Source organism: Capricornis sumatraensis, chromosome 5 (genome assembly GCF_032405125.1).
Source record: "Capricornis sumatraensis isolate serow.1 chromosome 5, serow.2, whole genome shotgun sequence".
NCBI classification, from domain to species: Eukaryota; Metazoa; Chordata; class Mammalia; order Artiodactyla; family Bovidae; genus Capricornis; species Capricornis sumatraensis.
The window spans coordinates 110,777,856-110,919,163 of record NC_091073.1 but is presented as its reverse complement, the minus strand read 5'-3'; the positions used below and the strand labels follow the sequence as shown (position 1 = coordinate 110,919,163).

The window sequence follows — 141,308 nt, the reverse complement described above, 5'->3', positions numbered from 1 at the left end:
TGAGTCACACATTGCTAGTGGTCCCAGTTCTAGACAGATCTTGCATCACTCCTTCACAATCTTAACTTTAAGTAACCTTCTCCCCAACCAACTCCTTCTGTCTTTCCAGTTCACTCCCTTCCTTTACCTTAACCCTAATAACCTTTGGATCCAGTGAGACCTACACTTCACATCACCTTCTCTCTCTCTCCCTGCCCCATCATGTTCTCCTTACCCAGTTTAAATTCCTTAGGCAGTCAGGAGACTCACCCCCCTACCCCCGCCTCCCCTGAATCTGTTCTAAGCTCCTTTGTGCCTCTCTCTCACTCTTTGGTACTTACTGGACCAAAGCCAAACCTGGGTTCAACTCCAGTCTACCAACCCCGCACCTGCCCCCAGGCAGCTCAGTGGGGCTGGAGGAAAACACACAGACCTGACCAGTCTCATGTGAAATTCATGATGAGTTTCAGGTGCCACCCAGAAAATCTACTTCCGGTAAACATACCGATTTCTCCTGTCCACTCATTTCCCACTCTTTCGAAAGACTTCTCTTTTTTCAGCTTCTCCTTCCTCATCCTCACACACAGCCGACGATCTTGCCTCCTGTCACACTGGAAAAATTGAAGGAATTGAGAAGACTGCCTGGGCTCCCCTGACATCCCCCCTCCCACCTGCCCTCTGTCTTTCTTCCTGTTATTGCAGAACAAGGAACTACCTATATTCCTATTTAAAGCCTTCCCTGCCACCCTTGTATTAGATTCTGTTCCTTCTCACCTGTTTCAGGAGGTTGCTGCAGCAATTAATGCACTGCTTTGAATTTCAGTCTTCCCTCTTTACTGGATCCTTCTCATCAGTATACTGATAAGCTGTCTTTTTGTTGTTGCTCAGTTGTGTCCAACTAAGTTGTGTCCAACTTTTTTCGACCCGATGAACTGAAGCACACCAGGCCTCCCTCTCCTTCCCTGTCTCCTGGAATTGTCTCAAACCCATGTCCATTGAGTCGGTGATACCATCCAACAATCTCATCTTCTGTCATCTCCATCTCCTGCCTTCAGTCTTTCCCAGCATCAGGGTCTTTTCCAAAGAGTTGGCTCTTCGTATCAGGTGGCCAAAGTGTCGGAGCTTCAGCTTCAGTGTCAGTCTTTCCAATGAATATTCAGGGTTGATTTCCTTTAGGATGGACTGGTTGGATTTGCTTACTGTCCACAGGACTCTCAAGAGTCTTCTCCAGCACCACACTTTGAAAACATCAATTCTTCAGTGCTCAGCCTTCTTTATGGTCCAGCTCTCACATACGCAGATGACTAGTAGAAAAACCATAGCTTTGACTGTACAGACGTTTGTTGGCAAAGTGATGCCTCTGCTTTTTAACACAGTGCCTAGGTTTGTCATAGCTTTCCTTCCAAGGAGCAAGCATCTTTTAATTTTGTCTTTTAATATTCTTTTATTTTAAAAGTGTTTTAGTTTAATACTATTGCTTGCCCCACCATAAAAAAATTTTCCTCTCCAGCTATCACTTCATTTCTCTGCTCATTTTTGCAGCAAAACTTTTTGAATATTCTATACTTGCTATCTTTGATTTATCTTCTATTTTCTCTTAACTTGCTGTGGTCATTTTTTACCCCTACTGCTTCACCAGAATTACTCTTCTCAAGGTCAGCAACAACCTCCAAATTGCTAAACCCAATGGAAAACTCTCAGTTCTCACTTTTCTTGACATATCAGCTATATTTGACTCAGCTGCCTGCTCTCTCCTTTGTGAAACATTTGTTGCCTGACTTTCTGCATGTCTTATACTCATGCTTTTTGCTCAGTCTCCTTGGTCCATATTTCTCAGTCTCTTTGCTTGACTCCAGCTTATCTGCTCAGCCCGATGCCCCTGGGCCCATCAGGACAGAACCCTGACCTGGCTTTTCTCATCAGGATGTTTGGATAGTACCCCGAATCTGAAGTGATTCTGTTTCAGACTTTCCCACAGTCCTGTTTCTCCAAGAAAGGACAGGGCAAATGCATTCCCTTGATAATCTAAAGAAGAGACCAGGAGAGTCACCAGGGAAACATTTGTTCAAGCATTCTTTTCCGCTGAATGGGAACCACAGGATCCTTCCTGTGTAACGTGGATGCAGTCATGCTGACCTGCCCGTGGAAGCTTTGGCTCATGCACAGAGATATGTGTCTGGGGACAGCACCAAGGTGGGCAGGAGTGAGTGGGGGGGTTTGCCATCATTGCCCATGCTACTAAGCTTCTTTATCATCCTCCACGCTGGAATGAGCTCACCTTAAATCCCTAATACTTTGCAAAGGTTTCAAACCTCACCTAGAAGTCAAACTCACAATGACCTGTGCTGGTGTTAAAGGTTTTATCTTCCTCAGTGTCCAACAAAGCGGAGATTTGAAAGGCCCATTTGAAAGTAGAGCATTTCTGCTATGGACTATGTTATTATATATAACTAGCTGCCCTGAGAAGTCCTTCCTTCCTCAGCAAACTTACTCTGTCCGGGAAAACCCTGCCCCAGAACAACAGCCAGGAACCTCATCTACTGATGATACTGGCGATCCAGGGATGGGGGCGTGGGAAAGAGAGTACCACTGACCACCAGCACAAATTCTGTGGCCACTTCCTACTCTGTGGAAACACAGCTGACACACTACCAACACTCCTTCCTGTTCACTGGGTCTTGAGGAAATTAATCTCTTTTAAATGAATCCAGACTTCCATGGATGTGAGAGCCGGACTGTAAAGAAAGGTGAGCGCTGAAGAACTGATGCTTCTGAACTGTGGTATTTCAGAAGACTCTTGAGAGTCCCTTGGACAGCAAGGAGATCCAACCAGTCAATCCTAAAGGAAATCAGTCATGAATATTCATTGGAAGGACTGATGTTGAAGAAGAAACTCCAATACTTTGGCCACCTGATGTGAAGAACTGACTCATTGGAAAAGACCCTGATGCTGGGAAAGACTGAAGGCAGGAGGACAGGGGATGACAGAGGATGAGACGGTTGGATAGCATCACCAACTCAATGGACATGAGTTTGGGCAAGCTCCGGGAGTTGGTGATGGACAGGGAGGCCTGGCGTGCTGCAGTCCATGGGGTGGCAAAGAGTTGGACACGACTGAGCGACTGGACTGACTGAGACTTCCATCACATGCCTCAGAGAATTTAGATTTCCACCCAGACCCCTTGCTATTCCAGGGAAGCTCTGCCAAACAATCCACCCCAGCCCTTTAACCAAGTTTTCCCAGAACCACCATGCCTACATCTGGTGCCTTAAGCAAATAGGGCCTCCTGTGAGCCACTAAGGGCTGCCCTCAAGTTGAGTAAATTTGATGGCAGTTTGAATCCCCTCCTTGTTGCCTCTGGATACAGACCAAGATGTGATACACAGGGGTAATAGGAACCGAGTTGCTCCTGTCACCACTGCTTTGTGACAGTACCAAGACCTGTAGCAGGGGCTGCAAGGCACCCTGAGGAATACTCATTGCATTTTGCACCTTGGGAATGCAGATAAATGTATCCCTCTCTTTAGCTAATGGCCCCCCTTAAAAAAGAAAGATGAGTGAAAAAAATGTATATCAAATAAAATTTCCAGAATCAAGTCACACTACCTATTTTTAAAAAAATGAGTAAACACATAAATAAACCTTTTTTCCTATGGCCTCCAGGATGGATTTTCCATCCAAGGGGCTGAGGTTAAGCTCTAGATCCTTCTCTTTCCAGCTGGGTAATCCTGGGGGAAAGAAGGTGAATTAGCCTCTAACCCCAGTTTTCTGAACTGCAAGGCAAAGATAGTGGCTTCCTTATTGGGCTGTTGTCAAAAGAGACTGAAAACTCTGTCAACTGTAAAGTAATATTCGTATATTATCGATTATTATTTTATTCTGTATCTCCTCCATCCCTAGATCCTACTTTCTATTTCTCAGAGTAAACAGACACCATCAGAGAGAGACCCCTCATTTCCCAACATCAAACACACAACCTACCGTCATCTGCTCCAACCTTCTTTCCAGAAAAGAAGAGCCAGACACTTCCAATGAAGCCTAATCTTTCTCCCTGAACTTTGCTCATATCCCTGTGGCTGCCTTAGGAATTCTTGCTTAGTATCAGTTAATCTTCCTCTCTGGTATGTTGACCCTCTGCCCCTTGCTCAGACCTCTTCATAACCCCTTAATTACAATCTAATGTCTCCCATTAAAACAAAAGCAGCACGTTATTAAGCTGTTGAGTTTTAGAGCTGCCTCTCTCTGCATTTGTTGGGGGCAAGCATGCCTTTGATGTGTCTCAGTCCTACAGATAAAAGGGACAAATCTTTGTCTTGAGGGTGTGGTCTTCAAAATGGGATCTCTAAGTGTCTTGCTTGGTCCTTTAAGTTTTTTACTATTAACAGGACCGTTTAGCTCTGCAGGATTAGAGACCCCCCACCACCACAATCGGGCTTCCCTGGTGGCTCAGATGGTGAAGAGTCCACCTGCAATGCAGGAGACCCAGGTTTGTCCCCGGCTTGGGAAGATCCCGGAGAAGAGAATGGCTACCCACTCCAGTGTTCTTGCCTGGAGAATTCCATGGACGAGGAGCCTGGTGGACTGCAGGCGGTGAGGTCCCAAAGAGCAGGACACGACTGAGCGACTCACACTTTCACTTTTACTTTCACCACCACTATCAGCACCACTTGTCTGAGGCTCAGGCTCTAAAGAATCTACTTGTGGGATTCCCTGGCAGCTCAGTGGTAAAGAATCCACCTGCCAATGCAGGAGACTCTGGTTTGATTCCTTATCTGAGAAGATCCCACATGCCTTGGAGCAACTAAGCCTTTGTGCAACAACTACTAAGTCTGTCCTCTAGAGCCTGGGAACTGCAACTACTGAGCCCAATCACCACAACTACTGAAGCTCAAATGCTCTAGAGCATGTACTCCATAACAAGAGTAGCTGCCACAATGAGAAGCCCACACACCACAACTAGAGAGCAGATTTGGCTCGCCAAAACTAGAGGAAAGCTCGCACAGTAACAAAGACCCAGCACAGCCAAAACTAACTAACTAAATAAAATTATAAAAGAATCTTCTTGCAATGCAGGAGACCAGAGTTGGATCCCTGGGTTGGGAAGTAGCCTGGAAAAAGGAATGGCCACCCACTCCAGTATTCTTGCCTGGAGAATTCCATGGACAGAGGAGCCCGGTAGGCTATAGCCCATAGGGTTGCAAAGACTTGGACACAAATAAGTGACTTCCAATCCCAAAGAAAGGCAATGCCAAAGAATGCTCAAACTACCACACAATTGCACTCATCTCACATGCTAGTAAAGTAATGCTCAAAATTCTCCAAGCCAGGCTTCAGCAATTCGTGAACCATGAACTCCCTGACGTTCAAGCTGGTTTTAGAAAAGGCAGAGGAACCAGAGATCAAATTGCCAACACCCGCTGGATCATGGAAAAAGCGAGAGAGTTCCAGAAACACATCTATTTCTGCTTTATTGACTATGCCAAAGCCTTTGACTGTGTGGATCACAATAAACTGTGGAAAATTCTGGAAGAGATGGGAATACCAGGCCACCTGACCTGCCTCTTGAGAAATCTGTATGCAGGTCAGGAAGCAACAGTTAGAACTGGACATGGAACAACAGACTGGTTCCATATAGGAAAAGGAGTATGTCAAGGCTGTTTATTGTCACCCTGCTTATTTAACTTCTATGCAGAGTACATCATGAGAAACGCTGGGCTGGAAGAAACACAAGCTGGAATCAAGATTGCCAGGAGAAATATCAATAACCTCAGATACGCAGATGACACCACCCTTATGGCAGAAAGTGAAGAGGAGCTAAAAAGCCTCTTGATGAAAGTGAAAGAGGAGAGTGAAATGTTGGCTTAAAGCTCAACATTTAGAAAACGAAGATTATGGCATCTGGTCCCATCACTTCATGGGAAATAGATGGGGAAACAGTGTCAGACTTCATTTTTGGGGGCTCCAAAATCACTGCAGATGGTGACTGCAGCCATGAAATTAAAAGATGCTTACTCCTTGGAAGAAAAGTTATGACCAACCTAGATAGCATATTCAAAAGCAGAGACATTACTTTGCTGACTAAGGTCCGTCTAGTCAAGGCTATGGTTTTTCCTGTGGTCATGTATGGATGTGAGAGTTGGACTGTGAAGAAAGCTGAGTACCGAAGAATTTGATGCTTTTGAAGTGTGGTGTTGGAGAAGACTCTTGCGAGTCCCTTGGACTGCAAGGAGATCCAGCCAGTCCATTCTGAAGATCAGCCCTGGGATTTCTTTGGAAAGAATGATGCTAAAGCTGAAACTCCAGTATTTTGGCCACCTCATGCGAAGAGTTGACTCATTGGAAAAGACTCTGATGCTGGGAGGGATTGGGGGCAGGAGGAAAAGATGAGATGGCTGGCTGGCATCACCGACTCGATGGACATGAGTTTGAGTGCACTCTGGGAGTTAGTGATGGACAGGGAGGCCTGGTGTGCTGCGATTCATGGGGTCGCAAAGAGTCGAACACGACTGAGCAGCTGAAATGAACTGAACTGAACTGAACTGAAGGATTGGGATCATGAAGTCAGTTCTTCAAATATCTAAGGATCTAAGGACCTGTTCCACCAGTTTCCCTGGAGCACAGAGTGCCTCATTCTCCACTCTGAACTCCCTTCAGGGCAGGTCGAAGGTCAGCAGCTGCAGCAGCACAGGGTTTAGTCTCTGTAGAGGCAGATGCGAATGCCCTCACCTGCTGCGTACTCAGTGGCTTCAGTCGTTGTCTGATTCTGAGTGACCCCATGGACTGTAGCCCGCCAGGCTCCACTGTCCATGGGATATTTCTGGCAGGAATACTGCAGTGGGTTGCCATGCCTTTCTCCAGGGGATCTTCCCTGCCCAGAATTAAACCTACGTCTCTTGCACTGCAGGTGGATTGTTTACCACTGAGCCGCTGGGCAAGACCCAGATGCCATTGGCAAGTGCCAATTTGTGGTTGACAGGCCCCCTCATGGTTACAAATCTGACCATACTGGAAGGCATTTCATGACCATTTTGTCCCACGCTGCTAGGAAGGCTCCTTCCTAGTTCTGGAGAAGATTCTGCCGATAGGTCATTCAATGTGCTATTACTGGACTACATTTTAATAACCAGAGATCTCTGGACATCTATTTTCTAGTTATGGGTCAGGAAAACATTCTCTATTATTGCATCTTCCCATATCGGCTGCTGCTGCTGCTAAGTCGCTAGAGTTACACTATTGACTGTATACAGAATGATATATTTCATCAACTGCTGCAAGTCACCTAGTCATTATTTTCACTGGAGTCTCCATTACATATTTGGTAATTGACATAAACAACAATCTTGTAAAACTGGCAAAGAAAAGTAACATAATTGACAGTATTATTAAAGTCATAAGTGAGAATTTAGCCAAGAACTTCCATTAGGTGTAGCCCAGTATATCCTTAGATCATTTTACTTAGTGTATTCTGCACCAATCTTTATTGTTTTTAGGAAAATTATATATCGGCACTGTTCATAAGACACTCAGGTTAATTTCCTACTGTTATTAGGCTGATTATCCTTAGTATAATTTAACTGTTCCCAAGATAAAGGGGGGGTCTTCAAATTTAAACAACCACAGCCTGGTGTAAACCATATAGATCCATCCCATTATTATAGGAGTTTTCCTTTAAATAGATGAAAGGTTACAGTCTTTGACTGAGACTTAGGTGATTGTTCTGATTGAGTTTGAGTGACCCTAAAAGAAAATATAAATGTATGTCCAGGGTCAGAGCAGGTATTATTAATTGGCCAGGTGGGAAGATCCCATTTAATAATATCATGAGTAGACAAAACAGGATGGAACAGTCTTTTTTCTAAAATAAATTTCCTAATCCAGCCAGTCCATTCTGAAGGAGATCAACCCTGGGATTTCTTTGGAAGGAATGATGCTAAAGCTGAAACTCCAGTACTTTGGCCACCTCATGAGAAGAGTTGACTCACTGGAAAAGACTCTGATGCTGGGAGGGATCGGGGGCAGGAGGAGAAGGGGACGACCGAGGATGAGATGGCTGGATGGCATCACTGGCTCAACGGACGAGAGTCTGAGTGAACTCCGGGAATTGGTGATGGACAGGGAGGCCTGGCGTGCTGCGATTCATGGGGTCGCAAAGAGTCAGACACGACTGAGCGACTGAACTGAATTGAACAGAAGGGTTATCCGATAAGAGGCTGAGAGGAAAGAAATCCATCAAGGCAACCCAGAAGTACTAGACACAGGTAATTGGCCACAAACCCAACAATTGGATTGATTTTTTAAAACTAACATAGGATCTTGTCCATGATAGAAAACATTTTATTTATATGCAAAGGTCAAAAGAGTCAAGAAAACATTATAAATGATCATAAAAATCAGGTCCAGCATCTTGGCTAAGCTGTCCACTTCTGACGTCATCCTCTTCTCTTCCTAGCATAGTGTAGTTTCTTCTGTTTGAGTGTCGTTTTAAAGTGAGTTTGAGGTCAGCAGTCCTTTCTACAGACCAGTCCGGTGTAGGGGCCTTTAGAAGTAAGAACCAATCCAACAGTCAAATTCCCTTCAATTTCACTGTGCATGAGCTAGTTCAGTTCAGTTCAGTTCATCAACTCTTTGCATGAGGTGGCCAAAGTACTGGAGTTTCAGCTTTTGTATCATTCCTTCCAAAGAAATCCCAGGGCTGATCTCCTTCAGAATGGACTGGTTGGATCTCCTTGCAGTCCAAGGGACTCTCAAGAGTCTTCTCCAACACCACAGTTCAAAAGCATCAATTCTTCGGCACTCAGCCTTCTTCACAGTCCAACTCTCATATCCATACATAACCACAGGAAAAACCATAGCCTTGACTAGACGGACCTTAGTCGGCAAAGTAATGTCTCTGCTTTTGAATATACTATCTAGGTTGGTCATAACTTTTCTTCCAAGGAGTAAGCATCTTTTAATTTCATGGCTGCAGTCACCATCTGCAGTGATTTTGGAGCCCCCAAAAATAAAGTCTGACACCGTTTCTCCTGTTTCCCCATCTATTTCCCATGAAGTGATGGGACCAGATGCCATAATCTTCGTTTTCCGAATGTTGAGCTTTAAGCCAACATTTCACTCTCCTCTTTCACTTTCATCAAGAGGCTTTTTAGCTCCTGTTCACTTTCTGCCATAAGGGTGGTGTCATCTGCGTATCTGAGGTTATTGATATTTCTCCTGGCAATCTTGATTCCAGCTTGTGTTTCTTCCAGCCCAGCGTTTCTCATGATGTACTCTGCATAGAAGTTAAATAAGCAGGGTGACAATAAACAGCCTTGACATACTCCTTTTCCTATTTGGAACCAGTCTGTTGTTCCATGTCCAGTTCTAACTGTTGCTTCCTGACCTACATACAGATTTCTCAAGAGGCAGGTCAGGTGGTCTGGTATTCCCATCTCTTTCAGAATTTTCCACAGTTTATTGTGATCCACACAGTCAAAGGCTTTGGCATAGTCAATAAAGCAGAAATAGATGTGTTTCTGGAACTCTCTCGCTTTTTCCATGATCCAGCGGGTGTTGGCAATTTGATCTCTGGTTCCTCTGCCTTTTCTAAAACCAGCTTGAACGTCAGGGAGTTCACGTTTCACGTATTGCTGAAGCCTGGCTTGGAGAATTTTGAGCATTACTTTACTAGCATGTAAGTAGATAAAAAAGTCTTTCCATCCTGGTTGGAGTCTTGGTTGCAGGTCGTGAGGCATCTGATCTTCATCCAAAGATTACTGAGATAAGCTTCAGAAACAAACTTGGAGTGTCTTCTAATAATTCAATCAAAATTTTACATTAATATACAGTAACAGGGGTTCCTCAGTGGCTCAGCAGTTTAAAAATCTGCCAGGAGACCCGGGTTGATCCCTGGGTTGGGAAGATCCTCTGGAGGAGGGCATGGCAACCCACTTCAGTATTCTTGTTTGAAGAATCCCGTGGACAGAGGAGTCTGGCTGGCTACAGTTCCTAGGGTCACAGAGTCAGACATGACTAATGTGACTAAGCACACACACACCATAACAGCAAAGAACTATCCAGGAAATGAGTCTTAGTAGATACACACCTCCATCAACAAACTGGGATTTAACATTCTTTAAAACATCTTTCTTCCTAAAATTACCCTTGTTTTTACCAAATATAACCAAATTAAGACTTGTTTGTGTGCTAAATGTCTGGTTTCAATAAACTCAACCTGATGATTTACATAACTATATTCGATCATAGACTTCTTTTTTTTTTTTTGCTTTGCTGAAACTTTTATAAAGAAGGTCAGACTATACTTTAAAAAAAATACTCTCAGAGCTAGGAAATGCCAAGGGCTTTTGTCTAACAGATCTAGGTGAACTCCTCCCTTCTCAAGGTCACCAAAATTCCTTGAGATATCTGTAGCTGTTAGTGAGATGGCCTTCCTAACTTATAGATATCCTAACTTAAAGCTACTGGAAACCTAACAGTTTTCAATCTCTGGACAGATAAGGTAGAGAGAAAAAAATAAATGTTCCAATTTTGCTTACAAAAGTATAAGTTACCAAATTTCTATAAGTTATAATTAAATTGAGAAGACTTTATTACACTTGAAAAACACAGATTCAAACCAGTAATTTTTCAGATAGAAACTATGAAAGTTATAAGCATATTTGTTCATTCTGTCCTTTTGTTATTCTTTGTGAAGCCATCAGGTTTTCCATTAATTTTTTATTTCTTACCTAGTTCAGCATTATGGTCTGAAAGTCAGAAACTTGTGTTGATCCAAAGGTCCTTTCTATAAATCTTCTAAAAGAGGAAGCATTTTTGCAAAAACATCAGAACAAAACCATAATTGTCAATAATGACAAAAGACTTAAGAAGGCATGTTTTAAAAATCTGATTACAATGCAATTGACAAAGAACTTGATTATGACTGTGACAACAGTTTAAGATAGTAACTAGAATTATGACTGATAACATTTTACCAGGATATATTAGAATTTTAGGAATCCCATATGATTTCTAAGATATCTATATTAGTAATATTTATCATGCTATATAACCTGAGGAGATTTATTACTCATTTCACAATACTTCCCATGCAATTCAACGTACCAAATGAACCTAATTAGTTTAATATCTCTCTTTGGGATGTTTCAGAGGCCCTTTGAAGCATACCAATCTTAGCTAGAGGTCAAAAGTACTTCATTAGAATTTGATTAAGGAAGTTTTGTCAATAAATATCAAAAGGGTTTAGGACACTCAGATAGGAGCATGGGTCATTGTGAAAAATAGTTATTCATTTAGCCAAAGTAATAATAAATGATTTCAAAGGCAAATACAGAACAGATCATTTAAGAGGTAAAGAAACTTAAAAACCTGTTATCAATGGCAATTTAAAATCTTGTCTCTTTTTAACAGAGAGAAAAGCCAAATTGAAGTTTTGTACCAGCTTACTTTTAAAGTTCATTTACTCAATTAAACTTATTTTGAACTTATCACTTAACTTACATTAGCACAATTTTAACTGTCAATTTGTTGAATATCTGGAGAGATCCTAAAATGTAGTTATTTCTAAAAGTTCACCTAAAGCTCTTATTTGTATTTTCTTTCCTTAAAGCTTCCTTATCTTAAAAATTTTTTTTTAATTTCATTTACATTTCTTTATCTAAAAGTTTCTTTACATTAAATTGTGCCACCACCTACTTGTGGGTCACTTAATCTGCTGATGTGTTACAAAGAGCATATACTGAGGCTCAAGGTCTAGTGGAAGTCAACTAGTCCACCCATTTTGCTTCTAATCAGTCTATGTAATGTCTTTGGGTTATGTCATACTTACAAAGGCTGTGGCTTGCCCCGTTCCCTCCTTAAAGGCAAAGAAACTCATATAATCTGTTATCAAAAATGGAATTCCAAGAAAACTTTTCTCTGAACAGAAAGAAAAAACCAAATTTAAGTCTCAGCTTACTCTCGACAAGATTCATTTACCCCTATGGAGAACAGAATGGAGGTTCCTTAAAAAACTAAAAATACAGCTACTATATGACCCTACAATCCCACTCCTGGACATGTATCTGGAGAAAAACATGATCCAAAAGGATCTGTGCACCCCAGTGTTCATTGCAGCACTGTTTCTGACAGCCAGGACATGGAAGCAACCTAAGCATCTATCGACAAAGGAATGGGTAAAGATGGGCACATACATGCCTGTGTGTGAGCTCAATCCCTGCAGTCATGTCTGACTCTTTGTGACCCTGTGGACTGTAGCCCACCAGGCTCCTCTGTCCATGGGATTCTCCAGGCAAGAATACTGGAGTGGGTTGCCATGCCCTCTTCCAGGGGATCTTCCAGACCCAGGGATTGAACTTGCGCCTCCTGTGGCTCCTGCACTGCAGGCAGATTCTTTACCACTGAGCCACTGGGAAATCCTGTTGTACATATATGGAATGGAATATTGGTCGGCCATGAAAAAGAATGAAATAATGCCATTTGCAGCAACATGGATAGACCTAGAAAATGTCATACAGAGTGAGGTAAGTTAGAGAAAAGAAATATCATACGATGTCCTTTCTATGTGGAATCTAAAAGAAATGATACGAATGAACACAAATTACTTATAAAACGATTTTTAGTGAGAACAACAAACTTACAGTTGCCAGGGAGAAGGGATAGTTAGTGGCTCTGGGAAGGTCATGTACACACTGCTACAGGGAAAATGGATAGCCAACAGGACATATTGTACAGCACGTGGAACTCTGCTGAATGTTATGTGGCAACCTGGATGGGACGGGGGGTTGACGGAGAATGCATACATGTGTATGTATGGCTGAGTCCACTCGACGTTCACCTGAAAGTGCCACAACATTGTCAGTTACACCCCAATATAAAATCAAAAGCTCAAGGTTTTAAAAAAAGAAAAGAATCCTATCAGGGGAGAAAAGTTCATTTATCCAACTAAATTCAATCCAGTCTCAGGAAATCCTGACATGCATAATTCTTTTCAGTATATATGTATATGTGTGTATGAAAGTGAAAGTGAAGTAGCTCAGTCGTGTCCGACTCTTTGCGATCCCATGGGCTGTAGCCTACCAGGCTCCTCTGTCCATGGGATTTTCTGGGCAATAGTCCTGGAGTGGATTGCCATTTCCTTCTTCAGGGGACCTTCCCAACCCAGGGATCAAACACGGGTCTCCCACATTGTAGACAGACGCTTTACCATCTGAGCCACCAGGGAAGTTATATATATGTGTGTCTATATATATATACACACATGTATATATATACGTTTTACCCAGTGTCTCACTGGGTATATATATTCTTCATATCTTCTTTTACTGAAAACACATATCTTAGGTTCCTTAAAGTTTTCTCCACATTGAATTACTTTTTTCATTGACAAATTCATAACAGAATGAGGTCTTATTTGACCTCTAGTAAACTTACGTACAACAGAAATATTATCTTTAATATGGATAACTCTAGACATGTCTATATTATCAAACCAACACGCTTAAACCACTTTCATTAGCGGATATCAATCCAGTACTGAATATTTCCCATATGATGGGTCCTAAAATTTATCTTGGCCAATTTTCTATATATTTAGATTTAATTTGCAAGCGCATACTTTCAAGTACATTAAATCTCAACCAATTTTCCACCACAGGTAGAGCCTGAGGCAATAAGGAAGCATTCTCTGGTGTCACATGTGAGCTCTGTCCTGTTAGTTACCAAAGACATCTCAACTGTCAGTGTGAGTACTGACACATATACATCATCAAACATTAATACCAAGTGTCAATTTGATACTGGATATTTCCCAGTTCACATGAACCTGAAATCCAAATTTAGCTTAATTTCTCTTGCACTTAGAATTATTTGCTTTTAAGTGCCAACTTTTCTTTAAGCCAGTTAAATAGAACTCATTTATGAATTAACCTCAGGAACAATATCCAAAATAAAGACACATACTGAGACATGTTGTTCAGTCACCAAGTTACATCTGACTCTTCAAGACTCCATGGACTGTAGCACACTTGGCTTCTCTGAGCCTCACCATCTCCCAGAGTTTGCCCAAGTTCACGTCCAGTGAATTGGTGATGCCATCCAACTATCTCATTCTCTATCACCCTCTTCTCCTTCTGCCTTCAAATTTTCCCAGCATCAGGATCTTTTCCAACAAGTCAGCTATTCACATCAGGTGGCCAAAGTATTGAATCTTCAGCTTCAATATCAGTTCTTCCAATGAATATTCAGAGTTGATTTCCTTTAAGATTGGTTTGATCTCCTTGCTTTCCAAGGGACTCTCAACAGACTTCTCCAGCATCTCAGTTCAAAAGAATCAGTTCTTCTTTACTGTCCAGCTCTCTTACATGACTACTGGAAAGACCATAGCCTCAACTATACAGATGTTTGTCAGCAAAGTGACGTCTTTGCTTTTTAATACACTGTCTAGGTTTGTCATATCTTTCCTGCCAAGAAACAACTGTCTTCTAATTTCATGGCCTGGGAGGGGGGTTCATGTTTGGGAACACATGTAAGAATTAAAGATTTTAAAATTAAATAAATAAATAAAAATTAAAAAAATAATAATAATTTCATGGCCACAGTCACCATCCACAGTGATTTTAGAGCCCAAGAAGAGGAAATCTGCCATTGCTTCCACCTTAATCCCTTCTATTTGTCATGAAGTGATAGGAACAGATACCATGATCTTAGTTTTTTTAATATTGAGTTTTAAGCCAGCTTTTTCACTCTCCTCCTTCACTCTCATTAAGAGGCTCTTTAGTTCCTCTGCGCTTTCTGCCAATAGAGTGGTATCATTAGCACATCTGAGGTTGTTGATGGTGGCTCAGACGGTAAAGCATCTGTCTACAATGAGGGAGACCTGGGTTCGATCCCTGGGTTGGGAAGTTCCCTGGAGAAGGAAAAGCAACCCACTCCAGTACTCTTGCCTAGAAAATCCCATGGACGAAGGAGCCTGGTGTCCATGGGGTCGCAAAGAGTCGGACACGACTGAGCGACTTCACTTTCATACATATATCCAAACAGAAACAACAAGAGATCTCATAGCTTTGTTTTCTAAACTTAGCCATGAATTAGATATCACAATACAAAGCTCACTAGTTTACAACAATTGGAATAAGACAAATTTTTAAAGGCTTCTTTTCCTTCTTTTTTCCCCTTCAGATTCAGGAATTAGAGATGGTCTAGATAAGTGTCCCTGAGAGTCAAGGTCTCAAGGCACAGGGAGAGAAAAGCATCTTGTCCTAGTAGGACTTCAAAAAAGTTTTAATCAACCTTCTCTGGAGTCTAAAGAATATTGTGACCACACTGTCAAAAATCATCTTTATTTTTCTGTGGCCATAGTTTCGTAGCCAAAATTTTAGACCAGATAGTGCTCAGAAGGCCCTGATAACAAAGGCAGAGTGGTTCCAGCAGGGATTGTCCCTCTGGGGAGGTGGGAGTGTTAGTTTGATTAGCCCCAGACTGTTGATCACAGAAGAGTCCTGGACATAAGGGAACTTCAATCCATTTTCCCATACTGTGGCAATAGAGATCTAATATTTTCAAGCCATTTTTCTTTATCATTGGATCATAGCTATAGGTTGACCAGTCATTTAGAATTTTTCCCAAGAGGCTTCCAGGTGGGGTGTAGAACTTTAGAGGAAGCGCTTCTCATTTTTAACTCATGCAGTTTGGACCAGATGTCTGTGTGCTCAAACCAATCTGTGTGCTCAGATCAAAGTAACCAAACCAAACCAACCAAGCCAGATCCTCACCAGCTGGAAGTCACACTCCAAATAAAACAAATGGCAAAGAGATGCCCAGAAATCAAAATCCAAATGGCAAAATTCCCCCAAACATGACTTCCCAGTCAGTCCTCCTAGACCTGTGACCTGGCAGAGTCAGTGCAAGTGGCCATTTTTAGTTCTCATATATTTCCAAGCAATTTGTTGGTTTCCTGCAAAGAAGTTACTCTATCATTTCCTCCTTTAGGATCTTCTAGATATCAAAGTAAGCATTCCATTCACTCTGATCTTATGGCTGGCTTTTTCTAACTGTGCCTGCAAAAATATCAATTTTGGAATATCAAAAGGACCCCAAATTTGGATCCTTTAGGTTGAGATCTCCTTTAGTATAATTTCCTCAATGAAATAGGTACTTGCAAGTACTAATTTTGTACATACATAGCCCTGGCTGGAGTGTTAGTGGCTGCTTGCTAATGCCTCTTGCTTCTGTGTTTGCAGGCCGAACTGAGGAAAAGCATCCAATCAGCCTCTTACCTAACTACTCAGCACAGCCCACTCAGTCTCCTGCAATTAAGCAACCGTGATATCTTTCAACAAGCCCCACTCAGTATCTAGATCATGAGTAAGTATGCTCCAGTATCTTTCAACTGGAAGGTGGCATGTAACCTGCTCCACTGCCAAGTAAAACTCAGGATCATCAACTAAAACAGGAAATCTGAGAACCAGGAGACACTCCTCCAAATTCACCTGGTCTCCCTCCCTGAGCAGGCGGATAGAGGCAAGGGGCTGCTGCTGGTACCAAAGCTGTGTTTTCTCATAGAGTTCAGGCGAAGGAGGGAAGCTCAGTCTGGGTCACTTCATCAGTCACCACAACTCTTGACCAAAAAATGATACACAGTGTGAGAGTTCTGAGTTAAGTTTTATTTGGGGCAAAATGAGGACTGCAGTCTGGGAGACAGCACCTCAGATAGTTCTAAGAAACTGTTTCAAAGAGGTACTGGGAGAAGGTCAATATATGTGATTTTGGGGAAGGGGGAGTTCACACAATCAAGCACATATCTTACAAAAGGTTTTCTACTAGTCATAAGAAGCTGATGTCACCATGAATGGATTTAGTGTTTTTCTAGATACAAGGAGATGCGAAGATTGGGATTATGAAATCAGTTCCTAAAATATCGAACTATTATCCAAAGACCTGTTTCACCAGTTTCCCTAGAGCACAGAGTGCTTCTTTCTCCACCCTGAACTCCCTTCAAGGCTGCCGCAGCACAGGACTCAGCCTCCACAGAGGCAGACAGCAAAGGTCTTTGGCAAGCACCAATCTGTAGCTGACAATCTCTTCAAGAAAACTGGAGACACCAAGGGAACATTTCATGCAAAGGTGGGCACAATAAAGAGCAGAAATAGCAAGGACGTAACAGAAGTAGAAGAGATTAAGAAGAGGTAGGAAGAATACACAGACGAATAATACAAAGAAGATCTTAATGGCCTGGATAACCGTGATGTGCGGTCACTCACCTAGAGCCAGGCGGCCTGGAGTATGATGTCAAGTGGGCTTTAGGAAGCATTACTACAAACAGAGCTAGTGGAGGTATTGGAATTCCAGCTGAGTTATTTAAAATCCTAAAAGAAGATGCTGTGAAAGTGCTGCACTCAATATGCCAGCAAATTTGGAAAACTCGGCCATAGCCACAGGACTGGAAAAAAAATCAGTTTCATTCCATCTTAAAGAAAGGCAGTGCCAAAGAATGTTCAGATTGTGGTACAGTTGTGCTCATTTCACATGCTGGCAAAGTAATCCTCAAAATCCTTCAAGCTAGGCTTCAACAGTATGTGAACCAAGAACTTCCATATGTACAAGCTGGATTTAGAAAAGGCAAAGGATCCAGAGATCAAATTGACAACATTCGTTGGATCACAGAAAAAGCAAGGAAATTCCAGAAAAACATCTACTTCTGCTTCATCAACCAAGCTAAAGCCTTTGACTGTGTGGATGAAAACAAACTTTGGAAAATTCTTAAAGAGGTGGAAATACTAGACCACCTTGCCTGTCTCCTGAGAAACCTGTATGCGGGTTAAGAAGCAACAGTTAAAACCGGACATGGAACAACAAACTGGTTCAAAATTGGGAAGGGAGTGAGTCAAGGCTGTATCCTGTCACCCATCTTATTTAACTTATATGCAGAGTACATCATGCAAAATGCTGGGCTGGATGAATCACAAGATGGAATCAAGATCATCAGGAGAAACATCAACAATCTCAGTTATGCACATGATACCACTCTAATGGCAGAAAGTGAAGAGAAACTAAAGAGCCTCTTAACAGAGGTGAAAGAAGGGAGTGAAAAAGCTGGCTTACAACTGAACATTCAAAAAAACTAAGATCATGGCATCTGGTCCCATCACTTCAAGGCAAATAGGGAAAAAGTAGAAGCAGTGACAGATTTTATGTTCTTGAATGCCAAAATCACTGCAGAAAGTGACTGCAGCCACAAGGTTAAAAGATGCTTGCTTCTTGGAAGAAAAGCTATGACAAACCTAGATACCGTATTAAAAAGCAGAGGTATCACTTTGCTAACATTTAGTCAAAGGTCTCTATAGTCAAAGCTATGATTTTTCCAGTAGTCATATATGGATGTGAGAGTTAGACCATAAAGAAGGCTGAGCACTGAAGAGCTGATGCTTTTAAATTATGGTGGTAGAGAAGACCCTTAAGAGTCCCTTGGACTGCAAGATCAAACCAGTCAATCCTAAAGGAAATCAACCTTGAATATTCATTGGAAAGACTGATGCTGAAGCTGAAGCTCCAATACTTTGGCCACCTTTGGCCAGCTGACTCACTAGAAGACTCTGATGCTGGGAAAGATTGAAGGCAGGAAGAGAAGGGGGCGACAGAGGATGAGACGGTTGGATGGCATCACCAATGCCATCCAATGGACATGAGTTTGAGCAAACTCCAGGAGACAGTGAAGGATGGGGAAGGCTGGTGTGCTGCAGTCCATGGGGTCACACAGTCAGACAGGACTTGGCGACTGTGCAACAACATGGAAGCATCTGCACTTTTCATGGCTGATAAAGACACAGTAGAGCACTTCTAATATTACCACGACTTGCGGCCGGCAATCCTAACAAGCACAGAGAGAATTTCTATGACAAGTTAGTGAGCATAACACCTTTTTTTCCCATCCAAGGTTATGGACTGTGGATTCTGTCCATGGATCCTGGGGTGAGAGTCCCCACTTTCAGCAGTACTATCTCTAAAATTGGTTTGTTCCTTCCGTCCAAGTTCTATCCACAAGAGATCAGGAGCACAAAGCAGCAACCACAGTGGAGACAGAAACATCACTTCACCTTGGGGTTGTGCCCCAGAGGGAACCAATAAGGATGTGCCAGTGCCTTACTGGGGCATTCTGCCAAAGTCCTATATTTTTAGACTTTGGGAATGGACTGATTAATATTGTAATTTCATTGAGAGTCAAACTGTAACTGATGAGTGGAATTGGACATTTGTAAAACATAGGCTTTATTCAAGGAATCCCATAAATTATTCGGGAAGGAAATCCTGACAAAAGGCAGAAGAATCTGTGTGTGTGTGTGTGTGTGTGTGTGTGTGTGTGTATGTGTGTGTGTGATTTTCAAACAAAAATTGATATACTGTCATAATTATAGCCTGCTTTTTTATAATATCACAATAGATCATGAGTAATTGTCAACACATACAGTTATAAGATAGTATTAATGGCTGCATAATATTCTTTTATAGGCATATAGCATGATTTATTTAATTCATCCCTACATTTCAACATGTGTGCTGTGTACAGTCTTTATAATTATTATGAAATTGTGCTCCGATGGGTGCTGTAAATCTTTGTCCACATTCTGTTTTTATTTTCTTAGACTATTTCTATAAATGGAATTGCTGTGTCACAATTTAGTAAGAATAGCAATGCATATTTTAAAGATTTTTTTGATCTGCACTGTCAAATTGTCCTCCAGAAAGGTTGTTCCTGTTCACAACAGAACTAGAGTCTTTGACCTTGGCTCAGAAGATGGCAAAGAGACTGGGAGAATGTCTCTAAATGGTGAGAAGTAAGATGATTCAGTACAAGAAGGAAGGAAGCGTATAGTGTTGTGCCTGTGATAGATTCCTTTTCTCTGATGCTGGAAACACCTTTAAGACAGAATATGGGATGGGACTAAATCTTCAAGACTTGGAGTCGACTTGATTTAAATAATCTTCGCTGAATATTCACTGGAAGGACTGATGCTCAAGCTGAAGCTCCAGTACTTCGGCCACCTGATGCAAAGAGCCAACTCATTGGAAATGACCTTGATGCTGAAAAAGATTGAAGGCAAAAAGAGAAGGGAGTGGCAGAAGACAAGATGGTTAGATAGCATCACCAACTCAATACACATGAGTTTGAGCAAACTCCAGGAGATAGTGAAGGACAGGGAAACCCGCCATGCTGCAGTCCATGAGGCTGAGAAGGGTCAAACATGACTTAGTGACTGAACAACCATGTGCAATTGTGCTAAGGGCACCCAGGGAGGGGCTTGTTATCCATGTTTGGACCAGAGTACTCATGAGAATAGCAGAATCAGAAAGCACTCCAAGGGAAGAACAGCTTCAGGTGAGAAGGCGAAAGCAGAGCTGGCCACCTGGTTCATGACTTCTGACCTGGAGAGTCAGTGCTTTCTTTGCTCAAACAACAGGGGTTTTCGAGGATTACTACAGTAATGGAGGCTGTTTCTTCATCTTTTTTTAAAAACTATCTTTCTATTTTCTTTCCTTTGCAGCTAGACATTATACTTCAGGAGGGCAAAATCCACCTTGTTCTTCTTGTGTATAACCAACAAAAGCTGACCAGGGGGAGAATACTTTCTAATTCCCTCCACTGTCAAACGAAGATAGCAAATCCTGCCACAAAATACACAAGGCGATTAAAATCTAAGGCTACTGACCACTGTTCTGTCTTCTCTTGTGGTTCTAGAGATGTAGATCCGGTTTATTTCTTCCTGCACAGAGACCAAAGGTCAGTTCCGTCTCCATCAACCTATCTCCCAAATCTGCAATTAAATTATTAGTATCTTTCCCCATATCTCTCATCTGGGGTTCCACAGAATGTAGTGGTTATCACTCTACCGCTTCCGATTCATATTTAAAGCTTAAAAGATTGTACCCATGAAACTTGGTCTCCCTCCCTGTCCCGTGCCCACACCAGATTCCCCTGGTCCACTGCCCTGCTCCCCGTACAACATCAGGAGGCACGTGAAAGCAGAGCCTGGATTAGCATTTGCTTCTGACATTTGTGCTCACCGAGTTGGGCTTACATAAACGGGTGTCTCCTTTCTCATGTGACTTTTCTGGATTCCATTTCTTCCCTGCTGTAACTATAGTGCCCATTGACCCTTGTCACCCAGGAAGCCCTTAGTACCTACTTCACCCGACCCCACCAGCCAGACTTCAATCCTCCGGGCTCTTGACCGCCTCTGACACGGTTGTGCTCATTTGTCAGAGAGGATCATGGCTCAGAAAAGTTACATTGGATATAAAACTGTCTTCTAGCTAGCCTCGGGTCCTGACATTTTTATTTCCCTGGAGATGGGACTGAAGGATCTTCTATTTCCCCCTCCCCAGTCAGACCTGGAGTTAGGTCATCTGCACCGTCCCCGCCTGCCCGACTTTCCCGCGAGCGCCGAGCCCTGGGAAGTCTAACACGCGATCCGCTTGCAAAGACTTCGCGATCTGTTCAGGCGCATAAAACAGCGAACAGGAAGCTCCAACCGCGTCCAACCACGCTCCGTTTGTCCCCGAGGCCACCCCGGGAAGAAAACAAGTGTTTGCGGAATTTGGCGGCCAAGGCTCAATAAATCCAGGCTTTATTCTCATTTCACTTTCTCTCTAGGCATCCCCAAGCTCGACCCTCAAAATCAATCCCCCAGATTCGAAGGGTGGGCCCGGGGCTCTCCGCCCGGCTCGTGAGACCCCAGGCGGGCATCCTCCAGGTTTCCATCAGCCTCCCCCTATCCCCGCCCGCCTCTACCCCGCCCCGAGCCCAGCGGGGACCGGGCGAGCAGTCCCCCGCGCGGGGCTGGAGAAGGGCAAGGGAGGGAAGCGGCGGCGAGGCTCCCCCCAGGGAGCGCGGCGGGGAGTGCAGCGGCGGAGTCGGGGGAAGGGCCGGGAGGCGCCGGCGCAGCCAATCCCCGGGCCGCCCCCTCCCCGCCGCCGCGAGCCGAGCCGGGGCGGGGGAGCCAGGCGGCGGCGGCGGCGGCGGCGGCGGCGACGGAGGCTGCCGCGGGGAGGGATGGAGAGGGGAGGGGGGAGCGGAGCCGAGCGGAGACGGCCGCGGCGCTGCAGAGCGGCTGGGGCGGCGGCGCGGCTCCCGGTGCTCCCCCCGGCGCCCGCCCCGCGTCGGTGAGGGCCCGGCCTGGAGGCCCGGAGCCATGGGCTGCATCGGCTCCCGGACCGTGGGTGGGTACCGCGGCGGCGCGGGCGCAGGCGGAGGCAGGGCTCGGCCCGGCCCGGTCCTCCGGCCCCCTCCCCCACCGCGCCCCGCGCCCCGCGCCCCTCCCCGGGATCCCTCTCTCCGCACCCGCCCGGTCCGGCCTCGCTTCCTCACTTTCCCTCCGAGCCCTCGCGGTCCCTGCCTTCATCTCTCCCCGCTGTCCTCGCGCGCGCCTCCTGGGCTTGCATCCCTCCGGGCTCTTTGCATCCGTCTCCCTCTAGCTTCCTTCCGTCGCCCTCCCCCAGGCGCGGTCCCTCTCCATCATACCCCCACCGGCATCCTCTCCGTGGCTCTCCCCTACTCTCCCGTCCTGCACCCTCCACCTCCAGGCCCTGCCTTCCCCAGCGCCTTCTCGCCCCACTCCGTGTCCGGAGCAGCGCCCCCAGCCTCAGTCTCAGCCCCGAGTCTCCTTTGCACGCGCCCCCCCACCCATCCACCCGCCGCACCCCGCCTCCATCCGGCTTGGATGTTTTGCCCCCATCTCTTTCCTTCTCCCTTGCCTTCTTCTGTCGTCCCTGCCTCCCCCGATTTGCTTTGTTCACGTGCATTTTCCCTCCGGGGCGGGGGCGGGATGAGCCTGGTGCCTCCGGGAGGGCAACGGGTTCCACGCCCGGAGGGAATGGGGCCGCGCTGGGCTGGGGTAGAGGGGATGAGCCGGGGACATCGGAGGAGGCGGGGGGCGGTTAGAGGGCCGGAGAGGGGTTGGGAGCCGGCTCCCCGGAGGGTGGGGCCGACGGCGGAGGGAACCGGGGACCCGACTGCACCTGTCGGCGGGGCTGGCGGGGCGGGGCCGGCTCTTTATTTACCTTTGGCTTGAGGAAGGAAGCGAGGCGCCTCCTAAGACTTCTCCCCTCTGCCTTGCTACCACCCCTTCTCCCCTACCCAGTGCACCCACTCCGCTCTCACAGCTCAACAGATTGATCCAACCCTCTCCCCAACCCCCCAATTTTTCCAACTCCCAATTTCTCCCGCCTGCATGCCCCAGTGACCTCAGGCTGAGAGAATAATTTGTATTATTATTGCAAACGAACTCACTCTCCAAAAGCCTGATTTCTCTGAGACGGATGTATTCCCATGGATTACCACCCCCACCCCCTGCCCCACTCTGCTTTCACCTCTGTTCGGGGTTCTTTCCCTCCCCCTCCCTGCCCCCCGCGACTCTGACTCAGCTCTCCCTCTCTTGCAAAGGCCACCTCCCCCAGCCCTTCTCTCCCCCTCTGCCCTCCCCATCTCCCTTCCCCTCAAAGGTGGTTCCCTGCCTGCCCCATTCCCGCTCTGTTCGCCCAGACTTCCGTCTTTCCTGTTCCCTCCCAGACGCCTCCTCTGCTCTGACCCATGGCACCATTCGCCTGTAGCCCCAGGGAGAAAGTGCCCGCTTTGTAGGGGTCCTTCCTCTCTCAGACCTATCAACCACAGTGCTTAGGCTTGCAGCATCTATGTCATCCTTACACACCCAGTACCTCCTGCTGCCACCCAAGATCACAGTCAATTCCCCCTTCTCAAGAGTGGACCCCTAATCCTAAACTCTGAATCAAAACACTTTATGCTTGAATGCCCAGCATCTACCACCCAAGTGATTCTTCCCCAAGCCTTCCAGGAGGCACACCCTGCCCTCACACCAGCAGTCTCCATGTACAAGGAGCTCTGGCCTGAGCTGAACAATGACCGCCCTCCTAGACCCTCCAGTTTCCCGGTCAGCCCTCAAACTCCATCCACTCCCTCCCATTGTCTTTTGTCTTCTCTCTGACTTGAATTTCTGTTCCCTTAGTTTCTGTTTTTCAAAGCCCCCTGCTCTCCTTCCTCTGGCTCCCTTCTCTCTTTCACTTAGCCTGCGTCTCCCACAGTCAGGTAGAATGATCCCATCTCTTTGCTTCTCTGCTCTCATTGATTCTAGGTGAACACACCCAGCTCTCACCTCTATCCCCACCAAATCTCCTTACTCTCATACAAATCCACCCGCTCCCATGGAGGGCCAACCAGGGAAGATGCAATCCTTCCACCTCACATGTAATAAAGCCAACAAGGAGGGAGGCTTGGCCCTGGAAAAGTTCTGCCCTTGTTTGTAGAGACGTAATAGAGGAAAAGTACAGAACCCAGGCACTCCCATAAAGAAACCCTCAGAGATCCCTTGAGACAGAATGGAGAATTGTTTTCCTGCTAAAACCCAGCCACTGGCCCTTCCATTTAAACAAGAGCAACAAATAAGCTCATGGGACCCTTTTCCTAAGTGTGCTGTCCTTGACTGAGCTCAGCGTGCCAAAAACTGGGGGTGAGTGGAGATGTAGAGGGGAATAGGCAATTGGTAGAGAGAGTGGCTGTGGGAGGCGAGGGGGGCTGGCCCCCCACTTGTGGCATCAGAATTCTGGGGGAAGAGAATAATGAGGGGCCATCGGGGTGGGCACGGAGGCGGGGGGGGGGGATGTGAAAGGGACGCAACTCACCATCTGGCCACTGCAGGAAATGAGGTGATCGCTGTAGACTGGAAGGGCCTGAAGGATGTGGACCAAATCAACATGGACAGCACCAGCTCGCTGCACGGGAGCAGCCTTCATCGGCCGTCCACCGAGGTGAGTACCCCCCCCCCCCAACTCCCCTGCTCAGCTGCCCTCCTGAAAGAGCTCAAAAAGACCCCCGAACCCAGTCCTTCAGCCATCTCCCTGAATTCCAGGATAACATTCCAGACCCGCTCCCAGACTGACTCTTTCACTGAATGTTCCTCCTCTGTTCCTCAAATACAAGCCCAGTGCTCCGTACCGAGACCCCAAGTTCCTGGTGTGACTCTCAGAAAAGCCCTCCCTACTTCACACACTTTTGGAAGGCCCTCTGAGGAAGTGTCCCGGGTACCCACCCCCTCTCCTCTTCTCCTTGCAGCAAACCCGGACAGACTTCTCCTGGGATGGCATCAATGTGAGTGCAGCTCCCCCCACCCCCGACCTCCCCCCTAACTCCTCTCCGGTAGGCCTGCTATAGATCACAGAGGTCCCTGGTTCCAATGGGCTCTCACGTTCTTTACATACCCCCAAACTTCCAAGAGCAGTTGGGAGGTGGGCCTCCTGGGTATCAGGGTTTCCTATCACCCGTCCTAGCTCAGATCCTTCCTCTGAACATACAAGCATCCCATACTCTCTTATCCCTCTGCCCCATCTCCCATGTCCCCCTCCCAGCTCTCCATGGAGGACACCACTTCCATCCTTCCAAAGCTTAAGCGAAACTCGAACGCCTATGGCATTGGGGCCCTGGCCAAGTCATCGTTCTCAGGTGAGACTCCCCGCCTGGGGATGCTTTCAGACAGGACACTACCTGTGGGCTTCTGGCCTCAGGCTCCCTGGGGTTCAGGCCTGGAAAACACACCCTCATCCCCATACTCCGGGCCTGTTTGCCGTTTCTGTCAAGCCCCTCCAACCCTCCAGACCACCCCTCATGTACGGTGTCTCAGGGCATAACCTGCCCTTTTCATGAGACAGCATCCCATGGGGCTAGGGTGGGGATAACGGGGTTTGGAGGGAATCTGGTACAGCTCTTGTGTGATGTTCTGGAGGACGTGGGGAATGTCTGGCCCCTCAGGGATTTCGAGAAGCATGAAGGACCACGTGACAAAGCCCACAGCCATGGGGCAGGGCCGAGTGGCCCACATGATTGAGTGGCAGGGCTGGGGGAAGACACCGGCCATTCAGCCGCAGCACAGCCACGAGGCCGTCCGCAGGGACACAGATGCCTACTCCGACCTCAGCGACGGCGAGAAGGAGGCCCGCTTCCTCGCAGGTACTTATTCCCCAGCCCCTCGAGAGACACATTTTCAGGATGGCCAAGACCCACTCTTCAACCTGGTCCCCTGTGGTAGGACTGACTCTGTCCGTATGATGACCATCAGACTTCATTTCCCAGCTAGCTCGAATTTCAAGGACTCTGACTTGTTCATTCTGATAAGTGCTCTCAAACTTTTTCTTTAATATTTGTTTTTACTTGGCTGCACTGGGTCTTAGGTTGTGGCATGTGGGATTTTAGTTCCCAGGGATCGAACCCTGGACCCTCGCATTGGGAGTCCGGAGTCTTAGCCACTGGACTACCAGGGAAGTCCCTCAAACTTATTTTTTATCATCATCTCAGAAGTTGAGGGAAATTAACATGAGATTGTGGGTCCACCTGATGTCTTCTCTCCCACGTTAGGACTGTCCAATCTCTGGATTCCCTCTAACAGGGGAAAAAAAAGCAGGGGCCTTAGACTTCAATAGTCTCTGTCTCTACTTATGTTTTATGATGAAAAAGAAAGAAAAGCCTTGGGGTTCACTTCTAGCCTTTGCACATCAGCACTTTGCTGTCATGGATTCACTTACAGGCAGCTTACTTGTACAACCACCAGAAGATCAAGGGACCTGGGTGAGGAGAGGGTATGAACAGAAGAGCTTTTATTCAGTAGAGGTAGGAGGCAGGCATAGTGATGACAACACTGACCAGGGGCATCCCTGGTGGCTCAGAGGTAAAGAATCTGCCTGCCAATGCAGGAGACATGGGTTCGATCGCTAGATGGGGAAGACCCCCCCTAGAGGAGAACATGGCAATCCACTCCAGTGTTTTTACCTGGGAAATCCCATGGACAGAGAAGCCTGGTGGGCTACAGTCCATGGGATCGAAAAAGAGTTGGACACAACTTAGCAACTAAATAACAGCAATATTGGCCGAGCCTTGGTGGCAGATCTCAATAAGATACTTCAGAAAAAGCTCTGGTGGTGTGCATGGCAGAAGAAATACCAGTGGGGTGGGGAGATGAACAGGTCGGGGGTAAATCAGGGCAGCTAGCAAAGTAGGCTTCAACTTACGGCTTTGACTAGCATGGGAACCCCAAGTCTATGCACCTTCATTACTCTATCCCCACTCCCTTGCCATCCCAGACCTTAAACTTTCAGCCTGATGCCGCTGTAGACCTACAATCCCTCCCATTTAGATTCCTCTGGCCTTGACTACCTAGCTCTAGCTACCATTCCTAAAAAAGATAAACTTCGGGAAATCCTCAATTTTAATCCCTTATGATATCTCACCAGAAGACCCCCCCCCCAACTCTTTCCCCTAGGAATTCTAAGTCTGACCTGGGAAGTCACCCATGATTTTGCCTTGTTTTAGGGCATATACAAAAACTGTCCTGTCCGATACAGTAGCCGCTGGCCATATGTGGCTGAGAATTTGAAATGTGGCTAGTCCAATGGAGCCGTGCCCTAAGTGCAAAATATCAACTGGATTTCAAAGACTTTGTGTGAATAAAAGAACGTAAAATATCTCAATAATTTGTATATGGATTATACATTGAAATGACAGTTTTATATAGATTAGATTAAAGATGTATTATTAAAATTCATTTTACCTGTTTCTTTTTCATTTTAATATGACTACTAGACAGTTTTAAGGGAGAAGGCAATGGCACCCCACTCCAGTACTCTTGCCTGGAAAATCCCATGAACAGAGGAGCTTGGTAGGCTGCGGTCCATGGGGTTGCTAAGAGTTGGACACGACTGAGCGACTTCACTTTCACTTTTCACTTTCATGCATTGGAGAAGGAAATGGCAACCCACTCCAGTGTTCTTGCCTGGAGAATCCCAGGGACGGGGGAGCCTGGTGGGCTGCCGTCTATGGGGTCGCACAGAGTCGGACACGACTGAAGCGACTCAGCAGCAGCAGCAGACAATTTTAAACTGCACAAATGACTCGTGTTATATTCCTATTGACAGCACCACACTGATGCTCCTTCCCCAGGCCTGTGTCTAAGGCTTCCTGGAGGCATCTTGTGCTAACTACCTTTCTTCTCCCAGGCGTCATGGAACAGTTTGCCATCTCCGAGGCCACACTCATGGCCTGGTCTTCCATGGATGGTGAGGACATGAGTGTCAACTCCACCCAGGAAACCCTGGGCTGCAACTACAGTGACAACTACCAGGAGCTGATGGAGAGTCAGGGTGAGGCTACCTCCATTCATCTCTGACTCTGTGCTCACAGCAGCTTTCCTATTGCCTGCCACGTCCCACCCCCATCTCACCCTCAATTCTCTGTGCTCCTGTCACTGCCTTTGATGATGTCCTAGGACCCCACCAACCTTCCTGATTCTCTTTCCAGATGCCCTCGCTCAACCCCCGATGGATGGCTGGCCTCATTCCTATGTGTCCCAGGGCATGTACTGTCTGGGGTCATCGGATGCCTGGGAAGCGAGCGACCAGTCCCTCATTGCCTCTCCGGCCACAGGATCCTATCTCGGGCCTGCATTTGATGACTCACAGCCTAGCCTGCATGAAATGGGACCTTCCCAACCTGCTTCTGGTTACTCTGCTCAGGAGCCGTCGTCTTTGCTGGGGGGAGACACTGACTGGGCTCCAGGGGTGGGTGGGGTGGACCTGGCAAGAGGCCCCGCCGAGGAGGAGAAGAGGCCGCTGGCCCCTGAGGAGGAAGAGGATGCGGGATGCCGGGACCTGGAGTCCCTCTCCCCACGCGAGGACCCCGAGATGTCCACCGCTCTCAGCCGGAAGGTGTCTGACGTCACATCCTCAGGCGTGCAGTCCTTTGATGAGGAGGAAGGCGAGACCAACAACTAGCTTCCTCCCACTCCTCGCCCAGCCGTCCTCTCCCGCCTGAGGGCCCTGGCTGCAACCACACCTTCCTCCTTCCCCCAGCAGCGCGCGTGAAACCTGGGCAAGACGACCCTGATGAGTCCAGGCGTCCTCGCCAGCCAAACGGAGGGGCGGGGTGGAATTTTATCCGGGCTTAGGCTGTAGAGACCACAGGTCCAGGAATTGAGGCCCGGGCAACCAAGATGGCCGGGAACTTCGCTTGCCTGCGGGCTTCTGGGTCTGCGGCAGCGGAGCCCCCGTGTGCATCCCGAGCACAGGAGCGCCGTGCCCTGGATCGCCGTCCTTTGCTCCCTGATCTCGTCTTCCAGAAGCCTCCACTGTGGCTGTCTGAAGGCCTCCTTTCTCCACGTCACTCTTGCTCTTCCCGACTCTTTTCTCTGGCTATGGCCCAGGCTCAGCCCTCCTATGAGGCACGGACCTGCGGGGCTGTTGGATGTGATTAGATGGCCCCGGGGCTGGGGGAAGCAACGTACAGACCACGTCCCCTGGGAGGGTGGAGTCTCTACCCTCAGAGGTAACTTGGCTTCTGAGATGAGGGGTCGTGGAGGAGGTGGACATGGCAGCTGGGACGCACAGGGGCCCGGTGGTCATTGGTGAGACCTGGGACAAATACAGGCCACGTGCTTTGAGATCTTGAGTATATCCAGTGGATGAACGGAGGACCCCACGGGCCTGGGAAAGGACCCCCACCAGGGCTGGCTGCTCCAGCTCCTCTTCCCTTTTTCTGCCTTCTAACATCCCCTGCTCTGGGAGCCCCAGCCCACCCCTCCCAGGGGAGACTCGGAATGCTGGTGTCCTGGCCAGACAGGAAGCATGAAGCTGCCTCCCTCCATCCAGCCCTAATTCTCTGGAGCTGTTTACACTTTTCTCTTTGCCTTTTCTACATTTTTATAACTTCTTGGGGACTCAGGGTTGAGTGGGGGTGGAGGGAGGGGTCTGGTGCTGTCAGGCACCCCCCGGATTGGGGCAGGGGAGGGGGTTGGTGTTGGTTGAGGAGCAGCAAGGGTGCTTGGCCCCCTTTGCCCCTCCTCACCTCCTCCCAGGACTCCTGGGAGGACCTCACAGGTGTCCCCCCTCCCGCCCCAGACCTGAAGAGGAAGAGAGGAGGACGAGGTATTCTTCCTTCCAGGATGGTTTACAATGAGGCATAAGCCCCTGAAACTGCTTGCCCTCCCACACGGACTCGCCATTCTGGGGTGGGGGGTGGGGTGGGGGGAACCTCTGGGCAGCCGGTGAAGCCCCAGGACTTCTGTCACAGAGCCTGATGGCAGGGGGCTGGGTTGAAGGGTAGAGTGGAGAGCCACCCCGGCCCGGCTGCAGGATGAGGAGGCTGAGCGCTGGGGTGGCTCCGTCCATGTACGACCCTGCCCCCCATCAAGCCCCCACTGTCATACACACGTGCCTCTGAAATGCAACCGAGGCCACGTCCCACGTCTTCTGGGGGAGAGGAGGATGGCCACCCTCCGAGGTCGTGGTTCTGGGAGGAAACGGGTGGGCAGGGTGAGCCCAGGTAGGTGAGCTCACCTCATCCAAAGCGGTTACGGGTTGTGTGTGATCATGTAACCGGACATTGCTGGCCCCACCCTGCCCCTACTGCTGCAGGTCCTTGGGGTTTTGAGGGTCACGGTCTCCTCTCAAGGGGTCCCTGTTTCCTCACCTTGTGCACCCTGCCCTCTCTCTAAGGCATCATCCTTCTCTCCTTACTCTCACCCGCTTCGTGCCCCATCTTCCACCCCCAGACCGCAGGGGACATCCAGTCCAGGTAGCGGATTCATTCATCAACACTTCCTTTTCCGCTCAGGGCCCTGTGGAGTCAGGAAAGGTCATCTAAAGCAGCGTTCTCGCCTTCCTCCTTCCCTGAGGAAGCCCAGCGGTCCCTGCCAGTCCTGCCAAAAGATGGCTAAAACTCTGAAGGACTCTAGCAGAGTTCAGATGTGAGTGTGAGCGGGGGCTCAGCCTCTGCGGGGCGTTGGCAACGCTGCAGACCAGAGGTCAGGTGGGGAGGGGTCTGCACTTTGCAAGCAGCTCCCCTCCGCCCTGAAGAGGCAGAAGACCCGAGGAGCTGGCCTGGGACCCTCTTAAGACTCTTCCAAGGGAGGGACTGCCTCTCTGGTGCTGGAGGCTAGGATGCATGGGGTTTGCTTGTAGCCTATTTTAGGGGGAGGGGAGGGGCATGTGCCGGAAGAGGCTGCTGGGGGTGGGGGAGGGTTGCTTTTTCTTTGGGGTTAAAGGCTGTGCAGCACGTTTTAGGACAGCCCCCAGAACGGGGCTGTTTTTATATCATTGTGAATGAAACTGCTCTTGCTAAATTATTTTCTTCTGGTGGGGGGGGTGCACTTTCATTTTCAATTCACTTTATTTAAGGAAAATCGCAATCTTCCATTCCTCCCCTCCCCCCATCGCCCCCCACCCCCCACACACCTTCCTCTTAAGGAGGGGATCTTGGTGAATGAGTTATTACCTCTCCTCGCGCCCCGACCTGTACATCCCATACTCCGTCTTCCAGGTCTGGGAAATATCCATTTTTATGCCCAGTCTTAGCATGTTTTCTTAATGTGACATTTCCACCCCAGGCCCAAGAGAGATTCTATGACATATATTACAGAGAGAATTATATATAAATATATATATAAATACTATAGATTATATACACAGGAGCAGGGGCTCCAGGGCCCACTGCGAGGCCCCCTCCCCAGGCTGCAGCCTCTCTCTCTTGGCCCTGGGGAGGCGGAAGGGGTGTACTGTTGGAGACGGTTCCAGGCTGTGTTCAATGGCACTAAACACTGTGGTGGCACCTTCGGCTATGAGTGTCTTATTTGGGGGGCGGTGGAGGCTGGGCATGGGGCGGGAAGGAGGAGAATGCCAGGGATGGGCACAGCATAATTCCCAGGATGGGAATTAAAAGAGGCATAAAAGTAGGCTCTGGGAGTTGGTGATGGACAGGGAAGCTTGGCGTGCTGCAGTCCATGGGGTCGGAAAGGGTCCGACACGACTGAGCGGCTGAACTGAAAAGAAGGGAGGGACAAAAGCCTTAGGGATGGGATCAGGAGCACCTGGGACCACTTGTAGAGAAGGCAGGGTAATGGCAGGCTCCCTGTCACCAGCTTGGAGAGGATAAGGGTCTCTGACTTCCCAAGTGCGGGAGGCATCAAAGAGCTGGGCCATTTCAACACTGAACCTCTAGGAGAGGAATACAAAGGACCAGCCCTGAAGATGTGTAGGGGTGAGCCAGTGGCCCAACTGCCCTGAGCCTCGGTTCTGGGCAGGAGAAGCCCCGGCTAGATCAGCTCAAGGACAGAGCTGACCCTTGGGCAGGACAGATCAAGGATGACAGTGGGAGACAGAGTGACCTGGAAACCGGAGGGTGAGGAAGCTGTAATGCGAGATGTCAGAGGGAGTAAAATAAATCCATTAGGGCCGCGTGACTGTTGAGCCATAAGTACTACCCCTTCCACACGGAGCCTTCCCGTGACCATCCCTCTTCTAGGCTCTTTCCCCCAATAGGCTCTGCATACATGTCTCACTGCCTAAACGGAGGACGGAGGGGGAAGTAGGAATGGCCTTTTCCCGCCTGAGGAATTGAGGCCAGACTCTGGGAGCTCAGATGGTAAAGCGGCTGCCTGCAATGTGGGAGACCCAGGTTAGATCCCTGGAGAAGGAAATGGCAACCCACTCCGGTACTCTCACCTGGAAAATTCCATGGACGGAGGAGCCTGGCAGGCTACAGTCCATGGGGTTGCAAAGAGTCAGACACAACTGAGCAACTTCACTTTCTAGTAGGAGCCAGAATGGAGTCTGGAGGCAAACTTCAGGGAGTGGCTGTGGGCAAGTGGAGGACAGGGTGGAGGGCTCTGAGAGAAGGCGCTGTGGACAGTTTGCAAGTACATTCGGGGGCCATGAGGCCATGAGGCCATGAGGTGGTCCCGTTTCCTCCTCCAACATGGCATTGGCAGGACCACAGTCATCCTGGGTCTCCCTTAACTCACCCCCTGGAGAACTGATGGGAGGATGCACAAGGCCGGGAAGTCACTGGGACAAGAACACTGGGGGCGCCTCCTCGGGGAGGGCGGGTTGTGCGGGATGCATGGGAGAGGCAGGTATTCTCCACCCATACATGGGCAAACTCAGGAAGCCCATGGCATATCAGGGGCCCTTCACACAGATCCCCTCCCGCCTATCTGGGGAGGGGAGGGCATGGCCCAAATGACTGACCAAGGCTACCTCCTGCCCAAATTCCAGTTCCTCCTCCAAGGATCACATTTTTAAAAACTCCCAGGAGAGGCCGTGTATTGATGTGATCCCCACCAGCTTTAGGAAGCACACTCTCCCACACCGTGCACCCTGTGCACTCTCTCCTGGGTCCCTGGACAGTCTTCGTGAGGAGGCCAGGGAGGTAGTCAAAGGACCAGTTCGTCCCCATCCTCCTCGTCCGTGGAGCGCAGACTGGGGCCCTGAAGGATATCGGCCAGCTCCTCCTCAGGCCCCGGCCCCTCCACCAGCTCCAGCTCCTCCAGCTCGCTCTCTGCCTTGGCTGGAGCCTGGGAGAGGGGGCGCTCCGGGAAGGGGGATGGCATGGGGGTCTCTGGGGAGGCAGGGGTCATGTCCCCTGCCCCAGTGGCCCCAGCTCCGTCCTCAGGCAGGCTCCAGCCCTCTGCAGGAGGGAGCAGGACCCCGGTGTTCTTCCGAGTAGACGTTGTACTCCGGAAGCTGGCAAGAGGGGGGCGGAGCTGCACCCCAGACTTGGTGTGTCCCTCAATGGCCTTCTGCAGCTGAGGAGCACAGGGAAGGGGAGAGAGGGTAAGACACAGGAAAGGAAAGAAGACAAGACAGGGGCAGCGGAGAAACGGACAATCAAAGGAAAAGGAATGGGAAAGATATGGCCGGGCAGGGATGAATCGAAGGGGGAAGGCAGAAAAAGGAAAACGGGGGCATGATGGACAAAGAGCCTCACCTGCAGAGCGGTGAAATCTCAAGAGCCCTGACCCAGGATCTCTTTCACCCGGTCCCCAACCCTCAGGCTGCCTTCAGCCACGTCCCTTCTACCTGCTCTTTCCACGCCCCTCCACAGCGGCACCCCATGAGACTGTGACTCAGGCCCTGCACCCCCATTCCAAGCCCATGCCATCCTGAGAAGATCAGGGGGCTGCCACCCCCGACCCCCTCCAGTCTCTGCGTGAGAAATAGGTGGGAAACCCGGAGCACCTCCTGGATGCTAGAACCAGCGCCTCCCCACCTCACCCCTTCCTCCCACTGCTGCTCCCACGTGGGGACATGTCGCTCTTACCTCCTCCAGGGCCAGCACGCCCCTCAGCTTCCCCATGCTGGTCACGTAAGCAAGGTGGAGGCCCAGGAGGGAGAAGAGGGTGTGGGTCTGCGAGGACAGAGTGGTAGGTAAGGTCAGCGTGGCGGCCCCGCTCCTTCCGATCCTCCCGGAAGCCCTGCTGGGTGGGTGGTGGGCAAGGACTTGCCTTGTGCAGAGTCGTCTGCTCCACCAGCTGGAAGGGGGACTGGTCAATACAGCAAGAGTCAAAACAGACAGGCTGGCCCAGCTGCTCCTGCTCCCAGGCCTCAATCTGCCAAAGAGGAGAGCCGTCACCCAGTATTGGAGCCCCCTTAAACCCCGGATCCTTGAACCCAAACTGCCCTCCAATCCCTGGCCCAGAAACCTGAAATAGGCTGTGAAACTATCAGTCACAACTCATCCAGGTCTCTGGCCTGCCTCCCTTTGCCCCAATATATTCTCCTCCCTCCTCCAGCCTCAAATCAACCTTCAGCTTCAGGTGCTCAAAACACGCCCCCTTCTTCCTGGTGCTCCAAACGCTTGCTATTCCCCATCCAACTTTCCAGTCTTGTTTTCTACTACTCCTGTAATTTTCTTGGGGTCCAAAATCACTGAGGACAGTGACTGCAGCCATGAAATTAAAAGACACTTACTCCTTACAAGAAAAGGTATGACAAACCTAAACAGCATATCAAAAGGCAGAGCCATCCCTTTGTCAACAAAGTCCATCTAGTCAAAGCTATGGTTTTTCCAGTAGTCACATACGGCTGTGAGAGCTGGACCATCGAGAAGGCTGAGCACCAAAGAACTGATGCTTTTGAACTGTGGTGCTGGAGAGGACTCTTGAGAGTCCACTGCACTACAAAGAGATCAAACCAGTCAGTCTTAAAGGAAATCAACCCTGAATATTCACTGAAAGGACGGATGCTGACGCTCCAATGTTTTGGCTACCTGATGCAAAGAGCCAACTCCTTGGAAAAGATGCTGGGAAAGATAGAAGGCAGGAGAAGGGGGCAACAGAGGATGAGATGGTTGGATGGCATCACTGACTCAATGGACATGAGCCTGAGCAAACTCTGGGAGAACCAGCATGGGTCTTGCTCCATCTTAGACTTGCCTTAGCTCTGGACTGAACTCCTCCAGAGTGCTGTGAGGCATCCATCCCTGTGTGTCATGAAGAAACCGGCAGGCTGACCTTTTACAAATCAGATCTTGGAGAAACTTTATTGGATTTAAAGAGCAGTTCTGGGTCACATGGCACTTTGTTGACTCAAACAAGCCGCTTTTGTGTGTGTGTTTGGTTGGTTTGTTCTACATTGTATTGCTTTGTCTGTGACCAAAGCAATAGGCAAAAGTCCAGCTGTGCTTTGGATTTGAGCACAAATCCCCAAGGTTCCAAATAACCCAGCATCACTGTGGCTCTCATAAACGAATTTTAAATTTTCTATAACCTCTTCTCAGTCCCCTCCTAATGTGCTAGAGAAAACTTTCAGGAGTCTCTTGGACAGAAAAGAGATCAAACCAGTCAATCCTAAAAGAAGTCAACTCTGAATATTCCCTGGAAGGACTGATGCTGAAGCTGAAGCTCCAGGATGTTGCCCACCTGATGCCAAGAGCCGTCTCATTGGAAAAGACCTTGATGCTGGGAAAGATTGAAGGCAGGACGAGAAGGGGATGACAGAGAATGAGATGGTTGGATGGCATCACTGGCTCAATGGACATGAGTTTGAGCAAGGTCCGGGAGATGGTGAAGGACAAGGAAGCCTGGCATGCTGCTGTCCATGGGATCGCAAAGAGCTGGACACAACTGAGTGACTGAACAACAACCTCTGAATGAGGTTCTACTTTCTTTTTCAGTTTGCTCAGATCTACACGTCTTAAGCTTCAGAGGACGTCACTGAAGGTCATGCCCCAGTTCTCCTGTCCAGTGTTTGGTCCACAGGGTTGCGCTCTCCCCGTCTGTCCCATCCTGCTTTTTCCTGACTACAATCACACCTCTTCCAAACTTTCACCTTCCCTGACTAAAGGTCCACCCAAAGTTGGGCAGCACTCACAGCCGAGGATGGATGACCACTTAGCAGGTATGTTGCAGACAAGGTTTACTTATATGACAGGGAGCGAGACCCTTGCCGATGCTGGTTTGGTTGCCCCTGTCCCCCTGCAGTGTGCTCTGATCATTCCTGGCCTTCTTGGTTCCATTTTCCCTGTCCTCAGGGAACAACAGTAGCAGAACCATTTCCTGTGTACACGCACGAAGCACTTCTCTGCACCAAGCATTATGCTAATTGCTTCACTCTGCCCTATGGTTATCTCTATTTCACAGATGAGGAAAAACAGAGGAACAGAGTGCCTAAGTGTTTGTCCTTAAATGCTTAAGATTACACAGACCTTGACTGCCCATCATGTCCCAGGAACACCAGTTTTCATCTGCTCTAGGTTTGACGTGATCCACAACTTTAAAAAGCTCAGCATCAGTTACAAACCGGGGCTCTAACGGGGTGTGTATTCCTAACAGAGCGGTGGAATTAGATAAGTCATAGCAAAGACTTCTGGTGACCTAGAATTGAATTCTTTGACTGTTCCCAAAGGTGTCATCTTGATATTGTCAAGGGTGTCATCTGAATCCAGCCTGAAAACGCTGTTCAAAATACCCTGAAGTTTGACTCCTATTGTATCTTATCCTTCGAAAGAATCATGGCGGGTCCCATGGGAGTTGAGAGCTGCTTATAGTCTTCCCTGAGACAGATATCAGCTAAAAATGTATCATCTATCTTCTTTTTATCCCTAGTTGCACTTTATTTCCTGTGGTTATTAAATAACCTCACTGATCAACTAGCTGGCTTTCTTTGGTGCATTAAAAACAAAAATTATTGGTTTCAGCAGCCTAGTAAAGCACTCCTTCATTGCAGTTATGAACCATTTGATTCCTGCTTGTGGGTAAAAGGAATAGTTGAGTTTTTTTCGTCTGTGATTATCCATTTGATTTTTCAGGTCATTTATCCAGAAATGTTGTGTGTCTTGAGGGGTGTCAAGGGGAGAAGGGGAAGACCTGCCTTTCTCTTCTGTCACTAACCACTCTCTCCTCCAATCTTGAGTACTTTTAATTTTTAGCACATATATATTCTGGATGGGATTTTCCAGGTGGTTCAGTGGTAAGGAATACAGGAGATTCAGGAGACTCAGGTTGATCGCTGGGTCGGGAAGATCCCCTGGAGGAAGAAATGGCAGTCCCCTCCAGCATTCTTGCCTTGGAAATCCCATGGAGAGAGGAGTCTGGTGGGCTACAGTCCATAGAGTTCCAAAGAGTCAGACACAACTGAGCAAATAAGCACACATGGATGCATGCATTCTGGACATCCAGTAGATGTTTCTTTGAAGATAATATACATTATGGTATTTTATCAGCTACATACTTTTTTGTTGTTTGCTCGTTTTACATATCTAATTTTATATTTTAATATCGAGATAAATTTCCCATGAAAATTACCATTTGAACCATTTTAAGAGTACAATTAAGTGGCTTTTTAGTACATTCAAAATGTTCAGCCATTGGCAACGTCAAATTTAAGAGAGAGAGAGGGGGGTGGATGGGTGAGTAGGAATTAGGGAATTGGCTTACATAGTTGTGAAAGGTAAAATGTCTGATATTTCAGCCACATACTTTTAAAGCTCTACCTTTCAGCCTTTGCAGCAAGCTTGCCTGCTCTTTTACTAAATGGAATGGTTGCTAATGGATTTTATTGGTGCCTCCCCACACCCCAGGGTAGTTCTGATCTGCACAGCTCAGACATGTGTTCCCAATCTGTTCCCTGCGCCATGTTCTGGTCACTCAGCACAACCTGTGCTTGATTTTCTCTCTCATGGACTCAACAGCCACCTCTCTGCGGAAATAGGCATTTGTCCCAAGGAGGCACCACCGTCGGTATTTGCCCTCAGTCTGTGGTTCTTCCCAGTCTCGCTTCCTGGAATCTTCCCATTGTCCACTGTCTTAGGGCCCAGATCAACCTAGCATAGTAACCTCACCAGGCACTGATTTCTCCATTTCAGTTTTGATGCTGTTCTTCCACCTCCGTTTGTATAAAAGTTGGAAGCCATTTTCCTGCAGGTAAATGTCAACCTTCCCACATAGCGTCTGCCTGGTCCAGAACACCCCTAATGTCTCAAAGCCCTAAGGCTCATCCTATCACCATTGGCCCATCTACACACAGAGGCTCAAAACCTCCTCCTGAAATGACACTGGTCCCCATGAGGACACTGCCATGTTCCCCCACCCCCAAGCAATGTGCCCAGCACCACTCCATAATCAGACCTCACTAACAACCTCTCAAAGTGTTCTTCTGCCTAGCTTCATATCTTATTCTTATAACAACACAATGAAGAAGATTGAAAAAAAAAAAAAGAGCAATATCTTCACTTAACAAGACAGGGAACTCCCTGGTGGTCCAGTGGTTAAGACTGCACGTTTCCAATGCAGGTGGCATGAGTTCTGTCCCTGGTCAAGGAACTAAGATTTCTCCATGTCACACAGCACAGCCGGCAAAACCAAATAAAACAGAAACATAATTTACCCCAGCTTCCTGTTTCCTTTACTTACCTCTTCAGGAGACATGTTATCCACTAAATCCGTTGAATCCTAGAGAAGAAAGACATAGGTCCAAGTTCCTGCCCTTTTCTTCCTCATAGAACCATAACCGCTTCTCCCTGGCCAGCCACCGATGCCTCTTTCCATCCCATCATCCCTTCCATATGATGAAGCTTCTCCTCCCTAGTGGGACCTCTTCCCTCCCACCTTCAGGATCATGGGTTTCTCACTCCTCAAAGACAAGTTCCCTTTCCCAGACTCCCCCTTGCTGACTCCAACACATCTTCTCTCACCTGGGTCATTTTCTTCTTTTTGGGGCGAGCTCTGCCTAGCAAGCAGTGAAGCAGGGACCGAAAGATGGAGGGTCTTGGACCTGAGAGGAGTGGTGAGTGGATGGAAATGGAGACAAAGCAACGTCATCCTGGGAGGAAGGGGTTAGGGGCCCCAAGCAGTCCTGATACTTTGTCACAACAGGTCAGCATTTCTAGGTGCCTCACCTCCATAGGACCTCCCCTCTCCCACTCTCATCATCCAGCCCTTGCCCCCCCACTTTGGGACCGTAACATTGGATTCAAAGAACAGAAATCCCCTCCCACCATCCCCTGGCCTAATCCCTCCTCATAATAGCAGCCCTTAGGTTGAGGAGCGTGCAGAGACAACCCACAAGGTGTGAGGCAAGGGTGAGGTGCATGATGGGAGAATCTTTACCTGCAGACTCCAGTGCTTCCAGCTGCTGTTTGTGGCTGGGCAGGGGCCCATTGGGCTCTTCGGGGGGCAGTGGATCAGTAGGAAGGGGGTGAGGAGGATGAACAGGAGGCATCTGTAGAGAAAAGTAAAAATTTCAGTCCTAGAGAAGAGGCTACCTTGTCCTGCCCGTACCAGCTGGTGTCCTGGGAAACCTATCTAACACCCTTGTTCTTTCTAGTTCAGAAGTCCTCAAAGCTCTTTGGTTTCCGTGACTCCAAAATTTACAGCCTCATCTCCTTCAGTCCCTGGATGCAGGGGCACTGATCTCTTAGACTTTGTCAATGATCAGCATCAATCCTCTCTCTCTCTTCCTGTTTTCCCTTTGCCCCATCTGTCCTGCTCCCCTGACCCTTCCCAGCCCGCTTACCTCGGGCTTCCCATAGAGATCCTCGTCTTCATCTTCATCCACAAAGGCAAAGGACTCGGGTCGACCCTGGGGCCAGACACCAGAGCGCCCTACCCCCGCTGGCCGCACCTTCCCATCGAAGGGCAGCTCGGACAGCTTCCTCGCCATGTCCTGGGCCAACCGCAGCCTCCGCTCCGGACACAGGTGACGCTGCAGGAGGGACTGAAGCTCTGACCGCTCCACGGAGCCCAGCAGGATCATTGAATCTGGGGGAGACCCAGGCTTGGCCTGAGGGCAGCTCGATCACCCCGTCGGCCCCTCTCTCCGAAGGATGGAGTCAGGGACTCAGCCCAGCTCTTTTCAGCCGTTACCCTCTCTTCCTAAAAACTCATTTTCAAAGTCTTTCAGGACTGACCTCATTCAGTCCTTTTTATTTCACCCATTTAGCACTTAGGGACCCAACTGAGAGTACGTTATTGCTGTTTAGTCGCTCAGTCGTGTCCGACTCTTTGGGACCCCATGGACTATAGCCCACCAGGCTCCCCTGTCCGTGGGATTTCCCAGGCAAGAATAATGGAGTGGGTTGCTATTTCCTTCTCCATGAGAGTATATTAACTGGTGCTAATTTGTACTTATTTTGATGAGCCCTTACATAGACAGTTTGCAAACAGGTGAACTGGGTATTAAAATAGCCTCACCAACCCTGTCTCCAAAAGAAGACACATTAAAAGCCATTCACACTGAGATGGGACTATATTGGGCTGGTCAAAAAGTTTGTTTGGGTTTTCTGTATCATCTTATGTGCTATGTGCTATGCTTAGTCGCTCAGTTGTGTTTGAATCTTTGTGACCTCATGGACTGTAGCCTGCCAGGCTCCTCTGTCCATGGGAGTCTCCGGGCGAGAATACTGGAGTGGGTTTCCATGCCCTCCTCCAGGGGGTTTTCCTGACCCAGGGATTGAACCCAGGCCTCCCGCATTGCAGGCGGATTCTTTACCATCTGAGCCACTAGGGAAGCCCATATCATCTTATGGAAAAACCCAAATGAACTTTTTGGTCAACCCAATACTTTGAAAAAAGGCTACAAGGATATCTGATGTTTAATCACTAAAATTCTCTGGGTCCTTCTAGGCATAGACATAATGCTTCCTTTTCCAGGAAAAGTTCTTTAATATTTATTAGAATTCCGTTACTATCATTAACATTTTCATTGTGTTCTAAGGCCATAAGATTGTATGCGTGCTAAGTCACTTCAGACTCTTTGCAACCCTATGGACTGTAGCCTGCCAAGATCCTCTGACCATGGGATTTCCGAAGCAAGGATACTGGAGTGGGTTGCCATGCTCTCCTCCAGGGCACCTTCCTGACCCAGGGATCAAACCCACATCTCTCGGATAGACCCCCATGTCTCTTACATCTCCTGCACTGGCAGGCAGGCTCTTTACCACTAGCACTATCTTAGAAGCCCAAGATTAAGGCAGTGTTTTGAGATAAATCTTACTGTCAGGTCTTGTGCTGTGTGCTGTGCTAAGTCGTTTCAGTCCTGTCTGACTGCGAGATCCTAAGGACTGTAGCCTGCCAGGCTCCTCTGTCCATGGGATTCTCCAGACGAGAATACTGGAGTGGGTTGCCATGCCCTCCTCCAGGGGTTCTTCCTGACCCAGGGATAGAACCCAAATCTCTTATGTCTCCTGCATTGGCAGGCAGGTTCTTTACCACTGTTAAGAATTAGTCATTACTATTAAAACCCTGCAACCCATCAGCCGTACCCCTGTTCCAATAAGGAGCCACTGCTTTAGAGGCCGCTGAAAGGTATTTGGGATTTGGGAAAATATTAAAACTAAGGTAATTTGGATATTCTAATCATCTGAAATTAGAACTAACAATTTAAATGGCTTCAAATGGCCCTATGATTCCATCACACTAATTCAAACATTAGACAACTATTTATTTAATATCTGGTAAATACCTATAAGGAAGAAGTCTGAGGGAGACAGATGTTATAGTCTCAGCTCTAAAAGGATACCGAATCTAGTGAGGAAGATAAGGATATAGAAACCACAATAAGAAGTAATACGAAGCAAGATTAAGTGTCAGAGGTGGGCAGAAAGGATGGTGAAGGAGGTGAAATCACTACTTATCAAAGATGTTTACTCCTTCACATGGAACAGTCTCATCTGCTCCTTAAATTGGGTATTAAGGAACAGCTGTCATTTAGCTATGGGGCAAAGAGAGCCACCTCAGGAGGTGTAAGATTTATAGCAGAGCCTCATTATTCACAGATTCCCTATTTGTGAAGGCTTCCCCGAAGGCTCAGTCAGTAAACGATCCACCTACAGTGCAGGAGACCCAGGTTCAATCCCTGGGTCAGGAAGATTCCCTGGAGAAGGAAATGGCAACCCACTCCAGTACTCTTGCCTGGAGAATCCCAGGGACAGAGGAGTCTGGTGAGCTCCAGCCTATGAGGTTGCAAGAGCCAGACACGATTTAGCAACTAAACCCCTACCGTTACTTATCTGTGAATTCCCCCACTGGCTCGAGTATATTTGTAACCCAAAATCAATACATGCTGTGCTTTCCCCATCATTCACAGGCACATGTAAAGCAGCAAAAGATCTGAGCTGCCCCACGCACATGTTCCCAGTTGAGTCTGAACAGAGTGATACACCGCCTTTTTTTTTTTTCCTAGCTTCATATTATAAACAAATGTTCCTTTCGTGATCCATTGAATGCCATGATTTTGTATTTTTGTGTTTCATGATGGTGATTTTGTTGTTGACAATTGCCCCCAAGCAAGAAGGCTTTGATGTGCCTTATGGAGAAAATACATGTGTTAGATAAGCTTTATTTAGCCATGAGCTATCATGCTATTGGTTGTGGTGAGTTCCAAGTTAATGAATTAACAACAGATATTAAATAAGCTGTCTTTAACGAGAAGCACAGGGCTTCCCAGGTGGCACTAGTGGTAAAGAACTCGCCTGCCAATGCAGGAGACGTAAGAGACATGGGTTCAATCCCTGGGTCAGGAAGATCCCCTAGAGGAGGGCATGGAAACCCACTCCAGTATTCTTGCCTGGAGAATCCCATGGACAGAGGAGCCTGGCGGGCTACAGTCCACAAGGTCACAAAGAGTCAGACATGACTGAAGCCACTTAGCACGCACACAAGGAAAAACCCATTTAAGACAAGTGTATGCTTCTTTGACTGCTGCTGCTGCTAAGTTGCTTCAGTCGTGTCCGACTCTGTATGACCCCATAGACGGCAGCCCACCAGGCTCCGCCGTCCCTGGGTTTCTCCAGGCAAGAACACTGGAGTGGGTTGCCATTTCCTTCTGCAATGCATGAAACTGAAAAGTGAAAGTGAAGTCCCTCAGTTGTGTCCAACTCTTAGCGACCCCATGGACTGCAGCCTATCAGGCTCCTCCATCCATGGGATTTTTCAGGCAAGAGTACTGGACTGGGTTGCCATTGCCTTCTCTGCTGCTTTGACTACTTGAAGAAAATGTGACCAGAGGCTTGCAGGAACTTCACCTTGAATTTCAGGAACTTCACCTTGAATTTCCTTTGGGAGCAATGGTTCAGTGAAGTGAAAGTCGCTCAGCTGTGTCCAGCTGTTTGCGACCCGATGGATTATAGTCCTTGGAATTCTCCATAGAGTACTGGAGTGGGTAGCCTTTCCCTTCTCCAGGGGATCTTCCCAATCCAGGGATCGAGCCCAGGTCTCCCACATTGTGGACAGATTCTTTGCTAGCTGAGCCACAAAGTTCATAATTACAGTATCCCTAATTCAGTGTTCATGGCAAGTTTTTAGAACATAAGTACAAGGAATAATGAGAATCAACTGTATTTCTTTCTCTGGATTTTTAATTGTCTTCCCGTGCTTGTACTTTTCCTTCCTCGAAGATGATCGATCATGTTTGCTAAGGAGCAGAGGCCTTAGCAGAGGTCTACAGCAGGGTGACCTGTAGACTGGGTGGCCCCTACAGACAAGCGCTCACCCCAGTACTGCCTGCACTTCTGTGGCGCCTTTGTTCAGGTCACTAGCCCATGAATCTGCTTCCTTCCCTCCCACTGACCTTTCGATTCAACCAGTGGTAGAGTCTTGACTGTGGTGGTCTGGAGCAGGTTTCGCAACTCCTCGTATGTGCAGGAAGCTGAAACAAACTTCACATCCCGTACCATGATGTCCTCGACAAAGATTGTAAATTTGCTATGGAGGGAGAAAGCACCGGGGAGGTTAGCCCCACCATATGTGCCTGTCCCTTGGCTGTCCCTTCCACTCCTCCCGTGAGGTTTTCACCACGCATTTGATCACTCATAAAATTAGTAAGTACACGAGAATATAAAACTAAGTAAAAAAAAAAGGCAGTGGATCCAGACATCGACCCTAACCTCATTCTCAGTCTCAGAACCGCCCACCCCCACCCCATCAGATCTGAACTAATTCCAGCTGGTGCCCCTGACCTGAGCTGGTTCCAACCAAGGTCAGGCAAGTAGGGTAGCTTCTTGACCTGGATGATGCTGTCGTAAAGGGAGGGCTGCAGGCTCTGAGCCACCATGTTGGCCAAAATAACAGCCACCATCATGGGTAGGATGTGAGCAATCTGACCCGTTAGTTCGAAGCAAATCACGGCCGTGGAGACTGTGTGGGACACCGCGCCAGTCAGCGCTGCTGCTCCTGGAACCGGAAACAGACGTGCACCCTGCTTAGGGCTGCCTTTCCTGGCGTGGCGGCTATGCGGGCCATGAAGGCCGGTGACGGGCAGTGACGGGCGGGACCCGGGGGGCGGGGAGATGTGACCCCGGGCCGCGCCAGCACTCCTAATATGACCCTGTGTCAAGTAGGGGCTAGAATGCTGAGCTCTTACAAAATCATTTTGACCTCATTCTACGACCTTCGGCAACTTAAAAAATTTTGTGTGTCCAAATTTTCATTTATAAAATATAGTGATGTGCTATCTGTTCCTTGCTTTTAAACAATTGCATCACTCTTAACTGAGTGTTTAAAAAAACCCATTTACAGCATTTTATTTTGGGCCTCAGGTTCTGATGCCAACAATTTATGAGCGGATTCAAAACCCAAGAATCATGCTGTGGGCTTGGAGCAATGAGATCCTGATTCTATTTCTCAATGGTATGAGAAGAACTTAATCCTTCTGGAACCCCATGCTCTCATCTCTAAGGTGAAATAGGTCATTAGATAAGTTCTAAGGCCCTTGCAGGTCTAAAACATTACGATTCCATAAGCTCTTTGAAGATAGAATCTGTCTTACTTGGTTTTGGTTATGATTTCCCATCAGCCAAAGAGTCCCTAGTGCATTAACTTTATTTCTTGTTTAAACATGGGAAGATATGCTATGAGAAAAGATGCTGGGGAAGCCATACATGAAAGTAGAATAAGAAAAAGTCATAAAAGATAAAGATTGGGAGGAATGGTTTTACTGGATAATGCATGCAATATACTATAGAACATTAATACAGGAGATATATATATATATATCTCCAATATATAAGCTCATATATATATATATATGGGCTTCCCAGGTAGCTCAGTGGTAAAGAATTTGCCTGCCAATGCAAGAATCACAGAATATATAGGTTTGATCCCTGGGTCAGAAAGACCCCCTAGAGGAGGGCATGGCACCCCACTCCAGTATTCTTGCCTGGTGAATCCTATGGACAGAGGAGCCTGGTGGGCTACAGTCCATAGGATCACAGAGAGTCAGACATGGCTGAAGTGACACAGCATGCATGCATGCTAAGGGAGATGTCTACCAGGGAGGTTGAAGGGACATCTGAGAGGCATGAAGATAGGGAATAATAGCAGATGCAAGAAGCTTTTGTACAGAGCTGTGATGGGGGACTAAGGTCACCGTATGTTCTATAAAGCTGATTCGTTCTATATCAAAGGGAAGTGTGGGATTAGATGTCATGGGATTTTGGTAAAGAGGAGAGGGAGGGAGGAAGCATAACGATTCTAGAGAATATCCTGGTCATTTTGTTAGACATGGTTTTTGAGTGGAAGGGACTATACATATAATGGGAAAAGATAATCTCAGACTCTCAAAAGGTTAGACATCTCAGAAGTCATTTTAGAATAAAGAAACTAAAGTGCAGAAAGGCAGGTAATCTGCCCCATGGTCATCCAGTGACAAGAGCTGGGGATGAGACCAGAGCCCACATTTCTTAGCTCTTAGTCACGTGCTCCTAAGACTCGTCAACATGAGCACATCAGTGGGTAGGCGTATTCAAGCCAGTCACAAGCACTGTTCTTTCCATGATTCTTTGGAGAAAAAGAAAAAGCCCTTACCAAACAATCAGAGCCAATCCTAGGTGTTCTCATCCTTATTATCTCATTTAATCCCTAAAATCCCTATTCTGTGTGAAGAAAGAGGGAGGCTCAAAGATGTATAATGACAGCTAATTAGAGTCAGAGCCAAGGGCTAATTATTTAAATAAAAGTTGAATTAAATAGCATTAAATGAGGACCGTTTTGTATAGCTTGGAATGCAGATGTCATGGGAGAGTCTGAGTGTGGGTGTCCGGGGTTACAGGAGGGTGGAATGTGTCTTACCAATAACTGCGTAGCCCCCAGGTAGGATCTTATAGATGATGTCATCAAATAAGATACCATCTGGGAAAAGCATGGCCATGATCTCTCCTACTAGCCTTCCGAATGCAGCTCCTAGGGAGAGACCAAAGGAAGGAAGGGATTCAAGGTCTTTATCCTCCATTTTTTAAGAGCCAATGCCTCCTGGGGTGCTAAGACTGAACACAAGTCCCCAGCATTCCAGGCCTTTCCTTATTTTCGCAGTACCCTAGCCTGAACCACCAGTAAGGTCCCAGGCTTCTCACCAGAACTTACCGAGCACGAACACAGGCATGAAGCCTCCGCAGGGTATGGGCATGGTGGTGGCCACGATGGACATCCAGAACTGGGGTAAAAAGAGGCGTCAGCGCACCCTCTAGACCGTGTCCAACACATACACACACACGCTCACTCACAACCCCCTTCTTTGCTGCTTCTTGTTCCAAGAGGTACAGAAATCCTGGGAGAGCTAATCCCTCTGGAAGTCATCTTGTCTGTCACCTTCCCCCAGAACCAAAAACAGCATGGAGCACTCAGGCTAAGATATCACCAAAGACAACATTATAAGAAGGTTCCTCCAGGCAGTTAACCCAAACTGCTCCTACTTGGAGTGACAATATTTGCCTTTAGATAATCAAAACAAAAATTGGGGCCCCAGGGGACTCCTAACTGCCCCCAAAGGGTCCTAGCCCACTGTATCCTCCTAACCCCAAAATGTCACCTCAGCAAAGCAACCTGATATCCTCTTGAACCTGGAGGATATCTTTTCCTGGCCAGACTATGTTTCTGAAAAAGAGCCCCATTTCCAAGCGGCAGACACCTTCAAGTCATAGTGACTTACTGTGTGACTGGCTTAGCTTCAGTAAGGTCATTTACAAAGCCATCTACATGGCAAACCTCACAAGGGAGCCTGGAGTGAAGATGGCCCTGCCTGAGCCATTTGCTTTAACATTTTCCTTTAACATCAAATCACCTTCAACAAAGATCAGAAAATCAGATCTGTCCGGACCAACCTGCAAGAGCACATTGCGAGAGCCAGCTAAGCCAGCCAGTGTCATAGAAAAGAACTCTAAGGCCAAGATAGTATTCCAAAAGGAATTGGGATGATTTTAGCAAAAGTAATATGTATAATTGCTTTACGATGTTGCGTTGGTTTCTGCTGTATATTATTGTCTTTTGAGGTCAGCCCTGGCTCAAGGGAATCTCTCTAAGGTTTAGAAAATGAGAAACTTTATTTCTCATTAGTTTACAATAAAGTTGGTGCAGTTTTCAGTTGTACATATTTTTATCCTGGTAATTTGTTTTGACCCTTAGCTGCTGTCATCTTTTACCAAATTAGTTTGAGACCTTTTTCTAAGATTGGTTTACTTATTTTGGAAGTCATATGTAAACCTGTTGCTTAATTTATATATCATGCCACATGTTTTTGTTTCTTTTACAGATATTTCAAAAATTCAGTCACTAGTCTTTTCCCCATTCTGTTTCTCAGTTCTTTTGCCTACTCTGCTGTGAATAAGGGCTTCCCTTGTGGCTCAGCTGGTAAAGAATCTGCCTGCAATGTGGGAGACCTGGGTTCAATCCCTGAGTTGGGAAGATCCCCTGGAGAAGGGAAAGACTACCTACTCCAGTATTCTGGCCTAGAGAATTTCATGGACTGTATAGCCCATGGGGTCACAAAGATGAAAAACTGCACCAACTTTATTGTAAACTAATGAGAAATAAAGTTTCTCACTTTCTGAACCTTAGAGAGATTCCCTTGAGCCAGGGCTGACCTCAGAGGACAATGATAACCGTACAGCAGAAATCAACACAACATCGTAAAGCAATTTACCCACAATTAAAAGTAGATTAAAAAAAAAGAATGTTAAAGGCTCTGAGAAGGCTTTGTCCCATAAGCTCTGGGATCAGGCAAAATACATATGTGTCAGAATGCACGTGTGCATGCTAAGTCGCTTCATTCGTGTCCGACTCTTTGCCACCCTGTAGACTATTGCCCTCTGCCCATGGGGTCCTCCAGGCAGGAATACCTGGATGAGTTGTCATTTCCAACTGTCAGAACAGAACTGTTTAAAACAGCAAAGTTGAGACCAGCAGAGTTAGATATATAAATGAAGAGGGTTGCAGATTGCAAATTCCTTGCGTGTGTAACAAGTTCGCCTTGTCTCTGCCTTCTCTCAGTACCAGCGCAGTGCTCAGTAAATGCAGGTAGGAGGTAGGAAGGTAAGTTAAGTAGACAGGAAGGAAGGAAAGAAAGACGAGTTTGGTCAAACAGTGTTCATACAAAGCAGAAAAGCTTCTCAGAGCTAATGTTTGCTTAAAACACCCACCAGTAATGCTTGCAGGGGAACTTGTTTGAACTGTGATGAGCAGACGTCACTGAAGACTACCCCATTGGACTGTCTGGAGACGGAGTTCTAGATGCTGATAGTTGAAGCTTCTTAAGGGATCCTGACTCATAACATTTGGAGACCTCTTGAACTATTCTGTACTATCTCTTTGGAATAAGTACATGAAAGACATAAGGGATTTTGTAGGCTCAGGTTAATCTGAAAGCTCCCGTAATACAGATAATAGGTGGCCGATGGGTCTGATTTCAGGGGATGAACTTTAGATTATCCTCCAAGATACAGGTAAGAAGAGGCTCAGCATCAACAGTACACTGAAAGTTATCAACTCCTGCAGCACCGAGGTGGATGCTTGAGACTAGCAAATTTTTGAGTTGTTAGCACACAAAAGGGAAAATCCAGAAGCAGGGCAAGCGATCTGGAACACAAATTACTCCCAAGATTTTAAGGCCCCAGTTCTAGAGAAGTGGGAAACTAGAGACCCCTTCTCACAGATTGTGTTTTATTTAGATGCTTCACAAGGAGGAAGCACAGAAAGATTAGGCAAGAATTCTCCAGAGCCTCGGGCTGTACTGAGAACTCAATGATACTAGCTAATAATGTTAGACTCATTAAAAAGGAAATGGAGATGTTGTAATCATATTCTTGCTCATTAGAGACACACCAGACTCACAACAAGATGATAACTTTCCATGTCTTAAAATTGAGAAGATGGACATTCCCTTCATCAGTATTACAAAAGAGCTGAACTGAGAATCCTATCTGTGAACACGGATACTGCCAGAAGACCACATGGGCTAAATTTCAAATTAGACTGGAAAAATAGTTCCAGTCAATTTTATGTTTTCATGTGGCTAGGTACCTTTACTGTCCACATTTTGGAAATAAAAAGGGTGTGGTTATATGTCCAGTGATAGGAGAGTAAAGATACTGGAAGCAGTGATAACTAGGTAATATAGATTTATAGCAGTGGATGGTTTTATATTTAAAATATTATAGAATAGTACAGGCCTGCTGCAAACTGTTGGGCTTGAAATATAGCCCAAGAAATGTGAGTTTCTTTTCTTTAAAAAAAAAAATTTATTTATTGGCTGTGCTGGGTCTTTGTTGCTGCTCGGGCTTTTCACTAGTTGCGGCAAGCGAGGGCTACCCTCTAGCTGTGATGCACACGCTTCTCCTCTCTCACTGTGGAGCACGGGTTCCTGGGCACTCGGACTTCCGTAGTTGTAGCTCCCGGGCTCAAGAGCACAGGCTCAATAGTTGTGGTGCACAGGCCTATTTGCTCCGAGGCATGTGGGATCTTTCCAGAGCAGGGATCAAACTCGTGTCTCCAGCATTGGCAGGTGGATTCTATATCACTGAGCTGCCAGGGAAGCCCTGAGTTTCTTTTCTTGATTCTCTTTTATGTAGACATTAATGAGGATGTAATTAAGTAAGAAATCAGTGAGTGACATACAGCCTAGTCCTTCTATATAATCCAAGTAGGTTTCTCAGAATAAACCTCTGTCTGCAAAGTGGGATCCAGAGATAGGCTTGGAAATCTGGGGAAATGAGGCAAGGCGTGAAGGAGATGTTGAAAATATATACAGAATTTTGTTTCTCCCCAAATTTTCAAACGTTTAATGTTTCAAATATATATATGATCCCAAAGAAGCAGTTTAGTCTAGAAGAGTATCACAAAAACAGAATTATTATCATTGAACAATAAATTCTGAGATGCCATCAAAACTTGGACTTGGTTACTGCAGATGGGTTTGTATGTTCAACAGCTAATTACAAGGAGCTGGGGTTTATAAATTAGAGAAGATAAACTCTATAATGAAAAATCATATCCCTAGCAAGACACTGAGAACTTTTATGATAAAAAAATATCAAATCTATTGAAGGAAGAAATGAAAATGATCTAATTGATAAAATGGGTGTGCTAAATATGGAAGGCACAGGCCTAATTAGCCCATGTGGAATGGAATAGGAAACAGAATGCATAAATACAGCTCCCAGAAGCCCACAGCAAATCCTGAAAACGTAGTGAGAGTTGGAACCTGGTATGTCAAGCACTTGGTATCTCTAATCATAAGACCATTGACAAGCACATTAAATGAGCAGCAAAAAAACAAGAAGAAATGTTTAAATAACTTTCCAACCAAGCATTAGATACGCCAAAGATCAATAATCAAGTATCACATATTTGGCACACAGTAGGTGCATTAGAACACTTATTGAATAAATGGATGGAAGAACCCACAATGGCTATTACAATGTAACTTAGTGACCCATATCCTATGGAAATAGAGTTTCACAGTAAGTATCAAGAATAAGTTGCATATTGAAATTAGACAGTAGCCCCACTCGCTGCAACTAGAGAAACCCCACGTGCAGCAACAAAGACCCAGAGCAGCCAAAAATAATTAATTTTTTAAAAAAGATTCTCTTTAGAAAAGAATAACTTAATAAACATGAAAGTTCAACGTGGACAGAACTCTCTGGCTTTGGTAAATTACATGGGAATGAAGAACCGAAGAACTGCCTTTTGTGGGTGAATTCTTAATAAGCAAGGTATCCAGTGATAACACCAACCAGAACACTCCTTATGCATGATTCTGAACATCTAGATGTCTCTTGCTTTATCGTGTATATTTTATTTTAAACATATCAACTTTTGTGGATTCACCTAAAGTCTGCCCCAAAGTACTGTCAAACCCACTAAAATGTATGTAAAAAATTGTGCTATAGACTAAAATAAAATCATTACTTATATTTATTTAAAAGAAATCAAATGAAAACCCTAATATATAGAGGAAAATCATGGGCTATTCAGACAAGGTTTAGTCGCTAAGTCATGTCTGACTCTTGTGGTCCCATGGGCTGGAGCTCACCAGGCTCCTCTGTCCATGGGACTCTCCAGGTGAGAATACTGGAGTGGGTTGCCATTTTCTCCTCCAAATATATACAGGAAAATCAAGGGCTATTCAGACAAGACATACTATTAATAATGAGGCAATCATCAAAAAGAGAGAAAAAGACAAACAGCAATTATAACAGATGTCACAACCAGGGGTGGAAAAAAAAATAACCTTGTACAAGGCAGTAACTGAAAAGTCTATAACCATGTGATCCTTGATGGGAAGATATGAGAAAGAACCAATGTAAGTAAAAGAGATCAGCTTTTGTTTCCTAGCTGAAGTTAGAAGAAAATGGTTTAAGAATGGCAAAATCCTCACAGCCTTGCTACCTCAAGAGAGAATAATAATATTGTAAAGATTATTTATAGTCACTAATAAAATGGATTTAAATATTTTATCTCTTTTGTAATCCTAGAGAAGAGATTATCCACCAGACTGGGAGAAAAATGGATATGCAAATCATCTGAAAATGGATAATCAGATGCTGGAGATGAAGTACCTAATTATCTAATATGTGGAGAGATTTGGTTAATTTATCTGAGGTCTTCACACAGTTATTGTATTGTTTAAGCTCTGTCTTGTCCCTATTTACTCAGCGGCTGCAATGTCTCAGTAATTCAGCAAGTGGAACCTTTAGAAGGGTTATAATAATTATGACATCATGAAGTTGACATGAGTGGAACATTAACCCAGATACGGGTTCGGTTTTCTAGATGAGCAACTTATTACTACTTAGGCTCTGATTTCCAAGTTGTTTCTTTTTAGGTTGGACAAAGACCAGGCCAAGTTTTACCCTTCCCTACCTTATGCAAAGGAGCTTCCCTAGTGGCTCAGACAGTAAAGGGTTTCCCAGGTGGCGCTAGTGGTAAAGAATCTGCCTACCAATGCAGGAGACTACAGATGCGGAGAAGGCAATGGCACCCACTCCAGTACTCTTGCCTGGAAAATCCCATGGACAGAGGAGCCTGGTGGGCTGCAGCCATGGCGTCGCAAAGAGTCAGACACAAAGGAGCACGCACACACACCCCTTATGCAAACCCTCGTTCCTAGGTTGAAAACAGAAGCTCAGGGAGCCAGGGGTGTAAGGAGAGGTACCTTCATGATGAAGAAGAGGAGGAGGACGATAACAACGCTGGCTTTGGGGTGGATCCACACAGCTGACCGGCCCAGGCTCTCGGGGTCCCCCATATGTTTTACCCACGTATTGTTGTCAAACAGGGTACTGATGGCTTCCCGAGGCATCAGCTGTGAGAGGAGGAAGCAAAAGGGAGCAGTTCTCCAGGGATGCTCGGTACTTCCATTTTTTTAAAGAGAACCGATTCCCCGGTCTCTTCTTTCATGGGTCCCTTTCCGCTTTTTTCTCAGGGAGAGATGCCGTCCGTGGGGAAAAGCACGTATGCTCAGAAGCCTGAGGGTCACCTGCGCTGTTTCCTCTTTTCCACGTGGCCTCATCCTGGTTTAGTCTCAGTCACGTGCTCAGTGACCTGACCCCCCCACCCTCAAAGGTCACCCTCGGAGCTGACCTCCCCGGCCATGAACTGCCCTGTTCCTGGTGGAAAGGTGAAGGAGGCGATGACAAACGTGACGATTCCAGGATAGAGCAGGCGGCTGGAAAAGAAACAGGATTAATTACTTAGCATTGATCCTCATCCTAATTTGGCCAACCCACAGTGGATGCCACACCCTGGAAATCTGAAGTTTCCTGGCGTTCCCCTGTGGTCTCAGACCATTAGACCGAGCACTCTCTCCACCAATAAGCAATCTTTAAAGGGGAAACCACACCGCTAGTCCCTAGTAGGGTATCCGGGCTTCTATATTTTATCACAAGCCACCAAAAGGCATTTAACGCCTTCCGCCAAGATTAAAAGGGAGAAACTCTTGGAGAAACCAGAGAGTAAACGGGTAGGGCGGTGACTCACTGCTTAGCCAGAAACTGGCTGAGGACCTTGTGCTTTCGGACACCAAGCATGACTTGGCGATGCAGATACACAAACACAGCTCCCAGGAACCCACAGCAAATCCTGAGGGGGCAAGCCATACAGAAGTGAAACCCTCATCCCTCGGCCCTGGCCACTGCAGGGAAGCAAATACCAGGTGTCCGCCTGCCTTTCTACCCACCTCCCCCCCGAAAATTTCCACCTTACCCATGCCCACGCCAACTTCCCAGCTTGGGTCCTTTCCAATCCAAAGCTTTGCCCCAGCCCTGCCCCTCCCCCACTCCCAGAGCAGCCACTGACCCGATAATCGCAAAGGCTGGGAGTTCCTGCAGGTCAAAGGGGAAGTCCATTCGGAAATTGGTTCTGAAGAGGGCTGTGATGGTGACTACAGGATGGAAAGGCCAAGGTCATGGTGGGAGTGTCACAGGAGCCATCGAGAAGGACCCAAGTTCATCAGCCTTAAGGATTAAAGCTTCCTCCAAACCTACTGGCCCCTCTTCTATTTCTTTTTTTCTAACACTGCTGGCAGAAACGGGCTTCGTTTATGGCTCAGCCGTAAAGAATCCGCCTGCCAAGGCAGGAGATGCAGATTCGATGCCTAGATCAGGAAGATCCCCAGAAGGAAATGGCAGCCCACTCCAGCATTCTTACCTGGAAAATTCCATGGACAGAGGAGCCTGGCGGGCTACAGCCCATGGGGTTGCAGAAGAGTCAGACACGACTTAGCGACTAAACAACAACCCTACTCCACGACCTGTACCTTTGCCCTCTATATACCCTTGGGCCTTGGTCCCACTTCCCAAATGATGCTTCCCATGTTACCAGCATCCTTGTTCCACACGGCCAGCACTCGGAAAACAAAGGCGCTGAACGTGGCTGCAAAGAATCCTCGCCAGTAGTTCCTCACGGCGAAGTAGGTGGAGGTGACCTCGATGCTAAACAGCACTCCTATGGAGCAAGGAAGTCAGGTCAGGTGCAGGCCAGGGGTGAGGCTCTCTCCCACACACCCACCCTGGGGACCCCAGGAGCTTTGGCTCCTTGAGCCACGAAGGGGGAGCTGTAGTGGGAACAGATGGTCTCTTGGAGTGTGCCATGCTCTAAACCATATACCTGCCCATGCTAGCACTTTTTGCAGACGAGAGAGATGGTTCAACAAGACACAGAGAAGATGGGAAATGAGCGGGGTTTAACCCACAACACATGATGGTTGTGCCTGCTCTACCCCTTTGAAATCAGGGCTGGGTGGAATTCACGGTTGTCTGATATCCACAGGGATCTGAAAATTTTCTGCGGAAAAGTTACAAGGGGGAAAGCTTCCAGAGTGAGTGTTCATCAGAGCACGCAGTAGAGCTCAAGATTTACCCCATAACGCCACCACCCCTGCAATCTCTCCTCCCTTCTCCCATGCGTCATGTACCCTACAACTTTTAGGGAAGAAACAAGAAAAATAAAAAGGAAGGGACTTTGTAAGAGCTGACAGTACTCAGTATTCCAAGAGAGGATTCACTAATATTTTTTTCTAAGTAAAATGTAAAAAACCTGACTTAAAAGGACCAGATCCAGGGGGGGAGGAGACCAAGAAGCTCCAAGAAGTTACAAACCATTATGCTCAAGAAAGGAGGGTGAGGTAGAAGGCAAGCTAATTCAGAGTCCTAAGTTGCCCTGTTTCTGAGAGTAGATGCTGGAGCAGAAATGAGAAGGTAAATAAACAGAAAAATAGCAAGAGCTGGTGGAAACAAAGGAAGGAAGCTAACAAGGGCATAAAAGACTCAAGAGATGCAAAGAAAATAATCTTTACACATACCACGAATCGGGGAGAAGACTGTGATTAGATGCAAAGTGGAAGCTGACAGCAGAATTACCTAACATCTGGCTAAGCCTCATCTTTATCAGAGCTGAAGAAGGAAGACAACAAATGCAGCCTATAACTGCATGAGTGGAAAGAGCCCCGGCCCCCAGGAAAGCTGTGAACTAGGTCAGGTTCCTGTCCTTTGCTCTCTGTGGCTACTGGTCGGCCAAGAACCACCCCGGCCCCCTGCCACCAACCATGCCACCTGCTTCCCATTTCTGGTGGCCTCTCACATCCGAGCCATTTTCTTCCCCCTGTTCTAGATTCCAAAAGTCACATCTCTTGATTTCTCAGGACTCCAGCCCTTTCTGCTGCAGGTGACAGTCAGTGGCGATAGGAAGTCATCTATGCCACAGCAAGGGTGGCCTAATGGTTGCTCCTGTGTGGAACAGCTGCTGCACTTGGGCAGAGGATGCCTTGTGGTTTCCCTTCTCTGGGAACCAGTCCCCCCTCTCTGGGATCCCCAGTCCCCCTCTGCAGGTAAAAACAGTCCATCCCTTATCTTGTTTTCTGGGAATTTGGGGCATCAGAGCACGTGTTAGCACTTTCAGAGGTAGTTCTCTATTTACATCTCTGAGGTCCCCCTAGGACTGAAGGTTCTTTTGGATTCCCAGCACCTAACACCTATGTGCCTGGTACATCATCAGGCTTCAAAGCCTTGTCCTATGGATCAGAGGAGAGGAGAGAGGAGGGGAGGGGAAGGAGGGGAGATGGGGAACAGGGGAAGGAAGAAAAAGAGAAGGGATCATAGACGGGTGGAATTTCAGAAAACGGGGACTCTGAGGGACAGCCCTTTGCCAACCACCCCTGGCCCGCCCCTGCTCCCCAAATCTCATCAGGTTCGGCAGGTGCTCTTTTGGCCTAAAAGGAGGATTTGGGGAGTCGGGGGTGGGGGGGCATCACGCAGAACAAACTGCTCCTTTTCTTCACCAGTAACAAAGAGTCGGAGATGACTGAGCAACTGAACTGAACTGAACAAAACCAAAGTTGGCTCTGATTTGTCGAAATGTAAACTGAATATTTGACGACCAGCTTTAGAAATCCTAGCCTAGATTTCCCTTCCCGAGTTCTGGGACACGTTCTGTAACAGTCTGTCACTGTGTACTTCGGAACGAGAGTGAATTTTCATATTTGCCTGAGCCAAACAGAAAATGTGCCGCTGAAAGGAAACAAAGCATTAAAAAACACAAACAGCACTTGGAAGCTCTGGGCTCCTAGGTTCCAGAACGTCGCTCTCTTTCCCGCCCTGCAGGCTCCTCTCTGTCTCCTCCTCTGGCGCCAGGGGCCCTGGTCTCTGACTCTTGTGACTCGTAGACCCACTTTTTCAACGTCATCTATGCTGATGGCTTAACTGCCATCCCCATGCTAACCGATGGGCTGACAAAGCCATGCTTTCAGCTCAGTTCCTGGACTCCAGACTCAGCAAGCCAGCTGCCTGTTTGACGTCACTTGGAGATGTCGCAGGAACTTCAAACTCAGTGTATTCAAAGTGAAATGTATCAACTCTCTTAGACCTGTTTCACTTCCTATATTCCCTATCTTGCTTGCAACACCACAATCCACCGCATGTTCCTCCTTATAAAACTGAAAGTTAGCCTAGATTCCTCCTTTCTTATCTTTCATAACCTCGCATAAATCAGTCACCAGGTGCCATTCATTTCCTTTTCTATCACCCTTATATATCATCCTGTTCTCTATCTCCTCTGCCTCTGCCCAGTTCAGCCTCTCACCATCTAGCATCATCAGGACTATGACAATAGTCTTCTTGTTAATCCTGGATAAATCCTGTTAATCCACAGGCCAGTTCTGTCTGGCCAAAGCTGGCCATGTCACTATCTTGTTTGAAACTCTTCCCCAACTCCCCTTCACCCATGACAGCATTTCCCAAAGTCGGGTCCATGAGATACTATGAGTTCCCTAAAGAGGGTCCTTGCAAAAAGGATTCTGCGGGACATACTGTCTTTGAGCCACATGTGGGATATTCACAAGGCAGGTCAGTGTATTGCACTCTTCCTGTTTAAAAAAACTATCTATTCAACACAGTATTTTCCAGCCTATCTGATCTTGGAACACTGTTTACATGTTATGTCTACTAACACCAGGAACTGTGTTCTGTACAACACACTCAGGCAAACTCTAGCCTAGAGAATGAAACTGACATTCTTGAGCATTTCCTACGATGACCTTCATGAATCACCCCCCAGGTACCTGTCCAGACTCATTTCCTGTCATTTCTTCCCCTGCGTCCTCCAGCAACGCTCATGTATTGACATTCTATTCTTGTATGTCTTGACTGTGCAATGCTGTTTCTTCTCTCCAGAATTATTCTTTGCACTTTGCCCAGGCTGCCACTGGGATGCTTCTCTGAGTGGGCTGTGATGGTCTGCTGGCCTTCCTGTCTACCCTTTCTGCTGTGGGTACCTGCAAGCATAGTAACCAGCATGGCACCCAGAGGTGCTGTCTCTGCTCACAGCAGAGTGCATATATGGAGTCGTCTTAGCCAAATGTTGCAGTAGATTTCATCAGTGTAAGGCATTAAGAGCTGACTACAGAGTGAATAAATTACTCTAACACTATTTTTTTTTTGTTTAGAATTAATCCGTATTTGTAGAATATAGCTATCAAATAAGGTTATCTGCAAGTTCATTTAATATTTGCCACTTACTACAAACATCCTAAAAACAAAACATTTGAACTTTTCAATGCTTAACATTTTCTTATGTCAACTTATGTCAAGAGCCATGTTTTATCTGTAGCTTAACTATTTGCCTCTCCCAGTGTCTAGGCAGGATCATGAAGAATCTTCCTCATTCATCCCAGAAGCTCTAGTTTTATGCAAAAAAAAAAAAAATCATATTCTCTTCACTTTAAAAGAATCTGGATTAAAAACAAAATAACAAAAAATGCTACCCTTCTAAAAGTGTTCTTCAGACCTTCTGGATTTGTAAGGCAAAAGACTCAATAAAGGTGAGAGTGGGTATAAATGCAAGTGTGAATATGTGAACTTGTGCAGAAATCCCAACAGGCGAGCCTTCCCTGCTGGGGACATTGACTTTAATGCCAAGAGCTGACCACAGTAGCGCAAGCAGGATGCCAGCTACCTCGTTGGCCAACCTATCTCCCTTAGGCCGTGGGCGTTGCTTTAGCATCAGTTCAAGTGAGCATGGTACATTTTCATTAACTGTTAATGTTTATCCATGTATCGTTCCTGAGCCAAGTCATCTTGGTTTCCTGAAGACTCTTCTACGAAAGGACTGATTACATTTTAATAATTGAAAGATCCCTCTAACAGCTGCATTTATGAAGCAGATGCCTTTCCTGCAATTCTGCTTCTCCAGTTGTTAACATGGTATCTTTTTTTTATCACCAATGAATCCAACCAGTGATCTATATAATCCTTGCTCTGTTAATCTGGTTACAACTGATACCAATGAGTAAATAAACAGATACAGCAGCTGTCTCTGACCATGCACACTTGTTAGTCATCCAGGACAAGGAAAAGTCTGAAAAGTTGCTCTTTGTCTAACATTAGTAGAAAGAGCGAAACTCAACTTTACATTGTGGTCAAGGAAAAATGGGACTTTAATTCTCATCTGTAGTCCTCATCTAAAGCTGACCATTGGCACTTACTTGGTGGTTCAGTGGTTCAGACTCTGCACTGCCAATGCAGGGGGCTGGGTTCAATCCCTGGTCTGAGAACTAAGATCCCGCATGCTGTGCAGCATGCCCCAAATAAAAAAAGAGCTGACTATTCATCTAAATGTCTTTCCAGGTGGTGCTAGGGGTAAAGAAACTGCCTGCCAATGCAAGAAATGCAGGAGACACAGGTTCCATCCTTGGGTCGGGAAGATCCCCTGGAGAAGGAAATGGCAACCCATTCCAGTATTCTTGCTGGAAAATCCTATGGACAAAGGAGCCTGGCAGGCCACAGTCCATGGGGTTGCAAAGAGTTGGACACAACTGAGCACACACACACATTAACCTAAATAAGGTCCACTCAAACCCCCAAGAAAGGCAATGCCAAAGAAGGCTCAAACTACCATACAATTGCACTCATCTCACATGCTAGCAAAGTGATGCTCAAAATTCTCCAAGCCAGGCTTCAACAGTACGTGAACTTCCACATGTTCAAGCTGGATTTAGAAAAGGCAGAGGATCCAGAGACCAAATTGCCAACATCCATTAGATCATAGAAAAAGCAAGAGAGTTCCAGAAAAACATTTACTTCTGCTTTATTGACTACGCCAAAGCCTTTGACTGTGTGGATCACAACAAACTGTGGAAAATTCTTCAAGAGATGGGGATACCAGACCACCTGACCTGCCTCCTGAGAAATCTGTATGCAGGTCAAGAGGCAACTTAGAACTGGACATGGAACAACAGACTGGTTCCAAATCAGGAAAAGAGTATGTCAACTCAAGGCTGTATCTTGTCACCCTGCTTATTTAGCTTATATGCAGAGTTCATCATGAGAAATGCTGGACTGGATGAAGCACAAGCTGGAATCAAGATTGCTGGGAGAAATATCAATAACCTCAGATATTCAGATAACATCACCCTTATGGCAGAAGAACTAAAGAATCTCTTGATGAAACTGAAAGAGAAGAGTGAAAAAGTTGGCTTAAAACTCAACGTTCAGAAAACTAAGATCATGGCATCTGGTCCCATCACTTCATGGCAAATAGATGGGAAACAGTGGCTGACTTTATTTTTTTGGGCTCCAAAATCACTGCAGTTGGTGACTGCAGCCAGGAAATGAAAAGACACTTGCTCCTTAGAAGAAAAGCTATGACCAACCTAAACAGCATATTAAAAAGCAGAGACATTACTTTGCCAACAAAGGTCCATCTAGTCAAAGCTATAGTTTTTCCAGTAGTCATGTATTTTCATGAGAGTTGGACTATAAAGAAAGTTGGACTATAAAGAAAGCTGAGTGCCAAAAATTTGATGCTTTTGAACTGATGTGTTGGACAAAACTCTTGAGAGTCCCTTGGACAGCAAGGAGATCCAACCAGTCTATCCTAAAGGAAATCAGTCCTAAATATTCATTGGAAGGACTAATGCTGAAGCTGAAATTCCAATACTTTGGCCACCTAATGCAAAGAACTGACTCATTTGAAAAGATCCTGATGCTGGTAAAGATTGGAAGTGAGAGAAGGGGATGACAGAGGATGAGATGGTTGGATGGCATCACCAACTCTATGGACATGAGTTTGAGTAAACTCCAGGAATTGGTGATGGATAGGGAGGCCTGGAATGCTGCTGTCCATGGGGTCACAAAGAGTCGGACACAACTGTGCGACTGAACTGAACTGAAACTCCCATGCCCTTAACAACATACAAGCAAAGGTAAGTCTTCTTTTGGAGAAGAAAATACATACAAATGTCAACTATATAGAGATGCCAATTACACTTCAATTTAAAAAATGACAACAAAAAAATGAATGATTAAAGAGAAAAAAGTTAAAAAAAAAAGTACACACAAGTCCCCTGTTAGAGGATGTAATAAGTGAAGGGCAAAAATATCCAACAATACAAAAGTCTGTCTAGCTTCCCGGGTGGCACAGTGGTAAAGAATCCGCCTGCCCGTGCTGGAGACACAAGAGACGTGGGTGGATTCAGTCCCTGGGTCCAGAAGAGCTCCTGGAGGAGGAAATGGCAATGGAAACCCATGCCAGTCTTCCTGCCTGGGAAATCCCATGGACAGAAGAGCCTGGAGGGATACAGTCCATGGGGTTGCAAAGAGTCGGACACAAGTGACCACTCAGAAACACAATATAAGTAGGGGTCCCACAGAAGCCACCTTGGTTTTCCTTCCTGGTTCTCCCACTTACTAACAGCAAGTCACTTACTCTCTCTCTTTAATATCAACCTCATACAGCTCTGGGCAAGAAGGGATGTAAAGTCTTTAGAATACTGCCTGCACATAGTAAATGCTCACTAAAAGCTATCTGGCTTTACCCTTGTTTAAACTGGTAATACCCAGACTTGGGGATGCTGGCAGTAACCATTTTGGGAGCAAGAACAGGCAAGTGCACTGATGCAGGAGGGGATACATCACTTGCCTCCAAGAGGTGTCCCAAAACAGCAGCCGACTCCCACGGCACAGCCCACCGTCAGCATGTCAGTGTAATAGTATGGCTGCTACTAGGGGACAGACAGAGGGGGAGAGACAGACAGAGGGGGACAGGCAGACAGAGGGGGACAGGCAGACAGAGGGGGAGAGGCAGGGAGGGGGAGAGGCGGGGAGGGGGAGAGACAGAGGGGGGGAGAGACAGACAGAGGGAGAGACAGACAGAGGGGGACAGGCAGACAGAGGGGGACAGGCAGACAGAGGGGGACAGGCAGACAGAGGGGGAGAGGCGGGGAGGGGGAGAGACAGAGAGGGACAGGCAGACAGAGGGGGAGAGACAGACAGAGGGAGAGACAGACAGAGGGTGAGAGGCAGAGGGCAAGAGGCAGGGAGGGGGAAGGCGGGCAGGAGAGGAAGGAGAACAGGCAAGGAGGAGGGACAGAGAAGGAGAGACTTGAGTCACACGGAATCTATCACAGGGGCCCCATCTCCCCAGTGCCATCCCAGGCCAAGAGAAACTGTTAGTTTGGCAAACAGGAATTGATCTCATAGCGCAAAGCCAGACATAGAAAATGAACCGGTTAGGTAAATTTACAGAAGGCAGGTAAGCCTAAACGGTCACCAGAGAAGGGGGCTGGGGACAATCGGGGCCAGAAGTATTAACAGGAAAGGGCTTTGGCAAACGGCAAGAAAGAGCCAGCAGCTTCTAAAAGAACACACAGCTCTCTGGTTTAAGAAAGTGAGTGATTCGGGATGTGATTCGGGGTCACTCCCTGAAAGGCCCACCCCCATCCCCCTTCCGCGAGCAGCCCCCCATCCCCACCCCACCCCAAAGCTTATGAGAGCACCCCCTCCACAACCCCTCAGGCCAACTGGGATAGGGAGGAAGTGAAACTTGCCTCCGACAGGGGCTGCGAAGCAGCAGCCCACGCCCACAGCGCAGGCCGACACCAGTAGGTCAAGCTGCCCAGGCACGGTCTGCAACAGAGGAGCGCGGGGACGAGGCGGTAGAGGGCTAGGGCGCGGCTGGAGCGCACGAGACGCGGGGTGGAGGACCAGGAACGACAAAGGGACGGGGCAGCCCCCGAGGGAATCGGGAATCGCGGAGGTTAACTGACAGTGGGGCTGGTGGAGGAAGGGACCATGTGCGACCTCCCCCAACCCCGAGGCAGGGCCCGGATCCGGGAGAGAGGGCGTCAAGGGATCAGCAAGGGCTTAAACAGCGGCATCATCTGGCTCGAAGAGGCGGGCCAGGGGCACGTGGATGCAGGCTGCGGGAGCGGGGGTTAGCGCAGTGCCCGGCTCAGCATCGCGGCCAAGGCAGCCCAGCCCCACCTCCTTTGCCCTTCTCAGCCTTACCTCATACACCCCACAGAACACCGACATGAATTTGCTGAGGATGGCCGCGCAGATGCTGGCAATGTGAACAAAAGGGCCCTGGGAGAGAGGAGGGGGACGAGGGGTCAGGGGCAGGGGTCAGGTGGGGGCCCCTGGTGGCATTCTTGGACAGACATCGGTTGTTGCGGACACTGTACCAGGGGCTAGGAATATAGCTAAGATAGAAGTTATGCCTTCGCAGAGGTTCAACCCAGGGAGGAAGGGAGGTGATGCCTAGCACATTATCATTTCAGAAAATTCTAGAGGCTGTGAAGAAACTGACTAGTCAAAACTATGGTTTTTCCAGTAGTCATGTATGGATGCAACAGTTGGGCATAAAGAAGGCTGAGTGCTGAAGAACTGGTGCTGGAGAAGATTCTTGAGAGCCCGCTGCACTGCAAGGAGATCCAACCAGTCCATCCTAAAGGAAATCAATCCTGAATATTCTTTGGAAGGACTGATGCTGAAGCTGAAGCTCCAATAGGTTGGCCACCTGATGTGAAGAACTGACTCATTGGAAAAGACCCTGATGCTGGGAAAGATTGAAGGCAGGAGGAGAAGGGGACGACAGAGGATGAGATGGTTGGATGGCATCACCGACTCGATGGACATGAGTTTGAGCAAACTCTGGGAGATAGGGAAGGACAGGAAAGCCTGGCGTGCTGCAGTCCATGGGGTCGCAAAGAGTCAGACACGACTGAGTGGCTGAACACCAGAAGAGAGAGAGGAAACACACGGGTGGGGTCGGGAAGGTCACAGCTGAGTAGGGCCTTGATGGACATGAAGGCAGAAGCCATGGGGTTCTCAGTAGAAGAATGTCTCAGGCTGAGGGCACAGCAAGTACAAGGACCTGGAGGGGGGCAGGCTTGGTGGCTGAGCGGCAGAAACTGCCTTGTCATTCCAGCACCAGGAAGGAGGAGCAGCCTCGGAGGACAGAGGAGCCTAATCACCACAGGCTCCGGGAAATAAGTTTGGACTTCATTTTGAAAGGAATAGAGGGACTTCTCAGGGTGGTCCAGTGGTTAAGACCCTGCACTTCCACCACAGGGGGTGTAGGATCAATCCCTGGTTAGGGAACTAAGATCCCATATGTTGAATGGCCAAAAGAAAAAAAAAAAAAGAAGTGAAAAGTTCTTTGAAGTTCCTAGCAGCAGCAGCAGCAACCAGAGGGCAGTTATTTCTGATACCATTTCTAAAAGATAAATCTGGTTGCAGCAGGGTGAGAAGTTACATGTAACTTCTTACAAGGTTACAAGTAACCTCGAAAAACAGCACAGCCTGTTTTAGGTCTCAGTTTTCACAGGGTTTGTCAGGATTGTCTCTAAGGCAGTGGTTCTCAGCTGGGAGAGATTCTGCCCCCAGGGGATATCTGGCGATGTCTGGAGACTTTCGGATTGTCAAAATGCCGGGCTGCGGAGCTGCTGCTGGCTTGTAGGAGGGACAGGCTGGGGAGGTTGCTAATCCTACAAACGCACAGGACGGCCCCCTAGAACCAAGAATTACTCAGCCCCAGATGCCAGTAGTGATTGCCCCAAAGGTGACTCTGCTCTAAGCTACTCCCAGCTCTGATGTTTTTTGTCATTGTGTCCCAGGGTGAGGATCTTCCCTGCTACCCTAGGAATCGTGATGGTCCCAACCTCTCCACCCCAACCAGCTCCCTCTAGCCTCTGTGGCGCCCTCTGCTGGAGGGCCTGCCTCGCTCACCCCTCAGAAACTGGTCTTACCTCTTTCCCTACAGGAATGCCACTGCCCAGCCCGGCGGTGAGGGCCACTACCTTGGCCACGAAGGCCTTGAGGGTGAGATACTCCTTCAGGACCACCCCGCGAAGAATTGTCTTCATTTCAGGAATTCCAGAGCCTAAAAGCGTGTTGTTGTTTTGTTGTTGTTTTAAGCGATTACGTGCAAGTTTAAGCAGGAGGTTAAAGGTAGATGGACATCCAGACAGTGGACATGGGACGGAGCGAGAGGTTTTGTGGTGGCGGGGCAGGGGCGGGGGTTGGTGAGCGGGGAGAGCGGGACAGTGGCAAAGCCGAGAACAGGCTTGGGAGCGAGGGGAAGAGATGCTGTGGGTTATGGTGACAGCGTGACGCGGTGGGATCTGGGAAATTCTCACCGACAGCCTGGGGAGAGATGAGCTGGCAGAAGAGGGCGCTGAAGAGGATGAGCGTTAGGGGGAAGCCGACCCAGACCAGGAATTGCAGAGGCAGGCTGGGCTGCATCTGGTAGTAGGACCACTTGTAGGCTGCGGAGACAGGCGTCCGGGCTCAGTCTTACGAGGATGTCGGTGCCGCCCCGATGCCCGCAGCGTGGAGAGCCGTGCTAAGAGCATGCTTGAGTGGCCACTGTCCCCGTTGGACCTCAGAAGTGGCTCTATTCTCATTTGACTCGGGGGGGGGATCTGAGCCGGGGGACGTGACATGACTCATTCGAGTTCCCACCACCTGTGGGAGGTCGAGTGGACGGCAGTGCAGTAAACCACAGTGAGGGCACCTCCTTAGAGGCTGTGGGCACCCAGCCACTTGTTACCCTGGCATGAGGGGCTCCTGGGACTCCACATGTTTCCAGTTGCCTGAACTGCAAAGCCCTCGGAAAAAGTAGCACAAGCTGGTCACCCTACGAGAGTGGCGCCCACAGCCTGGCTGATAGAAAGGGACAGGGAAAGTGGACCTGGGTCTGGTGTCCCTGGACTAGAGTCATACCTGTTCTTCTCTGAGCACCATCCCGAAGCTCCCCCAGCTTACCCTAGGTGGAAACTCTAGAACAACCACAGTGTGGGGAGGGCTAGGGGGGCAAAGGGCCATGTTACACCTACCCTGAAGTGTTTTGGCACTGACATAATCCATGCACCAGCTAACCAGAGCCATCAGGAGCCCCAGAAGCACCAGAAAGATCCAGTCTTCCCCTAACTTTCTTCTCACCACGAGTCCCAGGCGGTGCATACAATCTAGGGAAAGAAAGGACAGCGGAGCAGGTAACCAGTCGCTGCTCTGGGTGTGCGGCTTAGGGCTGGGAGCTGAGGGCCTCTCCGAGTCCGGTCTGTATGTCCCATTCCCTGAGTTCCTCCTCACCTCTCTGCCCTTCAGAAGGCACCAGAGTCCAATTCCCCTCTGGCTACTTGATTCCCTTCTAAACTCTGCTTTCTTGGGGCTGTGTGGGAGGGATGGTGGGAAGGTAGTGTGAGAAGGACACAGGAGCCGTCTCTTTTCCTTGGAGGAGGGCTTTGGTGTGCAGATGGGGACCGTGAGTCAGAAATACACAATGAGTCTTCAGAGTTACTACCCTAATCCCTGAACCTCTTTCCTCTCCAGACACCTCCATTCCCCCGTCCCCGTCACCTTGACATTTAGAATAGTGATCCTCGTCCTTGCTGTCCACGGAAGCGCTGGAGCCCATCGTCTTGGGCATCTCGTTGTCTTGCTCCTTGCCTGAGAACTGCCCTTTGTGGTGGCCGTAAATCTGGATAGAGGGAGATGGGAAAGGTCTGTGTCGTTGAAGAGTCAAAAGAAATAGAAGGAAGTATATAGAAGGAAATGGCACCCCACTCCAGTACTCTTGCCTGGAAAATCCCATGGATGGAGGAGCCTGGTAGGCTACAGTCCATGGGGTCGCAAAGAGTTGGACATGACTGAGCGACTTCACTTCACTTCATATAGACCCACAGATATATCGAACAAACAGCTTTTTAAAATCCTGGGTGTTTGGCGCCCTGTGACAACCTAGAGGGGTGGGATGGGGTGGGAAGTGGAAGAGAGGTTCAAGAGAGAGGGGACATATGTACACCTATGGCTGATTCATGTTGATGTATGGTAGAAGCTAGCACAACATTGCAAAGCAGTGATCCTCCAATCAAAAATAAATAGATTTTTAAAAAATCCTGTGTGTGACGGCCTCGTGCAGGGTCACTTGGGTCATCAATGCCCTCCACTCCCCACCATCCATCCACACAGTTCCCCCTCCTCGCCCTTGTCCATCCATCCACACCCCTGCCAGCTGTACTCATCTCTTTCAACAGCAGCCTTCAGCAAGGGAACCAGTTCCTGCTCTGAAGCAGGGATACGAGAACTGTGCTAAGACTGGGCATCTGTGTCAGTGACATGTTTTGTGTGTCACTGCTTCCTGCTTCTTGGTCCCTCTGTCGCTTCCCTGGACCCCCCTCACACTGATATGGATGGGGTGAGGACAGGCTAGCAGGTGACTCCTGGTGGCTCTCGGCCTTGGTGTGTCTAGCTTTAATGAGGCTCCTCAGACACCCTGCCAGGCTTAGAGAAGACCCATCCATATCCCCTCCCCGTGCTTGTAGGCACAAACTGGACGCCGCCCCCAAAAGTAGAGTGTGTGTGTTCGGGGTGTTGTATGTGTGCAAGGTATACTAACTCCTTTTAGCCTGCCCCACCTCCACTACAGTAACTCTGTCCTCTGGGGCCAGGGTCAGACCAGGCCACGTTGCTGGTTCTCGGAGAGCCTGAGTGGAAGAGATCTGATTTCACAATACAAGCAGTCGAGTTTATGCCTGAATCCTGAGCAGGAGGCACTAATACCCTGCTCCAGGGTGAGGTTAGTGACCGAAGGGAGCTGTGTTTTCCTCCATGCCCTCCCCAGATCCGAGAGAAGACACTTCCCATGGGGGCCAGCACATGGAATACCTCAACCCACCTTAGATCCCAGGCTGGAGGAGATGAGAAGCGGGGGCTACATACCAAACCTGGGCTGGGAAACACTAAAAGAGTCCGATCTTGGGACTTCCTGGTGGTCCAGTGGTGAAGAAGCCACCTTGCAATGCAGGGGACTTGGGTTCAACCCCTGGTTAGGGAACCAAGGTCCCACACTCTAAGCCACAACTACGGAGCCTGAAGGCACTCTGGAGCCCAAGCCACAACTAGAGACTCCACGTGCCACAACGAAAGATCCTGTGTGCCACAGCTAAGACCGAACGAAGTCAAATAAATAAATACATTTATAAAATAAAAATGAAAGAGCCAAATCTGTGCTGGCTGGACTAGGACTCACCATCTGAGCAGCGCTGGGAGGTGAAAGAGAGGTCAAGCCTGAAACAGGCGTATTGTCCTGATTCCTGAGTGTAGGGCCGGGGATGGGAGGATGGATGCAAAGATGCTGACAGTTGATAATTAATCATTGGGCAAGGGGTACCTGGGGATTCAATACACCACTCTTTCTATTTTTGTATAAGTGTGAAATTTCCATAATAAGATTTAAGCAGAGAAGAACAAAGGCCCAAGCTCCCCTTCATTGCACCTGCCCAACCTGCTTTCCCACATCCCTTCGGCTTCGCGCTAGTGTGCTCACTTTGCTCGCCGTCACCGGAAGGCGCCGCAGCTGCAGCTTTACTAAGCTGACATCCCACTCAGACCGCATACCCGGCGACAGAGAGCCCAGGACCACGAGTGGGGGGTCTTCCTGTCCAACCCCGCACTGTGTTCCAAGCTACCTTCTCCAGGAAGCCTGCTCTGACTCACCCCGGAGCCTCCCCTGGCTTTTGTGCCCTTGCCCCCCAGCTGACTCTCCAGGAACTGCCCCCACTGGACCCCCAGCATGGAGATCCCCAGCCTAGCCCTCAGCTTCCCTGCCCTGCTTAGACCCCAAAGGAAACATGGTTCCACACCCTCATCAGCTAAAACATTTTTAAATCCTGATTTCCTGGTCCCTTCCACCCCCGCCCCCGACAGGTTCCATCCTGTCCCTCTACAGGCACGTTCACTTGCTGAACTTAACCTGGGTATTAATCTGCAACAAGCTCCCAATCTGTCCTTCGGGGATGCCCCCACCATCACTGCCCTTTCCTCAATGTCTACACCTGAAGGATATTTACCCTGGACTCATTGGAAAAGACCCTGATGCTGGGAAAGATTGAAGACAGCAGGAGAAGAGAGCAACAGAGGATGAGATGGTTGGATGGCATCATCGACTCAATGAACGAGTCTGAGCAAACTCCAGGAGGCAGAAGGACCGGGAAGCCTGGTGTGCTGCCCTCCATGGGGTCACACAGAGTCGGACACGACTGAGCGACTGAACAACAACAAACCCCTAGTTAGTTCACCAGCAACCCCCCCTGCCCACCTCACTGAGATCAGAGCTCTGTATCTCTCCAGGTGCTACCACCACATGGGGCCTCACTTGATGAATCCTCCCACCTGCAAGTTTGATTACATTTCTTCTGCTCATTTGACACTGGTCTGTCTTGGATCACTGACCATGCTCTTCTGATCATCTTCTCCCCTTATCCCCACCTCTCTGCCTTCTGCAGAAGTGTGGGTGTGTGTGTTCTGCTGAGGGTGGGAAGGGAGAATCTGGTGGTGCCTGTGTGCAGAGTGAGGGGCACACAGAATTGTGGGCTCCTCTGCCAGTCCCCTCGTGTAGCTTATGTAAGCACGGGCTTGGCACCCATGTGTGGCTCTGCCTTCTCCCCCCCAACATTTGGGGGATTCAGTTAGTAAACTTGTGTTCAGGTACACGTGTATCTCTATAGAAGGTGCCCACCGGGCTGAACCCAGACCTTTAAAGAATGTTCATATTTGGAATACACAACCTTGTACTTTAAGTTAGATCACACTGCCCCCTCTAGCCACCTGCCTCTCCATTTCCCCCGATCCGTGGCTCCTCTGGCTCCTGGACCCCACCGCCCCCTCCTCTGAGGACTTTACCTGTGTTGGGTGGGCGCTGGCATGGGGGCCTGCGTCCCTCCGGAGCCTGCGCTGCAGACCCCCGTCCTCGGAGGGCAGTCCGTAGCTGGTGCAGTGCTCAAAGGGCATGTACTGGTACTGGGGGGCGCTGCCCCACCAGCTGGGCTCACCCCCATGCTTCTGGGCCCCCGACGGCTCCATGCCCCTGCCCCTGGCCAGGCTTCGGCCTGCCGGCCCCCACCGTCCCCCGAGAACAGCTCCTTAAGCCTCTCCTCCTGCCTGTCCCCAAGGCGTCTGGGGCAGCATGCCCACCCCCGGCTATTTATAGCCATCTCTCCATCACATGACCCCCCCCACTGCCACATCTGATCTGCTTGGGGTCGAAGCAGGTGTGAGAGCCGTGTGGGGGAGGGGTGGGGACAAGAAGCTGGGGGGCAGCCCCACAGGGAATTCCCCCAGCAGGACAAGCACTGGCCCACTCCTGCCAGCCCCATGTCACTGGTCTGGCTATAAATACTGTCCAGATCAGGGTGGAAGACTGCTTTAAGGCTTTTGGACCTGCGTGCTCCTGAAGTCTGCACACTCTAAGCAGCCCATCTCTTTTCTTCTGTCAGTCCATCCTTCCGTGGGGAGGTAGCGGTTGGGAGCTGGGTGGAGTGATTCTAGGGTCCAGAAACACTGGGGAGTGGCTCACCTGGGTGAGTAAGCCGCGCCTCTCTGCCGTCTTCCCCTGTGGGCTCATCTCCAGCTCTGGGTGCCCCCCAGGTTTAGTCCTCATCTGTTGGACCAGCTCTCCCAACCCAACCGATGTTCAGCTTTCTCCTCCAGCTCTGCCTTTTCTTGTCTGCCAGAGGCCACTAGCGATGCTTTGGGGTCATACCCTTGACCCCACCTTTACCACGACTGGGCGTGGGGCGCAGGGGCAATAGCCTTGGGTTCTGGCATTTCTCCTACTTCCCGGACTGATCCATGACAGCCACACAGCAGCCTGGATGTTCAGGGAGGGACTGAGCTTCCATTTAGAGCACAGAGCATCCCTGGGAGGGCTGTCAGGGCAGGTGAGATAACAGCGGGGGAAACGGAAGTGGGGCGAGGGAACGAGGGAGCCCACGGAGAGACGGGAGTGGGCATTTCTCACGATGAGCCTGACAGACTTAAGAGATGACAGGGAAGTACCCTGCTATTCTTCCCTTTTCAGGTCAATAAATAATTTTTGGCCAAGGCCAAACTACTCTATATGGCATTATGCTTTTTTTTTAGACCAATTTTCCTAGTACAGTTCTTCCCTTGTGAACTATTCACTATTGAAGGAAAGCTATAAACATGAGCCAATGTGTGGTTTGGGATCCATCACCAAGCAAGGTCTGTCCCAGGGACTGCAGGGTAGGGACACTGAACGTCTGGTCTACAACTGAAAATTTGTCCCAGGCTAAATGGGACTGTCCAAAGCAGGTGGGAAGATGAATACCATTAAGAGCACCTTTCCTAACATAAATCTGAAGACCTGTAATCTACCCACAAAGATGACAAATGTGTGACTTGAGGCCCTGGACGTTCTGTAACGTCTCCCTTCTCCCCAGGCAGAAAATAAGAGAGATCTAATGGGTTGGTGTGAGATGAAAGAAACACTTAAAGCTTTTTTTTTTTTTTTAAATATTTGTCTATTTATTTATTTGGCAGTGTCGAGTGTCGGTTGCAGCATGTGAGATCTTCATGGCGACACGCAGGATCTTCTGTTGTGGCACACAGCCTCTCCAGCTGTGACACAGATTCTCTAGTTGTGACACACAGTCTCTAGTTGTGGCACACAGGCTCAGTTGTGGTGAACGGGCTCGACTGCCCTGTGGCATGTGGAATCTTAGTTCCCTGACCAGGGATCGAACCCATGTCCCCAGCATTGCAAGGCGATTCTTAATCACTGAACCGTTAGGACAGTCCCAAAAGAAAAACTTTAAGAAGGAAAATAGATCTCTAAGAAGAAAGAAAATAGATTGCCAAAGCGAAATTATTTTCTTGCGGGGAGGGGGGCTTCAGAAACAGAAAAGATTTCCACCCCTTTGTGGAGGTGGCTCCCCTGAAAGTAGTCAGTTTTTGCAGGAACTTGATAATTCCAAGAAACAAGTATCTAACACAATTGTTTATTTCTCCAGTGTTCCTGAGAAAATCAGGTCCTGGTTGTGGATCCCAAAATTTGAAGGCAAGATCATGGGCATTAAGAAAACCCTCCCAATCCACCAAGCCACCTGGAAGCACCAGCTGCAATTCTAAAAACCAGACTCTGAAATCAGGAGGGTCAAGGAGCTCTCCAGCTGCTAGCTCTGAAGGGTAAGCATTTGAGAGTAAGGATCTTGAGTCTTAGCTCAAAGATTAAAATCTCCTGGGTTATCATCCTGCAAGAGAACAAGAAAATAAAATATAAACTGTGCCCATCCCACCCCCAACACCCCATGGGTTCAGTGCTTTTATTCGGAAGGACAGTGATGGGTTTCTGGCGAGTCCTTTGAAAAGCTCCTAAATTTGGAAACAAATTCACAACCATGCATTTACCTATGATATGTATACTGAATAAGATATTTATTCTTTGGGGTTTTAATAGATTTTCTTGAGGTCCAAGCTTAAAACCTATAAACCTATAGGCTTATGGAATTGCTATTTGAAGGAAGGTTGCTGAAATGACCGTCCAGGACACAGGTGCGTGGGAGTGTGTTGGGGTATAGAAGGTTGTGAACGACCCAGCTCCTTGGGATCCCCGTATCAATTTAAGCAGGAACTTTCTCCCTGGGTGACACCCTTGTTTTCAGATTCCCACCTCTTGAAGTCTGGGCTTTCCAACTGTTGGACAATATACCATATTATTCTTATGGGGCTTTAGTCATGACTTGCCCGTTCCACATCAAGCCTAGCATGAGACCCATGACCACCAACTTTCTGAAATTTCCCCCAGGCAACTGTAACTTCCTCTGAACACCCCTCTTTGTAGGCAGTCATTTCTCGCTGGTTGTCATTTCTCCTCTATGCTTACTGAACCTTGCCTCCCAGATCTTTCAAAAAGGCCTGGTCCCTTCCCTCCCCGGCATACGACGCCTTCCTAACAATGGACAGGGCTCTTTCTCCCTCTTCTGGATTTTTGAACACGGTACACTTTTTCCCCTGTTCTCTGCCCAACAAGGGCTAAGATGGAATAGTCTTTCTTTTGGTCTCAGGCTCCTTCTCACAACTCAATGGGGAAAATCTATAGCCACAAAAAGTAAGGAGGGAGGAAAAAAAACCTTTTGCTAGGAAAAAAAGTCACAGAAGCAAAATTGTTGAACTCAAGCTGACAGATTGTTACCCATTCTGGCCTCTGTTTCCTTAGAAAGGCAGTTAACTTGAGGGTTATGGAGAGAAAAGAATGGACGTTAAAAGTCAGCGTCTGCCCCAAAGTGAGCGCCGAATGTTAACTTGTGTCGTTAAACTGAAGTTCACGCTCAGAGATGGTAATAGCATCTGTAATGCGTTAACCCCAAGTGATCCACCACGCATCCTCCCGCTTCATCCTCACAGGGTAGCATCCTTCCTTAAGGCAGCAATGATTTACCGGTGTTTAAATGAGGCCGAGGTTAGGTACCTTAGCCAACGTCTGATACCTTAAAAGGACAAGCCAGTATTCAAAATCTATTTAATTCTGGAGTTTGTGTCCTTAAAGCTACACCTTTTTCTTCTGTATAAATTAAAAGTTTCTGAGCCTCATTTTCTTCTTCTGAAGAACCGGGGCGATGACACCCTCCTGGCTTGTGGGAGAATGGTGTAAAGCTGCAAGCATAGGGCCTGTGAGACGCAGTGTGTTCGGGCAGCTGGAGCGGTTATTAACATCTTTGCCTCAGACCACTTTCTCCTTCTATCGGAATATCCCACTTGCTCCATGTGTTCCTGTTATTCTCTTCCTTATCATGGGAGATGGGGTGGGGGGAGGGCAGCAAAGAACCGCCCCCAGTTCTGGAAGGGGGATAATTTTAGAAGAGAATCCCCTGGCAGAGGACACGGAGCTGTGAAATTCAACCTGACACCCTTATCCAAGGGCGGGGCGGGGAGGACAGGGAGTCCAGCTCAGCAGATGCTGCTCTGTAAGCCCGGAACACACCCACCTCCCCCAGGCTGGCCTCCCACTCACTGCTCCAGGGCCTTCCCTCCAGAGGCACCCGGGGCCAGCCTGCTCCTAAGGCCTTTGCCCTCAGTGTTCTTCAGCCAGTTCCTCTCTCCACCCGGTGACGCTTCAGCTCAACTTCGTCCCTCTTTGCTCTTCCTCTAGGTTCATAGACAAGCTTCCCCGGCCCCCCCCCCCCCACCCCGCCCCAGGGTCCTCATCAGCTATCCCACCACAAAGCTCCTACAGAACTTCCTATTTCTAACCCTCTGTAGCCTGCCTGCCTCTCCAGGTGCAGACATACCGCACCCGAGAATTCCCCAGATTACACAGTCCACTGCCCGAGAATTCTCTTACCAGTTACACCCAGCCAGGAAAACCTTAAACCCAAACTGGACTATGCGAGATGGGGAATTCTACGATCCTTGGCATCTCCTCCCATTTCAACTCAATCTGTTTCTCTAGCTTCCATCTCGTCATCTAAATAATCCAGGACTGATGCTACTTGACTCTTCCACCTCTTGTGACCATGAGGAATCCCAGTGCTGGTAGCTGTGTTTGGGGCCGCTGCCTGTGGCCACGACAATGGAGGTGGGCCCGTCCGAAATGCGGACCTGGTGGCATTAGAAAGATCTTGCAGCCAAACAAGATGTGTCCCGCTCTGGGTGCGGCCTGTGAGGTGGTGGGGAAAAAGCAGCTCTAAGAAGCCAAGGAAATAAGTGGGCTTCCCAACACGGATTTATCTACAGACATCAGGCACACATCGGTAATAAATATGAACATTTATTTGGCACCAGATGGCAATACAAAATCCTGGCAGTGGGAACTGGAAAGGTTCTATCACCTAAGTACTTCCAGATGACACTGAGCCAAGGGCAGGACTTGGCAACAAGTCTCCGAGCCCCCAGCTCATGGAACGAGTGTTTACTGAGCACCTGAACTACCAGAGCCTGGGCGCTGTGCCCGGCACCACGGGAGATGCAGAGGAAGTCACCCTGCATGTGACTTCCGTCCTCGGGAGCTAATAACACCAGTGGATGAAACAAAACACTAAGCTGGGTATTTTCACCAAAAGGGAAATTTCATCAAAGAGTAGGGTTCTAGCTAGGGTTGCTTCCTTTCTTCAGCAAACATTTATTGAAGACCTATGACGTGCCAGGCACTGGGTGCCTATTAGTGAACGAGACCAGGTTTCCACTCTCATGGAGTTTAAAGGGGAGATGCGAATGAACATGTGAAGCACGCACGCATATGATGAGTGATTATACAGTGTGGTAGGTGCAGTGAGGGGATTAAACAGAAGACGGAAATAAAGTTAAAAACAACACTCGATTTTTAGTAGAATGGCTTGGGAAGGCTTCCACAAAAGGGTGGCCTTTGAGCTCTGACTTGAAGGATAAAGAAGCCACCAGGGCCAAGAGTGGCAAGGGGTAGGGCTCAGCGGACCCAGGAAGAGTGTCTGACACTCTAGGCCAGGAAAGACCTCAGAATGTTTGAGAAACCCAGGACATCACTGAGCTGCCGCTTACAGGGAAATCAGCACTTACGAGGCCCTGAAGGCCAAGGGAAGGAGCCTGGATTTGATTAGAGGTGTGACAGGAAACCAAAGGGTTCCAAGCAGGGGAGCAAGAGGATCAGATTTATACTTAAAAACCAAAATCAAAATCTGTCATACAGAGATTAGATTGTTGTATGGCAAAAGAAGGCCTTTAAGAATAGAAGGCTTCATGTAAGTGCACATAAAGGTGGTTTCTAGGGTAAATAAATAACATATATAGAGCACTGACCTCCCTGAAATGGACAGTCACAATGGGAAGGGGAAATAACACATAATAATCCAGAGGGGATTTAATACAGAAGAAGAAAGCCGCAACAAAGTACTATATTACGTCCTCAAGCAGCCAAACGATCCAATTAAGCTGTATTTTAGACGATTTCATGGCTGCAGTAAACAGAATGAGACAAAGGTAAAGAGGGGAGAAACAGGAAGCAGAGAGATAACAGCCAGGAAGCTTTTCTAGGAGGGGCACTTCACGGGAAGAAAAACGAGGATAAGGTGGCAGACTGCCAAGCATGAGCAAGCATAGCACCCTTATCTCCTCTGCTGACACTCCCTGCAAGGCTCACTTCAGGTACAAAGCTCAGGGCACCCACAACCCATGAAAAGATCTTGGAAGCTTCCATGGGCAAAGATCAACAAGTTAACAGACACAAGGCATCCAAATTCTGACCTCCACTGAAAGGCTGAATTCCCTGAGCCCCAAGGAGCCAAGAGCTGAGCTGAGAAGGCGGTCCTTCCCAGGGGAGACCTCCTGGAACCGAAGGGGACAAACGCAGAGGTCCGGGCCCACCCACAGTAGCAGAGGCTGCTTGGCCTTTTGAAACCAAATGAAAACTGTCTGCGTTGAACTGAAACTCCCACTTTGGGACAAATGGGGCTAGGACATGAAAGGAGAGATGGGAGGTGTGACCTCTGGGACATCTCAGCTCCTGGAACAAAAGCGATTACCAGGGTGCTTCCTCCAAGAGCGCTGGGGCAAGAGCTGAACATAAACATCGAGGAAACCCACACGCCTTCTCCCCGTCAGGATACTGCGTGCACAGTGTCACTCGCCAGGTCCCTCAACGGAGGCCACACGCTCCTGGCAACGAGTCCAGCCAGAGCCAGCTCTACAGGAGAGCTGCGCATGGGAGAAGCTGGCGGTCCGAGGTCACCGGTGAGATGGTGGGTGTGAAAAAGGAGCCTAGGGGAGTCCCAGTCCCTGAGGGGAGGCACAGAAGCCGCGCATCCTGGCGAGAGAGGCTCGACCTCGCCTCCTGAGGCCCGGCGGCCTCCATGCGGCCAGGTGACGAGGTGGGACGCGGGGGGCCAGGGCTGGCATCACGTGGGGGGGTGGCCTGGGAAGAGGTAGAGGTGGCGGCACAGGGTGCTGCAGTACTCGGACATCTCCTTGCAGCGGTGGAACTCCGTGCCAGGGGCGTAGCCTTCCCGCTCCTTGATGAGTGCGTTCACCTGCCAAGGCAGAGACCCAGCAGCCGGGGTATGAGAATTGGGTGCTTTCAGAATCCCAGCACAAGCAGAAGGGTGGCGGAAGGCTGAAATCCAGTGCAAGGGAGCAGGAGGGAGGAACACTGCGCGGCCGGGCGGGGCCCACGTACCTTCACCAGCATGTCAGCCACGTGCATGTCACAGGCCCTCTCGGAGAATACCTGGGTGAGGGCCTCCACGTACCAGGAGCCCCGCTTGGTGTTGCGCATGGCAGCGGTCCCTGCAACCAGAGCAGCAGCGGGCGCCGGCTGAAGGCCACGGGCACCCTCCCCAGCGGACTGACCTCCCCCACACCCGCCCTGGTCAGAGCCCTGCGTGACAGAGGCTGCCACCTTTGGGATCACTCCTCGGGACACACAATACCTCTGAGGCAGGCGTAGCCACAAATCATGTCTGAGCGGGTGGGCAGCCGTGTCTTCAGCAGCTCCTCTCCACTGGCATCACTCTCCTCGCACTCGGGGGATCGGTCATGGTTCTTCCCATCTTGCTGGTCGACCCCACGATCTGTTTCATCTGTACAAAAGCAGAGAAGAGTGGACAAAGACATTATTTCCTCCCACCTCTCTTGGGCCTGTCACAGGCAAGCCCAAGTTCCCTGCAACTGGGACGGGGAAAAGCCATTTCCAGCTATTGCCTCCAACCTGTGGCTGATGAATTAATTAAAAAAAAAAAAAAAGGAAAACAAACACCATCACTCCTTCTCCTCTGCCAGTGTGCGCTGATCACGCAGAGGGTGCCCACACACGTGCACGTATATATGGTCTGAGCTTTGTCCACTCTGTAAGACAGGGAAAGTGCTCAATGAAATACTCCTTGTAAACAGAACGAAAAGCAGTCTGCGTCCACGATTCACTCGTCCAATTATCAGTATACCTGGAAGTCAAAGTGCTGCTTGTTGCAATACACGACAAGATACTGATAGTTTTATTACATAAAAAAGAGAAACAAGTTAATAAACCGAAAATATAATTACTACAAGTATGCTGTATGAAAACCACAACCACAATTTCTATGTATTTGAAAAACACATTATAAAACTAAGCATGATCAGCTGTTTCCACGGTATTTTTGATATTTTTAAACCACTTATTATTTATTAATTTCATAAGCCAAATTGTAGCTGGCACACAAAATTTAAGAGACACTTAAAATTGGGATAAACAACTGTTTTCTCTTAAACAATGTAAAAAGAACACTATTATTCAATTATTAGCAGTAGATGCTCAACATCCCCTGAGCACACGCCCAGCCTTCTGACCGGGACTTATCTAGCCCCAGACGTGTTCTTTCTCTGACGTTGTTGTTTGGGAGTGGTAGGAAAGAGACAGAAGGACACACAGCTTGTCAAGCCAAAGGTAACAGAGTATGTAAGCTCTTTTTCTTTACATCTCCTGCTCCAAGTAACACCCAAGAGAGCCTTAAAGGGGAGCGAAGCTTGAAGGTCTGTGCAGAAAATGACCAAGATTCACTGATCCAACAAAAATTTACTGTGCAACTGCCACACGCCAAGCACTGTTTTTGTTTTCAGCCCGAGGGATACAGTGAAGAGAAAGTCCCCATCCTCATGGAGCTTACACTCCAGTTTAGGAGCCAGTCAACCAGGGCAGAGTCCTTTTTAGAGGCATCAGTTATGTTAACTAAGTACAGCAGAAGACAGGTGAGCTCAGACTTTTAAAGGAACAGCTGGCTTACTGGTCATCCCTTGGAGGATTTGATTTTAAAGGAAAAGATTCAGCTTAGCCCAGGAGGGCGCTATCTTTCCCTACCCAGGTCTGGTATTTGTATATAATCTCTGACCCAGGAGAAAATGATGATGAACATGTTTACTTCACTTTGCCAGTGATGCCTCTTACAGGAAACAGGCCAAGCTGCATGCGTCCTTCAAGAGAAAGGAGACGCCTTTCCTGCCTTTGTGTCTCAGATCTATTGATCAACGAATGGCTCTTTTCTCACAATATCCCTGTATCTGTTTTCTATATTATTGCTCCACTTCTTAGGCAAACTGATTTCCATCCTAGACAGCATATTAAAAAGCAGAGATATTACTTTGCCAACAAAGGTCCATCTACTCAAGGCTATGGTTTTTCCAGTGGTCATGCATGGATGTGAGAGACTATAAAGAAAGCTGAGCGCCGAAGAACTGATGCTTTTGAACTGTGGTGTTGGAGAAGATTCTTGAGAGTCCCTTGGACTACAAGAAGATCCAACCAGTCCATCCTAAAGGAGATCAGTCCTGGATGTTCATTGGAAGGACTGATGTTGAAGCTGAAACTCCAATACTTTGGCCACCTGATGCGAAGAGCTGACTCATTTGAAAAGACCCTGATGCTGGGAGAGATTGAGGGCAGGAGGAGAAGGGGACAACAGAGGAGGAGATGGTTCGATGGCAACACCGACTTGATGGACTTGAGTTTGAGCAAGCTCCAGGAGTTGGTGATGGACAGGGAGGCCTGGTGTGCTGCAGTCCATGGGGTCGCAAAGAGTCAGACACGACTGAGTGACTGAACTGAACTGAATTTCCATCTACTCAGCCAATATTTATGACGTGCTACTATGTGTCACGCAGTGCCCTGGGCCTGGGGATATAGCACGGATATAAAAAGAGGAAGTTCCTGCTCACACATACTCTTTTTCTCAGCACTGCTCCCTGTAATCATCCTGAAAAAAAAAAAACTATCCAATTGTTTCTTACTTGTGCTCCCAATAGTTCTGTACTATTATCTGTGAAAGCCCAAAATCTCAGCTGTGGCTACAGGTTTATGATCACTAGGATCTGTCTCATGTGGTCAGCCACATCTCACTACACGTGACTGATGCAGATGGAGAACCAGGCATACTTCTGGCTCAGCCCGCTTTGGGGCAGGGGAAGGGGTCTCCTTCTCATCTTGGTGTGCCTGTCACTCTGCGCTCCTCCTCTCCCTGAAAGGCTCGGCCTGCTATTCCACTGCTGGGCTCGGCTATGCGTGCCTGCTAAGTCACTTCCGTTGTGTCGGATTCTTTGTGATCCTGTGGTCTGTACCCACCAGGCTCCTCTGTCCATGGGATTCTCCAGGCAAGAATACTGCTATACCCATGCAAAAAATACATTATTTGAATCTTTGGACAAAGGGACCTTTAAATCAAACTGTACGTCTGTTAAGGGCACAGGACATGTTATAACAGTTAGAGCTGGTATTCTGTGGGTTTATATGAGCCAGGCACTAAGCTAATACGAACCACTTTCATGGAACCACTTCACTGACCCATCACAACAACGTGACCTCAGGACGTGCGACTACCTACACTTCACACTGAGGAAACTAAGGTGGAGGGACACGGAGTAACTCCTCTATAACTTCACATGACTAGTCAGTAGCAGAGGCAGAATCTGACTCCACGGTCAGAGCTTTCAATCATTACTCTTTCCCGCTGTGATGAGAAGCACACCCGCACGTCTTCTGAGCGTAATCAGGGAGTCCTGGCTTTTTAAGGGATGAAGAGAGTGCATGCAAGAGGGATGGGAGGAGCTCGCGGAAGAGCAAGAGCCAAAGGCTGACGTGGGGCCTCCACACTGCCCTCCCGCACGACACAGGAGGGGCCCGGAGAGGAGAGGAGGCGAGGATGGGGTGTGAGGGAGAAGAGGAGGCGAAAGCAGAAAGGGAGAGAGGCGGATAAAGAAAAAGAGGAAGAGGATCAAGTGAGAGGGTGAGGAAGCAGAGCAGCTGGCAGACCCTGAACCAGAAAGAGCGATGAGAAAAGCGCACCGGGGTTAATAGGCACAGGAAAAAAGGAAGCGTCCTCAAAGAAGGCGAAGGCACTGGCCGAGAGCGTCCTGGGGGCGGACGCGGCAGCGCGCAGAGAGCTGACCACCTGAGAGCCAGGGGCGGCCCGAGTCCCAGCACACCCCATGCGTCGGGAGACACTTACAGAGCAAGAGAGGCGGTGGCAGCAGTGAACAGAAGGAGGTGCCCAGGGGGTCCGCTAGCACCTGAGAGGAGCAAACAGGAAAGTGAGAGCGGGTGGGAGGCTGCCCGGGGGCCACACCCAGGTGCCAGTCCGCCAGGGCACTCACCTCCACGGCAGGCCTGGATGAAGAACATTTTCGGTTTGTTCTGTAGGCTTGGGCAGTTGGCATTGTCAAAGAGCCGAAAAACCTCTTGTAGCTGCCAGAGAGAAATAACGGAGAAGAGGGGGTTGGTGGTCAGTGGGACCCCCGAGTCCTGTACACACAAACAGCAGCCATCCCTGGAGAGACGGGCAGCGGGAGGTGGCATGGCCCAGGTTCACCAGCCGTGGCCACAGACCGGCACGCACCTGGAGCAGTTTGCCGTCCACGCCGTAGACGCCGCCCTCCACGCCGTGGGAGAGGAGCGCCACTATGCAGGAGTCAGTGACTCGGTGAGCCGGGAGCTGGGCAAAACTCTGCAGTTTCTCTTGCATTTCCTAGGAGAAAGATGCCTTTCAGGGTTGCTCCCCAGAGTCAGCACCTATACAAGCTTCCTTTTGGTGTCTGAAGCCCTAGGCTATTAGAAAATCAAACGTGTTTTCTACCAAGTCAGAAGCTAAGCAAGCAAGAGAAAACTACATGACTTTAGCTCAGTCGGTAAAGAATCTGCCTGCAGTGCAGGAGACCCAGGTTCAATCCCTGGGTCGAGAAGATCCGCTGGAGAAGGAGATGGCAACCCACTCCAGTATCCACGCCTGGAAAACCTCATGGACACAGGAGCCTCGTGGGCTGCAGTCCATGGGGTCGCAAAGACTGAGCAACTAACACTCACTTAGTCGAAACACTGAATATAATGACTCACGGGCTCATTACAAGCGCATGTGAAGAACTCCTGGAGTGAAGCCGAGTTATTAATGAAGCTAATCATGCAGATGCTAGTTAACTTGACCCACTCTCCAGGCATCAACCAGCTCTTTCTTCAGCGCGTGTGCCCTTGTACGTTAATGGCACAAAGGGGACCGCCAGGTAAACTGTGAATGAGTAAGTAACACGCTTACAAGAAAGTAACAGCCGTTAAGAACTCTGTGACCACGGGCTCACAGGATCATGACGACAGAGGACAGCAGTACGTCTATGCTGTTTTCTGTCTCAGAAATGAAGTTCCCAGAGACAACGATGACGTCTGTACAAAAATACTTTTGCTCACAGAAGAACACACTCTACGGAGGACTCTGGACAGGGTCATGACTACCCACATGAGCTGGTGGATCAGAGAGACCTAGGTTTAACCCCTGGGTTCATAAATTAGAACAGGTTCTAATATCCACTTCGTAAGAAGACAATTAAGAGTAAATTTTCTCTGAGTTTGTAAAGATTAAATGAAACACTGCATCCGTTGTTGCTGTTGTTTAGTGGCTAAGTCATGTCCGACTCTTTTGTGATCCCAAGGACTGTAACCCGCCACACTCCTCGGTCCATGGGATTTCTCAGGCAAGAACACTAAAATGGGTTGCCATTTCCTTCTCCAGGGAATCTTCCCAACCTAGGGATCGAACCCAAGTCTCCTGCATTGGCAGGTGAGTTCTTTACCACTGAGCCACCAAGGAAGCCCCGAGATATTGCATAGAAAGGGCTTATCACTATGCCTGGCACATACTGCAAAGACCTGCCTTCATACTGTGCCTTCTAATGAAGGGTAGCAATATTGTTTTTCCAAAGAAACACTGTAGTCCAGCTTAAGAATCTTTTTGATCTTGCACTAGACTGCCATATATGAGTAACACTCTACCTTAAGCATTTGCTGTATACAATGGAAAGTTATAATACATCTAATAGCATAATTATACCAATGTGATACAAATTGTTAATTACGTCTCCCTCTACAACTCAAAATGTCTAGATTGTCTCTGAGATGAGCAGGGAGAAAATGAGTTTATTTTGCTATGAATTTGACCGAAATATAATGAAGAATGCACTATAAAGCAGAGCAGTTTCAGTACACGCGTATCTATCAGCACCATACCCAGCTCCTACTTGTATTAACAGACTGCAGTGGCTCTCCAAGTGTGACCTCTCAAAGAGCAACATCAGCCTCACCCGGGAATCTGCAGGAAATGCAGTCTTTGCTCCTGGCAAGCTGAGCCTCCACAAGCCCTCCATGTGAGTCTGATGTGCTAACATGTGAGAACTCATCTGCTGTTTGGAACATATCTGTTTGCAGATAACTGAGATTTCATAAAAAACTTGAAAGTCTGCAGTTTCACTGGAAATGGAGAAACTGGTTGTGTTGAAAGGGCATGTATACTTTCTGAGCAAACAGAACCCAGCCATAATTCTGGAGATCTTAAGGTAATAAAAGATATCCAAAATTAATTCAATAATATATAATCTCCAGAGAATACATATAAGTTATCACTGCTCCTCTGGAGTTGACTATAACAGAATTTAACATGTCAACAGTGGAAGCTAATTTTGCTCCAAGGGAATAAAAGTATAGGTTTGGCACTGAGGAGAATTTTGAACTTAACTGAGGTTATTACATCAGTAAACAGAAGACAACAAAGTCCAAAGTAAGAATAGAAAGGCTCTGTAACTGAATTTAATAAGACTAAACCACTGAATAAATGGGGGTTAGTCATTTGGGGGAATTTTTCTGAAAGCAGCATAGCTTAAAATAGGATCTTGAGATCTATTTTTGATAAAATTACAGTGCTTCTATAAATAGCAGGGCTCTTCACACTCGTACGTGTTTTTGGCTGGGGGTGGTGGGGGGGACACAGAAGGGAATAACCTGTGAACTCCCTGCAACTACACACAAAATCCTGTGGGCAGCTGCATTTTCCAGAGATGACCCATAGCGCTTGTCACTATACTCTCAAAGCCAGCTATAAACCAATACCTGGTGAAAAGAAATCTGCCACTTTAAAGGGTATCTCATTGCCTAACATACAATAAACTGTAATGCCAGAACTAGTAACCTCAAGAGGTGGAAGCAATGAGAACAGACTCTGATGAAGAACAGAAGCATTGAACACCTCCATGGGCAGGGAAGATAACCAGCGTGCTCGCCGGCACCATCAGCGTAAGACAATTCTTCACGATTACACCATTTCAGACTTTTAAATGACATTATCTCTAAAGCAAAAAAAGAATAGGGGGAGAAAAAGAGGATCTAAATTTTCTTGGTTCTGTCTCTGGCCTGCTGAGGACATTCGATCAGGAAGAAAGTATTCCTGTACAAATGCCCACTGCACCAAATGGTCACACCCACTGCTGTCATCTGGTTTCAACCGTGCCTGCGAGCTTGCCTGGCCACTGTCAGAAGCTGACCCTGCATTGTCCCCTGTTCTGCACCTCCAGAGCTGCTGAGAACCAGATACGTGGGGAGGGTGATACCCTCAAGGTTCAATCCTAGCCCTCTGGCTCCTTCTTGAAGATCACAGGCTCTCATTACTTAAGTCTTTTTCCTATACAAGTAGTTCCCAAATTCACGTCTTTGGTCCTGACTTCCTCGGGGGCTCTCAATTCCTTACATTTTTCTTCTTCCATGTTATTGAGTCACGTATTATTCTTCCATATTATTCAGTCACGAAGCACTGACGGTACAATCATGCCATTATACTATTTTCCACATGTGTCCTTTTCCTTTTAGTCTGCTATCCTGTTCAGAACCCCTGCCATCTCATCACAGCATGTGGGGTCTGTTCCCCAGCCAGGGATAGAACCTGCACCCCGTGCATTGGAAGCATGAAGTCTTAACCGCTGGACCTCCAGGAAAGCCCTCTACCTCATTCTTTACAATGGTATCATATTAATCTTCCTGAATCATCACTGTGAATGCATCACCTTTCTATTCAAAAACTACTAATGATGTTGGAGTGCTAACACAAGAAAGTCCAATTCCTTTGGGAAGACATTCAAGGCCCTGGGCATTCTGGTCCCCTGATCTCCAATCTTGTTTTTGGCACTCCTGGGCCCCAGACACTTGGTTCACCACAAAGTCCTGAACATCACACACAGCTCTAACCTGTATGCTGCGGCCCCTGTGTAGGACCCCTTCACCCCTCCTCTCTCCTCAGCAGCTTCCACCCTCCAAAGACAGCTGAAGTCTCACACCCTCCTGACCACATCTACCCAGGTGATGGCTTCTTCCTCTTCACTATTGCAGAACACACTGTCTCTAATCCTTTGTTGTCTGAGGAACATTAGGGGACGTGCTGCTGCATTTTTTTTTTAAACTGAAATCAAGACTTTCATCTAACTGAGGTCCCCTGAATTCAAGGTTCACATTTAAAAAAATCTCTGAGAGCTCACATAGTTCCCCATTATAAGGGTCTCAAAATTTAGAGTGAAAGTCGCTCAGTCATGTCCAGCTCTTTGGACCCCATGGGCTATATATAGTCCATAGAATTCTCCAGGCCAGGATACTGGAGTGGGTAGCCTTTCCCTTCTCCAGGGGATCTTTCTAACCCAGGGATCAAACCCAGGTCACCCGCATTGCAGGCGGATTCTTTACCAGCTGAGCCACAAGGGAAGCCTGAGAATACTGGAGTGTGTAGCCTGTCCCTTCTCCAGGGGATCTTCCTGACCCAGGAATTGAACCAAGGTCCTACACTGAAGGCAGATTCTTCACCCACTGAGCTATCAGGGAAGCTCTGGCAGTTCACATAGTTCCCCATTATAAGGGGCTCAAAATTGAACTCTGCTGCAATTCAAGTCATGGAACAATGTAATCAGAGAATCAGAATCCAACAGGTCCTTGAATCTGCATCAGGGAATGAGATCTGTAAAGTGGGCTCATAGGCCCATCACAACTACTGAATGTCACCAAGAAGCAGGAGCCCAGAGCTGACTTGGTGATTAGGGATGTATCTTTTAACTATCAGGCACATAAAATCCTTTATCAACTGCATAAAATTTGGAAAACAAAGACAGAGTATATCCCTAGTAAAAGGAATGATTAGACCAAAACCACTAAAGAAACGTAAACAGCATTCATTTTGTTAAATGACCTTTTAATAGGACTCCCTCTGAAAGAATTACTGTTGTCCCCCCTTACTCCAAGCCCAGGAAACTCTCAGGAGTACCTGATGATCCAAGAACCTGTTCTAGCCATGGCTTTGAAGCAAGGGTGAGTTTACTCCTTTGCAGGAGCTGCTATCACTGAGAAGCTGGCAACAGCAGGACAACATTCAGGTATCAACCACTGAAACTGGCCTTACCTGAAGTTTAGCAGATATATAATCTATTTCATAGAAATAAGACAACTGAGAAACAGAAATGAAATCCACAGACAATGCTGAAGACAGACAGGGACCACCCTACCTCAACAGATCAAATAGAATCTCCTAGAAACCTTTCTACCATGGACATTCCCAAAGGCAAGTTTAGGAGAATACTGTTTTCCTGGAATCAAATGGAAGAATTAGTATCGATCTACCAATGCACTATTTTCAGTTTCAAAACAGAATTCCCTAAAGGTAAAAACGCCAGTGGTACAGCCAGTAATTGAGGCTAACGGAGACTAACTGATCACAAAAATGCCGATGACCTGCAGGAATCTAGTTCACAAGTTATCTACCCGAAGATCTGTCTTGTGGTCACACAACTTGTAACAGGTCATGTTAATTCACGAAACAGCAACAAAACAGTATTTTACAAGTACAATTCTAGCAAACTTTTATCGGCCAACGTCATCATGAGAATAACAGCTGGAACCCTAAGCAGCAGTATCAATCAAGAAGTCACTGTCCTGTGTAGTCCTGACTTGTATGTACCTTTCCTTGGTTGGCTGGGTGCATATCAGTGGCTCCTCACCTCCTGAGTGCTTGGGAAACAAGTTGCTTAGCTGGGAGAACCCGATCCTGGACCATTCTTACTCAGGGAGCACAGCCACCCTGGGAGGTCAACACTGCAGCAGCCGGCTGGCCCCAGATCCTTCTCTCTCTCCTTTTAAAACTTTATGTATTTGTTTTGGCTGTGCTGGGTCTTCCTGGGAGGGCTTTTCCCTAATTTAGGAGAGCAGGGGGCTACTCTCCTGTTGTGAATCACAGGCTCCAGGGCGCTCAGGCTCAGTGGTTGTGGCTCCTGGGCTCCAGAGCACAGGCTCTGAAGTTGTGGCACGTGGGCTTAGTTGCTCTGAGACATGTGGGATCTTCCCAGATGAGGGATCAGACTCATGTCTCCTGCATTGGAAGGCGCACTCTTTACCACTGGGCTACCAGGGAAGTCCCTCTTTTCTTTTTTTTAAAAACTAGGCTGCAAGGTGGGAGACAGAATACAGTAAGTAAAAAGTAGGGAGAGAGAGTAACTCTATTAAAGCCCAGCCCGCCTGGCTTAGGAGCATGGACATGTCTGGCCCCCACGTGTCACCAGTTCTCTGATGCACATGTCAACATGCCCTGTGCCTCAGGTACCTACCTGTGCGGTCTGGTCAAGAAGAACATGAACTTTGTAGCCCAAGAGCTTGAAGAGGGTGACGAGAGTGCTGTGGTCCACATCCCCTCCCGAGCGGAATTCCAGGTCTTTCTCTCCAGTGAAGTGCACGTTGCTCAGCACCAGTGCCAGGCCGCGGGGCCGAGACTGCAACCGGTAGGCCTGGCGAGGGGCATCCGATGAGACCGTCAGCTTCGTGAGGACAGAAACTATACCTCCCCCTCCAAAATGAGACATTTCAAGAAAACTAAGACGTCACATTCTTCTTCATAGCCCCACCAGGTCAAAATATAGAAATGCCCACAAAAGACAGTCAATGGGCAACGCTTTTAAGACTAACAAGGCGAGAAGGAAATGACGTACACACAAGCTAGCTACGTTCAGATGCCCAGGAAGGGGATCTCATTTCCCAGTGCCTTTCCTCTTGCCATTTTCCAAGACTCACCAGCTGGTGGTGTGTTTGATAAAACTCAGGCGTGCAGGGCTTCACCTGAAGGCAGGGAGGACCATCTCCATGGTCTAGGGAGTGCTCCACTGCATCTGCGGCACACAAACCAGAAAAACTAGCTTATAGTCTACCCGGCAATCTTAGTATTTTCATATAACTTCAGGTGCCCTTTGGTCTCGCTCACTCCCCTGGTTTGTAAGCACTATGGAGACAGAGACCCTGTTTGCTTTTGCTCATCATGGGATCCTCTGCACTGGACCTGCCTATAGTAGCAGGTGCTCAACCCACTCAATGACTGAATGCGGTATCTGATAAAAGTCTTATTCTAATCAGTAGGCTAATAAGTCAGCAGGCTAGAGGCCCACAGCGTAGTTTTTCCTCACTGTCAAGTAACTCAGCTGTATACAAACACACTAATCACGTGCAGGAATCTCCTACCTGCACCAGTTGCTCCAAGGGCCAATCACCATTAAAAAAGTCATCTGTTATGGAAGGGAAACAGGTCCAACCTACACCCCACCTAAACTGTCCTGCTGGTCCCTAACAAATGCACCGAGGAAACCGTGCCAATTATCAACAAAAATAGGTATCACACTAGGCAAAGTCAGATACCAGTCAAGGAAACGGAAGTCAATCCGCAACGGGGGACTGGCTGGGGCGGAGAGGAGGAGGGGTTGTGCTATTTTACATCATCAATTCTTACCTGGAGATAGGCGGAGCCGCTTGTGGGGGGCACAGGACTCACACACCGGGAAAGGGAGACTCAGGTCATAGTCACAGCTCAACTGTAAGAAAGCAGGACCCACCAAGCCAGGCTCAGGGGAGCTGGTTCAGATCAAGCAATACAGAACCCTAGTTCCCCTACCCCAACCCATCCCCACTGTCTCAAAGATGCCTTTCCCACCAAACTAGCCTTTCTCAACACACACAGTCTAGGGCTCCATACCGGCGGGACTACAGGCTGAAGACCGGACAGGGTTCTGAGCAGCAGCTCCTCCAGGTGACTCTGCTTGGTCTCCCTCAGGGCCACACAGAAGGCATCAAAGGCCTGGGGGCCTCTCTTGGGCAGCAAGTTGAGGAGTTCCACATTCTGGCCGAAACTGCCCGTCTTGGCCTACAAGAATAAAACATGACATCACCTTTACTCATCCAGCTGTAATCCTATTTCTCCAGGCGAGCTTCCCACTAACATCATCATCCGTCTCAAGAACTCCTTTTCACAGAAAGAAATGGATGTATGAACTCCTTCTCGCTACTCGTGGATTCTGTCTTTTCTGTCAAATGCTTGAGGGCAGAAATGCATTTTCACTGCCTTAGTGAAGCATGACATCTTTCCCCCACTGTACTGTGCTCTGTTCTTGCTCTGACCACCAATGTATTTCCTTGGGTTTCCTCTTTTGCCTCGATACCTGAATGTGCTCTCTCATTTCCAAGGTGATAATGTCCCTCTCTAGGAGGTGTTCCAACAGTTCGCTCAGCAGCAGCTCTTTGGCCAACACCACTCGGTTCTTTTTGAGAGCTTCCTGATGGTCAGGATGCATGCCACACCCTCTCAACATCCTGCAGATAAAAGGTGGACAGAAAAGCCGTCAATACAAGATCTGGCATAGAGGAGTGGGGTGCAAGAGGTGTCGGCAGGAAAAATATAAGGAACAGGGCTTCCGATAACTAAGACATACTTTACTCAATCTGCTTAAAATCATAGAAGTATTGTTATTAGGCAGTGACACATTGATTATAAGCAAATGATATAAATCCTTTACAGAGGATGTTCAGCTGAGATAATCTTCTGTGTTCTAACTAGAATAACAAATGTCTATCATGACAAAAATCATACACACACAAGTACACATATTCACAATAAGGAATACTCCTCTGTCTGTCAGACCAATTTTAATTCAGGAGTGCTGCAGAAAACATTTCACATTACTTATCTAAGTTGCTGACAGTGACTGAATTTAAAATAATCCTCTGTGAGAAATAAAATAATTTAATACAATGGCAAAAACTCAACGGACAACTTTAACAGCAAATAAATCACACGTGTGTGTGATTTATTTGCTGCTAAAGACACACATACCCCTCTCAAGCCTGTATTGCGCTGTGTGCTGTGCTTATTTGCTTCAGTCCTGTCCAACTCTTTGTAACCCCAAGGACTGTAAGCCCACCAAGCTCCTCTGTCCATGGGAGTCTCCAGGCAAGAATACTGCAGTGGGTTGCCATGCCCTCCTCCAGGGGATCTCCCTGACCCAGGGATTGAACCCGCGTCTCTTACATCTTCTGCACTGGCAGGCAGGTTCTTTACCACTAGCGCCACCTGGGAAGCCCACTTATACCACCTAAAACTATGGTTTTTTAAAACTGTTAGTTCCTGTGACAAAATGACACCAGAAATGACCAGAATCCTATACGAATCAAATTAAGTAGAAAGTCTGACAGTGACAGCAGATAAATGTCAATGACAGAAACAATCAGCGTAACTTGAAATCACTTATAGGGTTAATCCCTATAAAAGCCAAAATTATTTTGGTAATTTAGTTTATGAGGGATGCCTTCATTTCAAGGACTCCTTCATTTTGCTATGCATTTGGAAAGAGATCAGCTTCTGTTGATGAACTAAAAGAATCCTATTTCCAATATATACCATCTATATGCTTAGTATATTTAAGTTCCACACTTGCCAGCCTGCTCAGTTTCCAAATACATAACAGTGAGGATCTGATGGCAGTAAGAAAGTAACAGCTTCAGTTTGCAACATAAAAACCTATTTTAAAATGCATCCTGATTTCAAAGATGTTAAAATGAGTTTGTGTGGGGGTTGAGGGTGAGTGAAAGTGAAGTCTCTCAGTCGTGTCCAACTCTTTGGGACCCATGGACAGTAGCCTACCAGGCTCCTCCATCCATCCATGGGATTTTCCAGGCAAGAGTACGGGAGTGAGGGGGCATACATCTCAGAATCAGTGAATACCACACATTTGTAGAATGTCCATGGTTTAATTCTAGAATGGAGGAGGGAAAAGCAGCTTTGGAAGAGCTTCTGAGGCACAAGAAATCCAAAGCAGAGGAACCAGCCAGTAGAACACTCCCAGAGTTGTGTTGTTTAGTCATTGTGTCCAACTCTTTCGTGACCCCATCGACTGTAGCTGCTGGGCTCCTCTGTCCATGGGATTTCCCAGGCAAGAATACTGGAGTGGGCTGCCATTTCCTTCTCTAGGGCCCAGGGTTACAGGTAGCCAACTTTCATTGATTTTGGGGTTTGGGACAGTGATGTTTGAAACTCCGCTTTAACTTCTTGTTTCTGTTCTATCGTAATACTCTTATTACTCCATATATTCATTAAAAACCTGCTACAACAATACAATATGTAGAGAAATCAGAAACGTCATTAAGAATCACCTTGGCACCTGCCAATGCAGGAAATACGGTTCGATTCCTGGTCCAGGAAGATCCCACGGGCAGCAGAGCAACTAAGCCCTTATGCCACAACTACTTCGCATGTGCTTTAGAGCCCAGGAGCCACAACTACTGAAGTCAGCGCACCCTAGAGCCTGTGCTCCTCAACAAGACAGGAACACAACTAGTCCGCCAACTAGAGAAAGCCCCAATGCAGCAACGAAGACTCAGCATGGCCATAAATATATAAATAAATATTTTTTTCTTTTTTTAAAGAATCACCTTGGAACACACACCAAAGCAGACATGCATGAACTCTGATAAAAATAAGTGTTAATAGGTCAGTCTCAAGATAACATCGCAGCTGGATACTGGGTATTTCCTCAGGATATACACCAATGGTGGGGCAGTTTACTCAACTTTTTTCTCTTAATTTACTAGTATTTTCTCCTTGAAACTTTATCCTCCCTTGGTTTCCATGCCACCATTCTCTCCAGTTTCCCTCTCTCCCTACTAGGTCCCTGTTTTCCTTCACAGGACCTTGATCTGCCCTTAAACGTTGATAATCCCTCTCAAAGTCTCTCCCCATTCCATCTCATTCACACAATTCACTAATCGACACTCAGTTTTTAACTCCAAGTTCTGGACTTAAATTTTCAATCAGTAACTCATTAGGGTTTGATGTGAAGCACCATCCATTCTCCACACACCTGCTCCTTCCAGTATTCCATATCTTGGGCAGTTTCAAACATGGACTTTTCAGAAGTAACCACAATCACTTAGAACTTTAAGACACATCTGGAAAGGGAGGAGGGAGTGGAGAAAACGGACGCAAAGGTGAGTCTTAAAAGCCCTGATTCTGTGTCCTTCTGCAGGTCTGGTTCGAAAGCCCTCAGTTAATCTTCTGGGTCTGCCATGAAAGGATTTACCTAGAGGCACACTCACCTCCTTGTCTCAAAGTACTCAAATCCCAATACCTCTGTGGAATGCTTTGAAAATCTGGTCACTACACCCAATGCAATACAGATCATGATCTACTCGACCTAAAACAAATGCACACCAGGCAGAGGTCTGCAGGTCTCACAGGTGTTTAAGAGAGCAGTTTAGTTCCTGAAAAGGGAGGCACGAAACAGAAAAGATAAAGAATCATTTAAGAGAAGCGGAGATTTGGCGGGACTGAAAAGAGCTCCCCTGGTTCAGAGCCCCGTGCGTTGGCAGAAATGGAGGCTGGGGAGTCTGTGCACGAGACGGACAAGGCCCAGAAGAGATTCGCCCGCTTGCGCTCCCCTCGGTCATTGCTTCCCTGGCTGGAAGCGCGGATATAGCTGCTTCCAGGGGCTCCGAGGTGACGAGGCGCCAGGATCACACGCCAGAAATCTGCGTTCCTCCCTTCGGACCCACTAAGGACCCCCGGACTCTCCCCACTCACCTGCGCCCCCTATCAGCGGCCATCTGCTCCTTTGGCTGGAGGGCTGACTGGGAGCCCGCGCTCGGCGCCGCCATTTCCCGCTTTTCCCGGGCTGTGCGCGCACCCCCAACAGCCCAAACAAACCGCGAGCCTCCGGGTCCTCAGCATCCCTCCCCCGTCCGCCGGCGCGCAACGCGCCTGCGCACTGCCTCCTCTAGCTCCGCCCCTACCCCTCCACGCGAGGCCGGCCCTGCCGGAGCGGCCGCCGCAGCGCGCGCAGGCGCAGAGCCCGCACGGTGGGCGCGCTGACCAATAGGGCAAGCGAGCGCTCTAGGCGGAAGGGGAAGCGAGGGCCGCCCCGCCCTACATGGCCATCCGATTGGTCGATGGTTCCCGCGGAAATCACAGCTCCCTCCCCGGCACCGCCCGCCTGTCCTCGCCCGCCTATTGCGAGAACTCTGTGGAGATGGGTGTGGCCGGACTTTTCAATTTATTGAACTGTTGGGACCCGCGTAGGGAGGACAAGGAAAGCACTGAAAGTCCCTGGACAGCTTCCCTGCGCAAAGAGTGAGAAGAGTGGGTCAGCGATGGTCGAGCAGCTCCCTCGGGCTCAAACCTATGTTACAGGCTGAGACCGTGATTACGGAGAAGCTGGCGTTCTGTTTGGATCTGAGGAAGCCGGTCAGGGAGCCTGGGGTAAAACCCAGCGTCACAGCGCAGGGGTGAGGCTGAAGCAACCGCACACAGCGCTCAAGTGGCTCCAGTGCCTCACTTAATAGATGATTTATGAGGGAGCCTTAGATATTCGAATTCCTTGATGGCCCAAACGGTAAAAGCGTCTGCCTACAATGCGGGAGACCTGGGTTCGATCCCTCGGTCAGGAAGATCCCCTGGAGAAGGAAATGACAACACACTCCAGTACTTTTGCCTGGAAAATCCCATGGGCGGAGAAGCCTGGTAGGCTACAATCCATGGGGTCGCAAAGAGTCGGACACGATTGAGTGACTTAACTGTCACTTTCTTTCTTAGATATTCCACCACCTCTCTCCAAGAAGGTGAGGTCGATCATCATATCCACCCATCCTGAAAATCAGAAGTCTCTCCCCGCTGGGGCAGTTTAACTCGCTGCTTCCCCATCAGATGGGAACCCTGCATTGGGAACTGCTGTCCAGCTCCGCTGATGGCTCAGTTGGTAAAGAATCTGCCTGCAATGCAAGAGACCCGGGTTTGATTCCTGGGTCAGCAAGATCCACTGGAGAAGTGATAGGCTACCCACTCCAGTATTCTTGGCCTTCTCTTGTGGCTCAGCTGGTAAACAATCTGCTACAGTGTGGAAGACCTGGGTTCAGTCCCTGGGTTGGGAAGATCCCCTGGAGAAGGGAAAGGCTATCCACTCCAGTATTCTGGCCTGGAGAATTCCATGGATTGTGTGGTCCATGGGGTCGCAAAGACTCTCACAGGACAGAGTGACTTTCACTTTCACTCCAGCCCCCCAGCCCCACTGCGCAGGAACTGCTCCCTTTGTAGAACAGGGACCATCCCAGTTGCAATTCCCTCTGCTCCTCTAGGAGGCTGGCTTACTCCTGGTATACTCAGCCTGCCCTGTCTGCAGACACAATTGGTTCCCGGTTCTGTATACAGGAAGTCCTGTACCCCCTCACCAGCCATTGACCAAGAGGGAAACAGATGCTTGGGTGAACTGGCTTCTGTTGCCTTGTACTGAAAATACAAACTGAGGTAGATGAACCTAGAGCCTGTTACACAGAGTGAAGTAAATCAGAAAGAGAAAAATACTGTACGTTAATGGATGTTTGTGCATGCTAAGTAGTTTCAGTCGTGTCTGACTTTGCAGCTCTATGGACTGTAGCCTGCCAGGCTCCCGTCCGTGGGATTCTCCAGGCAAGGATACTGCAGTGGGTTGTCATGCCTTCCTCCAGGGGAATCTTCCCGACCCAGAGATTGAACCTGCATCTCTTGTGTCTCCCTTCGTTGGTAGGCAGGTTCTTTATCACTAGTGCCACCTGGGAAGCCCATACTAATGTATGTGTGTGTGTATATACATATATATACACATAGTCTAGAAAAATGGTACTGATGAACGTATTTGTAGGGCAGGAGCAGAGACAGATGTAGAGAATGAATTTGTGAGCAGCACAGCAGGGGAAGGGGAGGATGGGATTAACTGAGAAAGTAGCACTGAAATACATACATTATCTTGTGTAAAGTAAACAGCTAGTGGGAAGTTGCTATGTGGTGCTCTGTGACAACCTAGAGGGGTGGGATGGAGGCTCAAGACAGAAGGGATATATCTATGCTTAGGACTAATTCACGTTGTATGGCAGAAACCAACACAACATTGTTAAGCAATTATCCTCAAACTTTTTTTTTTTTTTAAATCGTATATATACTGACCTTCTCCCCCTACCTCTTTGGAGCAGTTTCTCAGAACTATTTGAAATGGACTATTTGTCCCAAATAAAACAACTCAAAAAAAAGAGAGTAAGAAAAAAGAAAAGACAGAGGCAATGAGATCTGAAGAGCAAAGTTCAAGACTTTGTGTCATTTACTAGCAGAGTGCTCCTATGCAAATTATCATTTTTTTTTTTTCTGACCATTAGGGCCCTCATTTCACAAATGAGGGCAATAACCCCTCATTTTTGTTATCTAAAATAGAGCCAAAGCACCTGGAACAGAAGCATCAGAATGTCACTCAGATATTGTTTCTTTTCTTCTTTCCCTAGATTCTCTGGATCACTTCCTCATCTCGTCCTCAGTCTAACTCTGGATATGGGGTAGGTTGCTGAATATTGCCTGAAGACTCAGATTTTGCCACCTGGATCTCTGGGTGGGCCACCTCAAAACTGGGCAGGGCTCACCACAGCCCGACTCCTCTCTGGGTCAAAGTTTGCATTTGTGATGTCCAGGTGGGGACACAGTTCCTGACACCTGGCAGGCACTGGGAAGCAATGGTCCGAAGAATGAGTGGGTCTGGTGCCGAAAGATGATATATCCTTGGAAAGTCCTTTAGGGGGGTGTCCAGTTGTTTCCATAGAAAACATCATCATCAGAGTGATCACAGCTGACTTCATAGGCAGGGGGTGGAGTCAGAGGTTCCAATCTGGGGGTTGTCCACAAGGTCTGCAAATCAGGAACAGTGGACGCAGCCCGTGACCACCGAAGCCGCAGGCTGACTGGAGGTCTTCTAGGACTTGCTGAGGTCACAGACCCCTCTGAGCCCACTCGCCTGTCCAGTTTGGCTCTCCTGGGCTCCTCTGGGTGGTTAGGCTGTCCTTCCTCAAGTCCTGGGGGGATTACAATGCTGCTGTAAGAGGGTGGTTGGTCCAGCTCTTGGGGGTGCGGCTGTGGCTGCGGCTCCATCACTGTGGCTTCGACATAGGTTGGCACCTCAAAGGCTTCGTTGTCCCTGAGTGGGGGTGGGGGGAGAAATAAGGCCATTAGTGGCTTCCTAAAAGGAGCATTTTTTCCCTTTCTGTCTTCTATCAGCAAAAGACCCCTCCACTCCCTGCTATCAGTGACCAGGGAAAGCAGAATCTGTATGCCTGGAGGCCAGAAGTACAAAGGAAGAATGGGTCCACGTGTACTCTTCCAGTCCTGCCCACCCCTCAACTCACCGTGCATTGCTGGAGGCCCCTGGGCTCTCGGTCTGCACTGATCGAGACCCCCGTTCCAAAAAACAGGCCAGGAGGCAGCCCAACAAAAAGAAGCCACCCAAACTGAGAAAGAAATAAGCCACAGGGGTGATGTCCGGCCGTATCCCCAGCAAAGCCAGCCCCAGGAGGAAGGAGGTGCAGCACAGGAAGAGAAGCGGCTTCTCCAGTTTCCCCCACGGCTGGCCTGGCACCATGGCCCCTCCCCAGGCTCCTGCAAAAAGACACACAGCTGTTGTGTCCAAACTAGCAGTTGGCATCACGGCTGGGTCAGATTTCAAAGTAAGCCTATCAGACACCTCTGTCTGGCTTTGTTCTTTCTATATCAAATCAAAATAAATGGCCCAAAGAAATGATCTGCAGGGTCCCCCCACCCCCAGCTCTGGAGTTTTCTCTAGGATCACCTAGGAGTATGATCCCGGGGTATCGATATATTTGGAACAGCCAGGAAACCAGCCCAGGAGCTCTGACTCCCAGCCCCTGTTTAAGTGTATTTGCTGTGCCATGACCTCTAGTTCCTTCCTTTTTCTTTCTTCCCTGTGACTTCTCTTCCAGCTCCACATTAGTATGCCTTCCAGGTCCCAGTAGTGGGCAGGCCCTGCCTGGGGCCTCTCCGTGCTCCCGGCATCTCAGGAATCCAGGTGATGGGCAGGCCACGCCCCTTATTTTTGCTGGCTCTAAATCTACCCCTTCCCACCTCCCCAGTCCCAAGCCCTCAGTCTGACCTCAGCCTTACCCTATTTGACCCCGTCTTCCCATTTCCTCCAATCAGCCCATGCTCCAGTTGGAGGGAGAGAAGTGTATACAGACACAGGATACAAGTGCCTGAGTGTCTTACAGACCAGGGTCTTGAGTGAGGGACCTCGGTCCACTAATTCTTGACCTCTCCCTGTCCCACGTCTGTCAGGGTCCACCACCCTCTATGGGCCCTAACTCAGTAAACTCAGACTTCAAGTGTCCTGCCTGAAGTTATTACTGAAGGGGCTCCGAGGCTGGTGGGGAGAAGCCTTTTCTTTGCTCTGCAACACAGCAGCAACCAGGCAGCCTGCCAGGAGTCCCCTGAACTCTGCACAGGAAGGAGTCACAGGTTCTAGAAAGGGGCCAGACACCCTCCTTACACCCCAGTCCCAAAGGCACGACCCTTCTGCCCTCTTACCTGCGCTAGGACTTCCACACCTGTCTGAGCTCACTCGGCAGTAAGTAGGTTGGGAGAGGGGGAGGAGGAGGGAGGAAGAGATGGGGCGGAGCCCACTGGTTCCACCCACTTTTGTGCCCAGATTCCTACATTCCTGCGCAAGCTTCCTCCTTCCTTTATGTTCAAGGCTGAACTCCTACTTTTGCCCCACCTGGAATTTTTCTAACTCTTAGTTACTCTATCCCCAACCCCCACAGAGCCCTAGAGAGAGTACTCCCCAACCTCACCCTCAGTGATCTTTGTACTTTGGATCAGAGTTAAATTCATCTTGCCTTCTCCCTTCTTCTCAGGGCACTTGGTATTCCCTGCAGTTTGCATTATATTTAGCTAATAATGTTTTGTGCCTGGGAGCAAGATGTCAAGCTGGGCCCTGTGGGGCTTCTGGGCACGGAGGTCTTTTTGTCCCCCATTTCTTAGAGTCAAAACTCCAGCCTCCATGACCTTCTCTGAGTTCCAAAGAGCAGAACAGTTGCTAATCAAGGGAGGAACAGTCAGGAAACCACCTGAGGCAAGATTAAAGGGACCAGAGAGGCTCAAGGTTAGGAGCCCCAACCACCTAAGACCCTGAATACATCCTCACTCTTTTGAAACTTTGCAGAAGAAAGAATGCAAGACTGTTACTGCCTAGACCCTTATCACACACCCTTGCCCAACTATATAACCTCTCCCTACTCACCCCGGAGTGCGGCACATTTCCTGAGACCCCACTGTTTTTTTGTGGCCAGCCATTCTTTCTTTCTCCTCCATAACTGTCTCCATATTTATGTTTGGCATTGGTGCACAAGGAGCCAAGATTTTGGCAACAAGCAGAGCAGAGACTGTGATTTATTTAATCTCCGTGTATCACATAGTGCTTTGCACACTGATATGTCCTGCTTCCCCTACCAAAGTATCATTTCTATAAATTCCTTATTTTCTGCAGACCTGTAAGATGTGTTCGTGTGTATGCTACTTTGCTCAGTTAACTCTTTTGTTTTAAATTTTAATGCTATAAATTTTATTGAGGATGATGGGATGGTACTTTATGTGCTGTGTAAGTGTGTGCATGCTCAGTCGTGTCTGACTCTGTGGCCCCATGGACTGTAGCCCCCAAGTTCCTCCATCCTTGGGTATTCTCCAGGCAAGAATACTGGAGTGGATTGCCACTTCTTCCCCCAGGGGATTTTCCCGTCCCAGGGAGCTGACTGGTGTGTCCTTCATTTCAGGCAGATTCTTTACCGCTGAGCTGTTGAGGAAGCCCCTACTTTGTTACCAAGTCCAGGCTCACTCTGTGCATTGTGCAACAGACCAATGCATCTGGAACATGAGATGTTGAGGTAAGGAATATGACTTTATTTGGAAAGCTGGCTTACCGAGAAAATGGCAGACTACCTTCCCTAAGTTTCAAAGGGCAGTTTCAAACAGTTTCTAATTAGGGAAGTAAAGGAATGTAGAAACAAGGGAAGAGCAGTCAAGAAACAATAGTTCCATGATTAAGCAGAATCCTGGTTCCTCCTCAAGGGATATAGTAACAGTATATCTGAGACTTTTTATCGAAACTAAGGCCCCCACCTAGGTGGAGGATGGTAACTTTAGACGGAGCACAAGTTTGGCCACCTAATGCAAAGAGTCAACTCATTGGAAAAGACCCTGATGCTGGGAAAGATTGAGGGCAGGAGGAAAAGGGGATCGCAGAGGATGAGGTGGTTGGATGGCATCACTGACTCAATGAACATGAGTTTGAGCAAGCTCCGGGAGACAGTGGAGGATAGGGAAGCCTGGCGTGCTGCTGTCCATGGGGTCGCAAAGAGTCCAACAGGACTGAGTGACTGAACAACAACAACAAAGACTGCAGACAAAAGGTGAAGGGGGCTGAAGAGGATGAGACAGTTAGATAAGCATCACTGACTCAGTGGACGTGCATTTAAGGAAACTCAGGGAGATAGTGCAGAAGACCCTGGCTTGCTGCAGTCTGAGAGGGTAACAGATAGAAAGGCCAGAGATCCCCAAGCAGCAGGAGGAAATAAAGTGCAAGTGGCAGATGTTTCTTTCCTTCTCTACACAAAATTAAAAGAGGCTTCTTTTAATTATGTGTTGATGACACCTGGTTCTGCCTTGAGCTAACCAATGTGTTTTTCTTATGGAAATTTTTCCTTAAGCTATGGTAATGAAATTATGTATTTGCTTGGAATCTACCTTTCTTCAAAATGGTTCTGCCTAAGACTAACCTTCACTTCATGGAAAATAGATGGAGAAACAGTGGAAACAGTGTCAGACTTTATTTTCTGGGGCTCCAAAATCACTGCAGATGGTGATTGCAGCCATGAAATTAAAAGACGCTTACTCCTTGGAACGAAAGTTTTAACCAACCTAGACAGCATATTAAAAAGCAAAGACATTATTTTGCCAACAAAGGTCCGTCTAGTCAAGGCTATGGTTTTTCCTGTGGTCATGTATGGATGTAAGATTTGGACTGTGAACAAAGCTGAGCCCCAAAGAATTGATGCTTTTGAAGTGTGGTGTTGGAGAAGACTCTTGAGAGTCCCTTGGACAGCAAGGAAATCCAGCCAGTCCTGAGTTGAGCGTTCATTGGAAGGACTGATGTTGAAGCTGAAACTCCAATACTTTGGCCACCTGATGTGAAGAACTAATTCATTTGAAAAGACCCTGATCCTGGGAAAGATTGGGGGCAGGAGGAGAAGGGGACGACAGAGGATGAGATGGTTGGATGGCATCACTGACTCGATAGACATGAGTGTGAGTAAACTTCAGGAGTTTGTGATGGACAGGGAAGTGTGGCGTGCTGCAGTCCATGGGGTCGCCAAGAGTCGGACACGACTGAGCGGCTGAACTGAACTGAAGACTAACCTTGTTTTCTTTTCTCAAACATTGGGCTGATAATGGCTCAACAAACCAGTATTCATATCAATTGTTTTATGGCCAGGGATGATACACCTTGTCCCATTCCATCTCAAAAATGCATATTGTAGGAGACAGGCCTGGTGAAACTCCCTCAGCCTTGAGGTGTCTCTTATCTGATTAAGAGCTTGCTAACAGACAGAAAATACCTTGCTAAAAACTAGCAAGGGGGCATTCTTTCTGCTCCTTTCTGATGTCTATGTTAGAAATTTTCTCTATCTCTCTTATATTTTAATAAAATTTTGTTACACAAAAAGCTCCTGTGGTCAAGCCTGGTCTTTGGCCCTGAATCAAATCCTCTCCTCTGGAGGTCACAAATCCCGGCATAGCACACGGCTCGCAGCAGCAACCTTAAAGTCCATGGGGTTGCAAAGAGTCAAACACGACTTAGTGACTGAACAACAAAAATGACATAAAAAGATTAGACTATTGTACTTGTAGGTTTGCAGAAGAGAAATAGCTAAAAGATTAGTAAATAGCTCGAGGGTTTTTCTGGTGGCTCAGTGGTAAAGAATCTGCGTATCAATGCAGGAGACACATGTTCGATCCCTGAAAGGAGAAGATATCCTAGAGAAGGAAGTGGCAACCCACTCCAGTATTCTTGCCTGGAAAATCCCGTGGACAGAGGAGCCTGGAATGCTACAGTCCATGGGGTCACAGAGAGTCTGAAACATGTACAGTACAGACTTGTGTACTGATCAATAGTGACAACAAAATTCCTGGAGCACCACCCTGTTACCTCAGTTCATTCAGTTCAGTTCAGTCGCTCAGTCGTGTCGACTCTTTGCGACCCCATGAACTGCAGCACGCCAGGCCTCCCTGTCCATCACCAACTCCCAGAGTTCACCCAGACTCATGTCCATCGAGTCAGTGATGCCATCCAGCCATCTCATCCTCTGTCGTCCCCTTTTCCTCCTGCCCCAATCCCTCCCAGCATCAGAGTCTTTTCCAATGAGTCAACTCTTCGCATGAGGTGGCCAAAGTACTGGAGTTTCAGCTTCAGCATCAGTCCTTCCAATGAACACCCAGGACTGATGTCCTTCAGAATGGACTGGTTGGATCTCCTTGCAGTCCAAGGGACTCTGAAGAGTCTTCTCCAACACCACACTTCAAAAGCATCAATTATGCGGTGCTCAGCTTTCTTTACAGTCCAACTCTCACATCCATACATGACCACAGGAAAAACCATAGCCTTGACTAGATGGACCTTAGTCAGCAAAGTAATGTCTCTGCTTTTGAATATGCTGTCTAGGTTGGTCATAACTTTTCTTCCAAGAAGTAAGCGTCTTTTAATTTCATGGCTGCAGTCACCATCTGCAGTGATTTTAGAGCCCCCCAAAATAAAGTCTGACATTGTTTCCACTGTTTCCCCATCTATTTCCCATGAAGTGATGGGACCAGATGCCATGATCTTCGTTTTCTGAATGTTGAGCTTTAAGCCAACTTTTTCAATCTCCTCTTTCACTTTCATCAAGAGGCTTTTTAGTTCCTCTTCACTTTCTGCCATAAGGGTGGTGTCACCTGTTATCTCACCACCAACCAATTAGAAGAAAGTTACACACCCTACAAACTTCACCACTTATTTTGCCTTTAAAAACTCTTTCCCCAAACCATCAAAAGACCACTGGGTCTTTTGACTATGGGCCGCCCACTCTCTTTGCATGGCCCTTATAATAAACCTTTCTCTGTCCCAGATTCCCATGTTGAAGTTTGTCTGGCCTCACTGTGGGTCAGGCAAGTGAACCAGTGTTGGGCAACACTTCCACTGTGAGTGTCTCAAGGTGAGCGATCAGTTTCAACCATCTCTGAATCTAACAGTTCCTGAAAGGCTACCTATCCAGCTGGCCTCGCCGCAGCCTGGGGATCTGGGATCCATTCTTTTCTGTTTGGGATCTGGTGGTAAGTCTGGGTGAGCAGGTGCTGGGAGGCACAGAGTGGCTGGAGGAGTACTTTGCTCTGGAGGCAAGGTTGGACTCTGCGCCTTCAGAGTATTGATTGTGGACCAACCAGAGGAGTAGCAGTCCTGGGGCACGGCCAGGGCTACCGCAGCAGAGGATGTGTGGAGTGTGTGGGTGGGAGGCAGGGAGAAAAGGAGAACAAGAATGAGGCTATGGATAAAGAGTGAGTGAGTCTGGGGTTGTGTGTGTATGTGTGTGTAGTGGTGGGGTGTCAATGTTGATTCTGTGTTCCTGGTTGAAAGAGAAGAGAGGGAGGTGATCAATGTAACAGGAAGGCTGTGGTAGTCTAAATGAGCTGTCTCTCTAGGCAGTGAGAATATAGGGTGGGAAGAGACCTGCTTATTATAATTGGCTGTCTGTGTCCTTAGGTTCTGCGTTCACTCAGATCCATCCCAACTAGCGTAGAAAATATTCAGAAAAGAAATGTAGAAGGTTCCAACAAGCAAAACTTGAATTTGTTGAGTACTGGCAACTATTTATATAACATTTATTGGGTAGTGTAAGTAATGTAGAGATGATTTAAAGTATATAGGAGGATTACCAAGTTATATGCACATTACTACATCATTTTATATGAGAGACTTGAGCATCCTCTGACTCAGTGTTTATAGGGTTTCACACCAGTGTGTACTCTATGATATCTAGTGAGATGTAAGCTTTCTTTTTTTTTTTAATCTTTTAAAGACTTTAATTATTTGTTACTTTTGGCTGTGCTGAGTCTTCGTTGCTGCAGGGCCTTTGCTCTAGTTGTTGTGAGTGGGGGCTGTTGTCTAGTTGATGTTTGTGGGCTTCTCATACGGTGACTTCTCTTGTTGCAGAGCATGGGCCCTAGGGAGTTTCAGTATTTGCAGCTCTCGGGCTCCAGAGCAAAGGCTCAGTAGCTGTGGCTCAAGGGCTTAGTTGCTCTGTGTCATGTAGGATCTTCCCAGATCAGCGATCAAACCTGTGTCTCCTGCATTGGCAAGCGGATTCTTTACCACCGAGTTTCCAGGAAGGTCCCGAGATGCGCTTCGAATGAAGGCTTTTCCACATTCATAGCATCTGGGGGTCCTTAACCAATCCCCTACCAATACTGTTGTTGCTGTTGTTGTTCAGTCACTAAGTCGGGTCTGACTCTGCAGACTCATGGACTGCAGCATGCCAGGCCTCCCTGTCCTTCACCATCTCCCGGAGTTTGCTGAGAGATGACTCTATTTTGTTTCTGCCAATTTTCTTACTATTTAGCTTCTAAGGAGAATGTACAGTGGTTGGGATCAGAAGGACTTGGATCTACAGAAAATATGTTAATAGCAGGAAATTGGCCTAGTCATTGGTATGAGTAATAAGTAAGAGGACTGAGTTAAGGACTGAGTTCTGGATTGGAGGGTACGGGAAGGGTTGGCTGACAGGCAAGAGGGCCAAAGGGTGAAGGCCTGAATGTCTGCAGTGTGAAAGGTCAGGCAGTCCCGGTGAGGTGGGACTTCTGTGGCCTAGGGCTGTTAGTTGCTGGTGGGAACGTATGCCAGCAAGATTTGTTAGGTAAGAACTGGATCCAATTCATGGGGCTGGCCTGCTTGCTGTCTGGCTGTGCCCTACAGTATGTTACCTATTCCAAGCCTTTTTAATAGATTTTCTAAAAATTCCATTTGTTAAAAAATATAAAATGTCAGAGAATATTTAAAGGCTGAAGAAAAAGTATCCACAATCGCAAAGAGTTGGACACGACTGAGCGACTGAACTGAACTGAACTGAACTGAAGTATCCTAACATGGTCACTTAAATTTCTGCACATTTCTACCAATCTGTTCACACACAAACCAGAATATACTCTAGTTGAGATCAGAGTATGTTCACCATTTTGTTATCTTAAAAAAAAATGTTTTTTTAAATGTTGTAACAGAGAGTTTGTCTTTTGATATAGTCTTTATTGTAATGACTTCTAATAGCTATATAATATTTTACTGAATGGATATATCATAATTTAACATACCTTTATATTATTCAATAAGATCAAGTATATTTTATTCAATTTTTCTTTTGGTCATCAAAAATAATGCTTTAAGAGACAAAAAAAAAGTAAATTAATGGTTGCTAGGGTCTGGAGAGAAGGAGGATTTATTTTGGGGAGTTAATGAAAATGTTTTCAAATTAGGTAGTAGTGATGCTTGTACAACTCTGTGAATATATATATATATAAAAACCCCACTAAATTATACACTTTATAAAGGTGACTTGCAATGGCACCCCACTCCAGTACTCTTGCCTGGAAAATCCCATGGATGGAGGAGCCTGGTAGGCTGCAGTCCATGGGGTCACGAAGACTCAGACATGACTGAGCGACTTCATTTTCACTTTTCACTTCCATGCATTGGAAAAGGAAATGGCAACCCACTCCAGTGTTCTTGCCTGAAGAATCCCAGGGGTGGGGGACCCTGATGGGCTGCCGTCTATGGGGTTGCACAGAGTTGGACAAGACTGAAGCGACTTAGCAGCAGCAGCAGCAGTAACAGCAGCACATGTCTATAAAGCTGTTAAGAAAAATAATGCTATCTTCTTAGGTATAGTTTTTCTTTCTTTTTGGATTATTTCCTCCAGTTGAATTCTAAGGAACAACATTATTGAGACAAGCCAGGTGAAAGTTTTTATTGCCCTGAACGCAGGAAGCCAAACTCCTTTCCAGAGGTTTTACTTTCCTTTTTTCTTTATCAACTTAGTTTATCAACTGAGTTTATCACTTAATTCAATTGTCTTTCCACTTTCTACTTGCTTACTTTCCACAAACCCCCTTGCTGGAGGTTGGAGCACCCCTCTTGGTTGGCCCACTTTGTGGCCTCATTTTGGAGGGTGTGGGTGCAGGAAAGAGGGTGATCAGGGGAAGAGGGAGAAGAGGAGAAAATGCACAGACTTCCTGGGAAGGGTCATGGGTGTCTACCGCTGTGTGCTTCTGCGTCCCCAGGTTTCTGTGGTCTTGTATTTCTGAACCTGGGTCTGCTTTGTGCTTATGGCCAACCCACGTGGAGTGTTTTGTACCTACTGCTCTCTGTACTTTTGCACATATGCTCTCTTTTGTACATACAAAATTAGGTAACTTAAAATATAATGGCATAAGGGGGAGTTACTATCATTATATCATTTTGTAGGTGAGGTGTGAGCAAGATTTGAACCCACCATCCCAGTCCAAAACCCTGGCTCTTAACTGCTGTCATCCAACTGTAACCACTTTTTTTTTTTTGGCTGCTTGATAATGATAATTTAGCAAAACTCCTATGAACTTTCTAAGGTCATTACCCTGGTCCTCCCTGGAGGAGTACGTAGATGCTGTTTTCCCCATTGTTTGGCGTCTTGGGAAAAGACTAATTTTTCAGATAGCAAAGGCAGCAAAAGAGAATATCAGGAGATAAATAAGGTTCAGTTCAGTTCAGTCGCTCAGTTGTGTCCGACTCTTTGTGATCCCATGAATTGCAGCATGCCAGGCCTCCCTGTCTATCACCAACTCCCGGAATTCACTGAAACTCAAGTCCATCGAGTCGGTGATGCCATCCAGCCATCCCATCCTCTGTCGTCCCCTTTTCTTCCTGCCCCCAATCCCTCCCAGCATCAGAGTCTTTATCGAGCTATAAAGCAAGATTGGGAAATTCAGATTGTAGGCGCTATCGGGATGCTCATCTTTTATGAGCTAATTAAGCCCAATTATAAAAAGTAACGCTTTAACTGAAGAGCTGTTAGAAGCCTGATGTGCAGGTGACTTCTTACAAGGTGTTGATGGTAGAAACAACAAATATTGTGGAAACAAATCCGCAATGTCATTTGATCCTTAGTAACAATTGTGGGGTAGATCTGATTATCATTTTCATGTTACAGAGGAGGAAACCAGCTCAGAGAAAGTCCATGATTTCTTTAGTTAGAATCAAACTCAGAATCTTTTTTTTTAAAAATGCTTGTATTTATTTATTTACAGCTGAGCTGGGTCTCCATTGCTGTGAGGGCTTTTCTGTAGCTGCGGTGAGCAGGGGCTCGTCTCATTACGGAGCACGGGCTCTCGGGCACACGGGCTTCAGTAGTGGTGGCAGGTGGGCTCGGTAGTTTCAGCTCCTGGGCTTTAGATAGTTTTGGCACGTGGGCTTAGTTGCTCTGCAGCATGTGGGATCCCCCCCAGATCAGGAATCAAACCCATGACTCCTGAGTCTCCTGCGTTGGCAGGTTCATTCTTTACTACTGAGCCACCACGGAAGCCCCGGTTAAATGATATAACAGGAAGTACATCAGAAACCTTGATATTTAGGGGGGCGGAAATGCTTTCAAAGGAGCCTCAAGTATGTCAGGATAAATATTACGCTCACCAGCTAACTGTCACGTAGTACGAAGCTCGCTGGCAATGAACTGAGCGAATGGTGGGATTTAGTGCCATCGTATGTTTAGCACCGAGCCACAAAAAGCGATACTGGCATTTGAGAAATTGAGTGTGGTGGTTGCCGAGTGACACAAGAAAGCACTGTGTTGATTAGAAATGTCTACAGGTAGTGGCAACAGCGTCCCGTGTAATATGTCTCCACACATGAGAAAACAGGGACTGCTGCTGCTGCTAAGTCACCTCAGTCGTGTCCAATTCTTTGCAACCATGTGGACCATAGCCCACCAGGCTCCTCTGTCCGTGGGATTCTGCAGGCAAGAATACTGGAGTGAGACACATTGTAGTTGATCATGTATTTTTTTGAGATAGCCAAACCAGGTTCCAAATCTCAGTTCTGCCATTTACTGTGTGATCTTGGGTGAGTACTTTACCTTTTGGGGCTTCAGTTTCTAATTTGTAAAGGTGAAAATAAGCCCAAGCTTATCACTCCTTTCCCATCCTGTTCCTCCAGCCTGGCTTTGACCCAGGGACCCATCACAGGGCCACCATCCTGTCGCAGGGCCTGGATTTCTTTCACTGTGGAGCATCTGTTTGTAACTTACATTGTACATCACCCTCTGCTAATCTCTAAAGTTATCTAAAGTAATATCTAAAGTAATCTCTAAAGTTATTACCCAGGAAATGTAACACTTAAATTTTTTTTTATTTGTTATTTTTGGTTGTACTGGATCTTTGTTGCTGCTTACATGCTTTCTCCAGTTGCAGCAAACAAGGGCTCCTCTTTGTTGTGGTATATGGGCTTCTCACCACGGTGGCCTCTCTTGTAGAGCATGGGTTCTAGGGCACCCGGGCTTCAGTAATTTCAGTTCTTGGGCTCAGCAGTTGCGATTCCCAGGCTCTAGAGCGCAGGCTCAGTAGTTGTGGCACACGGGCTTCGTTGCTCCAAGGCACGAGGCATCTTCCCAAATCAAGGATTGAACCCATGTCCCCTGCATTGGCAGGTGATTGTTATCCACTGTGCTACCAGAGAAGTCCTGATATATCTTATTTTTTTATTCATTTCAAAGTAGGCTGCAGAACCATCAGCACATTTCCACCTAGCTGTGTGTGTGTGTGTATGTGTGTGTGTGTGTGTGTGTGTGTGTGTGTGTGTGTTGCTCAGTTGTGTCCAACTCTTTGTGACCCGGTGGACCACAGCCCACCAGGATCTTATGTCCATGGGATTCTCCAGGCAAGAACACTGGAGTGGATGCCATTCGCTCCCCCAGGGGAATCTTCCTGGAGTGGGTGCCATTCCCTCCCCCAGGGGAATCTTCCTGACCCAGGTATAGAGCCTGGGTCTCCTGCATTGCAGGCAGATTCTTTACCACCTGAGTTACTAGGGAAGCCCCTATTAGTCCTTAGAGAAATGCAAGTTAAAATCACAATGACTTACCCCTACACACCAATCAGAAAAGGTAAAATAAGAAATTGTAGTAACACCAAATGCTGGTGAAGATGTGGAGAAACTGGACTGCTCATGAATTGTTGGTGTGAAGGTAAAATGGTAAGGCCACTCTGGAAAAATATAGCAGTTTCTTTACAAAGCTAAATATTCACTTACCACATCACTCAGTGATTATACTCCTGGGCATTTACCCTGGAGAAATGAAAACTTATGTGCACATAAAAACTGTATGTACATATTCATAGCAACTTTACTTGTAGTAGCCCCTGTGATATTGTGATTGATAATATATATATAGGGCTTCCCAGGTGGCTCAGTGAAGAATCTGCCTACCAGTGCAGGAGACACAGGAAATGTGGGTTTGATCCCTGGGTTGTGAAGATTCCCTGGAGGAGGATATGGTGACCCACTCCATTATTGCCTGGAAAATTCCATGGACAGAGGAGCTTGGCAGGCTATAGTCTATGGGGTCTCAAAGAGTCAGATAGGACTGAGCCCAGTATATATATATGGATATTCAGATGACCAAAATATGTTTCTCATATATATGTGGCTTTCATCTGTAGTCCCTGGGTCGCAGCTTCCAAAAGCCTTGAAACTGCGTAAGCATTGCTAGTGATAAACATGTCTTTTGTGAATGAAGTGACTTTTAGAAGCACCTAAAGGTGGGGGTTTTCAACCTCAGGCTCCTCTCTCCTCCCCAGAAATCGGGTAGAACTGAGAATTACAACTCTCTGATCACTCGGGTGGTTCTTCTGGCAACCACAGCCCCCACCTTTAGGTGCTTATAAAAGTCACTTCATTCACAAAAAGACACCTTTATCATTCTCAGTGCTTAGACAAAGTAATCTCTCTGCTTAGACAGCATATTAAAAAACAGAGATATTACTTTGCTGACAAAGGTCCATATAGTCAAAGCTATGATTTTTCCAGTAGTCATATACGGATGTGAAAGTTGGACCATACAGCAGTCTGAACATCGAAGAATTGATGCTTTCGAATTGTGGTAGTATAGAAGACTGTTGAGAGTCCCTTGGACAGTAAGGAGATCAAACCAGTGAATCCTAAAGGAAATCAACCCTGAATGTTCATTGAAAGGACTGATGCTGAAGCTAAAGCTCCAATACTTTGGCCACCTGATGAGAAGATCTGATTCATTGGAAAAGACCTTGATGCTGGGAAAGACTGAGGGCAGGAGCAGAAGGGGATGCCAGAGGATGAGATGGTTGGATGGCATCACCAACTCAATGGACATGAGTTTGAGCAAGCTCCAGGAGACAGTGGAGATAGGGAAGCCTGGCATGCTGCAGTTCATGGGATCACAGAGAGTCGGACACGATTGAGTGCCTGAACAACAGAGATTTGGTCGATCATGACTATGTAATGAAGTCTCCATAAAAACCTCATTTTCTGAGAGCTTCTACATTGGGCTTCCCTGATAGCTCAGTTGGTAAAGAATCTGCCTCCAATGCAGGAGACCCCGGTTTGATTCCTGGGTCAGGAAGATCCACTGGAGAATGGATAGGCTACCCACTCCAGTTTCCTTGGGCTTCCCTTATGGCTCAGCTGGTAAAGAATCTGCCTGCAATGTGGGAGACCTAGGTTTGATCCCTGGAAGATCCCCTGGAGAAGGGAAAGGTTACCCCCTCCAGTATTCCGGCCTGGAGAATTCCATGAACTTAATAGTTCATGGGGTTGCAAAGAGTCGGACACAACTGAGGAACTTTCACTTCATTCTACATCGGGAAGCTGGGAGGCTTCCACCTGCCTCCGGGCTGGTTCCCAAGCTCCGTGAGGACAAAAGCTTGTTCAGGACCTTGTCCTATATATCTCTTCATCTGGCTTTTGAATCATATCCTTTAATATACTTTTATAATAAATTGGCAATCTAGTAAGTAAACAGGTTTTATTGAGTTCTGTGAGCTGTTCTAGCAAATTAATCAAACCCAAAGAGGGGGTCATGGGTTATATAACCAGTCTTCAGAAGAACCAGTGACACATTCCATATGTAAGACCACCCTCCACTTCAGACGCTAGCTGCAAGTCCAGGTGACACACACACACACACACACACACACACACACACACACACACACACACACACACACACACACACGCACACACGCTGGAATTTGGTCCAGAAACTGATTTTTAGCCCCAAAATAGAAACAACCAAAATGTCCTTCAATGGGTTAAACAAACTGGCACATCCATACCAAGGAACATGATGACTTGGCAGTAAAAAGAACAAACTACAAACTACAGACACATGCAACACCGTGGGTGGATCTCAGGGAGTTAGGCTAAATGAAAACACATCATTCTGATTCCATTCATATAGCCCTTGTGAAATAAGAACTATAAGAGCAGATTAGTGGTTGCCAGGGGTTAGGGAAGTGGGGAGAAAAAGAGAGAGGTAGTTGTAGCTACAAAAAGCGCATTGAGGGATCCTTAAGTTTGGAGGCATTCAGTATCTAGACTAGACTGGTTGTGGTCACATGCATCTGCATGCGTGCTAAGTCGCTTCAGTCGTATCTGACTCTGTGCGACCGCATGGACTGTAGCCCACCAGGCTGCTCTGTCCATAGGATTCTCCAGGCAAGAATACTGGAGAGGGTTGCCATGTTCTTCTCCAGCACATGCACCTACAGGTGATAAGATTATATGGAACTAAACACAGACACAGAAATGAGTGCAGGCAAAACTGGTGGAATCTGAATGAGGTTGATGGACGGTAACAATGCTAGTTTTCTGGTTGTATTATTGTACCAGATATGCCAGATGTTGTCATTGGGGAAACTGGATGAAGGGTATATGGAATCTCCATATTATGCCTGACATTTATGTTAAAAGACATGGGCATTTTTTAGAAAAAACTTTTTATTTTGTATTGGAGTATAGCCAATTAACGAACAATATTGTGATAGCATCAGCTGAACAGGGAAGGGACTCGGCCATACATGTACCTGTATCCATTCTCCCCCAAACTCCCCCACTAGACATAGGCATTTCTGGAAGCATATACAGAAAAGTGGAAAGGAGGAAAGGGATGACTTCACTTTTCACAGTCAATAGTTTTCTGAGTGTCTTTGTTTTACCACATGCATGCCATACTTTGTTGTTTTTAATTACCACTTTTATTTTGGCTCTATAAACACAGTATCCCTTTTAAGAACTTTACCTAAAAACATTGCATTTTGGAAGCATAACACTATTTAGGAAGCTTGGAATTTGAGTTACAACACAAGGAAGCGGTTCAGTATTTAATTCTGAGCACTGACCTCATTGCAAATTTTGTATGTCAACCGTTGATCAGAAGATGTGGAAAGGAAGAAACTAGGCATGAAACTGCTTCAATTAGAAGTGTTCCTTTATTGGGAAAAATTTGGTGCATTTGGAGGCTTTTCCTTTTCTCCCTGTGATAGTTATTTCACTTGTTAACTGTGCTAACAGATTGCCATGAGTTGACTCATTGGAAACGACCCTGATGCTGGGAGGGATTGGGGGCAGGAGGAGAAGGGGACGACAGAGGATGAGATGGCTGGATGGCATCACCAACTCAATGCGCATGAGTTTGAGTGAACTCCAGGAGTTGGTGATGGACAGGGAGGCCTGGCATGCTGCGATTCATGGGGTCACAAAGAGTCGGACACGACTGAGCCACTGAACTGAACTGAACAGATTGCCAACTCAATGGACATGAGTTTGAGGAAACTCTGAGTGACAGTGAAGGGCAGGGAAGCCTGACATGCTGTAGTCCACTGGGTGGCAAAGAGTCAGACACAGTTTAGCGACTGAACAACAGATGCCAGAAAGCTGATAAGACATAATTTCTGGGTGTGCCTGTGAGTGTTTCCAGGAGAGATTAGCTCGATCAGTACTGGCTCACATGATTATGAGAGCTGAGAAGTCCCATAGTCTGCCATCTGCAAACTGGAGGCCCAGGAAAGGTGGTGGGGTCAGTTCCAGTCTAAGTTCAAAGGCCTGAGAATCCAAGTTCAATATCCTATTGATCCTGTTTTTAATTCTTTGACAACCCTCACTAATACAATCAATTTTTATTCTATTTGCCATAAATTCAAACATTGTAATCTAGATCATATGTGAAAGGATTAGTCTAGAAATTGTCTCATTCCTTCAGAGAAGATTAAATCTGCTATTGGATTAGAAAAATAGGATTCTAGAGCCTTTGAAGGAGGAGTGGCCAGGGCTGCAATATCTGCCTCTAAAATAAGAGATTATCCTACATTACACTGAGATAAGATTTAGGATTAAGTTAAGCAATTGATGCTTCCCAGGTGGCTCAGTGGGAAAGAATCTGCCTGCAATACAGAAGCTACAAGAGATGTGGGTTTGATCCCTGGGTCAGGAAGATCCCCTGGAGGAGGATATGGCAATCTACTCCAGTATTTTTACCAAAGTAGTCAATAGACATAATCCCATGGACAGAGGAGTTTGGTGGGCTACAGTCCATGGGGTCGCAGAGTCGGACTCGACTGAGCATTCAGCATTAAGCAACTGATACAAATTTAGAAAACAATGAGAAGGGTACACAATTGTATACAAATGTGAATCTATAAATTCTTGAAGTCTTTTTTTTTTTTTTTTACTGGAATAAACAATCTTTTAAAAAACTACAAATAAGGGGGCTTCCCTGGTGGTTTCAGTTCAGTCGCTCAGTCCTGTCTGACTCTTTGCGACCCCGAGAATCGCAGCATGCCAGGCCTCCCTGTCTATCACCAACTCCCAGAGCTTACTCAAACTCATGTCCATTGAGTTGGTGATGCCATCCAACCATTTCATCCTCTGTTGTCCCCTTCTCCTCCTGCCTTCAATCTTCCCCAGCATCAGGGTCTTTTCAAATGAGTTATTTCTTCGCATGAGGTGGCCAAAGTATTGGAGTTTAGCTCAGTCCTTCCAATGAACACTCAGGACTGACCTTTAGGATAGACTGGTTGGATCTCCTTGCAGTCCAAGGGACTCTCAAGAGTCTTCTCCAACACCACAGTTCAAAAGCATCAATTCTTCAGCGCTCAGCTTTCTTTATAGTCCAACTCTCACATCCATACATGACCACTGGAAAAACCATAGCCTTGACTAGACCGGACCTTTGTTGGCAAAGTAATGTCTCCGCTTTTGAATATGCTATCTAGTTTGGTCATAACTTTCCTTCCAAGAAGTAAGTGTCTTAATTTCATGGCTGCTGTCACCATCCCTCGTGGTTTAGTGGTTAGGAATCCACCTGCTAATGCAGGGGACACGAGTTCAGTCCCTGGCCAGGGAAGATCACAAATGCTGTGGAGCAACTAAGCCTGTGTGCCCCAGCTGCTAGCCAGAGCTCTAGAGCCTGTGAGCCCCAGCTGCTGAATCCCACGCATCCAGAGCCCATACTCTGCAATAAGAGAAGCTATGGCAATGAGAATCCTGCACATCCCTACAAAGAGTGGCGCCCATTGCAGCAACGAAGGCCCAGCTCAGGCAAAAATAAATATATAATCTTCTAAAAACATATGCAAATAAAATGGAAACATTTTGATATATTTTATTCTAGATTAATAGTTCAGATTTATTCCAGATTAATGTCCTCTGTAATATATCTTTATGCAAGACATAATTGAGACCATACTATGCAGTTGGATCATTTTTTCCAATCAATATTATATCCTAAGAATTTCCAAAGTTCCTATAAGTTGCTAAAAATTCTTCACAAATATAATTTTTGATGGCTATGAAACATTACCTCCTGGATGTACCGTAATTTATTCAAAAATCCTCCTGGTGGACATTTATTTGATACAACAAGCAATGGTGAGACAAGCATCTTTATTCACAAAGCTTTGTCTCTACTAACCCTCAACATTTATGAGAACTTCAATATAGTTGATTATATTTAACTTCAATATATGGAAAGTTCCATTTAAAAAAAATTTTAAGTTTTACCTTTGGCCATGCCATTTGGCATGTTGCATTTTAGTTTCCCAACCAGGGACTGAACCTGCGCCCCCTGCATTGGAAGTTCAGAGTCTTAACCACTGGACTTCCAGGGAAGCCTCTCCTTTTTGTTTTAATTTGCCCTTATGGTTCTCATATTTTTATTTTTGCATTAGTTGCACATTGTCACAGGTCTCCTTTGGAGAAACAGTGTGCTTATTTGGGGATATACTTGTGACATTCCATTACAGGTATGCCTCGTCAGGATGAGTTGAAGTCTTGGAGTGTGCTGGAATAATGGAAAAAAGGGGGAGAGGAGGAAGACTGAAAGTGATGGGAGAAAAGAAGGGAACATAGGATAGGAGATGAGAAAGCCAGAAATACGAGATGAGAAGATAGCAAAGGGAAGAGGCATCTAAACTCCGAAAGCCCTCTGAGCCATCGAAGTCACCACACAGGCATCCAAGTGTGGTTTCAGCATCCGAAGAGAGTCTTCTCCAAGAAGTCCAGACCCTACTGAAACACGAGGCATTCTGATGATTGCACAGTGTGCATAGAAAGAGTAGGAGCTCTCAGTGATTAACTGGGGGGAGTGGGAAAACTATAGGTTTGTTGGGGAGGGAACAGGGGTCATAGTGGGCCAGGGAGAGGCCTGGCTTTTCCTTGGGATCTGCTTTGTGGGTGAGGGGAAGGCACCCTGAGGGGATGAGCAACTTCTTCAGGCCCTGGCAGCTCTGGCCAGTCTCCTGGCACGGCCTCTCCCAGCCCCTGCTGGTCAGAGTAGCCGGACCCCATTTAAACATCTGGATGCAAGCTCAGCCATGCTGGGGTTCTCGCTAGCCTCCACTTCCCCTGGGCTTCCGGCCCCAGCCTGTGTCTCAGGCACCATGGCTGGTCAGAAGACAGTGCCCAACTGGTTAGTTGCAGAATCCATCTGGCTTAGCTTTCTGTCTCTGACAGACTTAAGAAGCTTCTGTAGAAGAGAAAGAGGGACTATTTCCTGTTCCCTTCACATAAGCTGCCCCAAAGTGGGGCAAAGGGCTGGGGGCACACAAAGAACTGTTCTTTTTTTTTTTTTTTTTTTTTTAGAACTGTTCTTTTCAAACACCTAGAGTGGCCAGGATGTGGCTGTAGGAACAAGGACAGATAAACACAAGGGAGGACACAGACTGAGGAATATGATGCCTAATGGCATTAGGTTTATTCTGTGAAAAGCAGAGTTGGAGGTTCTCAGAGGCACTTGGTGAGACTAACGGCAGATAGTGTATTGTCCTGCCTGCCCCCCCCGCCCCCCAGCATACCCCAAGAGTGGACAAGAACCTCTATCAGATAGGAAACCAGAGTCCCAGGGCCCCACAGTGGAGGAGGGGTAAGCAGATGGTTTGCTTTTTAATACCAATCGTCTTGCTTCCTCAGGGCTTTGGGCTTAAAGTCTGGGGTTTACAGCTGGAGGCACAGGACCCATCCACTTTTCTCCTGAATAGAAAAGATCATGAGTCAGAGGCCCCACAAGCCCTCAGGGATTCTCTCCAGGAAGAGCTTCTGGGTGCTGGGTACGGAAGGCTTCCTTCTCTCCTGTAGAAGAAGGTGGCCCCTCCCCACTCCACCTCAAGCACACCTACCTCTGTATGAGGTTCCATTATCGGAAGTGCCTAGAACATTTTTTTTTTAATTCTTGAATCCATCCTTCTGGGCAACTGATCTAATGCAGGGGTGGGCTCAAGGGCAGTCAGTCTGAACGTGTAACTTACCCAGCAGGTGTGCCAGCAACTCCATCCGGTCGGAGCCAAAGAGCATGTGGGTTTCATCATGCAGGTGGGCCACAGTGATGGGCAGCCCAAAAGCCTGGAGAAGTAACAGGGCAGGAGGGCGAAGGAGCAGGTGGTTACAGGGCTGTGGTTGAAAGCTGCAAGTCAACACTGGTCTGAGGTCATAGACACAAAGTAGCCAGAGGTATTCGATGAGAGGTTCCAGAGGTTCCAGGGTTCTAAGGAGAGTTTTCTGTCTCCTCTCTCACCATCTAGCTCTCTCCCTCCTTTCCTTGGGCCCAGGGAAAGGAAGGAAGAGGATAAGGGTGATCTTGGAGATCTCGGAGGACTCACAGTTGGGGAGTAACTTGGGCTCAGGAGCTTGGGGACCTGGTCAAGATTCTCTGTCTCAGCACAGGGGTGGGGACAGAATTGCTCACCCCGTATTTGCAGGCTGCCTCAGTAGTCTCCTTGAGCTGGTTCTTCACTTGTGGTGTTGAGACCCTTTTTAGAAGTTCCTGGGCTTGTTCCATGGACATGCCAGCCTTCTCTGCAGCCTGAAGGGATGTGGTAGGGAAAACAAGTGTGTCCGTGTTAGTGCAGGTGGGAATCTCAGGAGAAAACTCTGGTCATTTTATTTTCTGCCCCCACATTATCCACAGCACTTTTACCTACCCATGAGTGGAGGTCTGTCTTTGCCAAGAGGGGCTATGTTTTTTGCCTTCAAAATCATGAGATTGGTAGAAAGAGTGGGTGGTAAAGAGTCATAATTGTAGAAATTTAATGCCAGAGGGCATTTTGAGAGGCCAGCTTCCCAACCACTTCATTAACAGGTCAGGAAAGATTTCCCAGGTGGTCCAGTGGTTGAAGACTGTGCTCCCAGTGCAGGGGACCTGGGTTCAGTCTCTGGTCAGGGAACCAGAACCCATATGCTGCAACTAAGAGTTCATATGTCACAATTAAGACCTGGTGCAGCCAAATAAATAAACATGGGAAAAAGCCAAAACAAAGCAGACAAGGAGCCTCCAGTCCAGAAATGGTACATATTTTGGTCAGTGCTAAAGAGCTTGTTAGTAGCAGAACCAATGCTAGAATCCAAGTCCCTTGACATTAAGCTGGGGGCTCATGCCTTCCTACTTCTCAGAATTCCTGAATCCAAGGGCTGGGCTCTAATTCCAATAGAATTTCCTGAGGACTCTGGACAGGGCACATGGCTGCAGCCACCAGCGTCTGGCTTCAGAGAATGTTAAAGGTTTCACTTTGGGGTTTGTTGGGATCAGTGATTCTCAACTTTGGCCGCACATATTAGAATATCCTGGGGGAGCTTTTTTGAAAATCTCAGTTTGGATGTCATCCTCGAGAACAAATTACATGGGAATTTCTGGGTGGTGGTGTCCAGGTGCTGTAAGTGATTTTAATACATAGCTGGGGTTGACAAGTATTGCAACCTGACCCCCTTGACCTGGAGTGGGAAATATGAAGTCAGGCATGACTTCTTGTTTTTGACCCGGTTACATCAGCGAAGTTTATTTTGGCCAAGTGCTCAACAACAGGGAACTGGTTCAGTAAACAGAAGTACACCCAGTGAATGGAATGCTATGTGGAACCTAACAGTTATTCTCTCCAACAGTTTTAAATGACATGGGAAATGATTATTAAATATTAAATGAAAAAGCAAGCCAATGCATAGACTTTGCAGGAATGAAAACACAGGAGGATATACTGGGCATGCTTTACACATTTAACTTTTTTTGTGACTTGTCATTTTATATATTACATTTGAATATGCCTCAGCTGACTGCAGCCTACCAGGCTCCTCCGTCCATGGGATTTTCCAGGCAAGAGTACTGGGGTGGGTTGCCATTGCCTTCTCCTATCTTGTAAACTTAAAGTGAAAGTGAAAGTGACTCAGTCGTGTCCGACACTTTGCAACCCCATGGACTATACAGTCCATGGAATTCTCCAAGCCAGAATACTGGAGTGGGTAGCCTTTCCCTTCTCCAGGGGAACTTTCCAACCCAGGGATCGAACCCAGGTCTTCTGCATTGCAGGCAGTTTCTTTACCAGCTGAGCCACAAGGGAAACCCTTATGGGTTAAGGGGGGAAGAAACTTAAGGGGAAAAAATGCAGTGTTGAATTTCCTGATTTAATCCTGAAGAAAAACTTTTTTACATCTAAATATGGCTGGCACACATTTTGACATTTGGAGCTATTTCCACTTTTCTCACTCGGACTTTCTGTACTTCTGGCTTGAGTCAGTGATCTCTCTTTGTCTTTCCAAAGCCTGTTTTTTATGTCTCTTAGATGTGACGTTGAGGTTTGTGTTGCAGTTTTTAGGGCCACGACTTGCCACTACTTCAAGTCTCCACATCTGCAGGTACTGCATGTACCACCTTCTTTGATCAAGTACATGTTTCCTTTTTCACCCGTGATACATTCTTTTGAGAGTCTTCTTAGTTCCAACCGTTTAGTAATTTGGCCTCTCAAAATTCCTTTCTCCCCCGGTAACTATGACCTCTTTCACCCAATAATAAACAATGTCCTCTCTGCCCCCAGAGGTCAACTGTCCTCAGATTACCCAGGAGAGGAGTGGGAACACTCACAGCCAGGATGCTCGGGGGCTCTGTGATGTCTTCATCCTGGGAAGAGGACAGTCAGTATGAGGGGGTGGCAAAGTGAGGAGTGAGATGGAGGCCAGTGGACCAGGTCAGTGAACAAAGAGGAGGGCAGGACCTGGACTCTAGGCCTAGGGGAGGGTCACCAAGTCATCCTGGGTCTCCCCGAAAGTGGTTGCCCAGAGCCCACCCCTCACCCGTGACCAGACGCGCATCCACAGTTCTCTGGACACTTTCTCTAGCATCTCCGGGTGCTCCATCTTCACCGCGGTGAGGAAGCGCATGGCTGTCAAACTTCCTGTGGGGCAGAGGCACTTGGAGAGGGGCCTTCTCTAGCTTGTTTCCCATGAAGACCAGGTTTTTCCTCCTTCTCAACTCCCCCCAGCCCCCCACCCGCCAGGGCTCCATCACCCTCAGCCTCCCATTTGCGATTCTGATCACTGATCCATCCTGCTTTCCCTCCCCTTCTGTCTCCACAACCTTCTGCATGATCAGCTCTGATGCTGAGCTTTCCCAAAGTTTCCTTCACTTAATGGAATCAACGAAACCCCTCCTTTCTGGCCCTGAAATCGCCAAATCCACTGCTGAAACCTTATGCTCCATCCATATCCCACTCTCTTCACCTTTCTTAAGGATCACAGAGAAGAAATCCTTGGGGAAGTGGATGGGAACCTGGAGATGCTGGCTCAGGAGCCTAACGTCACTTCTCATGTATACGGCTTTGCGGGGAAGCATAGCTGGCGGCTGGTTTCCTGCAAGGGGAAAGTTGGGCTTACTGATGAGAGATCACCTGAGGGTCCCAGACGGGGGATGCACCTACCTGGGTATCAGGCAGCGGACATATTACTAGCTGCTGCTGCCAATAAGGAGACCCAGTGGAAGGGCCGCTCCCCTAGACATTTGAAATGTCTGCCCTCAAATCCCCGCCAAAAACACCGCTGCCTTTGTACCGCTGTCTCTCATGATCCCTCCAATTAACGTGGGCTGCAGCTGCAGGCTGACGTTCCAGATATTCTTATATCGGCACAGGACCTGCAGGGAGGGGTGGAGACGGAGAGTGAAAAGGGCTGAGGGAGAGAAGGGTGTTTGATGGCACTGATCAGCCAGTCTATAGGCGCGGAGAAAGGGTTAGGAGGACACCCTAAATTTGGTTTGAAAGGGCAAAACTCTCTCAGTTCCTAGTTATCAATTCCAGGATCTCTGCTCCTGTGGACAGTTTTTACTTGTTCTGCACCCCACCCCCCAAAACTGACATCGGAGGGCTTATATTCTGGATTCCTGGAGTTGCTCATCTTCCAAGCCAGTATGGGAAACCCCAGCCTGAAGACATAAAGGTTCCTTCTACCTGGAGCCAGCGACCATATCCCGTTTATCAACAAAGTGACCTTCAGTCCTGGCTCTCTACCTGCTTGCCCTAAACCGCGTTGGGCACTGTCAGGAAATTCACGAGACCGAGGTCCCCGCGCTATTTGCTGACCCCTCCCTCTGCATCTGTCTCCCCAAGCCCCGGGCGAAGCTGCTCCCCGGCGTCACCTCGAAGGCCAGCCAGGAGTAGGGGGACAGGACATCGTAGAACAGCTCGAGTGTTCGGGGCACGGACCCCATGCTGCAGACTCGTGATCGCGAAGCGAACTTGGCCCCCGGAAACCCGCGGCGATTGCGTCCTTCCTGCAGAGCGCGGCGGCCCCGCCCCCGCCCCCCACCTCCCCCGAGGACCGCCCCCGACCCGCCCGGGCCGCGCCTCCTCCTCCCGGGGGCGGGACAGGGTTCGGTGGGCGGTTGGTGGGTGCGGTGGGCACCCGCGGGGGGCGAGGGTGAGGGGGTCCCCTGGGGAGCTCGCAGGTGTGCTCACCCGCTCTGTTCGGGGGGATGGGGGGGGGCGTGACTATCCTGCCCTGGGGAGGAGTGTGGGGCAAAGGGGCGAGGTTTGAAATGCTCGCCTCTACACTTAGCTGTGCACCTCTGGCAAGCCTGTTGACCTCTCTGAACCAGAGGAGGCTTGTTGCTGACCGGAGTTCTTGGCCTCTTTCGAACTTCTGCGTGGGAGCGTGCTCGGTCGTGTCCGATTCTTTGTAACTCCATGGACTGTAGCCTATCAGGCCTCCATGTCCGTGGGATTTCGCAGGCACGAATACTGGAGTGGGTTGCCATTTCCTGCTCCAGGGGATCTTCCCCGCCCAGGGATGGAGCCGCCTCTTCGGTCTCCTGCAGTGGCAGGCGGGTTCGTGACCACTGGTGCTTTTTATGCAATAGAAATGGATCAGAGGCCTGATAGAAAATTCAGGGAAGGCGTCACTGGGTCTCCTGCTGGCGGGGTGGGGGGAGGGGGTGTTCCTGAACAAACCATAAATTCCCTTGCTCACTCCCCAAGTGTGCCCCCCCCCCCCCCCCGGCCACACCAAGCTGGCTCCTAATGTGGGGTGAAGTAGGGATGTATCCAGGGATCAGGGCGGGGGGGGGGTGTGTAGCTTAGGTGATTTGTCCACCCTTCAGGTGGTGGTGTGTGCAGGAGGCATGCTTAGTACCCAGCTCTTGGTTCCAAACCCCAGCTTTTGCTCCAGGCCCTTTAGAAGTGGCGGTTGGGTTTTTTTGGTCTCTTTGTATCTTTTGTCCAGAATTTGCGCTGTGCATACATGCAGTTATGTTTAGTCCCAGATAGTTTCTTTGTTTGGAGAAGGAAATGGCAACCCACTCCGGTACTCTTGCCTAGAGAATCCTGTGGACAGAGGAGCCTGGCTCTTTGTATTTTGTTGCTCCAGGAGAGGTGTGTCTAAGCATTGCAGCACTTAAGTAAACGATTCCAGGTCCCAACCTGTCTCATCCTCGTCTCTGGTAAAAAGAGAACACTTAATACAATTACATGAAATTAAAAAAAATCTGGCAAAATCCAGCCAGTCGAAAAAATGACTGGGAAAAATATTTGGGTTCATTTTCACAGTCAAAAAGCTAGTTATCCTCGTGTAGAAAGAGTTGAAAAAAATCAACAAAGTAAAAGAACAGAAGTTCATGGGAAAGCAGGCAAATCATATGAACAGAGCTTTCACAGAAATGGACAAATAGATGGCTCTCAAACACAAACCTGCTTGTCTACATGAAAATTGCAAGTTAAAATTACACTATGCTATGTTTTCATCTATCAAGTTGGCAGAGATCAAAAAGGTTTATGACTCAGGGTGTTGGCAGGGATCTGTGGAAAACCATTGTCTTATGTAAGTGGTGGGAGTGTAAGTCAGTTTAGCAGTACCTTTCTGTTTTAAACATGCACACACCCTTTGACCTAGTAATTCCCTTTTTAAGAATTTATACTATAAACACGTTTACTTACATGCAGTGTGATGAGCTGTGAGGTTATGTATTACAGTATTGTTTATAGTAACAAAAGATTGGAAAACTACCTAAATGTTTATCGATATGGGGCTAATTCATTAAACCAATATTTATAATATTTTCAACTATAAAAGAATTTGGAAATTCTTTATGTGTTAATATTGGAAGATATACTATATATTAAAAAGGGGAAAACAAGGTGTAAAACAGAGCAAATAATTTTTAATCTTTTTTTGAAGAGTTTAAATAATCTCTAGGTCTGTGAATATATCAGATACACATATATGTTCATTGATACTGACAAAAAAACCCCCGATGAAACCCCCCCTGCTTCTGAGGAGGGAAGCTAGGTGCCTGGGAGCAGGGCAAGGGGAGAGTTTTTGTTGTATCTAATGTAGTTTTTGTTGTAGCTAATGTTTAACACTTTTTGATTTTTGACCCATGTGAGTATATTATCTACCCACAAAGGAAGACAATCAGGAAAGAAGGACAGAGAGATGGAGTCAGGAAGAAAAATTGAAAAAGGAAGGAATTTGCCTTTAGGAACTTGTACTGGCAGAATAGGGGAGATTTATTTATAAGATTTATGAGCATTTGTATATTTTATTTTGATTTAAGGAAAATGTCAATTATGAAGGCCATTGTATTTGCCAAGATACAACAGGGTATTTACATCACTGGTTCTCAGTGCCTGACATTTTCCTAAGGATTTGCCAAGGGTGATGTGAAATTCTGTGTGCTAGCTTCCACACATAAGAAACCACATCCAAATGCAAGAGACTCAAGTTGATATTATTGTGGTTCTAATCTTGGGTATGCTGTGCTATATTAAAAGAGGTAAATCTTGGCAAACTGGGTATTTTCAACATGATTTAGTAACAAATTTAGTTGGAACATCTTGCAGGTCATCAGGACAAACCAGTGTGACAACATCATAGCTGAGAACAGCTAATATATACTGTCATTATCACTTTGTAAGTAAGATCCCTGGAGGAGGAAATGGCAACCCACTCCAGTATTCTTGCCTGGAGAATCCCATGGACAGAGGAGCCTAGTGGGCTACAGTCCATAAGGTGGCAAAGAGTTGGGCACGCCTGAAGCAACTTAACCTGCGCATACCTTTGTAAAATACATACATACTGGACATGGATAAAAGCAAAAACCAGTGGAAAAACTGAAAATATCTGTAGTAGAGATTATACATACTTTTCTTAATTTTTCAGAGTCCCTCTCAGGCCTTGATCATTTCTTTCTTCCCCCCTTCTTTCTAAAACAGCTTTATATTGAGGTATAACTGCCATATGATAAACTGCACATGTGTGTGTGCATGCTAAGTCACTTCAGTTGTGTCTGACTCTTTGAGACCCTATGGGCTGTAGCCCGCCAGGCTTCTCTGTCCATGGGGTTCTCCAGGCAAGAATACTGGAATGGGTTGCCAGGCCCTCCTCCAGGGGATCTTCCTGACCCAGGGATCGAACCCAAATCTCTTATGTCTCCTGCATTGGCAGGTGGGTTCTTTACCACTAGTGCCACCTGGGAAGCCCCAAACTACACATATTTCAAGTATAATCTTTAATCTATGATGACATATGCATGTACCTGTGAAACCATCACCATTGAGAGTGAATACACCTGTCACCCCCAGAGTGCCTCGTGTCTCTTGGCAATACCCCGCCCCTCCCCCCACCTCTATCCTGAAATAACCAATGATGGCTTTCTGTCACTAGAGGTTAGTATGCAGGAATTTTTCTGTCACTGTTGGATTTAATATACATTAAAAATCTTCATGTTTCAAAATAAATTTTAGAAGCCCGAGCCATTGTTTCCGGGTGTCACAGTTGGAAAGTTGACTCTTGGAGATGAGAAAGGAGGAACTCCACTGGGGATAGACTTTATGATTGTCCCCCTTGGAAAGGAAGGGATGAGAGGGGGAGGAGAGAAAGACCCTGTGCTGTGATGCTGTCTGAACAAAGGCCCAGCCAACCTCCAGGGAATTCTGAAGCTAGGATGGTCCTTCAGAGTTGCTCTTTACTTGCCATCTCCCGTCTGCCGCCCCCCAACCCTGCAATAAAGCTGTCATAGGGTGTGAGCTGCCCTCAGAAGAGGGCTTGACCTTGACTGAGGTGTAGCTGTCTGCTGGCAACACCCTATGAGTGGCGGTTGGTCATGTCTGAAAGAGAATCTGTGCAGGGCATCACAGGGCCTCTGATATAATAATTGTGATATTTCTCCCATCCCAGGGACTTCTTTAAAAATAGAATTGCTAGAGAGACCAATTTTAAACTGTGCGAAGGGAGAGGGTGTGGAAATACTTATAGAGATTTTTCTCAGAATTTGAAAGGACAATCCTTAAATTCAAGTCTAGGGAACGATTCGTTGGTTCATCGATTCACACTTCCCAGTAGTGCAGAATATCTCAACCTCAGCACTACTGACATTTTGGACCAGACGATTCTTTGTGTGTTTGGGGGTGAGGATGTCGGGGGGGGGCCTGGGGGGCTGGGGGGGGTGGGCTTCTCATATGCCGTAACATCCCTGACTTTTACCCACTAGATGCCAGTAGCATGTTCCAACTCCAGCTGTGACAAAAGATATGCCCAGTGAAAGAAAACAGATGCAAAGGATTACTTGTCATGTGATTTCATTTATATGAAGTTGTCAGAGAAGGTAGAAAACAGCAATGGTTTCTCCTGGAGGCTGGGAGTAGAAGTGGGAACTGTCTGAAAACTGGGGCACTTTCTGAGGTCATACAACCACTAGATGTCTCCTGAGGGCTTTGAATCACCCCATTGCATGGATATACCACGTTCTGTTTATCCATTCACCATTTGATGGGTATTTGGAATATTTGCAGTTGTTGGCCATTGCAAACAATGCTGCCAGGAATATTTACATACATGTTTTAGTATGAGAAAGCTTTTATTTCTCATGAGTAGATACCTGGCAGTGAAATAATTGGGTCTGACATTCAGTTTATGTTCAATTCTTTGAGAAACTGACAAAACTGTCCTCTAAAATGGCTGTTCAGGTATGTACTATTATCACCACGGTCCCTGTCTTATTGATGGGGAAACTAAGGCATGAAGAGATTCAGAAACTTGCATAAGGTCCTAAAGCTTATACGTGGTGGAGGTGGCAATTGAACCTGTGGAAATTGGAGCTGTGATTTCTAAACCCTTCAGTGGTTGAGTGCCTTTCTTGGATCCAGAACCAGCTCCCTAGGACGAAATAACATTCTAGCTCCTGACCTCTGTGAACTCGACACTAAACTGTGGTGGCTGCGTCCTGGGTTGGAAATTATTCTCAAAGAGGGCACCTGATCACCTTTCCCTAACCAGATTTCAGTTTCAAAACTGCTAGAGAACTTGTTATTCAGCTCTGTCCGTGGGAACTGTGCCTGAAAGAATGTCTGTGATGTCCTTTTCCTTCTTTACTTCCAAGGTCATTCCCTAAGCACATTTCAGGCCACTCAAGTATTTTTATCTTTGTGTTCCTTCCGTGAGAAAAATGAACAAACCTAGTGAGTATTTTGCAACTGGGATTTCTAAACTCTCCAGTGGTCGAGTCCCTTTCTTGGACCCAGAACCACCTCCTTAAAACAAAATAACATTCTAGCTTCTGATTCGATATGTGTACCTGGTGGATTTTTTAATTTTTATTTTTAATGCAGCCTATGGTAGCCAACAGTGCACAAGTCGATGATGGCATATGTTTGCCGACTGGCAGCCACTCAGGGCTTCCTGATAGCTCAGTTTGTAAAGAATCTTCCTGCAATGCAGGAGACCCTGGTTCAACTCCTGGGTCGGGAAGATCTGCTGGAGAACATATAGGCTACCCATTCCAGTTTTCTTGGGCTTCCCTTGTGGCTCAGCTGGTAAAGAATCCGCCTGCAGTGTGGGTGACCTGGGTTCAATCCCCGGGTTGGGAAGATCCCCTGGAGAAGGGAAGGGCTACCCACTCTAGTATTCTGGCCTGGATAATTCCATGGCCTGTATGTCCATGAGGTCACAAAGAGTAGGATATGACTGAGCGACTTTCACTTTCACTGCCCAGTTGTGCAAAAGACCCTTTGCATCTGCCTGGTTATTCCTCCTGATTTTAAAGGCCTGCACAGTCTTCACTCTCTTCTGGTTTAATATCCCTGTCTGCTCTGTTCCTTTGCTAAGAATTGCAAAAGAGCACCACACGCTGTAAACAAATCAGTGAGGAAATGTATTTTCATGCTTTTGGGTTAATGTACACATACTTGACAATACGCAATTTGGGGAATCGTTCTTAAAGAGACCTTTTTTTTTTTTTTCCTTTATTGGAACCTAGAGGCTTGAGGGATCTTAGTTTCCCCAGCCAGGGACTGAAAACACACCCCCAACAGTGAAAACTCGGAGTCCTACCTCCATAAACCGGGCCGTGAGGAACATCCTCATCTCTGTCTCCCTGAATCTGTGCTACAGCTTCTCTTGGGAATGTTCCCAGGAGTGCAACTCTGAACCAAAGCATATGTGAATCCTTTATTTCACCAAGTCCTGATAGATTGCTCTCCAGGATGATTGTACAGCTTCACACTCCAGCTGGCGACACCAAGCTTTCCTTTCTCCACTTCCTTGCCAACATGTGGTGATTTGGGGCCATTCTGATGAATGCAGAATAGTATATTATTGTTGGACCTTTCTGGTTATAGATGAGATGAGAGTGAGGGCCTCTCTTGATAGCCACTGAGTCTCCTCTGCCTCTCTCTGTGTGTGTGCCCTGGTTTTCCTTGTATAGTCTAGCCAGTGGTCTGTTATGTTCTGAAAGTCTTCTCCTTGACAACCATCTGTGCTTTTCATTGACTGGAACTCCAACCAATTTTTGAGCTTTTGGCTCACCCTTTAGTCACAAAATTATTCTATATTTTCTTCTATGATTTTGTAATTTTACCTTCCATATTTAGGTCTTTTATCCATTTGGATACCTTTGTATAAAGTAAGAGGAAGGAAGCCAACTTCCAGTGAGCCTCATCTGCAGTATCATTTAATGAATGATCTATCCTTTGCCCACTTATAGGTGGTTCACATTTTATCATATCTTAAGTTCCAGTGGATAAATGAGTCCATTTTCATGCTCATTTTCCTGTGTTATTAGTCCGACTATAACTTAGCAGTATGTCTTCATATCTGGAAGAGGTAAGTATGCCTTACTGTCTAGTGCTCAGACACTCAGTCCTGTCTGACTCTTTGTGACCCCATAGACTGTAGCCCACCAAGCTCCTCTGTCCATGGGATTCTCCAGGCAAGAATACTGGGGTGGATTGCCATTTCCTCCCCCAGGGGATCTTTCCGACCCAGAGACTGAAACCGTGTCTCTTACTCCTGCTCTGGCAGGTGGATTCTTTACCACCAGTGCCACCATAGATGCTTTTATTCTTCTATGTAAGTTTTTAAAGTAAGTTGTTGGGTTCATTAAAAATTAATATTTTATTTCCAGAAATATTTAGTAAATTTGTGATAGGTAGGTTCCTTTCTGTATGGTTCTTATTCACCTTATATTGTTACTTGCCATAGTATCTCACATATACAGTAGCTCAGTAAATATTTACAGACGTGAACTATTGTTCAACTGATTTAGGTCAGTCTCCTTTCTGGGAGAGCATTTCAGGGAATTGAGTGTTGTGATAAGTGGAGTCACATTTGAAGCCATCTTGTCTTCTTTTGAGTGAGAAGAGAGAGGCGAGGAAAGCAAGTATCAGGGGCTGACCTTTCTCTAACAGGAACTACTATAACTTTGGTTTTATTTCTTCAGTTCAGTTCAGTTCAGTCACTCAGTCGTGTCCGACTCTTTGTGACCCCATGAATCGCAGCACGCCAGGCCTCCCTGTCCATCACCATCTCCCGGAGTTCACTCAGACTCACATCCATCGAGTCCGTGATGCCATCCAGCCATCTCATCCTGGGTCGTCCCCTTCTCCTCCTGCCCCTAATCCCTCCCAGCATCAGAGTCTTTTCCATTGAGTCAGCTCTTCGCATGAGGTGTCCAAAGTACTGGAGCTTCAGCTTTAGCATCATTCCTTCCAAAGAAATCCCAGGGTTGATCTCCTTCAGAATGGACTGGTTGGATCTCCTTGCAGTCCAAGGGACCCTCAAGAGTCTTCTCCACAGCTCAAATGCATCAATTCTTCAGCGCTCAGCCTTCTTCACAGTCCAACTCTCACATCCATACATGACTACTGGAAAAATCATAGCCTTGACTAGACGGACCTTAGTTGGCAAAGTAATGTCTCTGCTTTTGAATATGCTGTCTAGGTTGGTCATAACTTTTCTTCCAAGGAGTAAGCGTCTTTTAATTTCATGGCTGCAGTCACCATCTGCAGTGATTTTGGAGCCCCAAAAAATAAAGTCTGACACTTTCTGCTGTTTCCCCATCTATTTCCCATGAAGTGATGGGACCAGATGCCACGATCTTCGTTTTTTGAACGTTGAGCTTTAAGCCAACTTTTTCACTCTCCTCTTTCACTTTTATCATTTATTTCTTGTAAGATTGGAAATAACTTCTGCCTGGAGTTTTACAGATGGCTGCACTCAAGGATCACTAACTGGGTTCCTAGTGGATTTTCAAAGGAAAATATGAAGCTTAAACTGGGAGATGAAAGGGGGGGAAAATGTCAGTTCTCTCCTGTGATTGAATTAATGACCTCTTTCGCATTGAGTAGCAAATAACTGCAGAAAGGGTTTGTGTTGCGGAAATGAGGAGGGTGCCACCTAGTGGCGGTAAGTCTATATAACACCATTTGATTTTCGGTCCCGAATAATAGCATGAAATGCGTTACAGTGGCTAAGGTATGCAACGCACTATTCTAAGAATTTTGCTTGTTACAACAGTAACCCCATGAGACAGAGATGTTTATTACCTCTAGTTTAAAGATGAGGAAATCGAGCCTCCCAGGAGTTAAGCAACTTGCCCAAGGTCACAGAACTAGCATTGTGTTGAAATCTACAGAACTAGTACTGTGTTGAAATCTGGGTTGTATAGCTGTGGAATCATTAAGTTCTCTCTTTCTTCTGTTTTGCCCGAGAAGACAGAGTATGCAGTTGTAGTCGATTCCTACAGCAAGAGGGCATGGATGGTGTGCATCTCTTCCCCCAACTTCCGGTCCAGTGACATCTTGTTAGTTCAAATTCCATCATGGTGGGTGAATTTACACAATGGAAATTAAAAAAATTCTACACATAGGGATTTCTTTTCTTTGTCTCCTTTTTCCTTCCCTCTTTCCCTTCCTCCTAATATCGCTTCCTTCCTTCCTCCCTTTCTTTTCCAGAGAACGACTTTGCCAATATACCCTGGGTGAGAATGTCTTATAATTCAGAGATATGGTCCTAAGCTTTCTTTAGGAAAGCTGTAAGAGAGATTTGGAAAGTAATTAAAACCTAGTTTTGAGAGAAAACAATGGACAAAGGGATCTTAAGATTTTCCTTCTTGATATTTTTATATGAGAACAGAAACAGGTAGTTTAGGACTAATGTAGAACTCCTTAAAATAAAGAATAATGTGAAATTACCCAACTGCTTTATGAGGAAACAGACAGTTGCAGGATCTGTGTTGCTGAGCATTCATTAAAAACGGCCAAAGAGACAGAGAAATCAGGAAAATAAGCAGAATCATTTTTAGAGGGACTTAAGCTAAGTTCGGGCTTCCCAGGTGGCTCAGTGGGTAAAGACTACGCCTGCAATGCTGGAAATGCTGGTTTGACCCCTGGATCGGGAAAAGCCCCTGGAGCAGGGCGTGGCAATCCACTTCAGTGTTCTTGCCTGGAGAATCCCATGGACAGAGGAGCCTGGCGAGCAACAGTCCATAGGGTCAAAAAGAATTGAACATGATGGAAGCAACTGAGCAAGTTAAGTGCAGCAGAGCCTACATAACCATTGTTGACATTGGCAAAGTAGAACTGGAAGACCCAAAATTCACAGAACAAACACACAAATGGCAATTTGAAGGCAGTGAAAACACAGACTGAGAATGGCCCTGGCATTTAGCGGAAACGACACAAAGTTGCTACAATTGCCTACTTTAGAACCCACAGAAACTTTTGGGTTAAGGCTACTGGAAATATTTGAGTCATAGAATAACCCTACTCAAATACTTTCAATAGACAGTACTGGTAAAATGTTGGTAGTACTTGAGGTTGTGAAACACAGAGGATCTTTGTACTGTTTCTCTTCTTTTCTGTATGTTGGAAATTTTCCATAATTGAAGTTTAACAAGGGAACCAAACCTTTAGGCCCTGTAGATGGTTATATTCTGTAGAATGGAAAAAAAAATGAAGCAGCAGGATCTGTCAGAAGAAGGAGGCCTGAGATGCAGTGTGCAGGGCTTTGTATGCCAGTCTGAAGAGCTACAGGAGGCTTTTCAGCAGGTGCATGGGTGAAGTTCAAGTGTGTGTATATCTGCTTGTAAAGCAAGGGAGCAGAAGAGAATATCATGACTGCAGTTGAAACCTGAATTTAGCCTCAGTCATTTGGGTTGTGCTAGGGTGAGCAACTGCTCTGGTTTGCCCAGACACTGAGGTTTTTCTGAGATATGGGAATTTCAGCTTTGAAACCTGCCTGGTTGGTCACTTTAGTGATGGTGGCAGAGGAAGTGCACAAATGGTGACGAGTTCTGTGTTTGAAGGGCGCTTGATGGATAAGAAAACAGGAGAAAAACCAGGCACCTGAACAGATCTGAAGTCAAAGATGGAGAATTTTAAAAGAGGAGGTGGTCACAAAGCCCTGTGCCATGGGGGACCCAAGAGGAAGGAGACTCAGGCCATATCGTTTGACTTTGTGGAATGACCTCTTCAGATCAGGAGTTGCCAGACACTTTCTTCAGCTACTACTTAGTCTTTGAAATAAAAAAAAAAAAAAAATTTCTGCCATCAGGTACAATGAATATAATCAGTGCCAAAACATTAAACTGTATTAGTAGTTTTTAATATTAAGATACAGATACAGAAATTAGTTGAATAATTCATGATAAGATAAACTGCAGAGGCAAAGGCTTTTTAGTTACTAACAATCTGATTAGTTCAACCAAAGGTTAAAACCATAGCTTGCAGTATTTGGAGATATTCAATTTTTGTTCATTAACCTAAATCTCACATAAAGTTGAACAAATCTTAGTCAAAAATAAACATTATAAAACATAAATGCACAGCTAACTGAACACAGTCCAGAGCAAATCATTTTAGCCTCCTTGCTCATCTTCCTCACCATAATTAACTGATGGATGGAGTCCACTTAGCCTTCATTCTGCAGTGACGTGATGGAGGTCCTGGCCCAAGGTTTTGGGGAAGAGATAGATGAGTTAGTCTTTCAATATAACTATGGCTTCCTGTCCCATCACTTCATGGGAAATAGATGGGGAAACAGTGTCAGACTTTATTTTTTGGGTGCTCCAAAATCACTGCAGATGGTGACTGCAGCCATGAAATTAAAAGACTCTTACTCCTTGGAAGAAAAGTTATGACCAACCTAGATAGCATATTCAAAAGCAGAGACATTACTTTGCTGACTAAGGTCCGTCTAGTCAAGGCTATGGTTTTTCCTGTGGTCATGTATGGATGTGAGAGTTGGACTGTGAAGAAGGCTGAGCGCTGAAGAATTGATGCTTTTGAAGTGTGGTGTTGGAGAAGACTCTTGAGAGTCCCTTGGACTGCAAGGAGATCCAACCAGTCCATTCTGAAGGAGATCAACCCTGGGATTTCTTTGGAAGGAATGGTGCTAAAGCTGAAACTCCAATACTTTGGCCACCTCATGCGAAGAGTTGACTCATTGGAAAAGACTCTGATGCTGGGAGGGATTGGGGGCAGGAGGAGAAGGGGACAACCGAGGATGAGATGGCTGGATGGCATCACGGACTCGATGGACATGAGTCTGAGTGAACTCCGGGAGATGGTGATGGACAGGGAGGTCTGGCGTGCTGTGATTCATGGGGTCGCAAAGAATCGGACACAACGGAGCGACTGAACTGAACTGAGTCTTCCTTTGTCAGCAGGCTCCCTTAGGCAGTGTGGAGAGTAGATCCGACTGTCTGTTTGCAGCTTGAACTTTGAGCTTCATCCACCAAGCTGTCTGGGTACTGATTCCCTGGAGCATTGTTCCATCATCTGCTCAACCAGAGACCCACTGGGTCACATGGCCTTTCCTTTCTTGTACCTCACTCCCTCTGTGGCCAGAGCTTGCCTGTGACTTTATCTCCTGTCTGTTGCTGTCTCCACACCCTCCACGATGAGCACAGAGGACTTCATCCGGTCCTACTTCCTGATGCTGCTGCAGGACCATCTCAGGTAGGGCGAGGGCTTCCATGGTGGCTCAGATGGTAAAGAATCTGTGCAGTGCAGGAAAACCAAGTTCGATTCTTGGGTTGGGAAGATCCCCTGGGGAAGGGAATGGCAACCCACTCCAGTATTCTTGCCTGGAGAATTCCACAAACAGAGGAGCCTGGCAGACGATAGTCCAAGGGGTCCCAGAGAATAGGACACGACTGAGTGACTAACACAGGTGGGGTGGGGAGCCTGGGATAGATCCCCTGCTCGGGCAGGTGATCAGAGGTGGCAGGCGAGGAGTGAGTGGTGAGGATAGGAGTTAAACCACAGTTCCTTCTGTCTGCAGCCTCAGCAAAGGATCCAGAGTCCCGCTTCTCTCGCCCACACCCCCACACCAGTCTCCTGACAGATACTCTGTTCTCCCTTGGGAAGCCAGATCATGACTAGGAGGTAGTGCTGGAGCGTGGCTGCAGGCCCCTGTACAGATGAGTTTTCCAAGGCATCTTTCCAGGCCTTTGAATCCATAGGCAAGCACATGTTTCTTGCCGTGTTGATGAGTAGAAGGTGAGTTGAGGGCCTCTTCCACTAAGTGAGATGAGATTAGAAACCAGACCGGGATTCCATGAGGTCTCCTGTCTTTCCCAAGAGTTGAATTGCCATCCTCTCCCTGTAAAGTGTTTCTGTCTCTCATGGTCCCAGGTGCACTCAGGGCTTCCAACCATGATATAGTGTAGCATCTGGTTTGAATAAACCAGGGATTTATTTGCAGTCTCTGAGGGTTCTGGGGGAGGAAATGCAAACAGCAGCTTTCCCTAGGGAGGGCCGCAGGTAACAGGACCCCTGTGTTTTGCATCCTTAGGCACTGATGGGGATCTCCAAGGATGCTCAGCGGGACATTTCTTCTCTCCGTCCTCATCTTTCCCAACTGGCCAGAGAGACTGAGAGATAAGCGTTCTGTTCTGAGTTCCTCTCTCTCCAGCCCAGAAGGAGATAATCAGGAAGATCAGGACTTGTAATATTTTGTAGAGAAGGGGTTTTAACTATGAACCTTTGCAGTTTGAGGCACAGCGCTGACCCCGCAGTACACAGACCTCGCCTGAAGTGTTTTCCACACTGTAGTTTAACGAGTTGTTCTTTCCCAGCCTCTGAGCTCAGGGAGGTGAAAGTTTTTTTGCCTTAACCTTTGAGTTCTCAGCATCCAGTTCAGGGAGTGGCCCATATACAGTACACTTTTGTTGAATGAATAAATGCATTTATTTTCATATGGAGGTTTCTGGTTTATTACGCACAAATGTATTATTTCCTCTGAACCTCCAAACAACCCTTTGAAGTGAATATTCCCATCATCGCTGTTTCCTTGGCAGGGAAACTGAGGCTGAGAAAGGTTTAGTGACTTTCCAAAGATCACCCAAGTGGAGGCTCAAGTCTAGATCTTTGACACCAAGGATCCTCCAGGTCCTTCCCTGGTGCCACACAGACGCTAGGCCTCTCCTGCCATCGTATAGTAAACCAGCCAGTTACCTACCGTCTGAAATAATGCGAAGATGTAAGCTCTGCCCCTGGATCAGATCCACGAAGAGAAAGGCAGCCAAGAGTCCAGTGTGACAGCAGGAGTTTATAGGAGTGTGATCATTTCAGAGTCAGAGACATAGCCTCCACAGCATTCCCGGGGACTCTGCAGGAAGCTATCTGCCAGCCTTCACTCCTTGAAATCGGTTGAATAGCTTCAGGGTGGTCCCTCTCAGAGCTTTAGATAAAAACTCACTTGGGGCCTGTATGTCTGTCCTTAACAGCATTGTGGTGATGGGGGAAGTGGTGGGGGAGGCAGGACCAGTGCATTAGATGAGTCTTTATTTTTCACAAACAATTGAAGGGTTGTGTTTTAGGGATTGCAAAGCAGTGGATGAAAGCTGGAGAAATTGGAAGTGGCAAAAATACTCGGAAAGTTGCCATGTTCGAAACATGGCGAAAGTTGTCATGACGAGTGTCTCTGGTTTACAGTGAAGACAAGTGGAGTTTGGTGGTGGGTTTCGCTTCCCCCTTGGGTTGGAGAAAGTGCCAAGTGCATGGTTGGCAAACTGGGGTTTGGGGGGTCAAAATCCGACCCACTGCCTATTTTTGTAGAGCTCATGAGCCAAGAATGCTTTTTGCTTCTTTAAATGGTTGAAAAACAAGAGAATATTTCCTGACATGTGAAAAATTATATGAAATTCACATTTCAGTGCCAGTAAATCAAATGTTATTGGAGGACAGCCATACACGTTGCCTCTCGTGGGTTTTGTGCTTCAGAAGAACCTGGAGGACTTGTGACAGGGGCCCACAGAGCCTCGGATAGTTACTGTGAGGCTCGACCGAGGGTTTGCTGACCCCTGACCCAGTGCCCTGCTTTGTTCCAGACAGAGACTTGAACCACTGCCAAGGCGCTAAACCCTGGAGTCTTTCTGATGTTGTCAGGAGTGGGTGCAGGAGCTGGACCCTTCAGGGTGCCCCCTCTTCCTCCCTCCCCGCTGGGGCGGGTGAGCTGCTACAGATTAAGCTGTGTTCTGCTGGAGTCCCTGGTTCGGGACTGGTCCTCTGTGTGCATCCGGCTCAGGCTGGGCTGTGGCCTTTTCTCATCTGACCTGCTTTGAGTGTCCTCATTCTCCAACACCCTGCCTCTCAGCCTCCCATCCCTCACCTTTAGACAATGAACAGCCAATGGTCCCTGAGAGCTTACTCTGGGCCAGTGATTTCTCTCACTCATTTCTGAGGCTGAGACAGAAAATCCTAGGCGGTCGATATTCTTATCATTATTCCCATTTTACAGATACAGAAACTGAGGTTCAGAGACAGGCAGTAACACGCCTGAGTCACAGACCCGTAAATAGCCAAGCCAGGACCCCAAGCTTAAGTCATCTTGACTCTGGGGACCACAGGGTAGGAGAGAGGAAGGTGGGACTTGGGAGACGGGTGCAGTTGCTGAGGTGAGATTTTTTCCATGAATGTTCCACGTTGGGATTCTTTTTTTAAAATGTCTTGTTGTATGGCTGTTTCCTTAAAAAAATATATATTTTAGTAATTTTTTAAACTCTTTATTTTCTATTGGAGTTGTCACGCGTGTATGTTCCTCGATTCTTTGTCTCGTCACAACAAAGATTTGGAGTGACGGACATTAAAGCCCCCTCGGCGTGTCACAGCTCTTAGGTCTTGGATAGACCGTGTTATAGCTCTCAGGTCTCGAGTGGACCGTGTTATGCTCTTAGACGAATCAGTGTTACAGCCCAGTGTTACAGCTCTATTTTATTTAGAAGATAGCAGGAAAATCCATCTTCGAGGTGAGAAGGCACGTCGATCTAAAGACCCGAGGAGAAGAGCGCCCCAGCGCGCGGGAGATAGAGAGAGAGAGCTGGCTTTGGCTCCTCTATTTATATGTGTATCTCTCCCTGGGCCTGTCCTATGTAAATTGGGCCAGCCAGGAGTGGTGTTTGTTTTACCTGAGGTCCTCACTCCGGTCCTCAGACCTTCTTTTGTTTCATTTTCCCGGGCTTTTCCCTTCCCTGTCTGTAGCCACCGCCGTTTTGGACTCCCTTTCCCTGTTCTGCCTGCCTAGCAGAGTGTCAGTGTCAGTATCTATTGGAGTGTTTGCAATGTTGTGTCAGTTTCAGGTGTACAGCAAAGTGATTCTGTTACACACATACATGTATTTATTCTTTTTCAAATTCTTTTCCCATTTAGGTTGTTACATAATATTGAGCAGAGTTCCCAGTGCTATATAGTAGGTAAATGGGGGTTATCCGTTTTAAATGCAGCAGTGTGTACGTGTCAGTCCCTAACCATCCCTCACCCCACACCCAACCACAGTTCCTTCTCTTAAGTCTATGGGTCTGTTTCCTTGCTTGGTTCCGCTCTGACTGCTTCTGCCACACCCGAACCAAATGTGACCCACGGGATTACTGGTTTTGTTTCGCCCTGGACTAACTTCAAAACCACTTTTCTCTTATTTTCTCCGGACGCAGCTGAGTGAGGGTGGAACATTCTTTAGACCCTTTACTAAAAGCAAGGAGGAAAACCAAATGGGAAACAAACCAAAAGCTTAAAAACACCTCGTTTCCCCTCAGTGAGGCTGGTTGACAGGCCAGCTTTGCAGACAGAGCGCCCCCACCACACCACACCACGCTGGGAAGGGTCCTGCCCAGGAAGTTCCTCTGGAGAGCTCTTGAAGACGTTCTGCTCCTGGTTTGTGGGAATACTCTCTGGAGGCCTGGCAGGAGCTGTCAGTAGAGCCCTTCTCCCAAGGAGACTGGCCAGGTTTGTCTTCGGAGCTCAGCACCTTCACACCTTCCCTCCTGCAGTGCTTGCGGCTCTGTTCTCCACCCTCACCTCAGCACTGCTGTTTTCTTCCCTGAGTCTGCCCTGCCTGGGCCATCTGGGTCACATCCCTGGCTCCAGAATGCATCCATCTTCCTTCTTAGAAATTTCTAATTGCCAGTAACCCGTGACCTCCCTGCAGAGCACCCTGGAGCTGACCATTTTCCCGACAACCGTCAAGTCTCTTGTAAAAGGCAATGCCTCTTGGTCCAGGGAAGGGGTCCAGAGAGCCCCCAGCTTTCACACACTGAGGACTGGCTCCCCACTTTGTTTGTCCTGCCTCTTCCCACAAACCCACCTTTCTGAGTAAATTCCCGTTCTCCACCTCCCTGTAAGGAGTGTGCTTCTCTCCACGGGGACTTTGGGTGGAGGGCCCCTTCCCTCCCGGTGTCTTTTCCTGCCCTTCGCCGATGGCTTCTGATTTCTGCCCTTGGCTTCAGCCCCACCTCGCTCATCTCAAGACTTGTTACCAGTCGATTGAATTTCTGCTTTCTTGTCTCTTATTCAGTAGAGACTGCTCCACGGAGTGGATAATGTGGGGGGTGACTTTGTGGGTAAAGAAATCCTTCCTGCCATAACTTTCAACTGCTCCCAGGGGACAGAGGTGTTGTGCAGAGTTTGCAAAGTGGATCCCTTAGAAATGTTGGTTTCTGTCCAAAGCCAACCAATTTGAAGACAGGGTAGTCTGGCCCATTGTGGAACTTTGGGTGCATTCTACAGAAAGCAAGAAAAAAAGGGGAGGGAGGGAGGAATAGCGAGGAGAGAACTTGATCTGGTTAAAGTAGGGCAACATACAGTATTGATAAGGATGTCATCATCCTTAAAGCTCTTGTTAGCTCTCTGCCTCCTTCGGCTTTTGCAAATGAGATACTATTTCTTCATCATAAGCACGGAGAGGGATTATACAGTTTATTTTCTTGGCAGTGTTCATATTAATGACATGATGACTTTGAATCCATTTTCTGTTTTTCAGTAGGTATTAGTGCTTGTATTATTTGGAAACAATGTATATTTCTCTTTTCTTTAGGCATTGAAATGAAACTTCAAAATTTTTTTTTTCTTTTTTTTCTTCTGATAACTGTCCTGCCAACCTTAAACAGTTTTAAATAAATTTCACTTAGGAAAGCTATCAAAAGAGTATGTTTTCTATAAACATTTTCCTTTCCAGTTGAGTAAGTACCAAGCTATTTGAAGTATAAAGAGATGAATGTGAGTGAATTTGTGTGTGTGTGTATGTGTGATTTTTTTTTTTTTTTGCCACTTAGGAGGTAAGGGACTCTCTGAAAAAACTGCTCAAAGGTCCAGGAACTCAGAATTTAGCATTTGCCAATGACCTCACATTTTCACTTAGCCTCTTAAGCTTGATATGATCAGTAGCATTTTTTCCCTCAGTTACCTTAGTAATTCTGATTTTTAAAATGCCCAATATAAGAAAACCCAACCTCCTAACTTCTGGTTCCAAGATATCTGGGAGGAGGGCTGTCTAACTCTGTGATCAGCCTTCAGAGGCTCTGCTGCGGGTCTCATTCTGGAGAGCGACAGTGATCAGTAAGTAGTGTTTGCTTGTCCAGCAGCCCCTCCTAGATACCCTGCCCCACCCTGCTAGTTCTGCCAGCTGACCCAGAACTGGTAAAGCCAGAGGCACTGGTGCGCGTATATTGTCACAGACCCAGGAGGGAAGCAAAAGAGATGACCCTCCAGTCTGGCCTCTCTCTATTTTCTACTTCCTTCCCACATCACTCTTTACGCTGCTCTTCCTTTCCTTTCTTCTCGAGTTGTCCCTTATCATTTGGAAACATAGAGCATCCAGTTGACGAGCCACCACGACACACCTGCCGCCCTCTGCTTCATCTTTACCTCCAACCAGCCTCCTGAAAAGACTGGGCTTTACAAAATGCCTCACTGTTTTCATCTTCGCGTGATTTCTGGAAACTCCTGTGATCTGAGTGCCACTGGATCCTTAACCTTTTGTTGTTGTTTAGTCGCTCAGTTGTGTCTGACTCTTCTGTGACCCCAGGGACTATAGCCTGCCAGACTCCTCTGTCCGTGGGATTTTCCAGGGAAGAATACTGGAGTGGGTTGCCTGCCATTTGAGTGGGTTTCTTTCTCTAGGAGGGTCTTCCTGACCTGTATTGGCAGGAGGATTCTTTACCACTGAGCCACCAGGGAAGCCCAGTCTTCTTTTAGCCAAGTCCAAAGCCCTTTTCTTCACTCTTCATTTTCCTTGAAACTTCTACACCACTTGAAAATTTGGGCCAGACTTTCTCTCCTGGATCCTCTTTATCTGTAGGCATTCAGATGTCCCTTCTACCCCTTGAGATGCATACGATGCTTGTCACTAGCCCTCCTTTTTCTTGACTCTGGGTTAGTGGGGTTTCTTAAGTAGGGTGATCATATAATTTTTCATCCAGACCAAACTATCTTTGGGAATGAAAAGATGAAAAATGCCAACAGGCACAAACAGAGCTCATCCCAGGCAAACAGAAATATCTGGTCACCCTCTTCTTAAGGTTCAGTGGGGGAGAAAGTAGAGAAGAGCTAAGGACAGGATGCAAATGACCATAGATTAAGGAGCATTCATAAATCCATCTTAGAGTGGTTTAGCTACTTCTACTTAGAATCTCAAGTAAAAAAATTCAGCTTCACGTTCATGAATGAATCCAGTTACCTGAGAAGTGTCAGAGCAGATTAGAGAAGAAAAGATGGGTGGGGAGAGAGGTCAAGGAGAGGAGAAGTCAGAGCTTGATTGGAGCAGGTCCTGTGGTCCCCTGTGGGTTTGCCCTTACAGGTAGAGATGAACTTGGTGCCGAAACCGCTTCCATGCCCTTTTCAGCCCAGGGTTGCCCAAGATCAGTAGCACTGAGTGGCCAGCAGGGTAGGCAGCCATGATGATTTTGCACAAAATATTCCAGGAGCTGTTGGCGGCAAAGATGTTGGATATGGAAAGAAACAGAGCAACTGCATTAAGAATGTAGAAGATGAGAAAGTAGCTGATAGCTCTGATGGCCCCCAGGTGAGCCTCCGTGCTGGGGTCCCTGGAGCCAGTGGCGTTGCTTTTCATGTGGAAGGTGTGTCTTTTGAGAGAGATGATCAGCAGGGTGGCCGCCAGCATAAACATGACCAGAGGGATGAAGACCCCCAGGTAAAGGGTGGTAACCAAGTTGCCCATGTTGGTCTCGGAGAAGTACACCTTCTCAGTGGAGTTGGAAGAGGGGATGGGGACGGAATTGTTCACGTACACATTGAAGATGCCGCTAGAGAAGGGGAAGCTGGAGCAAAAGGAGAAGAACAAGGACAGCCTCACAAGCCCAGGCATCAGCCCCATGACCTTCCTCTTCATCACGGAGAACCACAGGTGAGTAAAGCTTGCGATTCTGAGACAATAGAAGATATTGAGCCAGGCAGCAAGCCAGAGGTTGGAGTAGTTCAGAAACATGACGATGGTTTTGAAAAGTATGTATACTCTTTTTTCATTGTAGATGACCCAGAACAGCAGACTGTACGTGTTTTCCAGCATCATCCAGATCTGTAGCAAGAGCCTGGAAAAGCTCAGCATGAGCAGAATGCAGTCACCAACGGGGAGTCTTTTGCCTCTGACCTGCTCGGCTCCGTGGATGACGGTGATGAAGCCGTTCCCCGCGATGCCAATGATGCACTCTATTGCAGAGACCACCAAGGTGAAGACGATCTTGAACCTGGCCGTGTCTTTATCCATCGCATCCGTGTTCACTGTCACCATCTTCTTTGGCTCGGATGTTCAGATTTCTGCCTGAAGAACTGGTACCTTCTCTGCAACTGTCTGATCCTGACTCAGTGTAATTATGTTTTTTCCTTCCAGTTAATGGTTATTGCCAATTTTTCTTCATTTGCTTGTCATGTGACCACAAGTTAGAGGCTTAAAATGCAAATGATAAGAGGATCTGGTTGCCGGCTGTCTCCATTTTTCATCAAGACCCATTTGTCTTGGGCTTTCAGGAGCTCATTGGGAAAAAAAAAATTTAGACAGGCTCCTATCCCAGCACCCTCCTACCTTACCTACCTTTGTTGTTATTTAGTCAATCAGTTGTGTCCGACTCTTTGTGACCTCACGGCCTGTAGCCTGCCAAGCTCCCCTGTACATGAGATTTCCCAGGCAAGAATGCTGGAGTGGGTTGCCGTTTTTGTCTCCAACCTACCTATCTTATTTAAGTCCGTATTGTACTGACTTTATAGGGCAAGAGTCCCAGTTTAGGAATCACAGTCTTTTTTCCTTATCTCACAAGACTTGTTAAACCTGCTAAATTATCCGTGAAAATGTGAACAGATTCTTTTGATCTGCTTTCTCCTGCTTCCTTTGCTATCTCCTTTATTTGGGTAGAGACTTTTTTCCTATGGTTAGTTTATGAGTCAGAATTTCCCATCAGCTCATATCTGATCATTTTTACTTAGAATCAAATTTCTTTCAGGAAAGCTAGCTATTATAGTGTCCTCAAACAGTACTCAGAAGAGCCAAAATTGGATGTCATTTGAGTTAGAGACAAAAAACTCCCATATGACAGTTTTCATTGTTTGTGTGTTTATCACCAATTCTAATTTACCAAGATCCATGTCAATATTTGTGCCCAGAATCAGGTAGTGTTAGCCTGGGAAGCCTTCAGAGTGTTTTGAACATGGTGTTGAAGTTGGAAAATGTGACAAAACATCATTACTTGAAATTTAATTCCCTACTTCTTTGCCCTGGCTGTGGAGCAGAATGAACTCTGGAACATATGTATGTGTATAAAATATAAAATATTTATAAATATATATGGGCTTCCCTGGGGACTCAGACAGTAAAGAATCTGCCTGCTATGCGGGAGACCCAGGTTTGATCCTGGGTTGGGAAGATCCCCTGGAGAGGAGAGTGTCTACCCACCCCAGTATTCTTGCCTGAAGAATCCCATGGACAGAGGAGCCTGGTGGGCTATAGTAGATGGGGTTGCAAAGAGTCAGATGTGACTCAGCAACTAATACCTTCACTTTCATAAGTATATAAATCAATAAAATATAATATAAAGTATAATATAATAAATGAAGCATAAAATAAAATATAAAATATTATATATATGTATATATACATATATATATGCCCAGGACTCATTCCTAATCTATTTAGTCAGAATCTGGGAGATAAAAAGAAAGATGGCACTAATAGACATGATTAGCAAAGGGTTACACAAACCTTCAATTTGTAAAAAAACATAACATCTAGGAGGTATTTACAATACAGCGCAAGAAAATGAGGAGAATCTGAGAGACAGGGCTCAGG

At 47.3% G+C, this 141,308-nt stretch overlaps 6 protein-coding genes across 10 annotated transcripts; 1 reads left to right on the top strand and 5 right to left on the bottom strand.

Moving 5' to 3' along the window:
* The first annotated feature begins 22,161 nt into the window (after positions 1-22,161).
* FAM131B (family with sequence similarity 131 member B) lies at positions 22,162-28,798 on the top strand. 2 transcript variants are annotated; one of them, XM_068973235.1, is made up of 7 exons: positions 22,162-22,189; positions 24,681-24,790; positions 25,095-25,130; positions 25,388-25,481; positions 25,788-25,985; positions 28,025-28,168; positions 28,326-28,798. In XM_068973235.1, exons 1-7 carry the CDS (start codon positions 22,162-22,164, stop codon positions 28,796-28,798), a joined length of 1,083 nt encoding a protein of 360 aa, XP_068829336.1. The 2 variants fall into 2 exon arrangements, with proteins under 2 accessions (XP_068829336.1, XP_068829337.1); XM_068973236.1 differs by lacking the exon at positions 25,095-25,130.
* A 4,433-nt stretch (positions 28,799-33,231) lies between these two features.
* On the bottom strand, positions 33,232-69,701 carry CLCN1 (chloride voltage-gated channel 1). The gene is made up of 23 exons (XM_068973122.1): positions 69,522-69,701; positions 66,198-66,318; positions 65,675-65,806; positions 64,976-65,104; positions 64,586-64,719; positions 62,844-62,921; positions 61,477-61,555; positions 54,385-54,510; positions 53,863-53,947; positions 53,545-53,646; positions 53,149-53,233; positions 52,721-52,870; positions 46,654-46,723; positions 46,363-46,473; positions 44,253-44,466; positions 43,865-43,998; positions 39,812-40,056; positions 39,406-39,517; positions 38,991-39,070; positions 38,710-38,748; positions 34,303-34,407; positions 34,119-34,205; positions 33,232-33,603 (listed from the first exon to the last, which is right to left on the bottom strand). Exons 1-23 carry the CDS (start codon positions 69,699-69,701, stop codon positions 33,232-33,234), a joined length of 2,970 nt encoding a protein of 989 aa, XP_068829223.1.
* Positions 69,702-74,437: 4,736 nt separating this feature from the next.
* On the bottom strand, positions 74,438-92,383 carry CASP2 (caspase 2). 2 transcript variants are annotated; one of them, XM_068972709.1, is made up of 11 exons: positions 92,303-92,383; positions 88,890-89,040; positions 88,427-88,594; positions 88,184-88,265; positions 87,478-87,572; positions 87,018-87,194; positions 80,966-81,094; positions 80,724-80,814; positions 77,036-77,185; positions 76,783-76,892; positions 74,438-76,636 (listed from the first exon to the last, which is right to left on the bottom strand). In XM_068972709.1, exons 1-11 carry the CDS (start codon positions 92,374-92,376, stop codon positions 76,505-76,507), a joined length of 1,359 nt encoding a protein of 452 aa, XP_068828810.1. In that variant the 5' UTR covers positions 92,377-92,383; the 3' UTR covers positions 74,438-76,504. The 2 variants fall into 2 exon arrangements, with proteins under 2 accessions (XP_068828810.1, XP_068828812.1); XM_068972711.1 differs by lacking the exons at positions 74,438-76,636; positions 76,783-76,892; positions 77,036-77,185; ... (2 more) ...; positions 87,018-87,194; positions 88,184-88,265 and having other exon boundaries at positions 87,503-87,522; positions 88,513-88,594.
* Positions 92,384-95,305: 2,922 nt separating this feature from the next.
* TMEM139 (transmembrane protein 139) lies at positions 95,306-96,146 on the bottom strand. The gene is made up of 2 exons (XM_068973422.1): positions 95,914-96,146; positions 95,306-95,705 (listed from the first exon to the last, which is right to left on the bottom strand). Exons 1-2 carry the CDS (start codon positions 96,144-96,146, stop codon positions 95,306-95,308), a joined length of 633 nt encoding a protein of 210 aa, XP_068829523.1.
* Positions 96,147-115,013: 18,867 nt separating this feature from the next.
* GSTK1 (glutathione S-transferase kappa 1) lies at positions 115,014-119,700 on the bottom strand. 3 transcript variants are annotated; one of them, XM_068973110.1, is made up of 8 exons: positions 119,605-119,700; positions 119,022-119,103; positions 118,695-118,823; positions 118,269-118,369; positions 118,060-118,095; positions 115,897-116,013; positions 115,460-115,553; positions 115,014-115,184 (listed from the first exon to the last, which is right to left on the bottom strand). In XM_068973110.1, the coding sequence occupies exons 1-8, from the start codon at positions 119,674-119,676 to the stop codon at positions 115,135-115,137; spliced, it is 681 nt and encodes a 226-aa protein (XP_068829211.1). In that variant the 5' UTR covers positions 119,677-119,700; the 3' UTR covers positions 115,014-115,134. The 3 variants fall into 3 exon arrangements, with proteins under 3 accessions (XP_068829211.1, XP_068829212.1, XP_068829213.1); XM_068973111.1 differs by lacking the exon at positions 118,060-118,095; XM_068973112.1 differs by lacking the exon at positions 118,695-118,823.
* A 19,103-nt stretch (positions 119,701-138,803) lies between these two features.
* On the bottom strand, positions 138,804-139,760 carry TAS2R40 (taste 2 receptor member 40). Its single transcript, XM_068973307.1, has one exon. It carries the CDS (start codon positions 139,758-139,760, stop codon positions 138,804-138,806), a length of 957 nt encoding a protein of 318 aa, XP_068829408.1.
* Between the last annotated feature and the right edge of the window lie 1,548 nt (positions 139,761-141,308).

Bases quoted from the DNA above. Each gene is read 5' to 3' on its own strand.
- FAM131B (XM_068973235.1), top strand. From the start codon at position 22,162: ATGGGCTGCATCGGCTCCCGGACCGTGG. The intron at 25,482-25,787 runs GTGAGACTCCCC...CTGGCCCCTCAG, and splicing joins GGCCAAGTCATCGTTCTCAG to GGATTTCGAGAAGCATGAAG. The intron at 28,169-28,325 runs GTGAGGCTACCT...TTCTCTTTCCAG, and splicing joins GGAGCTGATGGAGAGTCAGG to ATGCCCTCGCTCAACCCCCG.
- CLCN1 (XM_068973122.1), bottom strand. From the start codon at position 69,701: ATGGAGCCGTCGGGGGCCCAGAAGCATGGGGGTGAGCCCAGCTGGTGG. The intron at 61,556-62,843 runs GTAAGGCTGAGA...GTCCCCTAGTAG, and splicing joins TGTTCTGTGGGGTGTATGAG to CAGCCATACTATTACACTGA. The intron at 46,474-46,653 runs GTAAGTTCTGGT...GTCTCTCCCTAG, and splicing joins CATGCCTGTGTTCGTGCTCG to GAGCTGCATTCGGAAGGCTA.
- CASP2 (XM_068972709.1), bottom strand. From the start codon at position 92,376: ATGGCGGCGCCGAGCGCGGGCTCCCAGTCAGCCCTCCAGCCAAAGGAG. The intron at 88,266-88,426 runs GTATGGAGCCCT...GCTTTCTTACAG, and splicing joins TTCAGCCTGTAGTCCCGCCG to TTGAGCTGTGACTATGACCT. The intron at 76,637-76,782 runs GTACGTGGGCCC...CTGCCTTGGCAG, and splicing joins TGGCTGACATGCTGGTGAAG to GTGAACGCACTCATCAAGGA.
- TMEM139 (XM_068973422.1), bottom strand. From the start codon at position 96,146: ATGGTGCCAGGCCAGCCGTGGGGGAAACTGGAGAAGCCGCTTCTCTTC. The intron at 95,706-95,913 runs GTGAGTTGAGGG...ACCCCCACTCAG, and splicing joins GGGGCCTCCAGCAATGCACG to GGACAACGAAGCCTTTGAGG.
- GSTK1 (XM_068973110.1), bottom strand. From the start codon at position 119,676: ATGGGGTCCGTGCCCCGAACACTCGAGCTGTTCTACGATGTCCTGTCC. The intron at 118,824-119,021 runs GTACAAAGGCAG...TTCCCCTTGCAG, and splicing joins AGGGATCATGAGAGACAGCG to GAAACCAGCCGCCAGCTATG. The intron at 115,185-115,459 runs GTAAGTTACACG...TTTTCTATTCAG, and splicing joins GTTGCTGGCACACCTGCTGG to GAGAAAAGTGGATGGGTCCT.
- TAS2R40 (XM_068973307.1), bottom strand. From the start codon at position 139,760: ATGGTGACAGTGAACACGGATGCGATGGATAAAGACACGGCCAGGTTC.